The sequence below is a fragment of the Pithys albifrons genome, chromosome Z (genome assembly GCF_047495875.1).
Source record: "Pithys albifrons albifrons isolate INPA30051 chromosome Z, PitAlb_v1, whole genome shotgun sequence".
NCBI lineage: Eukaryota > Metazoa > Chordata > Aves > Passeriformes > Thamnophilidae > Pithys > Pithys albifrons.
In genome coordinates this window covers 63,481,916-63,612,300 of record NC_092497.1, presented here as the reverse complement: position 1 = coordinate 63,612,300, position 130,385 = coordinate 63,481,916, and the positions used below count along the sequence as shown (strand labels likewise).

Below are 130,385 nucleotides of genomic sequence, written 5' to 3'. Positions count from 1 at the left end.
TAGGCAGAATGTGGTCAGAGGGAATTGGATAGGGTTGGAATTCCCAGCCACCTGTTGTCCTCATAAGACACCGTGTTTCTCTGCTGCTGTAATCAGCCCAAATGCCCTACAGATCCTACAGCAGCAGCATCTGCCTCTCCTTGTGGGGAATTTCCCCTGCTACTAGGACTGTTGGCCCAAGCAGAGTCCATTGTTTCTTCTTCCTCTCTCAGATCCATTTGGCATAGTTTTTTGCATGTTTGTTACCATGCTTTGTTGATCCTGCACTGCTCTGCAGCTTCACGTTGCATCCAAATTTACTATATAAACTATATATACATTATATACACTACATACAGGTCCAGGTCTACATTGTTATGTCTCATTGTGGGTGAATTGTTTATAGCTGTGGGATTCCAGTGCATCATTTCTTAGCCACCCCATACCTGTGCTTCTCCACACCACTGTCTTTTCTACTTCCAAGACCCCTGATACTCGTATCATAGAATCATAGAATTGATTGGGTTGGAAAAGACCTCCAAGATCATCAAGTCCAACTCTTGGTCCAACTCTAGTCCATTTACCACATCATGGCACTCAGCGCCACGTCCAATCTGCGTTTAAAAATCTCTAGGGATGGTGAATCCACCACCTCTCTGGGCAGCCCATTCCAATGTCTGATTACTCTCTCTGGAAAGAATTTTTTCCTGATATCCAACTTAAATTTCCCCTAGCAGAGCTTAAGCCCATGCCCCCTTGTCCTATTGCTGAGTGCCTGGGAGAAGAGACCAACCCCCACCTGGCTATAACTTCCCTTCAGGTAGTTCTAGACAGTGCTGAGGTCACCTCTGAGCCTCCTCTTCTCCAGGCTAAACAACCCCAGCTCCCTCAGCCTCTCCCCATAGGGCTTGTGCTCCAGTCCCTTCACCAGCCTTGTTGCTCTTCTCTGGACTCGCTCCAGCACCTCCTTTCTGAATGGAGGTGCCCAGAACTGAACACAGTACTCAAGGTGTGGCCTCACCAATGCAGAGTACAGGGGAAGGATCACTGCCCTGGTCCTGCTGGCCACGCTATTTTTGATACAGGCCAGGATCCCATTGGCCTTCTTGGCCACCTGGGCACACTGTTGGCTCATGTTGAGCTTCCTGTCAATTAGTACTCCAAGGTCCCTTTCTGCCTGGCTGCTCTCCAGCCACTCTGTGCCCAGCCTGTAGCGCTGCATGGGGTTGTTGTGGCCAAAGTGCAGGACCCGGCACTTGGCCTTATTGAACTTCATTCCACTGGAATCACCCCATCTCAAGTCTATCCAGATCCCTTTGCAGAGCCCTCCTGCCTTCCAACAGGTCGACACTCCCTCCCAACTTGGTGTCATCAGCAAATTTGCTGATGATGGACTCAATCCCCTCATCTAAATCATCAATAAAGATGTTAAACAGGACTGGACCCAACACAGACCCATGGGGAACACCACTAGTGATCAGCCGCCAGCTGGATGCAGCTCCGTTCACCAGCACTCTCTGGGCCCGGCCCTCCAGCCAGCTGCTAATGCAGGAGAGGGTACACTTGTCCAAGCCATGGACTACCAGCTTTTCCAGGAGTATATTATCGGGACACTGTCAAAGGCCTTGCTGAAGTCCAGATAGACCACATCCACAGCCTTCCCCTCATCCACCAGGTGGGTCACCTGATTGTAAAAAGAGATCAGGTTGGTCAGACAGGACCTGCCCCTCCTAAACCCATGCTGGGTGGATCTAATCCCTTGTCCATCCTGAAGATGCTGTGTGATTGCACTCAGGATGAACTGCTCCATAACCCTGCCAGGCACGGAGGTCAGGCTGACAGGCCTGTAGTTGCCTTGAGGCATCAGGGCCCCAGTGCACCTTGGTCTCAGTCCTGCATCCTCCAACATCCATAGAAATTTTGGGAAAAGAATGCAGCTGTAAGAGATCAAGTATCAAGCAGTCTAGGATGTGTATTGCCTGTTGAGAAGCATGCCTTGGGATCAGCATATGCTTTAGAGGAATTGGAGGAAGGTGAATAAAAATCAAACATGACAGTTTCTGGAGTTCTGGTTCACAAACAAGACCATTAGAAAGCCTAATATCTCAAGGGGCAGCTCCTTATAAGTTAGAACTGAGAAGCAGCATATTACTTGAGCTGAAAAAAAAATTACTACCCAGTAAGTAATTTTCTTAATAAGGAGCTCTGCTGTTGTCTCGATGAGAAACAGAATTTGTTCCCAAATGGGGATTTATTCCAGCTTCTCCATTTCTTTGCCTGTTTTTGCCTTGTAGTAATCACAGGTAAGAAAACACCACAGTAAAAGGTTATTTGCTGTCACCTAGTGGTAACATTTATTTCAGCATTTATTTGTTAACTGCAGAAATGCCTATTTAGTCTTATAGGAAATTCTGTATTTGAATTTGGCTTTGTGCTCTTTCTAGGTAATAAGGTGGAGGATTTATGAAGAATAAAAAACATTTATCCTTTTATGATGATTCAGTCTAAAATCATAGATTCTTTTTTTTCCCCTGCAAATTCTTTATTCTAACATGAAGAGAATACTGATTTTATGTTTTTGAAGGACTGTGCTGACATCACAAGATTGAACTGTAATGTCAGAGTTGCCTGAAAAAGTAAGCTTTAGCTTTCCACTCCCACCATCATAGGAAGAGGGATAACTTTAATCATGTTCTTCAGAAACAGTGGACAGAGTGTTTTCTTTATAGCATCTTTTTAGGTCATTGTTCTCCCTATGCTCCCCATTTTTTCCTGATGCTACAGGTTATACAGTGACACATGAAATCTTGAAATATTGTCTGTAAACATCTGTGTTCTCATCTGTAATACACCACTCGTGGTGTATTACTATGTTACAGGTTCTATTGCTTGATTTAGCTCAGCATATATCAATGAAACTGCATCAGCTTATGTTCTTCGAAGAACTGTCAAATAAGACACTCCTGCTCTGCATCAGTTAAAGGCAAGTATACTGACAGTATCAGGAAAACCACGTGTTAAACCTGGGATGCTGCATTCTACCCAAGGTTTGGTGTGCAGGAAAGGATGCATACAGCACTTTGAGGAAGGGGTAGAATGTATGGGAAATTATGCTATGCCATAATGCACCCTTGATTTAGGGATGACACTAAGACAATGTGTCTGGGGTTCCTGAAAGACCCACTTCCAAGTTTCCATAAGCCTCTTTTTAACAATCTCTGTAATAACAATTTGTATTATAAAGAAGAAAATTAGATTGTTGTACATTGTTTAGTATGCTTCCAGCACCTCCCACGTGAATGTGATCTTAGGAGAACTGAAAGACAAGCTTGTAAACTTTGGACCAAGATAATTTTGGAATAATGATTTTGTATTAAAGCAGGGATAGCTTCAACACTGGAAAAAACCCCTAAAATAAAGGTCTAGAAACCCCAGGACATTGCCACTTTGGTAGCGTGTTTGCTGATTAATCATGTGGCCATGGAAGAAGCTGGATGGGAACGAGCCTCACCTGATTCAAAGTAAAACCTGACAAGCAAAAGGGACAGGTGGGGGTGGGGGATACATCACCACAAAAAACATGAGCACTTTGGGTAAAAGAGGTAGGTAGAAATAAGCCTCCATTTATGTGGAAGAGGAGCATCCTGGGAAAAAGAACTGGTAATTCCAGAATAAATAAGTCAGCATAGTACTTCTCTAAAAGCATGGTGGTCTAAATAAGACAGACTTGGTTAAGCCAGGTCCACAACAGATTAATTTTTGCAGCAGTAGGCTCCAACGACCTCAATGCAGGTGTGGACTGCAGATATGAATATATACATTAACTTACTGTCTCTGGCAATCTTAAGGAAATGCCCTACCGCACACCTGCATTATTTTATTTTAGCTGACTTTTTCTTGCAACTGCAAAGTACAGCCACACTCATTTTCCACAGCACATCAAATGATTGTTCAATTTTCACAGAATGTAAGAATACAAATAAAAAATTCTGACGTTACCCTGGATTTGTCTGAGACTAGATGAAAGTTCAGGCAAGACCAAGAGTGGAATACACACCAAACCCAAAAGGTTAGTTTGTCTGACAAGAAATTTCCAAAGGTTTACATCCAAATGGATATCCCTAACTAAGCACCCTTCCTGGCTTGCAGGTAGTGAGAAGTGAGAGTAAACTTCTCAGAGATAAGCCAGAGGATATGGTAGGTTATGTAAGGGAAAAGTATGTCAGACTTTTCCTGCGGACAGAGCCTCACAGAGGTTGACAGAGAAGATGTGCCCACAGAAGGAGGCGCTGCTCGTCCACTTTCCACACCTCATGTTGGCACCTGCAGCCCCGTGGGGTTCTCAGCTGCAAACCAGGACTCAGACCCAAGTCTCTTGAGGTATCTTGAAACTACATTTATGACTCAGTTTATCCGATTTTTGGCCTGACTAGTCAGTTGTTCCTTCTGGATTATTTTTATAATTTCAAAGCACTGCTTTTATGTCTCTCTAACCTCATTGATGGTCAAAGAACAATCAGACTGACTTTGATGTGGAAAGCTTGCTAAGCATACATGGCATGTTGCTGTGAGAATATTTTCTTATTTTCTTCAGCCCTTGTCAGAAGATAAAAAAAGTTCCCTAGCAAAATCAATTTGCCATGTAGAATTTAGATTATATGTGCTGAAAAATTACTTGACCCTTGACATAAGAGAGAGGAGAAGTCTTCAAAAGAGAAGAATCTCAAGTGCTTTGTCCAATAGTAGTCCCTTAAATGGCAGGGTCAGACATAGCTGGCATAATAAAGTTACTCTTTATTTTTCAGTGGGTGCAAAAAAGCTCAAAGCAAACATTTAAGGAACTATGCAAAGTGATCAAAACCATGATAATGCACTTATTAGAGTTCACTGGAGTTCTGTCTGGGAGCTTTGTTTACAACAGGGCTTTTTAATCCTTAGGTCTACAAGTGCTTTCTAAAAGGCCAGTGAACTTGGATGATGAACTGAGAGACTTAGGCATATTGAGCCTTTCCCAAAAACTCAGAAAAAAAGCTGTTCTTAAAATTCTCCTCCATTCAAAGGAGTTGTTTTTACATGCTGCTTTTTTATTCCCTTTGTTTGTTTTGTTTTGGGTTTTGTTGGTTGGTGGGTTGGTTGGTTGGTTTGGTTTGGTGTCCCTGAGTAGTTTTAGCTTTGAATTCTTGTCAGAAACAGAGGCTCAGAGCAGTGTGATAACATTTTCCTTTTATTACCTTGCTGTTGTTGTAGAAGCTGGCATAAGACAAGGAATCCCTTCACCAATCATTCTGTTGAGTGTGTATCTTTCTTGAGATATGTTTATGACATGGTATTGTGGGAACATTTCTTCCTCTGTGTTTTTAAACTCTTTATATGCTTTGACAATGTTAAAAACATGTGCTTTTAAAATGGGTGGACAGTAGATCTCTGCTATAAATTCAGTCTCTGCTTCATGTACTAATCTGTCAGTACAGCAAGAAATACAGCAGTTTTCCTGTGACCTTTACTACCCAGCATCCCTGGGCTAGTAAATAGATAGGCAGGATGAATTTGACAACATGGATCTCATTTCTGCATTGTCACTGCCCAGCTGCCAGAAACAAGCCATTGTGTCTCAGCTGAGATTTTCATTTTACTCAGTAACTCCACCAGTGAGAAAGACAGACATACATAGAGAATGTGCTCACTTATAAGGACCTTGAAGTAATTTGTTTGCCAGGAACTGCAGTGCACAAGTGGGTGATGATGTGGAAGAGGCCATTCAGTTGGCAGTATCTGTAAGAGGTATTTTGTCATGGTTATAGAACATGATATCATCTGAGCTTTATAGCCTGGAGGCCCAAGTCGTATGTCATTCTTGCTGGATGCAGTGATAGTATCTATTTCTTGCACCTCTGAAAATCAGACCTGAAATCTGCAGGTCTGCAGCAGTAGGAACAGTCTGTAGGTTCTGTAATATTCTTTCCGTTGTGTGCTAGAATGTCAATCATATGAGTAAAGTTTCGCTCTTAATTTGTGACATAATTGGTAAATAACCAAAAATGGAAATGTAAATCTTCCACAGTGTATGTGGAGGTAATTCCTGCTAAATCAAGCCTTGACAACACAGTGCTTAATTGGCCATACAAACAGCTTCTTAAACAGAACATATCAGTCTCTGTCAACAACTCCATCAAGACTGTGGTGACTGCACACTTACTTTTACATAAAATGAGATTAAATAACTTATTTTCAATCAGAAAAAGAGTATGAATCTCTTGACACTGGGCATAACTAGTCATGGAAAGCATCCTTCCATGTTCAGCACTTCAACATGGAGCTTATGGTGGACTCAGGGAATTTGCCACTTCCTGAGCAGGAATTTAATTAGCTAATTACAAAATGTTAATATTTGTGAATGTTAGTATTTTAGATGGCTTATTTCCAGATTTTGTGATGAACTCACACAGGATTAATTCCATACATCTTTGAGTTTGTGGGATTGCATCTCTGCTGCCCTTATTATGGGTATTACCTATATTAAAGCATATTTATGGGGTACGAGGAGGGAATTGTACTACTAAATGTCCTCTCCCATTGCATTCTCCTTCAATTAGAATCACAGAATCACAGAATATTCTGAGCGGGAAGGGACCAATACGGACCATCAAAGTCCAACTCCTGGCCCTGCACAGGACAGCCCCAAGAATCACACCATGTGCCTGAGAGAGTTGTCCAAATGCTTCTTGAACTCTGTCAGGCTTTCTTGCAGAGTTCAAGAAAGTAGATCACTAGGCTGTGTGCTTCTTTCCTGTCTCTAGTCTTTTGCCTTTTCCTTACTCAACCCCGTTATAACTCTTCCCACCCTTGAATCATGTGACTTCCCAATCTGTATTTAATTAAATGCATGTGCTGATGGTTCATTATTCTATCCTGAACTTCCTGATATTTATTTTTAATCTCCACTAAGGAAAAGAAAATCTTATTTCTGTGTATAATTCCCAGCATGAACTCAAGTGAAAAATACAGACCTTTTTCCTAGAAGATGCACTCTGCAAATGTCCTACTTCTACTGGTGTCAAGTGTGTGTCCAAATAATTATACAAATTTTATAGCTTATTTGACTATTGAATCTAGCAACTCTTAAACAAATGTTACTGAACAATACCAGGAAAAACTTGAACCATATATTATTAAAACTTGAACCAGTCTTTTTATCAACTAAGCATTTATTCCACCCTTGTTCCCCTTGTGCCAATCCAGATGGGCTGCCTAATGAGAAGCTGTAATTTGTTCAAAGTGTACATATTATGTCCCGTAGTTCAGACATCCAGCAAAAGACATTGCACAGCAGTGCCTGGTTTGGTGCACAGAGCCATCTAGCAATTCTAGCACATGGAGGAAGACTTCAGCTTAGCAGTTTTTATTTTCCTTAATCTACAAGGAATACATAACAGGTAATGGATCTAAGCAAGCTGTATAAATAAGGAGAATGGTGCTCTTGCTAATGAGGTGATGTACTCACAGGAGAAGCATTGCATACCCCCTTGCAGGATCAGAGAGAATGCTTACTTCAACTCCCAGGAATTACATTTTGTTTCCTCTCCTGTGCTGGTGATTCACATTCCAAGCTTCTGTTAAGGTAAATTAGAGTCAGCTGCTTACCCCACTCACGGCAGAACTAGACTGGGGACAGAGACCACTGCTTGGGTCCATTGTTCAAATTCTGCTTCTTCCCAGCATCGGCAAGAACTATCACATGACAGATCTGCTGTTCATACACTTGCATAACATCTCATGGCCTCACATTCAATGCCCTTCCTGAGTATTTTCATAGAATTACTTGTTGAAAACAAGAGTGATGAGACTGTTCTGCCAGGAACACTGGAAAAGAAAAAGTTGTTAGTGATTCTAAGATATCCAAAGCACTAATTTAAGTAGGCATATTGTTGTAGTCTTGAAGTGGACATTTATCTTGATTTTCTGTGTTATGCACAAAACTCTTAGAATAAACATTTTGCAGTCTGGACATTTTGGAGGATGTTCTTTTTACAACAGTTGCTTTTCCTGTTAGTTAATGACTATGATTATCCTGCTTCCCTTCCTCAGTTCCTTCCTTCCTTCCTTGTTTCTCTTGATCAGATGGATATTAAGAGGCAATTTTGTAAGTCAGGCCTGACTTACACAACATCACAGAGCAGTGATGTTGACATAGCAGTAAATCAATTACCAGTTATGAGAAATATGTTTTCAGGGAATTTTTCCTGTTTGGGCTTTAAATCAATTTGCACATAAGTTTGTGTGAAAATGTTCCTTAAAACAATTTCACAGTAATTAGAAACAACTGTAGTGATGACTAAGTACAATTTGCAGAAAACAACCTGAGTTGTGGTATCCATGAGATCATACTTCTCAATAAGGCTCCACTACAAGGGAACTAACTTTCCTGTAAGAATATAAAATACACTTTCTCTGCCTTTTCTAACCATAATAGAAAGGCTTGCATGGAAAAACTTTTATTTGTGAACTGAAAGACAAGTCAGATCAAGTCAGTCAAAATATCTACAAATTTTTCAATTTTACTATTCTATTTTTTTAACTCCTAAGTAATATACATTTTGAAACAAAGTCACTGCAATCAAAGAAAAGAAGATTTTCACATATAAGACATGCCTCAGTTGGAAACACTGAGTTTTAAAACTGGTTTTGCTTTTATTAGCAAAACAATCTACCAATTGGATTGCAATTTTTGGAGTGGTTTAGATAAGCCAACTTTTTATTTTTAGAATTTTTTACAAAATGCTTTTTTCAATAGCTCAGGTTAACAATCTTCATCTTATAGTAAGTGTATGCCATTCTTCAAATGATAAAGGCACTATAAAAGGAACAGGAATATGCCATTCAGTGGCAGAATGAGAATTTGAACTCCAAAATATGGCACTATGGGAAACAGCTGAATTAATTTTCAGGATCCATAGTTCTATCTCAAACACATATTGCATGAAACAACATTATCCGTCTAATACTCAAGTACACAGATGAATTGTGAGCTTAATGGGGAAATTGAATGAGCAAAACTTGCTTAGTTAATGGCACTTGTTTAATTCGACTGCAACATTTGCAAGCTGATACAAAATATTTTTCCTTAACAGAAAGTACGCTTCAGGTCCATAGCAAGCTTTTGTGTATTAGCATCAAATCACAGTGGGACTGGGCTTCCATAATCTACCTTTAAGAAGATCCATCAGTAATTTCTGCCATCTTGCAGAGGTGACATCTCAGGTCACAAGAGCAATTGAATTAGAAGTAATTGTGTGGCTATAAAGGGTTTCTGTTGCTATGGGACAAACTTCTTTCCTTTGAGTCAGCACAGGCAACAACCCAACTTCCAGCCTCAGCGCATGAAAAAATTGAGCAAAGGGACAAAGGGACAAAGAGAAACACCAGTACATAGCTGGTAAAAAAAGATAAGCAAATATAAAATTATAGCTCTTAAAGTAATTAACATTGCCATGTTGTCACAAGACAAATGAGTTATGGTAAACATTTTAAGGTTCAGGAATTAAAAGCCTTTAAGAACCAAAGTAAGGGGTGAAGATATTACTGAACTAGATAGGATATGTCAAACCAAGTCTCTAAAATTGGCAGTCAGAAAGCTAATTGTTTCACTTGGAAATGGAACAAATTTAACATGTATTCTATCACCCCATTAAGTTGTTTTTTATTTTAACCATCTTTCAAAAACTAACTCAAAACACACTATGGTAATATGAAGAATATATTTAGCTGTTGTTTTCCAAGAAGACATTCCAGACTTTTAATATAATCCCATATTGATAATTAGTCACTTGTTAGAGATATACAGCAGTAATCACTTCATGCACTGCAATCTTGGCCATTTACAGAGACCTTCACTTTTCAATGAAATCTGTTGAGAGCAGAACTGCTTGTGGGACTTGCATTGCTATAAAAGAGAAATTGAAGTATTTTCCCCTGGCTGAAAGTATCAACATCACACTAATCCACGTACTAGGAAACTGAAGAATTTATTTTAAAAAGTAAAAAATTGTTCCTTTTATTGAGCTTCTGTACTGAAATGTTCAGGTTCTCTACACTGACTTTTTTGTGCTCTGCACTGCTACTGTGAGGGCTGGTAATTTTTTTTAAAAAACAAAATCTGAGCTCTTCCTGAAATAGCATGATTTTATGAAACTGAGTTTTGCAAAGTATTACAGGAACCACAATGAAAGAAGGGTCACATAAACTTTTGCTTGGACCTGCCTCAAGCAGCGCACTCTATATGCTACAAAATGCTGAACAGTCTGAAGAAATGGGGCTCAAAACCATGACTGAATTCTAGTTGCCATTCCTTACTCTCACTGACTCTTACTGAGCTCTTAGTCTGTGTAAGAGACAAAAGCATTTTATCCCATGTCTTGTTGAGCCATGACACTCCATTGGGCTTATGAGCAGCTCAGGAGCAGACTCCTTTGAAGAGACCAGAAAAATGCCTTAGAAAATTGCTTTTGCTTGCTCAGGTGCACGTCTACCCCAGGGATTTCTTTAACACACGAATGACATTGAGGTTACATGCTGATTTTTTCCAGCTCTACAGCCAAGAGAGTTGTGTCCCTTGTGGGCCCAGAGTGAAATGAGCATTGGGATGGAAAATTTCAGCTGATGTTTGACAGTTACATTAATCTGTAAACACAGCCTTTATACTGGGAGATGTCAGGCACTTTCACAGTCACCTCTGCATTTAACTAAAGCAGAATGAACTCCTATGTCAATGAACCCAGCTTTGCCTTAGTTTGTCATAGGGAAAGACCCTGAGAGTTGCTGGGCCTTGCAAAAAGTAAGTCCGGATAGGAACCCGTCTTTAAGTTTACTTACTATGGAAAATCTTGCTTTTGAGCAATAAAGGAAAAAAAAAGTGTATATATAGAAATCGATTCTCTTTGTTTGTTCTTCAATTGCCTGATCCTACGCCCCTTGCCCGGGACAGTACCACCGCCTGGCCTCACTCCTGTCTGGGCACTGATTCTCTGTTCGAGTGGGTGCTGCCGTCGGCTGGGAATGCTGCCGCCGAGGAGAAGCCGCCGGCTGCTCCCCAAGCCTGGAGAGAGGCGGCTCTTTAGGCTCCTGCGGCTGCCGCGGCTCCTGAGGAGGCCGGCGAGGGTCGGCGGGGACGGCCCCAGCGCTGACAGACTGTGATCCCCCCGAGCAAGTGTGTGGCGCTGGCTCGCCCGCTCCTCGCTGCCTCCAGTTACATCCCTGGCAGGAGACGCGGCTCTCGGCTTCGCTTTCCAGGGTTATTTTTGGCCGGGGCCGCCGCATGCTGATAGCAGCGAGCTGGCGGAGCGGTCGCCCATGCGGGCAGCGAGGCGCCGGCGGGGGCCCCGGCGGGGCGGGCGGAGAAGGGGCGGTGCGCACCCCGAGCCCGCCCGGGTGCCCTGCGGCGTCGGGTCCCGCCGCGGAGCCTCCCCCCGCCGGGGAAACGCCCCCGGGCTTGCCGTGGCCGCCTCGGCAGCCTGCGCCAGGGCTGCCGCTCGGCAGCGGAGCCACAGCCGGGCGGGCGGGCGGCAGCCGCCATGGAGCGGACCCCCATCCCGGTGCTGACCGTGCAGACGGCGCCCTACGAGGACCAGCGGCCGACGGGCGGCGGGGGGCTGAGGCGGCCCACGGGGCTCTTCGAGAGCCAGCGCAACTACCTGCCCAACTTCGTGCAGAGCCTCCTCTCCTCCGTCGACCTCCGCGACCGGCAGGGCTGCACCATGGTGGTGGGCAGCGACGGCAGGTACTTCAGCAAGACGGCCATTGAGATCGTCGTTCAAATGGCCGCGGCCAACGGGGTAAGTGGGTCCTGTCACCCTCCCCGCCGCCTCCTCGGGCGGTCCCTTCGCTCCCGCCGTCCCGGGAAGCGCGGGGAGAACCATCTAATGTCACAACCCGGACAGCGCTCAGTGTACAAATAAAACCAAGAGGAACCTCGCGTCCGGCTGTTTCAGCGCTCAGCCGGTCAGGGGCCCGGGCCAGCCCCGTGCCGGTTCGTGCGTCCCCTGCGCTGCTGGGCTTTGCCGTGGGTGGTGGCTCCATCGAGGTGTGATGGTGGGGATTGTGACAACCTCAGGAGACTGTCAGCCGTGGCGTGCTATTCACGTTGTTTTAGAAGGCGAAAGGAATGGGAGCTGAAACACAGGGTTCACTCTGAAGGAGAAAATGTAGCAAGAGTTAAAGTAACTGCGTGGGGAAAACAAAAGGTATCAGAAATGTATTTGGTGCTCAGGGTATTTTAGAAATATTCAAGGCAAATGATACTACTGAATGAAGGGGAGTTCAGCATTTTGGCTGCATCTTAAGAAAATAATCGTTCTTTTCTGTTGTTCATTTGCAAACAAATTACAAATTGCATGAAGGCAGCAGTGGCAGAAGCCTCTGTGACCACATAGGATACAGATTTCTCTTGCGCAGTTTTGAAAATAGGAAATAAGTTATGAAGAAAACGGATGTGTTCTGCTAGACACATGCACATTCATGTATGGATGTGTATGTACAGAAAGCTGAAAGTACTAGATAATGTAGGCCTAAAGTTCCCACTTCAAAGCAGAGTTGAAGTTGCTGTCTTTTGTTATGATGGCTAAATTGATCCTCTAGATTTGACAAAAGGAGTGTAGTGATTTTATAGGGCTTCTTTTTGTAGAGAATTTTTTTTTTTTTTCAAAGGTGAATTCTTTAAATGCAGCCCTGTTTTATAACCAGGAGGTCTTTCCACTTTGGAATGAATCTCTGTATGTGTTCAAATTTTCCCTGCTGATTTACTGTTGCTTACAACTTCTATAGACTGCCAGTCTGATAGAAATAATGAGTATTTTAAATTTATTCCTAAAGCATGTTCTCGACACGCTGATAGTATCAGGCAGATGCCAAGTGATACTTGAGATTTCAGAGAGACTGTGCTACATACTGACTACCTTGTGCAAAATAGCCATTCACACAGGTACTTGGTGTAGAGGCAAGGTTTATGTGGCCCGGGGTGTGAGAAGGGCTGTCAGGGGGATGCTGGTGAAAGTGGGGACAGTGGCAAGGGTAGTACAGGTGGGATAAAATGCAGCAACAGCTAAAGCGAGAGCTCAGCAGCAAGAACTGCTCTGCTGAGGCTGAGGTTCTTGCTTGTCCTTGCGCACTAGCAGGAGCTACAAGAGTGGGTTGCAGGTGCAGAGTGACCACAAGAACTGAGGTGCTGAAGAAGAAAAGAAATTTAGGATTTAGAACAGCACGGGCTTCTCAACCAGGTTATGCTGACTAATTTTTTCTGTCAGCCTGCCCCCTTTACTGCTGCTTCTGTCACATTTCCCATCTTGCTCAGTCTCCCTTGAATATTTTTTTGACCTCAGGAGATTTCCAGTTTGACATGTTTCTGCCACCTTTCTGTAATAATACTTTCGTTTTCTTAAGTTACTTCATGTTTCTTGGAAACACAGTTTCTCCCTAGTGCTTTCTGAAGCTAATCCCCTAACTTTTCTGCTCACAGTTCCCACAAATATCTGAATTCATGCATGATACTCTTACTAATGGCACAGTCCTCACAAGTTCAGTAGGCCAGCTGGTGAGGAGCTACTGATACTGAAAAGGCTTCCCATTTCCATCTGGTAATGCTCTTTTCCCTCTCTTAAGATCATCACCCTGCTCACCTGCCATTTGTCTCAAGCACACTGTAAATGCATAAACCTCATATTTATTTAGTGAGTACTACTTGTGTGTGTTATTCTTTGTCTGTTAAAATACACCTGCTGGGAAAATATCTAAACCTCCTTGATGGCACTATTTAGTGCTGTCCTATGTAAGCAGGAGAGGAAGAAAAGACTCATGAGGGCAAGGATCTCTTTCTTTGGATCAGGTTGATGTCATTAGAAGGCACATAGCCCGTATCACAGGGAAAGGAAGGGAACTGATATAGGCAGGATTGGATGAAATGTGTGGAAGCCTTGCAAGTGCACTGGAAACGTTTAGGTACCCAGAATGGTAGGAGAGGGATAGCCACATATTGCTGGTAAACAGAACTTGAATCTCCTTCCTGGAAGACACATACCAAATGTCACAGTTAGTTGTGCCTGCTGAGTACAAAAATAAAAGTGACTTTCTATTATCATCTGTAAATGTATTGCCCTTTAGAGTTGCTAGGTTCCTCTTGTTCTAACTTGGTGACTCATCCCACATTCTCCCTGCGTTAACAGCCTTGCACAATTGGCATGCATAGGCTCCGGTACAAGGAATGAGATGAGATCCCCTGCCCAGTCAGCTACCAGTGCTTGGCCTGCCTTCTTCTCATCATTGGTCCCACTAGCTCATGCCCTCCAGCCAGGGGCTGAAGGTACACACCCTATAGCTATCGCCTGTGTAGGCTTCCACTGGTGCCAGCAGCTACTGGTTGGTCCAATGCTCTGCAGGTGCAAGCAGCAGATGCTTCCCCAGATCTTTCTGTTCAGAGCTGAACATGGTTAACTAGGGTCACCCTTCAATGGGGCACACAGCTGGGGCTATGGCAAACACATTTGGATAAGGGACTGCATGTCCTGGGAGCATGGGGAAGAGTGAGGAAGGCCAGACAAAGATTCTGTACCATTTTGCAACAAGCAGTTGTACAAAGTGGAGTGGTAGGAGAGTACCTGAGGCTCTATTTCCCTTTTCACCCATGTCCTGCCATCCTTCAGCCTTAATGTCTGGAAGAACTGAGGTAAAAGACTCCAGCAGTTGCAATACCAATTAGATGCAACTATTGCATTAGAGCCACCAGCTATATGGGGTGTCTCACTTTTGATGCAAAATTTAGGATAGGTTTAAAGGAGAGGCTGCTATTTGTGAGTCTCAGTGGCAGATCAGAACCCCATGATCATATTGTGAATATGAAAAGTCATGGCAACATGCTAGAGCATTATTAGTATTGCTGTAGACGTTTGAGATGGCAGACAGTTGTGTTTTACAGTTGTGTTGTATATAATACCATATTATTTTTATTTTCCATGGGCTTCTGTGCAAATCTTGGCCTCCCTCCTTGGCCTGTGTGATTGCTTTATTTGCTTCTGCATTGAGTGTGGTGGTCAGCCATCTTTAGAGTACTGTACTTAAAGAGAGGATGATACAGCCCCATGTTGTTCAGGATGTAATTTGCTTGCTTAATATTCCTTCAAGTGTAATTGACTCAGGCATATGAGAGATTACTGGAAAAAATAATTAAAAAAAAACATTAAGTGCATCCATGATAATGAATTGTCTTAAAATGCACAGCTGCAAGTGGTAATATTACATAAAAATGTTCTTGTAAAGTACTTGTTGAAGTATTTTATTCTTTCAGCTGTAATCATTTTCTGATGGTCTTTGTTTCTGCTGTTGCTACTAAACGTAGAGTGACAAAATACAATGTGGCGTAGGGGCAAAGTATTAGAAGAGACATTACATGCCTGCGATCTTGTAGCAATGCAAGTTTTTGAATTCCAAAGATAATCTTTCCACGCTATGAAACTGTCTGAGATTTTCAGAAGGATATTACTGAAACTTTAATAGTGAGTCAGTGTGTGGATAATATGTGGTCTGTAAAATTTTATATTAATTAATTAATTAATTAATTATATGTCAGTTTAATGTTTGTTTCAGAGACAAAATTAAGAGCTTCTGAGTAAAGAGAAGATGACACTGTACATTCTTGCTACCAAAACAAAGAAAGCAGAGGAAGATTGGTTGCACATTTACACCTATAAGGTCTGCAGTGTTCTCACAGAGTTTTGTAAAAGCACCAAAGACCTTATATATGGTGGAACTTTATAGTAGTCACTGCAAATAAAATACCAGTGTGTCATTCATGTAATTTTACTTTCAAGGTCCTTAATTTGGAATACTAAATAATGCAGTATTTCTATAGTACAGTAATTAGTATAATAAGTAGTATTTCTAAGTAGCATAGAAATAATAGCCTCATGACAAATGCTGAAGGCAAAACAAATTACTCATATCTCCTAATATTTAGTATCCAGAAAAATGGGTAAACTGGTCTGTGCAGCACCTGTGGAATGGGAAAAAAACTGAAATATGGTAGGTGCTAGATAGTTTATGCATTCTAAATAATCCAAATATTCTACTAACTTTTAATAATACAGTTTTGGTGCGCATGAAGGCAAAAACTAAAACTTACTAGTTTAGATTTAGAAGTACAGGAAACATGCTTATGATAAGCCCTTAGGCAAGTATAAATACATTTATATTTGAATACCTCGAGATGGATTTAGTGTTGTGGTTTTCAAGCATTACGTACAATGTTATCACTGTCATACTCCTTTTCCTTACCCATACACAATGCTGTTTTAAGAGCTGGCACCCATTTCTGACAGCTGTATTTGGAAGATTGAGTCAGTGCTTTAGCTTTCTACATGCTTCTAGTTTTAAAAAGGGAGAGACAATATTAAAAACAAACATTTTCAATCTTATTTTCATCATGTTTTTCTTTCCATAATAAATTTTTTTTTTGTTTCTTAACTTTCTCCCCCGTCCCCTTCAGAATTGTCCCAATTTGGGAGAAAAAGAGACAGTGAAACAAGACATTTTCCCAATTAGCAAGAATAAGTCAAATGGATCTTGAAGATTTTCCCTGGGCTGTATTTGTAATTTGGATAGCTCTCCTGTTTTCTTGAAACAATCCGTAGGCTTCAAAATTATCTGCAAAAACTATGAAAAGAGAACTAGGTAGGCAACAATCATCATATTCTCAGATCTTGAAGAAGAAATTTCAATTATTAGAATGCATTTTCTGTACATTTTTTTTAATTTGAAAGCAGATCTTTTAAGTGAACAAAAAATGGCTAACCATATTTTGTGCTTTGTGAGAGTTATCAAAAAGTAAGTTGTTCTTACTTTAGAAATTGATAATTTCATTGTAGAAATCTTAATTTTTTAAACTATAATAGTTCACACAAGCAGGCTAAATAAATCATCTATTAATCCTTTGCTTTTCTGAAATTATTTGGAACTGCACTTCTGAGTAAGCATTGAGAGCTTCATGGGAGTGACCAGAAGGTCACCTGTATATGAAGGAACAGCGCTTTATGGAAAGGAGGCAGGTAGCACCTCCTGTGCTTCTCCTTTGCCATCGGGACAGTAGAACTATTAAATTCCCTTCAAACTTGAGAATGAATTCTGAAGTTCAAATCACAGTCTATTTTTAGATGGAGAGTGGGAAAAATTCAGTGTTCTGCCTCTCCCTCTGCCCACTCTACCCACTCCTTACCCCTTCCCAAACTACTACTCAGTAGTGGTGAGGGATGGGGTTGTTTTTTATAGTGGTATTATTAAAAAAATCTCAAACTTTAGCAATATGCTTTTCAGATCTATATGCAGCTGCCTCCATTCTTATCTGTTTGACTAACTTCCTCTTCTCATTTTTTTTATGTCTGCCTCTTTCCCAAAAATTGGAATTCCTTTGTATTTCTTTGTAAATACATTTCTGGGTGGCTTCTAGATCATTTCTGTTAAGCTGAAACTGTGGTATCTGTATAGGGGATGAATGCAAGGTTTTGAAATTGGAACCTTGCAGTGGAACTGCATGTAATACCAAATACATTGAGTCAGTGTTAAAAGAACTATGCCTAAAAGGTTTTATTTTACTTTAAGAATGGTGGGAACTTCCCCTGCCCAGCTGTGTCCTGGGAAACACACCCTGTTCATTTGGAATAGCCCAGGAGTCACTGATGGCAGAAGGGGAGCAATGGTTTCTACAGAGCAGGACATCCAAGGGTGTCTTGGCAGTAGAGGTGTAACTGCAAGACAGTGTGGGGTCCTAGTGTGTAGTGATACTTGTTGCACTGAAAGGCTGCTCTGTGAAAGGCAGTTCTCTTTCTATTCTCCTTCATGCTAGTTTACTAAAGCACCAGCCCTGCAAACTACATCCACACAGTCAACTTTTAACTTAAAACTGGTATCTGAGGGGGTTTGCTGATTTGTGGGGTACCTGGAGAGGTTTGATAGCAGGATCATAGCCCTGTGCTACGCTTGGGAGCTTTGAAAATCACTGTCTTGGCTGTATTTTTGCTTTATTGTCAGTACACAGACCGCTGGGGTGAAATGTGCCAGTATACAATATGTTTTGTCAGTGCTCCGGATTAGCATGCAACCAACTCATGTATCCATATTTGTCTGCAAAAGACTATGTTCCATACTAGGACTTTACCATTTCTGTCTTGTACATAAATGCCCATGTGTGTGTTTAAATGTTAATTTTTAAAAATTTAGTACTATTCAGAGTGCTTTGGCTTTTTTCCTCTACCTAGATCGGGAGATTGGTTATTGGACAGAATGGTATCTTATCCACACCTGCTGTTTCATGTATCATCCGAAAGATCAAAGCAGCTGGTGGAATTATTCTAACAGCTAGCCACAGTCCGGGGGGACCTGGAGGAGAATTTGGAGTCAAGTTTGAAGTTGCCAATGGAGGTATGGATTCTTTTAATAACACACAACAACATTGCATCTTGGTATACTGAAAATATGCTGACAAGGATAACTAGCTGTCTTTAACTATGTGTTTTTCACTTACTCTGTTAAAACAGTGAATAACATAGGTGTCTCTTTTTTCTTTTTTCTTTTTTTTTTTTTTCAGTAACAGGAGTGTATTTGTTCACATGGATCTGTACAGTAAGCATTAAATGCTCACTGAAGTCCTTGTGGTTGATGTAAGATTTCTATAAACAAGAGGTTTGCTATCCCATCTTTACAATATTTTTATGCCTGCCAGATCAATGTAACAGTTCTGATCCTTTTATAAAGATACCTGTGAGGGAGCTCTAGTTTGCTCATATTTTATGTAGTTTTTCTTGGCATTTACTTTAAAGCATGTAAATTCAGAAGTGCTGTAAGCAGTGTAACTCATTGTCTTGTATGGAAGAAAGCACTTATGTTTACCCAGGAAGTAACTGGTCTTATCCAGGGAAAGAGTTGTATTATTTTAACTCCTGTGATCCCACTGTTGAATAATGAAATTTGTGTATATAGCTAGTGCTTTGTTTTCAAAAATCAACAAGCTCGCACATGCAGGTATGTTATACATTGAGTATATTTTATATTACAGATCTATGTACGCCCATGAAACACTATGGTGACAGTTGCTGACACCTTGTATACCTCACATATATAGAGTCCTTTCCACCTAAAAAAACCTCAACTGGAAGTGTTTTTGAAGTCTTTCCTTCCCCATTTTGAAAGGGAAACTTGAGAAGGGGATGCTTCTCCCTGGTTTAATTGAAAAACCTGCATAGTTAAGGAAGTGCGATTTGATAAACAGAACAGGCTTGATTCCCAGAGAGATCAAGGGGGCTGTGTAAGGGTAGCCAGTGAGAAGGCTAGGGTCACAGCTCACACATACCTGAGCCAAAGAGCTAGATGCTTTAGCACTCTGTAAGCTTTAAAACACCACCTAAAATCTGTTTGATAAATGGGAAACGGTGGGGCAGTCCTTTACTGTAAAGAGAAATCAAAAAGGCTATTAAGCTTTATATAGGAAACACGCCTCAAACACAAGTCACAAGGTTCAATTATTAATGTTAATTGGCAGGGCCATAATGGAATGAAATCAGTTTAAGTTGCAGCTGAGAAGGTTATTGTTGCTCTATGTTATTTCCCAGTCTGCAGATCCAGGTCAAGCAGAAGTTGTTTCCATAGCTGTGGAAGAGAACGTAGAGTGACACTGTGGGATCTCCTTAGCTGGAAGTATCAGTAGACAATACATCCATTTATCAAGGACAACCTGGAGCTAATGAAACCTGTCCTCACCTTTTGGATGAGTTTGGTTAGATGAGTAAGAAGTCATTTTCTAAGCCAAATGAAGATTTAAATGATTTTGTTTCTTACTGCGTTGGTTTGGGCTATCTGGTTCATTGCATTTGAGATGGAACACATTCATTTAAGTGGCAAAGCTGCACTGCATTTGGCAGAATTGCTAGAGGAATGGGAAATTAGCACTGAAAAAGCCTTCAAAGGTGCTTTGGAATCGGAGGGAGAATGCATAAAAGAGAATAACGGAAATAATTTTGAGCATGAAAGTGTGGCTTTAATATAAACTATGAGGAGTCAGATAAGCCAGAAAGGACTATTGTTGTAACTCAGACTCAACTCTTACACTATAAATGGCATAATTCATCTAGTAATTTTTGCATCAGGCTGCAACTTTTGTTTGATTAGCAGTGCATCTTTAAAAGTAGAGCAATTTTTCAGGCTTTGGCAATGGAAGTGATTCACAAGTAAGCGGTGTTTTCTCTTTCTGAATGACATAACTATTTCAGGTTGAAATGGCTAATTGTTGAGCAGCTAAGGTATTTTGAATTCCAATGAAGATAAATTTCATTAAACTCTTGGGAGAAAACTGCAATACAGTACCACTGTCAAACTGGGAAGGCTTTTAAAAATGATATTTATTTCTAATGAAATAATGTGAAACACCAAGCTATCTGACCTTCGCAAGTGTGCACTTGCAGAAGGTCCTATGAAACAACAGAAACTGCTGATGAAGTTTCCTTCAATATCTATGTTGAGATTCCATGAAGAGTGAAAAAAGGCAGTCTTTGAGCAATAAACCCAAAGAAAGATGACTGTGTGTCTTTTGGTTCCCTCACCCTCCCTGCCCCTGGATTACGACTGATTTACATACTCTTTGTGAATCAAAATGTTGTGAGTAATGCACTATATTTCCATGTTTTAATTTTTAGAAAATATTTTAAGCTTGTGTTGTAGTGAAAGAACAGACTTTTTTCACTGTTGTACTTTGTTTGTATTTATTCTGTAATAACTCCAGTATATTTAGAAAAATGTTTGCTATAGCACTTACTTTTAAAATACAGAATCTTCAGTTAAAAGAAATGACCCACCACATTATTTTCTCTTTAGGACCTGCTCCAGATATGGTTTCAGAAAAAATCTATCAAATCAGTAAAACTTTGGAGGAATATGCAATTTGTCCTGATCTCAGAGTTGATTTATCACGCCTGGGAAGACAAGAATTTGATCTGGAGAACAAATTCAAACCTTTCCGAGGTAGCAATCTATGCTTTTATGCATGTTAAATACATCAAGTCTAAATATTTGTATTGTTGCACAATTACAATGGGTAATTATATAAACAGAACTTTAGTTCTTCAAAATGCCTTCCTAAAAATTATTAAAACAAAAGGCAATATAGAATCATAGAATGATTTGTGTTGGAAGATGCTTGTTCTAACCCCGCTGCCATGAGCAGGAGCACCTTCCACTAGACCAGGCTACTCAGAGCCCGATCCAGCCTGGCCTTCAACACTGCCAGGATGGGTTATCCAGAACTTCTCTGGGCAACTTATTCCAGTGCCTCACCACACTCACAGTAAAGAATTTCTTCCTAAAATCTAATCTAAATCTCTCCTCCTTTAATTTAAAACCCTTTCACCTTGTCCTACCACCATTTGCTTGTGTTGAAAGTCTTTGTATAAGCCTCCTTTAAGGTACTGGAAGGCTGTATAGGGTTTCCTCAGAGCCTTGTTTTCAGGCTGACCAATCCTATCTCTCTCAGCCTGACTTCACTGGAGCAGTGCTCCAGCCCTCTGATCATCTTTGTGGCCCTACCTTTGACCTTCTTCAACAGGTCCATGTCTTTATGATGCTGAGGACCCCAGACCTTGACACAGCACTCTAGGTGGGGTCTCACAAGGCCCCTCAACCTGCTGGCTCCCTTCTTGTGATGCAGCCCAGGGTGCCGTTGGCTTTTTCAGCTTCAAGCACATATTCCTGGCTCATGTCCAGCTTTTCATCTACAAGAACCCTAAGTCCTTCTCTGCATGGCTGCTGTCAATGAGTTCTGCCAGTCTGTATTCATGTCAGGGATTGCCCCAACCTAGGTGCAGCACCTTGCACTTTGGCTTTCTGAACCTCATGAGGTTCTCGTGGACCCACTTCTCAAGGTTGTCCAGGTCCGCCTGGATGGCACTGCTTCTGTTGTGTCAGCTGCACCACTCAGCTTCATATCTTCTGCAAACCTGCTGAGGGCGCACTTGATCTTGGTGTTGATGTCAGTGATAAAGCAAAAGGTCTTGTCAACAGACTCCCCTGGTCAAGCAGCCTGTAGTAGACCCCAGCCACAAAGTGTCCTTTGTTGGTCTGCTCCTTGATTTTCATGCTCAGAGTTTCAGTCTGTTCATGGCTGTTTCTCAGAGGCAGCTCTTCACAATCTCTCCTTTCCTTAACACAGACTGCAACACCCCCACCCCTCCTTCCCAGCCTGTCTCTTCAGAAAAGCTTGTAGCCCTTAGTTGCAGTGGTCCAGTTGTGTGACTTGTCCCACTGTGTTTCTGTGATAGCAAGTAGGTAATAGTTTTCCAATTGGACCATGATTTCCAACTCCTGTTTCTTGTGTCCATTGCTGAGTGCATTTATAGGTAAGTGCTGTGTTTGTTTTGCACGTAGGGAATCTGAATTACGAATTTCAGGTAAATCAGGCCTCTGCTTTTAGCCAAATACCTTTGCCAAATATATGTGCTTATGCTTGCTATTAGTTAAACACCAAATACAAACCTTTTTGGACTAGGAATTGTTTGCTTATAGAAGTTTACTTGACAAAATTAAACTCTGCTGAAACAATGTACTTGGCTTGTAAGTGCATGAATAAGTACAGTTTACACACGTATTAAATGCAGAGTGAAAGTGCAGAAAGAATGAAATTAATTTAAAAATCAACTTAAGCTATTATCTGATGTGTTTAAAACTTCTGCTGTTTAATTTGTATGAACTAATTTATGTGAATAAAGGTTGCAGAGGTGTTGCAACAACATAAGAGCAAACCAGCTGGGTTTGGAGGAGCTAAAATAATTTTTAGGCTTTAATTCTATATGAATTTATCTTAACATGTGTGAGCTGCTTCACTGGAGTCGCCACATTTGTTCATATGTGTAAAGCTTAGAGCCTAGTAAAATACTGCTAGGAGCAGGGCATAGAAAATACACATTAATGTCATTTTACTAAAAGTTTGAGACTTTCAACATATACCATAGGCTTGACTCATTTTGAAGTAGGTTTTATGGATTGTTTTACAGCCTTTAGGGTCTTTTTTTAATTTCTTGATTGACGCATATTGTCACAATCTATTCTAAGTGTTTTTCTCAGGCTCAAAAAATGTCTGTCATTTTGACATTACCCTAAAGAAGAGCATTAGCGTGAGGTCAGTGTTTCTGAGCAAAATGCGGTGACATTCTAAGTAATAATTTAACTTACAACTAAAATATTTCAAGATACTTTCTTAACCCAATGAAAAGATATTTGTGTAACATAGTCTTTTTAATTTAATCAGGAAAAGTAATTCATTCCAACTTGACTGAGAAGCATGGCTTCTGACAGTTGTTTGGTAACTGCTTTCTTTATGAAGGACTTATTTTCACTAATACATTTTAGTTTAATGTTTTGCATCCAAAAGAACTAGAAAAATTCAAGTATTCAAGGCCTTAGCAAAAAACAGATGTTATATCTGAACCTTACTTTCCTAAATCAGTGAGATATAAAATGCAAAAATACAATGATAGATTGACAACAAACTGGACACAGGTTTTCCTGGTGCCAGAATTTAGAAGAATAGACTGTATGTCTCTCTTGATGGAATGACGCAGATAGAAACTGCTGTCAGAAGAACAGAATGTTTGGTGTCAGTTTGCCATTTGAGAATAAACCTATTTGTCTTCTGAAGTTTTTCAACAGTTTAGTGAATGATATAAAAAAGAGTTTACTTTGAAATAATACTCTCATTAATGTTCTCAGTGAAATAAGAACGATCAACTTACTTTTTGTCTGCAGTTTTTTAGCAGGCAAAACTGTTGATCTTTTCAAAGCTTAGTGGTAGCCACACTGAAAGCTGTGGGAGTCTTTGACTTTGCCTCCATGGGCTTCAGAGCAAATCCATGTTATGTAGAAGTTGTGTGCTCTGATTTCAGTTAATTTTCACGAGTCGTGGAAGTGTGCTGGAAGAGGTATTTTCCCACGTGTGAACTGTAGTCACTTTTTGCTGTGTGATTTTTCTAGTGGAAATTGTGGATTCTGTGGAAATCTACCTCAATCTCCTTCGAAGTATTTTTGACTTCAATGCGATCAGAAATTTGCTGACTGGACCTAACCAGATTAAAATAAGGATTGATGCCATGAATGGAGGTATGAACTTACGTTGCTATCAGAACAGAATTGTAGGTACATTGAAATAATTTCCCAATAAAAATGGTGCACTGCCATGGTTTCCCAATGGCAGTACAGCATATCAAACTCAGACTTTTATGTACTGGTAAGGGCACTAAGAAAGGATTTGAACATTATACCACCAACACAGAATAGTCTTAAAAATGGGTTAGTTCCCTTACTGGGCAAAGGGGTTTATCTTACTTCATAAATAAGCGGAGGCATATGTATCCAATTAAAGTTCTCTTTCTGCATTTGAAAGCAAACAGGATGAGGTAATCTTGCCATGAGAGGGTGATGAAGTATGTTGCAGTATCTAGTGACTAAGAAACCTCTACTAAGAGCAAATTCTAAATGTTACAAGACTAGTTAAGTCTGAATCAATTGCATGCAGGAGTCCCAAAAGAGTTGGCTGAGACTTCCCTCTCACTAACGTTAAAGGTGAACTAATTCTTGTGGACAAGCTGGAAGTGTCACAAAAAACTGCAAGGGGACCAGTATTAAAAAAATATATAAGCTGTGTCACTTGGGGAAACACAGATTAGTATGAGATCTATCTTAGGCTATATTATGAAAATATAAAGATTTCTATAGATAGTGAGTTGAAGGACAGGAATGTAAATAAGAATGTTCAATATTATCTTATGGAAAGCAAATTCCATCAAACAAACCATGTTTCATTCTTTAATGGGTTTATAAAAATCAACCAGTAAAACAAGCTGGATAGACTTAAAAAACTTCTTTAAAGCATTTTAGTCGTAGCCTCTAGTACAGTGTTATTAGTCTTCAAAATATCATAGTGCATTCATAGTCTGTCTGAACACCCAGTTCACAGGCTGTGGCCAAGGATTATAGTCCATATCCAATCCGTGTGAACACAGAGTTTTGCCAGACTGTGGCAAAAGGTCAAATGGTGTCCTTGAAAAATGCAGAGGGAGCAATAAGGAAGGCACTGCCTACAGTCCTGGAGAGAATATTACCCAAATACTTTGTAGAGCTCTCATGTCCAGGTCTGTTACTGACTGTTAAAAATTTTGACCTCAGACCAAAAGGATGCATAGTGTGGCTTAGGGTTAGAAAAACTGATGCATCAGAAAAATTTTCAAGGACTGAGTTTGTTTATTTACAGTGAGAGAGAGAATTGGCTTTATGACCTTGCATCTTGGTGCAGAGATATCCATGTATAATATAAAGTACACACAGATTTAATGTATACAAGAATATTTCTTTGTACAACCAAGAAAGTTGTTGGGGTTTTTTTAATGCAGAAAAATTATTTTTCAGCCTACTATTCCCAAAAATACGCAGAAGAATCAAAAGAGAGAGAAGCTGAGTCCAGGCAAATTCAGATTGAAATGTTGCTCACATATTTATGGGTAACAGTGAATAATCGCTGGAGCAATCTATCAAAGGTAGTTTGGGGTTTGCTGTTCTCTTGATGGCATTTGATCAAAAGACTTTCTGAATGAGCCACAATATAGTGAACATTGTAAATATTTGTATGTTTACAAACTCTTTCGAAATTTAATGTAGCTCTGCGCCTCTGCAGTATGTTTTTATAGCATTGGTATTTTAACACAGGCATAAAAAAGAATAATTTGTTAGGAGTCTGCTTTTGATAAGAGCTTCAATAATGGTATATTTTACAGAGTTAACATCTAAATTTTCTCGAACACAAGTTTCTCATGTAGTTTTACCTTGGTTCACAGTTACTCAAGTTAGCAAGATCTGGGAGTAAAGCAGGAGAAAGCGAGAGCATGAGGGGAAGACTTGTTATTCAAATATTTTCTTACCTCTGAAGGACCTGTTCTCACCTGCCCCATGGATGCAGGATGATCAGCCAGTTACTGATTAGTTGCAAAATGCATGTGATAATTATGATATTTAGTAGCATGAACTAGTGTCTTAGTTGGCCATATCTTTGACAAAAACATAAGTATTTTGGAGTTAGTTTTGAAAAAGTTTTGATTTATTATCTACAAAATGTAGTAAAATTCATTGATGGCCAAATCTATTGCAGTTTTCACATGAATTAGAATGTTAAGGTAAGTATATTTCCCATTTGCATTCTCCTACTGTTTACTTTCCTTGCTATTATGTGTTAAAATGTAGTTTTCATCCCAGGACACATAGAATAGTGTTTTGTTTTTATTCTAGTGAGAAAAAGTGCTTTATGCACATGATTATTTATTTGCTTTGTAATGGATAAATGAAAAGTGCATCTTTTCCTATTCAGTGATTACTTTTTCACTTCCAGTAATGGGAAAGAATGTTTTTCATACTGAATTGTAAATTAATTGTTTCTGAGAAGGACAATCACATGCTCCTTTGTGAAATAATAGTTTGGGTTTTGTTGCTAAGATGAATGTATAGAATTGCTATGTAAAGTCTGTTTTGTATCAACCCTCTATAGTACTGTGAAAAATTTGAATGTCAAACTTTTGTGATTACATGGCAGATTTCTGTTTTTGCAGTTATGGGACCTTACGTGAGAAGAATCTTGTGTGATGAGTTGGGAGCTCCTGCAAATTCTGCCATAAACTGTATTCCTCTGGAGGATTTTGGTGGACAGCCTCCCGATCCAAATTTAACATATGCAACTGCCTTGCTGGAGGCTATGAAAGGTGGCGAGTATGGATTTGGAGCAGCTTTTGATGCTGATGGAGTAAGTATTTTGGTCTGTCTTGAGGTTTCACATGTGGGATCAGATGTGGGACATGTAAATATAATTTATTTGCTTTTCAGCAACCGACAAAAGTTGAAAGCACTGTTACTTTCAAGTACAGATGGTAGCATTTGCAACCCATCAATCAGACACGTATATTGCAGTTTGTCTCTGCAGATGACTGCAAATCAAGCAGGATTTGAAGGCAGAATGAGAATTACTTAAATATCAGTCTGGTTTTGTCCTGTACTGGTGTAACACTTACTCCCTGGTTAGAAAGAGACAGCATATATAGGTAATATGGACTTGTCTGTAAGCAGTAGCAAAATTAACTCCTTTTGTGGTTAGCATCATAAATTAAGGGCTTTTTGGCTGAATAAAGCACTGAATCACAATCTTTGTTTATTTTAATTTTAATATATATTGTACTGTATGGCCAAACTTCACGAACGAAGATTTGGGAAAGGCTCTCCCCATGTGGGTGTGCCCTTCCAGCCTGCGCAGTGGATGTTTTAGGTGAGGCACAGCGTGCGAGAACTGGCCCCACCATTTCAGTCCTGAGGTCCATCTGCCACGGCCGAGCGAGCTTGGACAGTGACAGTAAAGTCCTCAGGACTGTCTACAGCACCTGGTACTAACCGGGGCTGACCCTGCTGAGCATTCGAGATCTGATGGAATCGGATGGCAGGGAGGCTTGAACTGCCCGGTACGGTCTCCACTGAGACTCAAACTTACAACCTTGTGATCCAGAGTCCGTTACACCACGGGATATTATCAACATTATAAACAGCGAAGTGTAACAGAAACTTTTTGCCTTGACAGGGTGGAAAAAAGTTGAAAAGGTTTGTAGAACAGAGGCTATTTTCTGTTGTCAGTAAACACAAAACAGCCTCCTACTCACCTAATAGTGTGTGTCATTGGTAAAAAGATTCTCCTACACAAGCATTCTCTTGACAGGAACAGAGCTACTGAAGTGACATGTAGGCGGCTGGAGCTAGAGACTGATCTGAAGCTTCAATTTGCAAGGCGGGAGGGAGTGATGGTGTGATAGTGAGATTATAAACCTGCCAGGATAATGCCAGTAAATTATTCTTTCTGAAGAGGGATGTGAGTAACCCAAAGCTTTTTCTTGCCTTTCTCTCCCTGCAGTGGATCTAGTAAAAGAAATTACAACTCCACAGTACATGGAATTTAAGATGCTTTCTTTTCCTCTCCAGGACCGCTACATGATCCTTGGCCAAAATGGTTTCTTTGTGAATGCATCAGATTCACTGGCTATAATTGCTGCCAATCTGTCTTGCATTCCATACTTTTGTCAGATGGGAGTCCGAGGATTTGGCAGGAGCATGCCTACTAGCACAGCCCTGGACAAGTAAGATGAAACATTTATTTGTATCACATTGGTCATTACTTTAGTTATCTATATGTGTTATTACATAGCAATTCCAACATTATGAAGTCTTTTGATAAGAGCTTCTAATTTTCACAATCTTTATGTGTTTTAAGTTTTAACTAGTTTTGATGACATTTTGATTTTACTTAGACAATTATTCCCATCTTTACTTGCATGACAAGACTTTAATTCAGTCTGGAAAAGAAACAAATAGGTTAAATCCAATGTACAAAGATTTGACTGAAAAGAGATTTGACTTTTCCAAAACACTTGAATCTTTTTATTAGTAAGTAATGGCTTACAGCCTTATATGGCAGCCCTGCTTATGAAAGTCATAGAGACTTAAAACAGATGAAGTACTAATTCAGTACTAAACAACTCTTAAAAAATCCCAACCCCCCATCTCATTATAAGCTGTTGAAATATATAATTTGTTAAAAAACAAAATGTCCCAGAAATAACTGCAGGCAGTCATGAAATCCATTCCCAGTTTCAAGACAGATTAAAAGTATATCTAAAGCTATTTCTGACAAGTCCAATCTACTTTTTAAAGATATGCTGGATGGGCGTCTTGTGTTAGCAGCTGAACTTTGAACGAGTCTCATCCAGGCCTAAATTTTCTGTAAATATCAGGATAAGATAGTTAAGCTAAATATTATTGCCATATATATTCTGTGTGGAAAAAGCTTTTGCTAAATCCTTTGTGTCTCAATGTAGATTTGGTTGCATAGCTTTACTAACACAGGAGTTATGTACTGCACCCATTAAATGTGTCTAATAATGAAATAGTAATTTTAAAGTGAAATGTAGCTGGCATGAGAATGTTGATTGCTCTCTCTACAGTTTGCCTATTCAGGAAATTTCAAAAGCTACTAAATTCAGAGCTTTCAGCATCTTGACGGTCTTCACGGAAATATTCCTTACTTCTGGATAAGTCATCTAGTTTAAGAAAATAACTGTTAGGTCAGAGCATGATGTAATTTGTTTATTCTGTTGAGAGATCCAAAAATCTCATTGTTTGAGTGCTAAAGATACTGTTATATTGAAAAATGATATAAAACAAATAGACTTCATTTTGCATATAAACACCAGCCTATCTTCATTCCTGTCAGACTTGAAGAATCAGTGACATTCAAAAATGTTTGTCTGTCTTCTTGTCATGAGGTTTGATAAATATGTTAGAAAGCGTGGACTGAAGTCCGCTTTTATAACACTGTGACTGTTTGAATTATGTTCTTTACAATGTTTACTTGACCTTCTGGTGCAAAGATTGCCTCGTGGTGATTACTGCCTTATTTAGTTCTGTGGAGCTAAGCCTGATTATTACATAAAACTGGGCAATTGATAATAATGGAGGGACGTAAATATTTTCCCATCTATTCTTACAAGTATTTACCATTACAAAGTTTACAGTCTGCATCCAGGACACATGGGGGTTTTTTCACTTAATTTTATGGTTGTCTTTGTTTTCTTGATGCCTTAGAAGTTATATGTTGTCAAAACTACTCCACCAGATCCACATCTTCCTTGTGCTGAGGACCCCTGAGCTGCATGCAGTACTCCAAGTGGGATCTCAAGGGCAGTGTAGAGGGAAAGAAACACTTCCTTTGTTCTGCTGGCCATCCTTCCTCTAGTGCAGCCCAGGATGCAGTTGGTTTTCTGGGCTGCAAGTGCACATTGTTGGGTCATGTTGAGGTTCTTGTCAACCAACACCCTCAAGTCCTTCTTCACAGGGCTGCTCTCAATCAGTTCTCTGCCCAGCCTGTGTTTGTGCTTAGAGTTACCCTGACCTTCATGCAGGACCTTGCCTTTGGCTTTGCTGAACTTCAAGGGGTTTGCTTGGGCCCAGCTCTCCAGTCTGTGAGGGTTCCTGTGGTGGTTTTAGCTAGGCCTCACATTGGCAGGGTCAGAGAATCTATGTGGATTGGGAGACAGCTATCACCTGACTGGGTAACTGAGGAAGTATTTCATACAAGATGACGCAAACTTAAGATATGTGTGCAGCAGTGGGAGGTGTGAGGTCAGTTCCATTACGGCTGATGTGCAGAGAAGACGTGCTACAGTTGTTCTGCTCTGTTGGGCCCTGCCCCTGCTGCCACTACATCGTATGTGGTTTTAGTTTCAAGGAAGTAGAACATTTTGTTGTTACTCTTTATGTTTTTTGCTATGTGTCTTTTAGAGTTAGAGTCTTATAGATCTAGACTTTGTATTAACTGGGGAGTGGGAAGTTATTTCTTGTTATTTATATATAACTTTTCTCTTCATTTTCTCTTTTCTATATAAATAGATGTAGTTAGTTGCAGCATAAACCTGGTTTAAACATTTCTTTTCCCCTTAGCTAGTTAGGGGAGGAGGAACCCTTTTCACTCTGTCTTGAACACTTGGCATTTTGCCAGCTCAACCCAAGACAGTTCCTCAGGATGCCATCCCTTCCTCCAACATGTAGGTCACACCACACCACACAGCCTGGTGTTGTTGGCAAACTTGCTGAGGATGCACTGGTTTTGGTTGAGCTGGCCAAATTTCAAGTACCCAAACACAGTCAGAGCCTCCCTCCCCCTCCCCTACGAGGGAAAAGGGAAAGAAGGAAAAAACCCCCTAAAACTTAAAACAGGTTTATATATTTATAAAGAAAAGAGAGAATTAAAAGCACACTGCAGTATAACACGCACACCTACACAAGTTAGATATATTTCCTTCACCTTCCCACCCAACAGAAAACTGAACCCTTCCTAACACAAATCTCACTATTCTGGCTACAAATTCCCCCAAAAGAACTGAACCTCCCCCAGGGACAGACCCAAGCAAAAAGAAAACTAAGAGCAACCATTTTACTCTCCTAAGATATCATAGCAGCAAGTGGTGGTTGGGCCTGGTCCAGAAGAACAACACAATACGTCTTTCCCAGACGAACAGCCATGAGGAACTGAACTAAGCCCCTCCTACACCTGATTTTATATTTGAGATGATGTTGGAATATGGTATGGAATAGCATTGGCCAGTAGTAGTCAGCTATCAGCTTGCCTGACCCAGCTCAAGTCAGCTGATAATCTAAGGCCTACTCTGAAGATTAAAGCCTAAATTTAGGCCTAGCTAAAACCGTAATATGCACTCAGTTCCACTGTTCATGTTGCCGACAAAGTTGTTAAATAGCACCAATTCCAATACCGATCCCCAAGGAATGCCACTCATCACTGGTCTCCACTTTTACATTGAGCTGTTGACAACTCTTTGATTGAGACCATCCAGCCATTTCCTTATCTACTCAGTGGTCCATCTCAATCCATGTCTTTCCAATTTAGAGATAAGGATGTTGTGCAGGACAGAGCTCTTTCCTTACCCACTAACACTGTAACCCTGTAATAGAAGGCCCCCAAATTTGTCATACACAGATTGATCTTAGTGAAGCCATGTTGGCTATCACAAATTGCATCCTTATTTTCCATGTACTTTAGCACAGTTTCCAGGAGGATCTGCTCCACAACCTTGCAAGGCACTGAGGCTTCATTCACTGGCTTGTAGTTCCCCAGATCTTCCTTTTCTTCCTGTTTTACTTTTTTAAAATTGAGAGTTATGTTTCCCTTTTTCCAGTCATTGAGAACTTCACTGGATTGCCGTGATTTCTTAAATATGATAGATAGCGGCTTAGCAATTCTCTGCTCCAGTTCCCTCAAGATCCATGGATGCATCTCATCAGGTGCTGTGGACTTGTACACCTTCAGGTTCCTTAAGAGGTCTTGAATGTGATCTTGTATAACAGGCAGTTCTTTATTTTCCAAGTCCTTGCCTTTGTGTTCTACAACTCAGTCAGTGTGGCTAGAGCACTTGCTGGTGAAGACTGAGGCAAAAATGTCATTGAATAGCTCAGCCTTCTTCATGTCCTGGGTAACCACATTTCCTGTTTCTGGAGAGAATCGACATTTTTCCTAGTCTTTCTTCTATCTCGGCGGTACCTATAGAAGCTTTTCTTGTTGTCCTTGAGATCTCTGGCCAGATTTAATTCTGTCAGGGCTTTAGTTTTCCTAACCTTATCCCTCGCTACTTGGACAATTCCTCTGTATTCCTTCCAGGCTACCTGTCCCTGCTTCCAGGCTCTGTAGGCTTCCTTCTTGTGTTTACATTTGTCCAGGAGCTCCTTGTTCATCCACACAGGTGTCCTGGTGTTTTGGCTTGACTTCCTCTTTGTTGTAATACATTGCTCTTGGGCTTGGAGGAGGTGATCCTTGAATGTTAAGCAGCATTCTTGGGCCCTTCGCTCGTTCAGGGCTTTATCCCATTGTACCCTACCAAGCAGATCCTTGAAGAAGCCAAAGTCTGCTCTCCTGAGGTCCAGGGTAGTGAGCATGCCATGTGCTGTCCTTGCTGCCCTGAGGATTCCACCATTTCATGGCTGTCCTTGAATTTCATGTGCCACATCAACCCTTCTTTGTTGGTGAGAACAAGGACCAGCATACCACCTCTTCTCATTTGCTTGTCTGTCACTTGGAGAAGAAGACTTTAATCAACGCTCTCCAGGATCCTGCTGAGTTGCTCATGCCTTGCTATCTTGTCTCTTCAACAGATATCAGGGTGATTGAAGCTCTCCACGAGCACCAGGGCTTGTGAATGTGAAGCTGCTCCTATCTATCTGTAGCTGGCTTCATCCATCCATGACCTTCTTGATCAGTTGAACTGTAGCAGACCCCCACTATAATGTGTCCTGTCTCTGCCCTCCCTCGAATCCTGACCCATAAGGTCTTGGTTAGCACCTCATCCATCCCTGGGTGGGGCTGTATGTTGGCCTGCTACATGGATTGGAACACAGGAAAGAAGTACCACAGACGTCTTCCTTGGAAGTTCACTGCATGAATTATTGAGTTATCATGTCTTCCAGATTCCCAATGAAGCCAGCCATAAGAAACTGATGAACTTAAGGAAAGATGCTCTTCTCTAAGATATATTTTTCAATAAGATTGTAGGATATCATTGCCTGAAATCCATTGTATTGAAGGAGAGGCTGACAAGGGGTTGATTCTCAGTATAGGTTTCATGTTGAAATGAATTCCATTTTCATGTATCTAAAAATGTAAGGGAAAGTTCCGCTAGTATTAGTGAAATCTTATAGTGGGACAGTGGTGTAAAACAATATACATAACACAGTCATGATTCTATTTCCATGTATGAACTAGCCACCTTGTGAGAAAAAGAAAAATAACTTTTGCAAAGACAAGAATATTCCTAATACAAAGAGACAAAAAGAAAAAAGAATTTAGCACACCACTATAATGTTTAGTATTAAAGGTCTAAAACCTCAATCTGTACTTCTGCCACAGGAAGGGAAAACCTTTCTCTTACAAAATATGTTGTTTGATAGGAGACAACATATTGTTTAGTGTGAGGGACAGCATCCTCTCTGTATTTGGACCTGCATGTCTCACCTCCAATATAACAGAATCGCTGTGGCAAGTATTTTATGCTTTGAGCAGAACATTCAGAAAACACTGCTTAATCCTGCAGTAGGTTTTAGATTACTGCTTACAAGTTTATGCTATAACTCCATTGCTTATTTTGTTTCTTGGTCCCTTTTATTCCTTTCTAATTGACTGGTCCTACATGCTACAGGTACAATTGTCACAGAACTGTTTTGTATATCTACCTATAAAATTCATGATTCAAGCTCACACACTGGAAAAAAAACAGTAAAAAAAATAAATTAAAGAATGTACTATGACTGTTAATTCTGGCAGAATAGAATGCAATAATCATCACATAGTGGAGGTGGAAAAGGATTCCTGGACATCATCTAGTGCAACACCTTGGTTCAAAGCAGGGCCAGCTAGAGTGGGTTGCTAAGAGCCATTTCCACAGGGGTTTTGAGCATCTCCAAGGATGGAGACTCCACAGTCTTTCTGGGTAACTTTTGCAAGTATTTTACCACTCTCAGAGAAGAAAAGGTTTTTTGTAAGTAGAAACAAAATTTCCTGAATTTCTGTTTGTGCCTATTGTGTCTTGTCCTGTTACTGGGCACCGTTAGAAAAATCTGGATCTGTCTTTTTAGTCCCCCAACCCACACATTGGGTATTTATGCACACTGGCAAGATTTCCCCACCATTAACCTTCTCCTTCTCCCTTTGACATGAGCAATTCCATCTTTCTCAGCCTTTCCTGGCATGATCCAATCCCTTAGTCAACTTTGTTGTCCTTTTCCAGAACTGCTGCAGTAGGTCCAGAACTGGACTCAAACCCCCAGTGCTGAGTAATGAAGAAGACTCAATTCTCTGCACCTGTTGGCAGTGCACTTCTAATGCTATCTAGCATATGGTTGGCTTTCTTCATCCTGAGGTCTTATGTCTGGCTTAAGGTCACCTCACTGCCCACCAGGACATCAGGTCCTTTTCTGAGGAGCTGCTATCCTGCTGTTTGGCCCCTAGTATGTACTGGTGACAGGATTCCTCTCCACATGCAGGGTTTGGTGGCCTTGCACTGTATTGACTTTCATGAGGTTCCTGTTTGCCTGTTTTTTCAGCCAGTTGAGGCCCACCTGAATGTCAGCACAATCTTCTGATATACTACTCCTTCCAGTGTTGTATGATCTGTAGCCTTGCTAAGTGTGCACTCTGTCCTATCTTTGAGGTCGTTCATGAAAATGTTAAACTGTGTTGGTCACAGTATTGTTTCATGGGGGAACCCTCAATGACTGACCTCCAACTGCATTTTGTGCTGCTGATCACAACCATTTGAGCCATCAAACTCAGTCATTTTCAATCCACCTCACTGTTGTCTCAAGCTTTCTATGTTTCATCATTTTATCTGTGAGGATGTAGTGGGAGAAGATAGTTGAAAGCCTTGCAGAAGTCAACATAGAAAATAACTACTGCTCCCTCCTTATTCTCTGAGCCAATTTACTCATTGTAGAAGACTTGTCAGGTTGGTTAGTTGTGATTTCATCTTCATAAATCCATGCTGACCCCTCATGGAGGATCTTCTTGTCCTCCGTGACTTTGAAAATGACTGGTTGCTTCATCACTGAGAAATTAAGGTAAGACTGACTGGTTTGTAGTTCTCTAGATGTTACTGACACCCTTGATGGTAGAAATGTCTGTGTGTACCTGAAACCTCATGGACTTGTGCATGTCTGGTTTGTTTAAGTGTTCCCCAAGGTATTCTCCTCTTCTGAGGATAAGTCTTCCTTACTTAAGATTTCCACTCATCCTTCAACTCACTTTTGTTACATAGTTCTAGTTATAGTAGAAAGTATAAATTGCTAAGATGAGTGAAAAAGATATCTGACAGTGAAAGCATGGTGTTATTGGCCAAAATGGACTTAATGAAATAAATCCTAATGAACTTCCAAAGAGTGATTTTAATGAATTAAGCTAAAAGAGTTGAGCAAAATGTTACAAACTGTCATTGGGTAATAGCTGTAATCTATCTAGTTTGCATAACTCTCCAAAATGCTTGGCTTTTGCCTTCTTTACAACTATTAACTAGTGTGGGCTCTCCACTAGCTGCATTTCTGTCAGAAAACATCCCTGTGATCCACTATGGTTCCCTTCAAGGGCTGCAGGGTAATCGCTGCTCAAGCACTTGGAGCATTTTTTTCCTCCCCTTCCCTGCTTTCAGACCTTGACATTCACAGGGCTGTTTCTTCCTCAGTCCCCACTGCTGGAGAGCTTTTTGCTGTTCTAAATTATGTTTCCTGGAAGGGCCACCAGCTTGGCTGCTAGGCTTATTTGTGCCCAGCTGGGTCTCTTGAAGCTGACTGGAACTGGCTGTGGCTGGCATGGGGCAGCCAGGGCCTCATCTCACAGAGGCCACTACTGCAGTCCCCAACTAGCAAACCTGGCCATGTAGACCAAGTATAACATCTAAACCAAATACGTTAAATACTGAAATGCTTCTCTCATATCTGGTATGCATTCAAGTTAGTTTTTATTCCATTTGAGTTAGTAGATGGATAGCAGATCTTCTTATATTTAGAGTTTAAGTGGTAAGTTCTGTTCTTATTCATACCAGTCTACACCCATGGGTTTCTTAGGTAAGTCCCACTTACCGTGGTAGATTTAATCTTAGTAACTTGTGTTAATCATAATTTGGCCTTTAATGCACGTGTAATACCATTCAGTTCCATGGAAATAGTTGTTTAAAAGTACTTTGAAAAATCTATTTTGTTAGTGAATTAGAAGAAATAAATAAAGGAAAAAGACTTTCAGGCCAACTGCTATCTACATCATGTAATAGTATGGACAAGAATAAGAACAAGATCTGATTAACAAGGCAAGGAAAGTATACTTAATAAACAGAATACTTAAAAAAATCTGCTGTGCTATTTAATGCAGATATTTTTTATTTTCTGTATTTTGTTCTAACACTAGAAATAGAGAAATAGCGTTAAAGATGATTGAAAGGGACACGGCAATATTTATAATATTAGGTGGGAGTAGGATATAGCAGAAATAGTATCTAGGAAATGAAAAGATTATATTTTACTTATTTCTCTTCCTGAGGAAGTTAGGAAATTCTAACTTCACCCCCCTCTAACTAGGATCGATAATGCAGCCATTAGAGTAGGGAAACAGAGATAATGGTGGCCAAAATTATCTTATATGTAAACATCCCTTCATGGTTTTTTCACAAAAAAAAAAGCTGAATTCTGCTAGAAGTACTTCTTTTCATTTGATATTATCACTGTGTCTCTAGGAAAACAGTTCTTTGATCATCAGAACTGCACTATTATCTGAATGGTGCAACTTGATCAGCAATTACAAAATGAATCTTACTGTAGTGTACTCAATTGTCTCCTTTGGCCTACTTCTGGACCTTGGTAATAAGAGTAGCTCTCATATGGGAGAACTAGATCAATTGCTGTCCACCTGGCTACTGTCTTCTGAGGTCATGGACTTCTCTCCTGAAGTAGTATGCTAGAGAGCAAATGAAAACAACCTCTTCTTACAGTGTGTCCATATTGTGTGGCCACAGTTTAGCCTACATTACTGAACTAGAGTTTTTTCTTAGCTATACTAAAGAAAAAAAATCATACACCGTAAGTTAAAGAAAGAATTTAGAAAATCTGATCCTTTTTCACTTGTGTGCATGGTGATGTGTTGTGTCAACAGTTTTTCACAGTGCCTTATTAAACAGAAGAAAGTATTAATCCAAAGGACTCTAAATGTTGCTTAGTAATACGACATTAACAAATGGAGCAGTGGACACAAGAGAATTCACTCAAAATATTTAACATTTGCATGTGTTTGCTTGAAGTAATTGCTGGAATTCACTAGTAGGTACATCAAGGAGAGCATAATGACAGGAAACACCTGCTTTAATATGCTCCAACAACAACAGGATCGTGGCAATATGTCTCCAGACTTCAATTCTCTGGCAATATGTACCCTTAGGGTGGTGTTCTTTTTCTTGTGGGGAACACAAATCTGTGTACTCTGTTCAAAAAGCTGTTCTTGTTTTATATCCTTGTATTCTGATTTATCTGTTGTCTACATAACAGGAAAGGAAATGACATACTGAGATATTAGGTAACAGTCTACAAAATGAGACTCACAGGAGTTAGTAAAAATTGTTTCTGTAGGAAATACGAATCTGGGTGTGTGTGTGTGAAACAGCAGTCAAGATGGTACTGGAGAAAAGGGGTTTTGAGAGAATACTGCTGTGATTAGTGTCATCTGCTACCTTGTTGCTACAGCCAGGTAATTTCAGCTAGGTGTTCTGATTACCCTTACTCTGGGTAAAGCTAAGGACCTTACTGTGCAGAACCCTGCCACTTTACATCTGGGAGCCCATCTTTTAATGTAACTTTGACACATCAGTGTTCTGTCTTCTGATTGCCAGTTTACTCTGTGGTCATCTAGAGACAGATTTTAAGGGCATCTGCAGTGACAATGAATGTTCTGACTTGCTTAAAGAAATATCTGGATACTGTGAAGGGCAGAGATGCTATGAGCTCTAAACAATCTGTCTGGGGTGCAGGAAGGAGTCTGACCTGGTAGCAAGAAACATTTTGTCTGAAGCACACCAGGAGTTTTGCTGAAATCATAAAAACTTAGGTTGGAAAAGAGCCATAAGATCATTAAGTCCAACCTCTTCTCCCAATCTTCCTGCTCTTGTCCTGTTCTTTCTCCTACTCCTTTCCCCCACCTCCTTCCTTATCTCCCTCTTTTTATTCCAGCTTTTATTTCTTTTGTTCTTTTACAAAACACTTCCTTCTGTTTTATCCATCTTTGTTCTCATTCTTGCCGTTCACATTTCTGTGTTCTTCCCCTGTTCCTCTTTTCTCATTTCCTTACCATCCAGTTTCTCCTCCTTTTTTCATATATATGTATCTGGCCATGAAGAACATCACACCACATTCCCCTTGTGCCTTTGTGATTATTTCCTTGAATTCCTACCATGTTACAAAGACTGCAGAGATTTTTTTTGTCTGTCTTTTCCTGTGCATTTCTTTTGTATTGTTGATCACCTGAAAAGGTTTGTGCCAGAAGCAGGATAGGCACTATGAATTTCTTCTTCTCTACATGAATGCCCTTTACTGTTGAGTTGTATGGGATTTTTCCAACATAAAGACTTCTCCAAGTTATAAATACATCTTTGTACATGGTTGATATTGCATTCACTCTGTGACTGTGATTTGTTCAAGTTATGCCAGTTGTGACCTCACTCTTTTTATCTTTCTTTAGTAGGATAATTCAGTCTCTCTCTTTCTTATCTGAAATAGGCTTGCTGTGAATTTTTTAAGACACCTCTGTCAAACTGAATCCATGTCACATACAAGCAGTTTTTAAATTAAATAGAGCAGAAGGACAGTTTATGTTCTGGAATACTGCAGAAGGACAACTGCATAAAACCTTCATGACTGTAGTGTAATGTGTTTGAAACATAAAGTTGTGGAGCACTGTGATGGGAAACTTCTTCAAGATTTGTAAATTCTAAAATAACAGTGCAATAGTAAAAGTATCTATATGTGTCCTCTGTATATTTGTATATCTAGTAAAGATTGGTAGTTTTTTTCTGTATCAGCTTTCCAATATGTTCTAAATATTGTATTTACACAGATATGACGTGTCTGAGACTTGTGGAGGAAAAAACAACTATCATTGCAAGGCATGAATGTTCTTTGATTATCTGTGCCTCTTGGTTTTATTTCTACAATGTGCTTGTACCTAGCAGCTATCCTTTCATCTCTGAATGTTTTTTAAGTAGTGGAAGTGATTTATACATTGCAGATATTTTCAAGGATATCTTTAAGGAGTTGTCTTAGTCTTTGTTTCCTTTACTGCTGGATTTAGTATGCTTTAGCATAGTGTGGTGTATTTGACTGTTGCAGGTCCACCACATGCTTGACCATCCCATGTGTCATTATTCTAGCCTGGACTGATGAAGACATGCTATAGTCATGACAGAATTTTTTATGTATTTGAGCTGAATGTTTATTCTTAACACTTTTTAGGACCCTGAAATACTTCCTCAGTGAAAGATGAGAATTAACATACCTCAGGGTGTTGCATACTTTTGAACTTTGCAGGAGAGAATTAATCTTGTGTTTTCAGTGGCTGCTAATGAAGAAAAGAATAGGAAACATGTTAGTGTCTGTAACACTCCCGCCTTTCAGCTGTATTCTCATGGGCTTTGCTAGGAGTTTTACTTTAAAATATATATATAGGGTTCTTTAATACTTGGAGATAGCATCACAAGAATAAGGCACAGACTTGCTTTCAAGAGGTGTTTTTATTAATAATTTAGAGGAGAAAACAAGGGAACTTTGCAAAAGTTAAAACAGGCATCCCACAAGCTAGACAAAATGTTCCATCACAATATTGACTCAGCACATACTAATCCACAACACTGAAAGTTAAAATTTAATCCCTCCACAACACTTGAGTCAGAATTCAACCTCACCAGCTCCAAGCCAAATAAAGCATCAAGAAAGGAGCAAAGAAAGAGTAGTAGAGGGAGCAAGAAGATAAAAGGAGAAAGAGGGAGAGACAGATCATACAGCTACCTCTGGAACCTTGCAGAAGACCAGCTCTCGCATGTCCAGGTGGCAGGGCCATGACACGTGGCAAACATGTGTCTGTGGCTTTATCTGCTCTGATCCTGTGGCCATGCCCCAGGAGGAGCCTCTGACCCCCCCAGGCATCTTGGGTCCCAAGCCATGGTGAAGGCCATGTTTTCACTGTCCCTGTTAAACTGAACTGGGTCAAGGGCTCCAGGAGCTTGGGGTTTTACGGTTTTCAGAGGCTGTTTGTAACTGGCAGCTTCTCTGGGCTTCCCCATGTAGGCTCCAGGGACTACTATGGGGGATACGATGCCACCCCACCTCAGTGAGGTTTGACTCATCCCTGTCCCTCCACACACACACACACAGATCCCTACAAGGTGGTTCTGACCCAGCAATTGCTGATCTGGTGTCCAACAGTGTCCTGTGAAATATCAGTAGAAAACTCTGCGTTGCCCTTTATAGATGAATGGTCAGAGAGGCTAGGCACTCCTGTGGCTTGCTTCCTTTCACTTGGCACCCAGCTTAGTTTTTGGGTCTGAGAGGGAGTCACTGTCCAGTTCTGGGCCTGAAGGCAGGTGTTCTTATTAAGATTGGCAGGCTACAGAGCAGCCTTACACAACATACAGCTTTTACTGTCATTCACAGGTAGCTGCATTCTGGCTTGTGCATGAAGAGGATTGCTACAGCTGCTTAACTTAAAATGAGCAAATTCATTGGCTGTGCAATGCGAAGCTTGCAGGACTGAGTACAGAAGGATGTATGAAAAGCTTTCTTCATTTAAATAGCAAAGAAGGGTTGAAAACTATGCAGTGCTCTGTTTCCAGCTTTGGCTGAAAATGAGGTGAGGTCAGTTTGTCAATTGAAGTTAGCGAGAGTGAGATTTGGGGTTTGGTGGGAAATAAATATATTCTGTAAACTTGTTTGACTCCTGTTAAGAAGTACATGTATTTGCAGTTTTCACAAACAGACAGACTTCTGTCTAGGCTTAATATGCTGTATCTGAAAAACTACCTGAGAAACAGAAACATTTTGCAAAATATCCCTGGCAGACCTTGCACTACGGAATACACAGATGCTGGGTAACACAAAGTCCACAGTTTTTTTAGTGCTGCATCTATCTTATATCTCAAAAAGTATGCAGCTATGAATAAACATCAGAAATTTCTACAAATGTACCAATAAAAAGTACAAAAGTGTTTTAATTAAAATAATGAGAGGAATCTTGCAGCAAGTCAGTTACAGAAGACTTTTTGACTATTTAAAGAAAGTTTAAAGGCCCCTTTTCTTTCAAGGGCTTATGCAGTCTTATTATATGCTTAGCCTAGAAGGGCTCCCATGTGGATTAGTGTGTCTGAACATGTTTTGCCCATGCTGGACAGCACAGCTGGTATCAGCCTGACAGCAACCTTTCCCTTCAAAGGATTTTTTGTAAATGGGTGATGCTCATGGAGAAGTTGTCCTGCTGATTTGAAAGAAAACTTTCTTGCATTTCAAAACTGTGTTTAAAATTCTGCTTCTAATCTGTATGAAAGTACAATCTTATTACTCTTCTTGTTTACAAATTAAGACAGGAGATTGTTTTTACATTCTGCTTGTTTTGAGGATCTCTGTAAGACCATGACAGAGCCAGAGTACTTAATATCATTTGAAGAAGTTCAAGAGTCCTGTTAGAACAGATCTTACTTTTAAGTTGTAATCACTTAAATTGTTATATTAATTTTGAAGGAGAAGAAACATTGTCTTCTGTTTCCTTTTGTGGGGAAATGAAAGAGGCTTAAAATATTTTCAGTAGTTACATGATTCTGTAGTAATAGTCTATATGGCATATTGTAGTTTCTTTTCTGATTTTTTTTCTATTTCTATGAAAACTGTCATAAAGTTGTGAAACTGCTTTTTTCATTTCCCTTCCCAGCTAAGCTCATAATCACACAGAGCACTTACTAAATTTTCTTTTCTAAAATCCACAGAACAGTTTGCAAGAAAGACAAAGGACAACTAGTGTAAACAAAGCAATCCAAGTCTAAATGTCATGATTAGGGAACTATTAGAATAAATCATATCTAACAAACTTGATTACCCAGGTGATGAAACAGTTGAATTGATGAGGTTAGGATACAAAGGTTTGTAACAAATGGGGTGCTTACATTCACATCTTGCTTGCATCTTTGTCATGACCATGGGCACAGTGAACCTGCTGAACCATGTGTACTCCTGAGTTAATGGAGGGTCTTTTACCTGTACTTAATTAATAGGATTTTTGCATTTCCTGAGAAAGACCACAGGTCTTGCCAGGCTTCAGTTATGACATTACTGGGGCTCACCTCAATGAGTAGCTGTAGAAGGATGTAAGGAGAATACATATTTCTTTATTTCACCTTATAAATTATCATATCACTTTTCTGGTATAATAAAATCTTACTGACAATTTCTATGGAATAGGAGAACCTACAAAATGCTTCCTTCTTGCCTTCATAGACCACTTTTATTGGTGAAAAATGTGGGGTTTGTATGCAGCAGTGACTGAAGAAGTGAAGACCAGAACAAAAAATGTCCCTCTTTGAGGGTATGGAGATGTGAAGGTTTTAAGTGTTGGTTGTTTTTTGTTCAAGCTTAGGGGTTTTTTTGTTTCTCTATAGTTCACATGCGTTACAGACCCTTCTGTTATTTCATTGCTGTGCTAACTATGAAGTTTTTGCCAAATCCTTATTGGGACAAAGTCCACTGCTGAAATTCCTTTGTGTCATTTTTTGGTCAGGTATGTCTTACATTGGTAAGTAAGCTTTATTTTCCAGGGATTGGCTTGTGTTAATCAGCCTGAGTACTTTCGTTTGTTTCTGTGATTTCCATACATTGAGAAGATTGTTCTTCTATCTGTCTTATTCAAAAAACCAGCAGTAAGTCAGGCTATTAATACAACCAACTACAGCATAGCATTGACAGCTGTTCTTCCGGATGTATATTAAATAAATCCTGACTTTTTTTTGCAGAACTTAGCTAGTCACAGGTCATGTTGTTGGGAATGGGGCAGAGATGGCGCTGACTAAAACAGTCCATTGCAGTCATAAAAGAAAGTGGACAGTACCTTTGCCAGAACAAGGCATAATCTTTCTGCTGCTGAGCCATGACAGAATTTGGAGATTAAAATAAATTTGGAGTCTTTAAAGGAGTTACATTTGCTATGTAAAAGTTCACTAAATGCTAGAAGTCACCATACCTCATCACCACGCATTCTCTTCTTTAATTTACTGACAAGGAGAAGTTAACTTACTCTATAGGAATACGAATGCTGAAATAATAATGAAAAGTGATCCTTGTGTCTCAGCCAGGAAGGGCAGGAATAACCTTAGGCATTACTGCAGTATATCTGGAGGGCATGGCAACATACTTGCCAGATGGTTGGACTTTTCTTCATTACTACTATGAACTCTGGAATCAAACCTCACATTCTCTGTGGATCTACAGTACATATGTGTGCAATTTGTTGCTGGAACAGGCTCCCCAGGGAAGTGGTTGTGGCACCAAGTCTGCCAGAGTTCAAGGAGCATCTGGACAATGATCTCAGTCATATTGTTGATTTTTAGGTTATCCTGCAAGGAGCAGGGAGTTGTTGGACTCAGTGATCCTTATGGGTCCCTTCCAGCTTGAGATATTTTATGATTCTAATTTCACCTCACAGGGACTCTGAGCACTATGCCAGCTGGTTTTATTATGTGAAAGACAAAATTCTGCTGGGTTATGTTGCTGCCAAAGCACATCTCTCGCTCATTATATACTCACAGAAACACATGTGTTTTCTAGTTGTCTTTAGCAAAGCAGCTTTTGTCTCTTGCTTTATCCTTACTTTTAGCACAGCCATATCTAGATATTGTATATATCAACAGCTGTTTCTAATAATTCTATTAGAGCTTGTGTGAAGAAGACAATAAAGTGTTCACAAGGCAGGGAGTCACAGGCACTCTGTCCTGAAGGTGATACTTCCTTTGGGAGTTGACTCTTGAAATGTTTACAGAAGAGGCTGTGAAGTTACGCATTTTGGATCCAAAACTTGAACTGATGACTCGAACATGAGACAGCATTTGGTGTGGAACATCATGATGAGTACACGTGTCAACATCCCACACACTGAGGAACACAACCCCACAATAAGAAAGAGTTATACAGACTGTATCTTGTGCAAAGCTTTCCAATACATTTGTAACCAAGAGAGACAGTTGAAAACAACGTTAGTTGCTGTAATACTTTAAAAGTTTTCAGACTTGTAAGTTTGAGTTTGTGCAAAAGTACAATTCAAAGGCAGTGATGGCATTTTCATTAAATCTCATGTTACACATGTGGGGAGGTAGTGTTATTTATGTTAAAAAGAAGAAATGTTTCCCACATATATAGCTTATGACTGTAATGAATAAATAGTTTTTACTCTAAATGATTTGGATGGGAGAGCAGTGACAATTTTCATGTTTTCATCACTTTTATTAATTATATCAGTCATTTGAGTTTGTGAGAAGTATGGGCTTTGTTGTTGATGAAACTTAAGAGGGGTTTGCTGTCCAAGAAGCATTTATTACCACCAAAGCAACTTCATAAGGTTGCCAAAATCTTACAGTGTGGACTAAGACATAGTCTGTAAATTTCCTTAAAAGATTGCTTTATTTTTGTTTATTTCATTTGGCACTATGGATCTCAGGTGTGGTATGTGTAGTTATGGGTAGTTTGACTGGCCTGAAGAATCTTTCTGTGATTCCAGAGAGGAATAATATAGATATAGCAAATGTCTCCATTCACTTACTGCTGAGTTGTGTTAGGAAATTGGCTTAGTCAAAGTTCTTTGTAAACTGTAAAACTAAGTTCTTTAGCAGCTGCTCCTGACTGGCTGATCACTCACTGCTGGGTTGCTTTATCTCTGCAATCATCCAGTGTCATATTTTTCTTGGTATGTTTCTTCCCAAGGGCATATTGATTTCTTGGAGAACGTGAGACAAGGATAGCTCCCTTGTGGGCCAGTCAACTTTGGTTGTTAGCCCTTGGGCACTGGTCCACACCAGCTCTTGGCTCTTGAGTCTTCCAGAATCAAGAGCTAATTCTTCACTCCTCCTAGTTAGGATCTCTAAGCCTCTAGTTAGACTTTTGTTTAGATAGTTCTAATCTTGTATAGATAGTGCTTCAGAAATACAGAAAACTGTTGTCTAAGATCATATGAGTATGTTCTTGTTAGGCATCATTTGCAGTCCAAGGGGAATAAGGAGCGACTCACTCAGAGGTTGAAGGCAAGTGAGCAATTTATTAAGATGGAGGACAACTTTTATAGGGTAGGGGGTGGTGGGAGGAAGGAGCGTGGAAATGAAGGGGTTGGATAACCATATAGGGTAAAAAGTGGTTCATTGCACCAAACTTGCACCAATGGGAAGGGAGAAAGGGAAAGCTATAGGAAAGACAGAGAAGATTCTGGAACTTGCCATAACAGGGGCTATACAAAGAATAGGGAATAACAGCCAAACAATAAAAACCCCAAACATTCTGCAACTGGCGCATTTCAAACTTCAGACAATAGCCTCTTCTATGGCAAAGTCTGCTAGCTCAGAATCCTTGATCCACTGTGGTAATTGTTCCCTCCAACATGCTCTCAGGAACACTGCTGTGAGCTGATTATACTCTGAGATTAGTTCTTTTTCAAATGAATCAAATTCCCACCAGGTACAACTAAAGCTTTCTTTGCTACTTTTTGTCAAAACTCTGCACAAATATGGTTTGTTTTTTTCCCTCCCATCATTTAGATGCTTAAGGTGCTTGATTCATTCTTGATTTTGCCAATTCAAGGAACTTATTGACATGATTACTAGTCTGTGAGCTTCTTGTCCATTTTAAGTCTGACTTTCTTCCTTTGCAAAAATTGTATTTGTGGAGGGTATTACTCAGCCAGCATAATTAGAGAGTTAATTTTTGTTCTTGTAACTCACTGAAATGAAGTACTTGTAGATTGTCCCAATGAGTTTACTGTAATAATACTTAAGTGCAGCTAGAATTAAGCCATTAGACCTTTTATTTTCTATCCTCGCACCCACCGTCAAATATGGGATGTATGAAGTCCCACATGTCATAGTTTTCAGAGAACTTTGTTATTTGTATCAGATTGGTCAATTCTTTGTTTCATTAGAAAGAATTGTGGAAAGGCTGGCAATATCTTTTTTTGAAATTCTTTATAAAGATAATTCAGCACACTAGAAGTTTGTTACTAATAAATGGATGAGAGTCTTGGCAATGTTATAGCATGTCCCATACCTGAGAGAAAATGTGCAAGGAGCCTACTGTGTTTCTCCTCTTGATATCAGTTCAGCAAAATAATTAAGCACACTTAACTGTTGACATAGAAGGTTCTGAACTCCCAGAGATTTGAAGGGAAACATGAAAGCCTTTCGTAAAAGTTTACTAAAAAGTAAATGCATGTAGAATATAGAAAAAAGAAATTTTGCACCAAAGTACTAGTTTTTCCATTACTTCAGTGTTTTTACTTTGTCTTCATTTTATTATGTACTCATTTCTTTTTGGCACTGGCCCCTGGTATAAAACACTTTTTGTCCTGTAAAGGAGAAGTTGAAGCTGTGCTGTGACTGTGTCAGCATCCCCCAGCACAGAACTCTTGTGTTTATTCTCTTCATAAATCTCAGCTTGGGTGGGATGCTGGAGCAGAGCCAAAAAGACATAACAAGACATGGAAGGGAAAGGATTAGAAAGAACACAACTCGGAAGACTCAGTTGCATGTCCACAGACAGTACTGTAGCATGAAATCATGTAAAGCTGGTGAATATTCTGAACACTGCTCCAGTTAAGGAAGATACAGTGCAGTTAATTCAGCAAAACCTGAATTGCTGCTTCACACAGTGCAGTGTTTTGCATGGAAGCCTGGATAAGCCCATATGTGTTCATGGTATCATACAGAGCAGTGCAGAGATATTATCTAGAGTCCCTCTGCCTGTGTGTTTGTGCTAGCAAAGTGCCAGACCTGACCCTTCAAAGGAAACCAACCAACAGGGGCACAGTGCCACACTGATGGAACTAGACTGCTTCCTGATTTAACAGGTAGGTTCTTCACCGTGAGGTTATGGATAACCTGAACTGTGCTTGGTTGCTCAATGTAACATATCATTTGCATCTTCAGAGGTGTCTAGGGTGGGTAAGTATCTAGCAGGACTTAATCACTCTAGTCCTCTTCTCCCACAAAAATTTTGGCTGTAGGTTTGGTGGGGCTGCCATGAGAAATGCTGTAGACTTGTCTCTGGTCTTCTTTCTCATTTATTCTCATACTGCCATGTCTGTATTTTCCCTCATACCACAGCAGAAAAGAACAGTGTTAAAAATACGATACTTAATGCTTGCTCTTAGCAAATTCAGCTCAGATACAAGCATTCAGGTTGACAGTCAGGGTTAGCTGTAAATACAGGGGATTCACTCTGAATTTTATAATTCAGCTGAAGAGAAAGAACAGGTAAGTGCTGGCAATGTGAGGAGTTCAAAAGGGTAAAATTATTAATAGTTTGGAAAAAGAGTTTTATACTCAACTGATTCCTGGTAAAAAGTAACTGACAGTCGTTCCTAGCAGTTAAATCTGAATTCACATAAGATCTTTGCTTGTAATAGGAGCGCAAATTCTTCATCTGAAATTAAAATTTTGCATTATGATTAAATTAACTTTTATTTTTTGAGGCAGGAATATTGTTTTTTTTAATTGATATACAAATGTATTTATTACGGGTGAACAAGATAGTGCTCCTCAGTAGTTCTACTCATAGCAGACACCACTGAGCCAGTATTTATTCAGTTAAATGTTATGTGTAGAAATCTATCATCTAGCAGTTATGTCCATTTCTGGATCCTTTCTGAAAATCCAAGATCTGCTTCATGCTAAAATCTGTGCCATGATTTTTTTTAAAGCTGACAGAAGATTGTTTGGTTTTGGTTTATTTCCTGGATACTGCAAAGAATTGTGTGTTTTGTAGTCTGACCTACAGTGCTTGCATGTTGACAGCACTGTCCATATCATGATAGTCTGAGCAGAAACAGATGCCATAGACCTACTGGCCAGTTTCCTGTCTGAACTAAAGAGCTTCTGATAAAATCCAGTTTTTCTGGTGGGATTTTCTGAGGCTGTATTTCCCTGAAAAGAAGGATAGATCTTAGTTTCTGTATTTAAAAACTTCAATTAAATTGAATTAAACACTTAGGTCTTCAGAGAACCTCTTTATCCCATGGAATCTCATTGCTAGGACTTTGTATTACCATCCAGACTTCAGAGAGGAAATTATAAACCAAAGCTGTACTCAAGGAGTTAGAACCTATGACTGTATATTGGTAAAAAGTAACATCTTAGAAGTTCTTGTGACTTCCTGTAAGTGGTTCAAATTCCCAGGAAACAGACTTTTTTTTAATGACTCATAGTGCTTACAGATTTCAGTTCTGCAGTGCTCCAGTGTCTCTGTAGCTGGCTGTAGCGTTAGGCACATAAGTATACTTTTATTCCCTGGGATCAAATCAGAAAATTGCCTGTTGGGATTAGGACACAAATGAGTTTTCAATTATTTTGTAAATATCTCAAGTACTTTTAAAAGTGCTGCCTTTTTGTATGTTGCACAAGGGGCTTGTAACATTTGACTGAGGCATGTCTCGGTTTGAGATAGCAAACTGCTAACCCCCCAAGTACAGAGAGAAAAGCTTCCCTCCTAACACCTAGGAAAGGGAAGAAAAGAGAGGGGAAAAACAAGAAAAAAACACTTCAAACCGCGTTTATACTAAAACTACATATATTTTTACAGAAAGAAAGAGACAATTAAAAGAGAGTACAAATATACACTCACACAAGTCTGCAACAACAAATTCCCCACTTCCTAACGAACACACAAATTCTACTGTCTTAACTACACATTACTTTAAAAATACCTATTCCCCAGGGAGACAAACTCAAGCAGAAAGGAGAGACCCAGAACAACACATTTTACTTTCCCTAGATACCCGGTGAGCCAGTGGTGGGCCTGACCCTCTCCATCCACCCTGGGGCAGCATCGTGAGTCCTCCCAAGAGGAAGGCTAAGAAGTGACTGCCTTAACCACTCCCACACTGGTTCCTACTTCCCTGGAGATGATGTTGTAATGTGGTATGGAATACAAAATTACTGGCTAGAAGAGGTCAGCTGTTAGCTCAGCCCAGCTCAAGTCAGCTGACAGCTTCGGCCTAGTCTGAACTTCAGAACCCAAATTTAGGCCCACCTAGGTGAACCCATAACAGGCATTACAGGGCCTGTGTAGGAAAGCTTGGTAGTATGAAGAATGGAGCTGTGTGACCTACAGGTGGCAACAAGGAATATAATTGACTGCAAGGCCTCACTGTGGGTGTTTAGGAGCCTGAGTTCCCTATTAAGTGTTTCAGTCATCCATGTGATGGTGCAAAACCTTTTCAAGTCTGCTCCAAAGGGAGACTATAGATAGAGTCCAATGAACTTGAACAATCCAATGGGAGATACTAAGTTTTGAATTTGTTTGTATTAAAGACTTAAAGCCAAACTGCTGATATTCCACACAACAGTCCTTGAGAATAATGGTGATAGTGCTGAACATCAACATGTAGCTTGATTTCTAATATGTATGTATTGTTGCTTTCTATTACAAGACATAAGCAAGATAGATTGTGTTTATGCAATTTATTAGGCAAACCAACCACAGGAGAAGCATTACTGGACCTGAACCAGTGCGGATGAGCTCATTAGAGAGGTTAAGATTGGCGGCAGCCTGGGCTGTTGTAGCAACCATGCCTGAATTGAGTTAATGATCCCAAGAAACATGAGCCTGGCAAGGAGCAAAGTCTGGACCCTCAATTTGAGAAGAGCAAACTTCCAGTTGTTCAAAGAATTAATGGATGTGATCCCCTGGGAAACTGTCCTTAGGGACAGAGGAACAGATCAGTGCTGGTAACTCTTTAAGACTGCTCTTAGCACACAAGAGCTCTCCACTCTGGTGTTAAGAAAATCGAGCAGTGCGGGACAGAATCTGGCATGGCTGAGCAAGGATCTGCTCCTCAAACTGGGGAATAAGAAGGAAGTGCACAGCAAGTGGAAGCATGAACTTGTGACATGGGAAGAGTAGAGAGATATGGTTCAGATGCATAGGGATGGTGAGAAAAGCTAAGGCACATATGGAGTGAGAGTTGGCAAGGGATGTGAAGAATAAGAAATGATTCTATAAGTGCATAGATCAGAAAAGAAAGGCTAAGGAGTGTAGCCACCATGATAAATGAGAAGGGAGAATACATGGAGAAATCTGAGGGAGTCAACAAGTTCTTCACCTCAGTCTTCACTGGCAGTCGGGCTTCTCAAGTGTCTCAAGTCCCTGAATCTCCAGGTGGGGTTTGGAGGAGTGAAGTTCCCACTGTGATCAGCAAAGACCAAGAATTAGACCGCTTGATGAAGCTAAATAAGCACAAGTCTATGGGGTCTGATGAGATGCATCCCAGGGTCCTGAAGGAATTGGCTGAATTTGTTGCCAAGCCACTGTCCATCATACTTAATAAGTCATGGCAGTCAGGCAAAGTCTGTGGCAACTGGAAAAAGGGAAACATCAGTTGTACTTTTCAAAAGTGGAGAAAGGAAGCCACAGCAAACTACAGTCTGGTGAGCCTCAACTCTGTGCCTAGGAAGATCCTGGAGCAGAACCTCATGGAAGCAGTGTTAAGGCACATGCTAGACACAGAGGTCATCCAAGGCAGGCAGCAAGGCTTCACTAAGGACAAATTGTGCCCAACCAGTCTGGTGGCCTTGTGATGTAGTTACTACAATGACTGACAAGGGAAGACCAGCAGATATCATTTACCTAGTTTTCTGTAATGCCTTTGACATGGTCCCACACATGGCATCACCACGTTGAATGCAATGGATTTGGTGGATGTGCAGTGGATAAGGAATTGGCTGCCTGGACGCAGCCAAAGAGTTGTGGTCAATGGCTCTATGTCCAGGTGGAGGCTGGCGATGAGTGGAGTCCCTCAGGCCTCTGTCTGGAGACCAGTACTCTTCAACATCTTCATCAATCACATTGACAGTGAGATTGAGTGCACCCTCAGCAGGTTTACAGATGATATGAAGCTGAGTAGTGCAATTAATAGAAGGAAGGAGTGCTATTAAGGGGCATGTGGACAAGCTTGAGAAGTGGGCCCATGAGAACCCCATAAGGTTCAAAAAGTTCAAGTGCAAGGTGCTGCACCTAAATCTGGGTAATCCCAGACACAAGTACACACTGAGAAAAGAACTCATTGAGAGCAGCCCTGTGGACAAGGACTTGTGGGTTCTTGTGGATGAAAAGCTGGACATGAGCTGGCAATGTGCTCAAAGCCCAGAAAGCAAACCATATCCTGGTCTTCATCAAATGAGGAGTGGTCAGTAGGTCTAGGGAGGTGATTCTTCCCTTTTGCTCCACCCTTGTGGGATCCCATCTGGAGTACATCATCCATTTCTGGGGTCCTCAACACTAGTAAGACATGGACCTGTTGGAGCAGGTCTAGAGGATGTCACAAAGATGATCAGAAGGCTAAAGTACCTCTGCTATAAAGTCAGGCTGAGAGACCTGGAGTTGTTCAGCCTGAAAAAGAAAAGGCTGCGGGGAGACATCAGGGCAGCCTTCCAGTACTTAAAGAGGGCTTAAAAAAAGAGTGAGAGAAGCTTTCAACATGGACAGATGGTGGTAGAACAAAGGAGAATGGTTTTAAACTGAAGTACAAGAGATTTAGATTAGATATTAGGAGGAAGTTCTTTACTGTGAGTGTAGTAAAGCCCTGAAACAGATTGCCCAGAGAAGCTGTGGATTACCCATCCCTGTAAATGTTCAAGGCCAGGTTGGATGGCGCTGTGAACAACATGATGTAGTGGGTGGCATCCTTGCCTGTGGAAGGGATGTTGGAACAAGATGATCTTTGAGATCACTTCCAACGGAACTTGTCCTATGATTCTGTGACTCTGTGATTCTATGACTTTGCCTTTATTCTAGGGTAATTTTTAGCTTTTCCTGTTGAAAGATTTCCAATATAGGGAAAACACAATTTGAGACTAAGAGGCAAGAGACAATATTGGAACAGTTAGTTGGCACCACAGTTATGTTACATGAGTGCCAGGAGGCTACACTGATAGAAAATGAATTCACATAGTCCTGATTAGATTTAACGATGACTTCTGCAATTATTAGCAATCCATAACTGTCCTCAGAACTGTTGTCATCCAAGAGAATCTGCTTGAAGTTGCCAGTTTTCAAGACAGAAACTACCCCTGAACACCAGAGCTTGATTCAGCATACCTTCAGTCCAACTGCATATGTTTTAGTTAAAAATTGCAGGAGTTGGAAGGAAACAAAACCAAAAAAAAGCTATATTTTTTAGATCCTTTATAGTTAAAGTGCTTTCAGATGCTTGTTCTGCATTGATTTCTGTTACTGTGACTGTTCTTTGTGAGGGGTAGCATACTAGAAAGCAAAAAATAAGGGAACTTGTCTACTACCTATATTTTTTTCTGCCTTATGCTCCTGACAGCCTCTATGCCAGACGTGGCAGCTCACATCTTATCTTAGTGATGTATTCTGGTTATCTACGCTGTGTGCTTAGCATTCCATTGTTTTTTGCTTAATAAATTAAAGTCTGAAGGAGTAACACTGTAATACTTGACCATATAAGGGAGGTGGCTGTTCAGTTCTGCTCCTTGCACAATGTGCAGTTGAAGCCTTTTAAGGGAAGGTGGTGCATGCAGAGTGAAAACATCTAGAAGCAGAACATCAATTTCACATTATAGTTGGTGCCAGTGCTGGTGCTGTCATTGCTACTGCAGTGAATTTCTGTTGGGGTTGCATAGATAAAAAAGGGAGACTTACAGATGGGGCTGAAAAAAAATGTAACCATTTAGTTCATGACTGTTGCATCTTGAGAAAAAAAGAATGAAGAGAGAATTGACCCAATGTGAACTAAATTACTCTTCAAAAATTGAAAAATGAAATGGCAAAATGCTCTCGAGCATCAGGAAGGAAGAGACCACAGAAAGAACAAGTGGAAACATCATGCTGTGAGAATGGGCTGGGGACTTGGTGACTAAAAGGGCAATTAATATGGTGTCAATAAAGTTTTTTGTTGTTGTTGCTTTTGTTTGTTTGTTTTTTTTAATCAGATTTGAATATTGAAGAGTGTACTCCAGAAGAATAAACCATTAATTTTTGGTTCTGGTCGGAAGTACACTTTAGACAAAGTTTGTACTATTATAGTTAGAAAACAGCCAAACCAGGACTTTTATTGAAGGGATGGAAAAATTGATGTAGTTACATGATAAATCTGTTGTGTTGATCTCAGAAGTATCCAGGCTGTTAGGAAAGAAAAAAATCATGCAGCACGGGCAGTAAAATATGAGATACAAAGGTTTGCATGCTAAGGTTAGTCTGTATGAAGACTTATTTTCAGCTAGAGAAATTATTTTCATGGTAAATCAGATGCAGGTCCTTACTTGAGATACCTTTAATTCTTTGCATGAAGAAAGACTGCAGAACTGGAAACAAACCTAGGTTTTCTTAGTTTCAGTCAAATCATAGTCTTGTCTTTTAATAAAATGTCCTTCAGACCTTAAATCAAATGAGGCTTTTATCAGCTGGAGATTAGATAACACAGGCTACTTCAGTGGCTAAGGAGAGATTTAGAAGACCCAGTGGGAAGCCTTTTTCTTCTATAGCCATAGTAACTGAAAGAAACTATTATAGAGGTTTGATTTCTTATCAAGTGCTGCTTCCACATACTATCCTTCAGTGGCATACATGTCCATTCCACAAATTCCTTCTATTTCTGATTATTAGGGCCTGACAATGCTTACCTTTCTGCAGAGCAAGGCTCATTGCTCTCTAAATGACAGCATCTTGTCTTTCTCTGTGCTGGCACCACAGAGAGGAGTAGAATTGAAAATAAACATGTCCATGAAACACCAGTCTGTGGTTTGAAGCCTGTTCACCCAGGTGTCCGGGCATCTTTCACATGTCAGCTGATATCTGCAGGTGGATGAAGGTAAGAGACAAGAGTATGCAATAGCAGCTTCTCTAGTGTTTTTTTTTCATTAATACCCGTTTCTTTCTCCAAGTTAAGACTCTAAAATTAATATGATACTGCAGTTTACCCCAAACAGCTTTTCACCTACAATGCAAAACTCTAGCCAGTCATTTGCATCATTACAAATTAATTAAGCCTATCAAAGAAAGCCCTTCTCCCAGTGTTGTGGCCTTTGTGTTGAAAAGGCATCATAACTTCAGCAGGATTCTTGTTTTGATTGATTAATCTATTTTTGGAGCTTCACTGGGCACAAGTACGTCAGCTTGTTGCAGGCCGTTTATTGTATCTGAATGATTTGTATTCACTAGGATGTTTTTGTGGTATTATGTAGATTTGGTTGGAGAAAACTTTCCTCTGACTTTTGTTAATGTAAGTCAGGGTAATTCTGCTGATCTCAGAGATATTTTGCTAGTGCTAAACTATCATGTCTGGGACATACACTCAAGGACCACTTTGCTTTGTTAGTCCATCTGGGAAAAATAGTCTGTTGTCTAAACTGAAAGAAAGGTATCACAAGAATTCCTTTAACACTTGTAAATAAAAGAACTTTTCTTTTTAACAGAAAGCTATCTTTTTACACAGTTTAAGTTGGCTAGTGTTTTTACTGTAATTGCAGGAAAAACAATCTGTAGTCCTATGCCCTCTGTTTTCCTAGTTAGGTAACGTGTAGCTAGCTATGAAATGTAAGGAAGAAGATCTGGGATATTCAGTTATGCAACTCTACAATTAATAGTCCAGTTGCCTGGTGCAGAACAGGCAAGTTTTCTGTATTTTTCTCTTAGGGCTTTCAGGAGTAATATTAGAACTAGCTGTTCTTTTTTTTTTTTTTTTTTTTTTAAATCTGTCAGGAAATTTGTAAAAATCCTGATCTTTTTTATGAAGGCTATAATTATGTTCATTATTACCCTTTATTATGAACTGGCCAGCTCATGCTCTGCTAGGACTTATTGTAGAGTTTGAGAATTGGCTTAACATTTCTGTGTTGGTACTAAACTCTCCTATGATTCTGTTTTCTAGATATGAAATAACTCACACTGCTTCTCATGGTTGTGTTGTCTCCATTCTCCTTATGTTTGAATAAACAGTGGGCAGTCAGTACAGGTAGTGTGGGACTAGCTCTTCAAAATAAAAATGACAGTGAAACTGTACAGTAGGAGGTTAAATGTAACTATATAACCATACAGGAATTTATATTCTGATTTTAACTCATTTTGTTATCTACACATTTAAAAGCATCTGCTCCTGTTTTTTTTAAATTCACAACATAGAGTTTTAAATAATGTGTGTAATTGCAAGAAGTACAGTCCACTCTTTGCTTTATCTTTTTTTTCCTTAATTAGTATTTCGGCACACTGGGAACATAAACACCCTTAGTTCTGATTTGGTCAGAATAACCAAGGAACTAAAACTTTCAGTTTAGTTCCAAGTGTAAATACTCTCTTTCCTAGTATAGCAGGAACTAATTAGTGCTACTCACAGACTGAAGAAATTTTATTGTGTAATCTCATTGATGGAGTGAGCACTTACAGTGAAAGAAGGTAAGCAGGAGTACTGTTTGAAGTCAATCCCATTAAGTGTCCACAATGACAAGAACCAGAATGTCTATAGTCTGTTGTATTCTTTCTACATAGTTCATATTCATGAAACATATAAACACAGGTATATCAACTATGTGGTTAGACATAAATAGAATGCCTTTACTTGAAACAGATGAGGAAAATGAACCTATTCATAGGGCAAATTTTTCCCCCCAGTTTTTATTTGAATTGCTCTGGAAATATATTCCATCCATCAAGTCAGGCCTTTTGACACCTAATACCCACAACCCAAGAACTCAGAGCCTGAGGTATTGCCCTTACAGGTTCACTACTGCATCAGTATCTTGATGATGATGTGTTATACATATATATAAGGACATACAAAATTTGTGCTGTTGAGTGAGGTCACTGCAAGATATAAACCCTTTGCTAGTACTAGTTCCAAGAGTCACTTTCTGCAAGAAGTAATATTTTGTCTCATCAAAAGGTCTCATATAGACAAAACTCTTTTTCTTAACCACTTGACTTTCCATTTCTATCTCTCCAAATTTAGAGATTCCAATGAAAGCATACAGAAAGAAGAGAAACTTAAAAAGTTGTACATCCATAGTCTTGTTTGAACTGTCCTGTGAAGGTACATTGCCAAAAACATGGTAGAATGTAATTAATGGATGTGTGATTTGTTACAGATAAAAATCCTTACTGTGACTCATCAGCAGTTGTTCTTGCAGAGTTACAAGTTCCTGAAACCCTCATCCTAAGCATTTATTTGCCTAACATCTAGTAAGCTTGTCATGAATCCATATGCTGCATTAAATAGTGCTGGAAACATTCAGTGGTATATAGCAACTAATTTCCAAATTTTGGTCCACAGGGATTCTACCAGTCTCAGCTGGAACTTCTTTAAACAAAAAACTGGCTTGGTCTAGCAGTGACTGAAAGCTCTGAGTTAGTCTTTTTGTCCACAAAAAGGCAGATTGGTAAATATAAAATGGAAAAAAAAAAGTTTTGGCAAATGAAGGTTACATATATTTTTTACATTTCTCTCCAGTGAAGTTATACCAGTCATATTTAGAAAGATGTACATGTAGGAGCATTAAACAACCCTCCCCTTTCCTGCATTTAATCTCTGTTTTCCCTGGCTTTGAAGATCTAGTAATTTCTCAGTCATGCGTTAGTTTCCTTCCTCTGAGAGTGTTTTCCTGTATTTTGTGTGATTATTTGTTCGATCTGATGCAACAAATTATTTCTCTGAGTCTGCAGCTTTAAGAATTTTTGCATCTTCCTGTGGGAACATTTCATGTTTTCTGGGGCAATCATTTGCCTGGAATGTCTATAGCTTGCATAAAGGCACTTATTGAAACTTCCAGTGATCATTCCTTATTTCAGTAAAATGTCAATTAAAAGGGAGTATGTTTAATTTTCAGTGTGTTTCTACTTACTTACTCAGTTAAATTATTAAGATCCAAGAAAACAAAAAATTGCAAGGAAAAATCTGTCATGTTCCACTATTAACTTTGTATGTGTATATTTATATGAATAGCATGTTTGTTTGAAAGGCTCAGTTTAAAGTGAAAAATGCCAACAGAAACAACATTTGTATTTTCAGTGCTAGTCCACTACAGAGAAATCTCTGAAAACTACTATAACCTCTGGAAGCTCTTGGTGCTGGTCTAGGTAAAATCATTCTAAGCTGTTTGTCCTCAGACCAGAGGAATGCAGAAAACGGAAAGGTAAACTATTTCTTTCTGCAAAAGCAGTACCAGGATATCGGAACATTTCTGCAAAGCAAACAAATTCCTGCTGTTTTGTTAGGCTACCTTCAGAGAATTGGTTTTGCTCTTCCATCATGTTGGCGATTGTTTCCTGGTTTATTGTTTTCTGTTTTTTCGGTAGTACAGTCCTGTTTCCCATCTGTAGTTACTGTCACACAGAGATTAAATCCTTTTATGTTCTTGATTTTTTGCAAAACCAAACAGAAACCTGTTCTGCTGCACAGTGTGAAACCTCCCTTAAGCAGCAGCATTTTTAAGGGTCAATTATATATATATAGTGCTGCATAAACACAAGAAAGTATACAACTATCTCTGCCTCTCAACAGGAGATACAAAAGCTGAGTTTAGGCTTAAACATTTTGGTAATACCTTTTTCTTCATGTACCTCTTCAGCTCTTTTCAAATAAATGTCAGCAAATTCTACTCTATCTCATTTAAAAATCACTTTTTTTAGATGTAGTGTATAAGTACAAAAAATAACACTTAAACCGAATAGGAGGAAACATAGATAGCAATGGATATTTCTTACATAAAATAAATGTTTGTTTGGAGACTTAATACCAGTGGTAGTTAACAATCTAAAGATTTCAGAGAGAATACTTAAGGGTAGAACTGTCATGCCACCATTTACCATAGTGAGCAGAACTCAGTCTAGTCAGTGGCTGGTCACTAATGATGTTCCCCAGGACTCAGGCCTGGGGATGGTCCTGTTTTAACGTCTGTATCAGTGGTCTGGACGAGGGGATTGAGTGCACGCTCAGTAAATTTGCAGATGACACCAAGTCAGGCAGGAGTGTTGAACTACTGGAGGTAGGCAGGCTCTGCAGAGGTGTCTGGACAGGCTGGATTGATGAGCTGAGGACAGCAGCATGAGATTCAACAAGGCCAAGTGCAGGGCTCTGCAGCTGGACCAAAACAACCCCAGGCAGCGCTGCAGGCTGAGGGAAGAGTGGCTTGAGAGCTGCCTGGTGGAAAAGGGCCGGGGGCTGCTGGTTGACAGCAGCTGAACATGAGCCAGCATATGCCCAGGTGAGCAAGAAGGCCAGTGGCATCTTGGCTGGTGTCAATACGTGTGGCCAGCAGGACTAGTGAAGTGATAGACTCCCTGTACTCAGAACTAGTGAGGCCACACCTAGAATCCTGTGTCCAGTTCTGGGTCTCTAATTCCAAGAAAAACATTGAGGTGCTAGAGTGAATCCAGAGAAGGGCAATGAAGCTGGTGAAGGGCCTGGAGCAACACTCATCTGAGGATCAGCTAAGGAGCTGGGGTTGTTCAGCCTGGAGAAAAGGAGACTGAGGAGGGACCTCCCTGCTCTCTACCTGAAAGGAGGTTGCAGCAAGGTGAAGGTTGGTCTCTTGTAATATGTCTCAAGTGAAAGGGCAAGAGGAAATGGCCTTATATTTTGTGAGGGAAGGTTCAGATTAAATATTAGACTATTTTTTTCACTGAAAGAATGGTTAAACATTGGAAAAACTGACAATGGAGGTGGTGAGTAACCATCTCTGGAAACATTCAGGAGGCATCTAAATGTGGGACTTAGGGTTATGGTTTAGGGGTGATTATGGTATTTCCAGGTTGATGTTTGGACTGGATGATCTTGATGGTCTCTTACAACCTTGATATTTTATAGTTCTGTCATTTGAGTACGTTAGTGTACCAGGTTTTGAAAGGGTCAGTGCTGCCATATTTGGACCATTCATCCCATCTACTCTGTGTGCCTAATTTAAGTCAGATTGTTGTACCATCAGAAAACAGGTGTATCTCTGTTGATCAGAGGGGTGACTGCTTTCACTTTGACATGTAACTTCTAGGTGGATTGTGTTAGCGTGTTGAATCCAGCTTTCACTGATGTCTTGGTTTGGTTTCAGCTTTGCCTGGGCTTGACTGCAGTTAAAATTACATAATTTTTTCTGCTTCTTTGTTAGGTATGATTGTTGGAGCAATAGTAAGGTGCTTGTTAGCTGGTTAGATTGCTTCACCATATCTCAGATGTTATTTTTCATATTATAAAACAGTTGTTCCTGAAAATCCTAGGCACAAAATGAAAACCAGCAAATATAATTAGAAACAAGAAGATTGGTAATATTTGTTTTGCATAAATCTCATCTTGGTGGTGAGTTCTTTAGAGCTGTTGGGTGGGTTTTCTTTCTTGTTTTTTTTAGTCCAGAGAAAGATTTTTTAATTACAGTTCTTAACCGGAATAGTTACCAGTTAACAACCTGGTAAAAAGAACACACATCCAGCTTATATGGTGATTAATTTCAGTTCTTGCAAATACTAGCACATCGCCTACGCAGTGAGAGGGCTCATCTGGTGTGCTAGTGGAGACAGGAAAAATAAGTTCAGAATCAGTCTGATACTGGAAAATCTTTTTAAAGGACATACTGTATCACAGAATTATGCCTGTATTGTCTTCACTTTAAACACATTAACTGAAATACAATTGTCTTTCAAGCATATTGATGCTGACCACCTGATCATGTTGACCATGAGATACTTTAACTTTCATTAAAAATATTAGTATTACAAAACCATGTATCTAAAGTTAACTGTTCCTTAGTAAGAAGAGAAAGAAAAAGATACTGGCAAAGCCTATTGACCTAAGGTGCTGCATTTTCCAAAATACTACACTTGGCAGTGTATAAACATACCTGGGTTCTGGTTGAAGTTAGGTTCTGAGGCAAGAATCAGTTTTGAATAGTGTTGTTGATCTGTTCGTGTTTCGAATTTTTTTCACTTACAGCCCAGCTGTCAGGAGATTTAAACAAGACCTGGAATATTCCTAAATTGACCTCAGATCGTATGTAAAAAAACCACTGTCTTAATCATGTGATGTTTTATTTTAGAGTGGCAAAAGTAATGAAGGTTCCTGTGTATGAGACACCAGCAGGATGGAGATATTTTTCCAATCTCATGGACTCTGGACGTTGTTCACTTTGTGGAGAGGAGAGTTTTGGCACTGGTAAGTAATATATAATCAAAAATTATCACAGACTTTTAATGACAACTTTTAATTTTCCTGTATGCCTCAAGTCAAACCCAAAAGAATCAGCAAATTTACTCTATCTTGTGCTGGAACAGAGAACTGTCTGTTGTTCACATCTGGAGGGTCATCTTTCAACTGTGATGTCCAGTACCTCCACCAAAGGTGTGAAAAAATGTGGAAGACAGATGTTCAGAAGTGACAGGCAATCTTGCTACTTCCAGACATCTTTTGGAGGTGCCTGGCACTCTCTTTGACTTCAACATAAAGCAGAAAGGTCTCGCCAATTCCACTGTAATAGTCTTTTCTGCAACAGTATTTGGAAGGATTTTCCCTGTGGTTTGCACATAGTTTTTCCTGATGTGATTAGGTGTGCAAAGTCTGAGGATTGGTATGTCCAATGGTATGCAACAAACCTGTTTCAGGCAACCCTTTTTGGAACATCACAGTTACTCATACCTCAGATAAAATCATCATTAGAAGAAATTCAGTTACATATTAGCATCTGCGTTTTCCATGGCTATTTCTGCCTTATCTGTCACAAGAACCAGTCAAACAATAGTATGCAGACTGAACAACAAATTTGAGCCATCAAAAATTTAGTACTGACAGTAAGCATTAGAGCAAATAATTAAAATATGTAGTAAATCTGCACAAACATGGTTTTAATTTATAAGAAAAACTGAATGAGTTTCAGAATGTGTCTTTTTTTTTCTTTTCCGGAGTCTGGCAGAGAATTTCTTCCTTCTTTTTATTTATTAGTGAGGTTATGTTACAAGTAGTTTTGAAAGAGCTAGTACCAGAATGCCTTCACCACACACCTGGCTAATAGTTTATTCTGTATTTTGATGTGGTTTCCATGGAGTTCTTTATTTTAAATGTGTAATTCTTTGGCTGCTGTTTGCTTTGTAGAAAATTATTTACCATACACTGAAACTTGTTTACAAGTTTCATTTTGCTTTAATTGTGTTAAGTCAAGTATTTAGTTTGTTGGTCAATTAGAGCAGAATTCTCCTTTTTTAGAAATGAGGATGCCTTTAATCCATAAACATGTGTGTTAGCCTGTCACTTACTGTGTAGATCTGAATGGACTACGGTGGAAGAAGCAAAAATGCATTAGATTTCTTTGAGTCTCTATAAGTAAAAAGGAAGGGGATTTAAATTAATAATGAATGTTAGTTTTCTTTTTGTTGTATATGGTAACCAATGTCCCATGATTAGCAACCTGGATGCCCAGAGTAATCACTGTGAGTGGCACAAGTTTGTATTGCCTTGTCTATATCTTTTGAATAGATACTTTCTCTACAGACTATTCTGCAAGGTCATTGAGTAGTTCTAGTCTGGGGAGAAGGGCAGGAAGATCTTTTACCTTTCTGAATGTATGACTATTTGTTGTGGTGTGTTGTTGAACTGTGTCTCTATCTGCCCATCAGAGATGTGAACTGTGGAGTTTTCAACTCTCACTGCTTTTTGATTCTTTTTCACCAGGCCAACTCTGTACCTCTTCCTTCTAAATATTGAAGTTCCTTCTGCTCATGCAAAACCAGACACTTTCATGAACTTAGGTGGTTTTAGAGACACCAGTATGACCTCATTAACACACAAATTATTTGGCAAAAAACCTCAAGCTTCAACATCATGCTAAGGAAAGGGAAGTGTGGATTTTAACTGGAAGGAACTTGTAAGAATTTTGATGATGAGTTTCCATAGGCTGAAGTACATCTAGATGCCTTAGCCCACAGAGTGCAACATACCCTGGTGCATGCAGATTTACTCATAGAAGTATGTGAAACAAACAGTGGTGGCCTTCTATGTACCATATGCCATGACAAAGCACTGCCACAGGCCTATTTCTGCTTGGGAAGTCAGTCTCCTAGACCATCTTCATGTGAGGATGTTGAGTATGACTCTCACAGATGCTTTTTGGCTAAGGGAGAAGGGAATAACCATGGGTTGCTTAGTAGGAGCCATGTCTTCTTTGAGGAGACTTGCCATTAAAATTTCATGATGCATTTATAAAAAAAAAGACAAATCATATTTCCCTTTCACATTGCTAAAGCATGTTCAGGTCTTGCTAAGCAGGCTGTCCTGAGTACTGGTGGACCCTGCAGATCAGTTGCATAGAAATTAAAGAAAAAAAAGGGGGTGGGGGAAATTGAGGTCTTTATCTACTGAAACATTGAGGACATTGTGATTTGTGTTGGCTAACTTTATTATCCTGAGTATCCAATAGTGGTTGAATATGGGAAGAAGAACACTCATGGAGGTCAAGGAAGGGCATCTGTTTCAGACAGGCAAGAAAATTCCCCTAACTTCTCTCTTTTCTTGCCCTTGACTTTTTCCTTTGCTTGTTTCTTTCTGTAGGGGGCTAAAACAATTGTATTTTGTATTATAGCCTCTCTTCTAAATTTGCAGCTCCTGTCTCCTGACCTCAGACCAGGCCATGCATTTCTAGCACTCTCTGTATTCCTAAATTAAACTGGTTCTCCTATCCTATTGTTAATTCTTCAGATTCCTGATAAATCCTGTCTTGTGAATTCTAAGGGTGCTTGAACAACATATTGGTGCCAGCATGGAGAGCTGCTCTACAGCCATATCTCTGCATCCTGGTACGTTCTGGTCAGATGAACTTTGTTGTACCTGCAGCACTTCAGTACAGAAAGCCTCTTGACCTCCAGTTTAATTCTATTCCACATAAGGCAAATCTGGACCCTCAACGTGCAATCCCATGGGAATCCAGAGAACTTGAGTGCGGGATTTAAATTCTTCAGTGCATGTGTAGTTGCTGTGTAAAAACATACATGATAGGAAGAGATTTCCTAAAGAGGTTGTGGAGTTTCCCTCACTGGAGATACTCAAGAACTGTCTGGATGCAATGCTGTGCCAGGTGCACTAGGATGACCCTTCTTGAACAGGGAAGTTGGACCAGATGGCCCACTCTGGTCCCTTCCAGCTTTACCCATTCTGTGACTCTGTGACTATGTGATACTTACAGGACAATTATGCAATGACTGTGATGCCTAGAGTTTGTTTTTCTCCCTGCTACAGTTTCCTTATTATCTTTCAATTTAATGCAGCTCTCTGAAATGTGTCCTCATATGCCAGTGGGCTTTTTTGTAAAACATAGTCTAGTTTGTAGATGACCAATACTTTAGTAATGCCAGCTGTTTTTAGCAACAAATATTTACCTTATTGCAAATCTTTTAGCAGTGTCCTAAGCTGTGTGACCCTCACAAGTTTCTGCCAGTATTGGAGATTTACATAAATTTTACAACTTTTGCTTGATCATATCTATTTAGGGAATTGAAACTTGGCACTTTTTTATCTTTCAGTGTGAAATATTTATATAAATATATCTTGTAGTAATCAGAGTGGGAAACTTGCTGCTCTGTGCAAGAGAAAGAAGTTTTACAAATCCATCTTCTATGATCAAACTGCATTGGAAACCAATTGCTTGTATACCTAGGTAATTCAGCCCAGCTGGAATTTCCAAGTAATACAGAGCCCTGGTTTTATAACACAAGGGATTTTGACCTGAAAAGTAAATTAAAGCAAATTTTCTACTATAAAAGGACAAAAAAATTCAAAAACATCCCATGGAGCTGTGTTTCCAAAACTTGTTTTCTGGCTGCTGATCTTGGAGTTCAACCAATGCTCTAAAAACTTCTTCCATTTTTGTAGCAGTGTGGGGAGCTTGTCAGATAAAGTTAGTAGCTTTCTGGTTCTATGACTAATGCCCAGCACACAGTTCAAAGGAGGGCACAAGCTACAGCAATTAGTTTCTAAATCTCATCAGAAAACTATTAATCAGGATTAGGAGAGCTGTGTGTGGCTTATTTATCTCTGTGCAGTTCAACTCACTTCAGTAATTGCTACAACTTTCATAAATTTGCTTGCTTCATCTCCAGATTTCCAGATTCTACTAACTTCAGCCACCTTCACTTGAAAGACTTTGTGGAAGAAGTACTAGTGGAGAATATAATAATGTGCTGTTCCTAAAATGAATGAGAGCCTCAAAAGAGCTGTTTGGTGGTATCTGTTACAGTAACACAAGTCTAAAATAATCTCATTAGCTTCAATAAATGAACAGATCAGAATAACCCTAAATCTCCATTTGCCTAAAATACCAATTTGCCCAAAATACTCAGATTGCTGGATGATAAATTTTTAGGATTCAAAGTGTGTGCAACCAAAATTATTTACTGTGTGTTTGTGTACTCCTGTGATAGTTTTTGTTTTGAAATCACATTTATAGAATGCAAAATGCCAGACAAGGATGACTAGTTAGGGTAAAGCAATTGCATTTTATTCACACATATAACTCTCAAGGCTTGCTGTCCCTCTCAGAATTGGATATTTCAGATACAGACTAAGTTAGATTTGTAAAAGCCAATATATATGCCCAAGAGCTTTCAAATAGCAGATAGCAGAAAAATCATAATATTTGCATGATCTTACTTTGTTTCTCAAGCTAATGCCTCTGAAAACTTTTCTTCAGTTTAAACGTGTGTAAACTGAGTACTTATGAATGGGAACATGCTCTCAGAGTTTTTCCCAGGTTGTTTACTCTGAACCTGGACATAGCAATTGACTGTTGCAGTAGTAAAAGAATATCTTTTGCTACTTTTCTTATATGGAGAAATTACAAATTAACTTAAAAATAAGTTGTTGAAACACTTGAAATTATTATAATTTCCCTTAACAATGGCAGATTAAATGTAATCACTAAATCAGAAAAAATAGTTGTGGTTCCTCTCTTCTCTTTTTACTTCAGCTCATTAAACAGAATCCAAGTTCATTAATTCCATGGATGTTCCAATTAAAAGTATCACTGAGAATCAACTCGAGACTGAAAGCCTTCAGCAAGCTGGGAGGTGTTATTAGTATTTTGATTTCAGGAATACATACTTACAAGGCACCTCCTTGTTCCCTTTGCAGATCCACTGGATCTATAAAGCAAAGAATGGGGTGAGCTGAACTGAGGCAGTGGAACAAGCTCCCTCCCATGAGCTTCTACAGTGTGAGCTGGGCAGTAGCAGTAAGTTAAGAGAGAGTAAACAAAGACACTTACAGACAACTGTATGGTAGGTGAAGATCAGATCTGACTAACAGAATTGCAGTAATAGAATTTAATTTGCTAAAAAAGGGAAGGCAATAACTACAACAACATATGAACACATGGTGACAGAGTTGATGGATGTGCTGGTGAAATAAAAGAGTAGAAATAATGAGTTCTGAGAAATCCCAATTGTCAATTTTCTTTCCTTTAAGAGTGACAAACTGAGACACTTCCTAGGCACACAGGTTTATACTGTACTCAGCATTTTTAACTGATGACTTCTGATTCTGAAACAGTTGGGTTGTTTCCAGCTTTTCCATCAAGACTTTGTCTCGTGATTGCTTTCTCCCAATACTTTCTCTTTCCAGAGAAGCAACAACTTATGTCCTTGTGAAGGACATACAAGGACAGAGCACATGCCAAAGCTGTTAAATTGATAAAAAAAAATGCGTGTATACATTCAGCTCTCCTCATACAGATTTATGAGTTTAAGCCATGCCTAAACAAAGCTCAGAGACACACAGTAGTGCAGACACAGTAGAGTGCCTTTTAGAAATGCTTCTGTCAGTGTTTCACCAGAACATTTTGGTTCAATGAGATGTATTTAAAATGTTTGTTAAATCAAAATGTATCTCTTTAGTGTTCAGCTTAGTCCATTGCTCGGTTGTCATGAAGTATAGACCATTTTGCTGTGTGAGTGCTGTACCTCTCACTGTGTGATGTGCTGCCCTACAGATGTTACAGTACAGGAGAATAAATGGTCATTGGAACAAGTTGCTGAGAGATTAAGCTCAGTGCCATGTCTCCATTTTTTGCTGGTGTCTGTTGAGACACTTAAGCTGTTTAAGTGGCTGACGGTATCAGCAACAGGAATGACTTTTTAGGTGAAATGGAATTTTTTAGTGCTAAGGATGAATGGCTGAAAGGAGAGGCAGGCAGGTTAAGAAGGAAAAGAAGGGCCATGATGGGGTGGACTTGCTGTTACCAGGGCCCTGCCCAGCCCCCTGGGGCTCCCCCACTCTGCCCAGGAGCAGCACCAGGGGCCATCAGCCCCAACTCTGGCAATGCTGTGACAGGGCCAGTCTCCAGCTCCCCACAGCCCTGACATGCCTGGCTATGGGCTCTCCTGGCCAGGCCTACCCATGGCCCCACATTCTGGCCTGGCCTTGCCCTCTCCCTATCCTCAGAAAGGTACCTGGTGCCTGGGACTGGGGTTGCCCTGGTGCCCCCAACTGCCCTGCTTTGGGGGCCATGGGATGGCCCCTGACTACTCCTGCCCTGCTGGCCTGGAGGAGCCCCCAGTGCTCCCAGTGCCCTGAGCGTTCCCAGCCCCTGTGGTGACCTTATGACTTTTTGTGCTGTTACCAGAGGAACAATACATGATAGGGGTTGGAAGTGACAGTTCTATTCTAGATTTCTCTTTTGGTGACAGGGGCAGAAGCCTGTACCATTAACTGGGGACAGACTCCTGCCTACACTACCAGTGATTGTGACTGTGCTGTCTGCCTTGGCTACAAATAAGTTGACTTTATTATCTGTAGGACATACTGCTGGTGTTCCTGTAGAAGGGTATACTTAAGTTGATCTAGCATGTTACTGCAAAAAGGTAGTAGCAAAGGTGAGAGATGACCTTTAAGGTCCCTTCCAACCCAAACAGTTTTATGATTCTATGACCTGATTGTCCAAAGAAATGACTTTCTGTAGAGCAGCATCTGTTTTCGGTTATGTGAAGCTATTTGCAAAGCTTTGGGTGCTCATAAATAACCCTGCCCTTGTTCTTCTGACTGGTTGGCACTACATGCTTCCACAGCACCCAGAACTCTGGAACAGGGGACAGACCTGTGCTCTGGCTCCTCCTACAGCAGATCCTCAAGGACCAGCCCTAAACTCTGTCTATTGTAGTGCGAGAATTCTGTTGTTGCAGAGAGCTCACAGGTTACGGATCAAGACAGAAAAAAGAAGCAGAAAGAAGGTGCTCTTACTGTCATGACTGCTACTTTGCAAATACAAAGAAGCATTACTGTCTCAGCTCTTAAATTCATCTACAGTGATATCCTTGTTTTCTGTAATACCTAACACACTGATGCAAACAAAATCTTCGTGCAAGTCTTTTTCCTTGTTATACGTGTTCAGTAATCATTGCTACAGAAGTTTGATGTGCTGAATAGTAATTTGCATTTATTTAAGTAGTTAATGTTTGATTCAGGGTGTTGAGATTGAATGCAACACAAGAAGCACAAGTGTCAGGCAGGGCTAAGGCAGACCCAGCACAATGGGCTCTTAGCATATCCATATGAGTAGAGGCTGTTATCCTGATTGTTGGTCTCTCCTGAGAAGAGGGACTGCAAGTTCAAGGCAGCAGCAATGACTGGATGACTGAACCCTAGGAGTCACCATATGGCTCTCTGCACATCTTGTTATTTTTCTTACATGCAGTTTTTCATGGATTTAACCGCTTCAGCGCATCAATTTATATTGTAGGATGATGTCCTCTGCCAGTAGCAAAACAATGCTGTTTTTACAGATGACTGTGTAGAACTTGCAGGCTGTTACATAAAACCACAGCACTGCAAAGCAATCTTGCTGCAACAGGATTTTTGTGTTTGAGGAAGTAGGATACTCCAGAAAACAAGTTTTCAACCTAAAACTTCTTAGATTCATCTTTGGAGGATTTTGCTAAGTATCTTCTAAGGACACAGACAGTTAATTGGTTGCCTCCATAATCAGTATGTAATTCATGGAAAAACCAAAACTTTTTAATTACTACACTTGCTTTGTACTCAGGATTTCAATAATGTGTCACAAGACAGAAAACCATAAGATTACAGCTACAAAGCTTCACCTAAACCTAGTATTATTAGACAGAACAATGGCCACGTAGTTTATATATATTTAAGTTTCTTTAGTCTCCTAACTTACATAATTTTCTTCAGTAACTACTGAGTGTCATGGGTCTTGGGTCTTACTTGGATCTGAGACTGTGTGCTAAATCCTGGGATATTCCAAAATTGTTCCTAGTGATGCCGAAAGGGTTTTTTTAACTTTTCAATTTTCATATTTTGTAGATTTTAGAGACACAGTAGATGCAATGCTGTAGATTTTAGTGAATTAATATTTAGCAGCTTGTAGCACAAAGTCCTTCTATCTCTACCCCTGCTCCAGAACAGGCAGCTAAGATCTGCCAGCTGTTTAGTCTCTTCCTCAAGGTACCTGATTAAAGCATATCAGAAGAGAACATAAACATGGAGCAGTGTGACCCGAAGCCCTGGAGAGCGTCCAAGAGACCTTTGTGTGCTGAAGAAGAGGAGGTGGATGAAGACAGAGGGTCCCACCGACCCCAGCCCCAATTCAACAGGGGTGGGAACTGGGAGGGGACAGAGGTGGAACTGGACATGTGGACAGTAGTGATTGGATAGGTTATATTATAAAAGCTATAGAACTTAGAGCTTGCTTGCGCGCACGTCGATGTATTCCTGGATGAGCGGGGTTGCTCATTAAAGTGCCTGCCCATTATCTTATCTCCTACAAAACTTGGCTCAGAGTCTTTTTTTACAGACTTCTACGGCAACACTAGTCTTCATTGTCAGAACAATTTCTCTCTTCATAAATATAAACCTAGGAAGGGATTTAGACCTAGCATCCAAACATCTTTACCACTGAGATGTATGGCAAAATGTAGAAAGGGGAAAAGTGCCATTCTCTGTTTTGTTTGGTGTTTTTTTTCCCCCAGAAAAATCTCAACTTTTGGATTTTGTTCTGATGGGAGATCATGAACATTCTAGAAATTCTTTCTCTGCAGCTTGACAGATGAACAGCTGCAGAGATAAGTGTGCTGGTTTAAAGGTAAACCAGCAGGAGAAATGAACACAACACAAAAGAGATTATAAAACAGAGTTACAATTTAATAATAATATTACAATAAATGCAATGGCACAAAGGAAATTGGTTTTAACCCACAAAACCCAGACATATACCCCAGCACCCTGGGGCACAAACTCCATGTGCTGAGACCCACGTGGTTCCCTCGAGTCCAAAGTCAAAGGAAGTGAAGAACCTGCTAGTGCAGATGATGGCTGCAGTCTGGTGAAGAGTGGTGGTCGCAGTCCTGTCAAGGTTCTGGTCCTCCTCTGGATCCGACGAGTGGTTCCCCCAAGTCCCAACCCCCCCAGGATTACATCCCCTCAGGTCCAGGTGGGACCACCCACTACCTCCCCCAGTGTGGGGAGTTCCACAATGGATGATCTAACTCTGTGAGTCATGGGATATTTTTGGAATCACCGATTGCCCATTAGTAGACATGACACCTCAGGCTGGGTGTGGAAGTGCTAACGACTTCCTGGAAGGCAGTTATCACAGCTCATCTCACAGGTGTGTTTCACACCCAGCTCACAGCCTGCGGGGTCAGGTGTGCCCTGGGCAGCTGCCGCAAATGGTCCATTGTTAATAGTTCATGGGAAATGAATAGAGGGTGTAGAATACATAGCTTTGGTCACACCCACACAGTGATAAACTGGTCCCACCTGCTGAACTAGGACAACAAGGAAATGCTGTTGAACTTGACTGTAAGAACACAGAACATTCTGGTTCATGGCTGGATTTGCATATCTAGCCCAATTCTGGAAAACAATAGCAGAGGTGAAAACACTCTGTATACAGTCAGTGAGCAGGAATCATGACTAAAAATGTTTTCCTACTATCCCTGTTTCTTTTTAAGTACTTGTACATGTTTTTATTTAGCCTTAGAAGTATGAACTTTGCCATATATTAGTAGATCATATTTTGAAACTCAGTTCTGATTGTCTGTCTGGAAGATATCAGAGGTGCTGAGGTTAGTACTATTGATTACTGTTATGTGACATACAAAGTTAACTGAGACATCTGCCCGGCTTCCTTACATTTTTTTCTGATTTGCAGTGATATCAAATAATGTGCTTCACGCCTGTCTCTTTAGGGTCTGATCACCTTCGAGAAAAAGATGGACTATGGGCTGTGCTGGTTTGGCTTTCAATCCTAGCAGCTCGAAAGCAGAGTGTGGAGGAGATTGTCAGGGATCACTGGGCAAAATTTGGCCGGCACTATTATTGCAGGTGAGAAAAATGAGGAAAAGGTACAGGAACTTATGCTACAGTCAATGCTTGTTTAGATGTGCTCAGCAGTACTTAGATGTACATTTGCAATATCTGCAGAATGAAAACCTGCCACGGATTATCACGTTCTGTAGGCAGGTGTTTCCTGATTAGCAAGTGGCAGAAGAAGGAGCAGCATATGTGACTGATAGTATATCATTAATTGAATGTTCTGATATTAAATGGCAGAAATATTTTAATTATTTACTTTTGAAATATGTAAGTCTAGTTTGTTACATGACATGGAAAAAGAATCAAAAACCCAGCAACATTTTCTCCTGCATTTTTTTCTGCAAGTGCTTCCATTATCGTACTGTTTTAGTGATAACTGAAACTGTGCCTGCTTTCAATTCAGGATAACTTCTCCAGAGATCCAAATATTTACTTACTTTTATTAAGGTCTCAAAATGGTGAATTTGAACTGTCATTTACACTTTAGCTTCTGCCCCTTTCTTAATCCAGACTTAATCCTGAGAGGTTTGCAATTTGTAAGGTCTTTTGCAAGTTGTTTCTCAAAAATTGTAGCAAAGTTTTCTCTATTTCACTTGTCACATGGCACTCCTCACACTGGACTATGTCCTTTATTTTGGGAAGCTGTATCAGTGATGTTTTCTATGCTACTTTAGAAACTGTGAATTTTCTAAATTATTTCTGTTGACTCAGAGTCAGGTGGCCAGTGTAGAACCGCAGTGCACACATGTAATGGTCAGACTGGATGGGACTTGAGTGTGTGTGCTGGTTTAATTTGTAATCAGTACTTCAGTGGTCCACCTCTGATTTTGGAAGTGAGCAGTAAATTGCTAATTGTGAGTCTATAGAGTTCTGTGAAAGCAGAATTGTTTTCTCTGGGGCTCTGAGAACTTACTTGTTGGTTCTGTCTTTTTTTTTTTTTAATGTATATCCAAGGTTTGATTATGAAGCGCTGGAACCAAGAACAGCATATTTCATAATGAGAGACCTGGAAGCTCTGATCACTGACAAATCATTCAGTCATCAGCAGTTTGCTGTGGGTAACAATATCTACAGTGTGGAAAGAACAGACAGCTTTGAGTACATAGATCCTGTGGATGGCACTGTGACCAAAAGACAGGTATGGCTGGTGGTAATGGCGTTGCAAAGTTTAGCAGCTGTCAGTCACATTGTCTCCAACAGTGTTGTTTCTGAAGTTCAGCTGGCAAGGCTATCCATTTATTTATAGGATGGTGTTTTCTTTTCTTTGATAGATACTGCATTTCCTACTTAAGATTAGCCTGGAATGGATAAGATAATCCACTGCTGTTTTAGCTTGCACTGGCTGTACATAATTGGAGACGGTGTCACAGTGAATGTAGGATGGGATGAAGTCCCTGTTGACAGCAATGTATGTACAGGGAGGATTCCCTTTCAGGAACAGTGAAAAATGTCATTTAAAAAGAAGATCTTTCCTTTTTTTATTTTATATCTCCGCTTTCTATACATACATTACAAAAAAAGTTAAAATTCTCTTGCTCTTGGTGACACACAGGATTTATTTACATAGTTAAGGTGAAATATCTGTTGTAGCAAATAGCCTGCAGAAGACTTTAGTAGATTGCACCCTTTGTAGACACTATTGACTTCCTTAGCCCAAACTACCAGTTCCTTCTGGACACTGTTTATTTTGAGATTCCTTAGCCATCAGGAACTGCAGTTTAAACTGAGCCTGCAGTGTTTTGAAATTCATGATGTGATCATGTACTTTTGCCAGGTGTAAATGTATATTCAAATATCTTAAATACAAGCTATGACTAATATTAAAATTTGTCCTAATTTTATGCCGTTTATATTTTTTGTCCTGGTTTCCCTGGTTTTTAAATTACTTGACCTCCCCAGACCCTAGCAAATGATATTACAAGCCATTAAAACTATTGTCATACGATTCTGCTCTGAGTTTTTATAGTTTCCACTCGTCATTGCATCCAGAAAATATAAGCAGCCCGTCTGCCACTGAGCTACTCTCTTTGTGTTTATTACTACTGAAACAAGATATGAGGATATTGTCATATCTAAGTCCAGGGGAAAATTACAGGCCTGGCAGGCTTGTGACCTTTGGACTTAAAAAAAAATCAAAACCAGCTTATGGATTTTCATTACACTTTTCTTTCCCTTAATTTTCATCCAAAGCCCTTGATCTATATTGGAATATAATTGCTAATTATATCACTGTGTTACACAAGCAGAGAAACATGACCTGGCCTGTTTTCAGATGAACTCTGAGAGAGAGACCATAAAACCAGAAAGCATGTCTTGTCAGAGGGAAAAGCTCTTAATTATTCAGAGTACAGTTCAACCAATTTGTCTTTTGGCAAGGACATATTCTGAGCTCCATTTGTGTGCAGTCTCAGTAGGATTCTCCGAGCACAATAAAATAGGAGACAACACTGTTTAATGCAAATGATACAACAGTCCACTGCTGCCATTTTCCTCATGTAGTTTGCTCATTATCTAAATGGAGATGCCTCTTTCAGACTATCATAAGCTTCATGCAGATTTTCCAGCTATGTATTCAGAAACTTGTTCCAAGTTTTGTTCCCCAGTAGGTAGAAGAGAGATTTATATTCAGTGCAACTGCAATGTCTCATGATTGAGAAGCTGGCTACATTCTAATTAATCAGTGTTAACGAACAACATATTCAGAAAACAAATACAGCAACAATAGACAGCAAATAATACACTCAGATGATAACTTCTAATTAATTCTGCCTATTGAAATCCATTAATACTGTTTCTCATAGGGCATAAAATGAAATTAAATATTCCACTGTTCTTTAAATTGTTTTAATTTTTATTGTAAGTCCTGTTGTGCTAGCTTTTGCACACATGAGCATATAGCAATGCTGCTCCCGAGAGTCCAGCAAGCCAGGAGTGGAACCAGTTGCATTTTTATGTGAAATTCAAATGATAAGGATGAGAGGTACATGTTGCCCATTACACTAAGAGACAGAAGGCTCTAGGGAGACCTTACTGTTGCCTTTCAGTACTTAAAGGGGGCTTATAAAGAAAAACGGGGACAATCTTTTTAGCAGAGCTGGTTGTAATAGGAAAAGTTGTAAAGGCTTTAAACTAAAAGAGTAGATTCAGACTAGGTATAGGGAAGACATTTTTTTCAATGAGGGTGGTGAAACACTGGAACAGGTTGTGCAGATTGGTGGTGGTCCCATTCCTGGAAACATTAAAGATCAGTTTGGATGGTGCTCTGAGCAACCAGATCTAGTTGAAGATGCTCCTGGTCATTGCAGGGGTATTGGATGGGATGACCTTTAAAGGTCCCTTCCAATGCAAACCAGACTGATTTGGTGATTATCAACCAAACAATGCTTTATGTGTGGTGCTGAAGGTGTTTTGTTATATACCTGAGAAAGCAACAGTTTTACTTATACTTTAAAATATTAGAGCACTGTGTTTCCAACATCATTCTCTTCTCAAGCTGCTGAAAAAACTGGAAGACTAAGATGCATCTCTTTTAATTATCTTCTTTCATTTTTTAGTGTTTTACTGCCCTTCAAACAAAAGTAGCAAGGATCTCGTGCACTAAGCATTTGACAACAGCAGAACTAAGGGGTAATGAAGTTCAGTGGCATAGCATAGCTGATGCTTAGTCTAAGGGTACCATTTACAGAAAGGGAACTAGAGTACTTATTAGTGCAGAACTGGTAGAATATTGTAATGCTACAACTATTTATCTGTGCAATTTAGTCCTCTGGTCTTAATGGCCATTCTGTAGCAAAACTGTGGATCCAAATATATGGTCTGTGGTTCATATATGCAGTACAAAAGCAGGGAGGAGGAAAGAAAAAAAGAGGTGACGATGGGAGCAAAGAGCAAATTCACAGTTAATTAATCAATTGGTCAATCCTTTTTATTATACACACAGTTAATGTTCATTAATTAGTGTACATGAAATTAATTAACACTTTAAGTTTCCCAAGTTGTACTATGAACTTACTGAAACTCTTGCAATCAGATACTGATGCATGGTCTTTGAGAGGTAGCAGCTGGTCCTGTCTTTTCTATTCACTGCAGACTACTGGTTTTTGATCCTGAGATTCTGTAGCTATTTCTTAGGCGACTCATCCTTGGTGATCTTATATGTATTTCTTAGGTCATTGGTTTTGTGCTCTGCCACATGAAACAAGAACAAATCAGGTAAAAAAAATAAAAACAGCAGTAAGAGAGTATTTATTATGAGGAGTGGGAGGGAATGTACAACATAATTTCTAGTCTTCAGTGGAAAAATAAATGTGATAAATGAGTTGTCCAAAGTTACAGGAAAAGAGGAATTGCATCCAAATGTTTCTACCTTTCACTTTTTATTTTAAAGCAGTGAGTGGATGGTGGTTTGTAAAGATACTGCCACCTTACATATATGCTGTTCCTTCTTCTCTCACAGGGGCTGCGGATTATTTTTTCAGATGCTTCCAGGCTTATCTTCAGAATGAGTGCTTCTAGTCATGTGAGAGCTACTCTCCGGATCTATGCAGAGAGTTATGAAAAGGATCCTAGCCAACACAATAAGGAACCACAGGTAATAAAATAGCATTGTAACAAGTCAGTAAGTAATTCACTACATCTGTAATAGCAGTGGCTACAGGTGCTCATCTTTAATCAGAAGTAACAATGCTTTGATCTGTTTACTGTGTTTGTAGATGATTTTTCTAGTCTTGTAGATGTACACATTTTGAAGCAGGATCACCAGTTTGAATGTATGTTGTGTAATATCTAGCACAACAAGAACATCAAGGGCTGAGATGCCTGGTGGTAAATGTTGGGCAATGACTTCAGGTCTATTTAGAGAAGCCATTCAAGTTTGATTTTTTTCGCTACTTTTTTAGAAGTGTTGTAATCTGAGTTGTAAAACAATATTTTAGAAATAAGATAACCAGTTTTCAAGCAGGTTATCTAGAAGTCAGGGTATCCCAACGTTTCCTCATGGTGAGAGTACAGTTAGGAAATAATGGATGCCAGTCGAAACAATATAGGGATTCCTTGTAAGGGAAAGACTTGCATCTGTCTAAGAATTATGTCATACCATAACCAGACTTTTTCCTAAGGAGAGTGAAAGCAAGTTGCTGGATAGTCCAGCAGATGCCTAGAACAATGAGTAATATAAATAACATTTCACACTGAGATTTTTCCCAGTAAACCACCTTTATGCTGTGATACACAAGAGAGGACTAAGGATGTTTCATAGAAAAGAGGTTCAGTATTTGGCTTGTAATAAATGGCATGCAGTGAATCACAAATGCTGTGATAACTTTTGCCAAAGACCAGTAAACAACATGCTAGTTAGCTACAGAATCATCAGATGAGCAACAGCCAAGCAAAGATTTTGGGGCAGGAGCTGTTTTCTTTGTGTTTTCATTGGAAAAAGCAAGCCAATTAAAAAAAAACAACAAACAAACAGCAAAACCCAAGTTTTTTAAATTTGTCTTCATCATCAAACAGTAAATTTGTGAAACAATTTTTGAATGGCAAGTAGGAGAGTTAAAAACAAACTGTTTTTCATGTGGCCCTTGTTTGGTATATGAGAAGATTGTGTTACATATGAATGTATGTGTGAGTGATTATTAAAAGTGATTGTTTATGGTGCACTTTTGTCCAAGAGCAAAGAACTGAAATCAACAACCCAGAAGTCTTTGAGTCCAATATCACTTAATAGGAATAAAATGAAAGGAGTCTATATGCTTCAGTCAAGACATTGATACAACACTAAGAAGAAATGCAATTTGCTAGAGAATTATTGCCTCTTTGTTTACTTTTGAAGCATTAGTTTTTTTTAGCATGGCTTTGGTTAGCTGTATGGTCCAGAAAAATCATATAAAGTTGTTCTGGTTTCACGTGGATTAGAGTTAGTTTTCTTCTTAGTAGCTGGTACAGTGCTGTGTTTTGCGTTTGGCATGATACGCTGGTTTAAAGGTGAACCAGCAGGGGAAATGAACTCACCATGAGAGAGATTATATGCCAGAGGCTAAAATTTAATAATAATATTACAATAAATACACTGACACAAAGAGAAATTGCTTTCAACTCACAAAACTCAGCAGTATAATCCAGTGTCCTGTGGCACAAACCCAAAGGGGTTTGTTAGCCCTTGTGCTGAGACCCGCCTGGTTCCCCCCAAGTCCAAAGCAAAAAGAAGTGAGAAACTTGTTGGTGCAGGTGATGGCTGTAGTCTGGTCAAGAGCAGTGATCTCCTCCTGTCGAGGTCCTGCTGCTCCTCTGGATCCAACAAGTGCCTCCCGAGGTCTTACCCACCACTTATGTACCCTCAGGGAGCACCCAGTCCCTTCCCCTGGGCGGGGACTCACACAATGGGTGATTAACTCTGGGAGCCAGGGGGTATTGTTGAACTGTTGATGGCCCCTTAGCAGCCATGCCGTGCCCTCATGCCCCCCCCCCCCCCCCCCGCTGGGTGTGAAGGCAATAATGGCTCCCTGGGCAGCTGCTGCTAATGGTTCATTGTCCTTGGGGAATGAATAGAGGGCGTAGAATACACAGCTTTGATCACCCACACACAGTGATAGCTGGTTCCACCTGCTGAGCTGGGACACATGAGAATAATGTTTAGAACATACTGAAGTTTAGTTGTTGCTAAGTAGTTCTTACCCTGCGTTAAGGACTTTTCAGTCTCCCGTGTTTTGACAGTGAAGAGGTGCACAAGAATCTATGAGGGAGCATAACTTTGGCAGGTAACTTGAACAGGCCAAAGGGATATTCCATACCAAACTATGCCACGTTTGGTGTATAAACTGGAGGGGAGTTAGCTGTGCGGGGCTGGTCACTGCAGAGGAGCAGGCTAAACACCAGTCAATGAGTGGTGAGCTGTTGTATTGTGCATCAGTTGTGGGGTTTGTTTGGGTTTTATTCCACTTTCCCTCTTTTTTCTTTTGTTCTTCATATTATTGTTATGTTTTAGTTTATTTCTGTTGTTAAACTGTGCTTATCTCAACCCATTGTTTTTGCATTTTTTCCAATTTTCTGCCAGTCTCACCAGGGGCAGGGGAGTTAAGCAAACAGCTGCGTGGTACTTAGTTGCTGGCTGGAGTTAAACCACACCATAGAGTGAACAAATTTTAAATTATCTGGAACTGCAAAGGAAATAGATCATATGAGAGTAGTTATAAAATGTTCCATGAATCAAGGAAATTAGTTCACTAAACTTGATCTTCCCTTGAAGCTTTTGGATATACTGGAAAAGAACTAATCTGTTGGAAACACAGATGTTTCCACAGACCACTCAGTTTCTATTTTCCTTCTATTTCACCCTTCATATCTGCCCTCCTCTATTGCTAGAGGCAGAACTGGCTTTCCAACCTTTATTGTTATTTAACAGTCACACCATGCACAAGAATAGAGAGACCACTTCCCTTTTTTTTCCGTGGAAAGTGTGCTGCTTCATGGTAGTAAACTGAACATCACCATTGCTGTGGATATTACAGTCAGTTTAGTTTTTTCCACAATTAATCAGGCTATCCAAATTGCTTAGATCTTTTCGGATAGGTGGCTGTAGCATAAACTTTTCCAAAGGCTTCTGCATTTTTTTGGAATGCCAAGGCCAAAGCCTGCACATTGAGCTGAGCTGTATGTTGAGTCCTTATGGTGGAAGCTCTGCAGGAGGTACAGCTTTGGTGCCAGATTCCGTGAACTTTGTGCTAAGCTCACTTTGTAGTTGTTTCATTCCATTCTTTGTGTCTCTCACATCACTTTGTGGTTACTTTGTAAGTGTATTGGTTTGACTTTTAAAGTATGTTACAGCCTAAGGAAAAGCTCCTTCTGGTAAGTAAGGCCATTAAAACATGTTTTGAGGGATTTGCCCCTCTCCTGCCTTTGTTTTTCTTTCATTTTAGTTCATGTGATAGTGATTCTATTGCCTAGGTTACACAGGGCTAACAAGAGCTTTAAGCAGTCACATGAAGCAAAGGAAAATGATGTGTAAGCAGAAAGAGGTAAGAAAGGAGGGAGTTATTTCTCAATTCCCCTGTGTCCTTGTTCCAGGACTTGGAGCTGTCTCAGTTACCCTGACCTGTTTGAGCAGCCTTCTGTGTAATGTTTAAAAAAGAGAGGACTGAGAATTAAAGTAAGTGTTAGGAGGAAAAAGTATTTCTAGTCCATGTATGAAATGTCAAGTCTTACTATGATTTATACAGTAATAACACCACCTAGCAGTTACATATGGTGGTAACTTCAAAGCATTCTGCAAGCATGTTTTTCTGGAGGCTGCCATTACAAACTGGAAAGCTACTTTATTTGATACTAAATCTGATAGACAACTGAAGACAGAATTTGGGGTTTGACAGCAGTTTTTAGAGAGAGAAGATGCACAGATAGTAAACACTTCTTTTTTTTTCAGAGCTCCAGGAGTTAAACTATTGCGCTTCTTTGACAACTTAATTCTGTACAAACTCACTTGTTTATCTCTCTTTAAATCTGAGTCATTAACAGTTTTTCCAGGGAGGTGCATGGAGTATTATGCTGTTGCTTAAAAGTCTGTGCAAGGTCTGAAGGCTTGATCTGGAATAATTACTTTCTGAAGTGTGTTTTTGATTATTAGTAATTCAGGTGCATGAATGCCTAGTCATACTATGAGAAATAAATAAAGCTTTTTTTGTCAAGCAAATGAATTGAACAAGGGTTACTAACAAAAAAGGGAATGCATGCATTTTAAGGAGGTTTTTTTGTTTGTATTTTTTTGTTTGTTTGTTTGGTTTTTTTTACTAACCTATAGGCATATTGCGAAGTTGTAAGGTTCCTGAACATGGCTGGGCAGGTACCAGGGAAACATGCGATCGGGAATCGCAAAATAAATGTAAATAAAGCAACCCTTCACCACGAGGGCAGCCATAGGGGCTCAACACAATTTAACCAATCAGAGAGGAGGAAATGCCCCTTTCATTACATAAAAGGGGTGGGATTTTAGAAGCATAAAGAACTTTGATTTCAGAGGTCTGCTTTGGAATGGGGCAGGGCAGGGCAGGGCAGGGCAGGGCAGGGCAGGGCAGGGCAGGGAGCACCTGAGACATGTTTGTAAGTAAACACTTCTGCTTGTTATTTTTCTTTGTTTCACAGGCTTTGTTATTCTTGTAAAATTCAATAAATAGAGACATTTTCTCACAATACAAGGTTTAAACAATTGTTGCTGAATTTTTGTCCCCAGTACTACATTCTCTTAAGACTGGCCAATTCAAATGGCCTTCCATTACCTCTCCATGTGAACTTAGAATACAGGCAGTATGTTGTTTAATAGTTTACAAATAAAAACACATGTACAAATAGTATATAATTGTATATACATATGTACAGATATAATAACTTTGACCCCAGCGTTTCACCCTGTACGTTCACTTGTGTATATGTAAAGCTGAGAGAGACCAAAAGAACACTGGTGGACATGATGCTGAAGGAAATGCAGATGAGCACAGTAAGAGAAGACAGAGCAGAAGTTTGAAAATAGAGAGTTGTAGTTAGTCATTGTTCACTAAAATGTTTATGGCCTATTTGAAGGTATTACCATTCTCTTAGCCTTTTCCTGTTGTTTGTTTGTTTGCTTTATTATGCCTGGATAAATTCTGCAGAATTTTGTTCACTAATGAAATCAGTGGGGCAACTTGATTTTGAGACTTAAGATTGGCCTGTGAAAAGTGAATTTGAGACCGTGTAAAGTTGGTTTTCCTAACAAGACTGAAACTCATTGCAGGCTGGAGGAGAGACTGAAGAGCCTCACAGGCTTTTCAGGTAAAGCCTGAACAGCTGATTTTGCATCAGAACTGCATTGACTTCTGATGAAAGTTGGCAGGTTTTAGCATAAAAGCTGCACATAGCAGGCTTTCACAAGGTGTTTCTTGGCATACAGGTGGCATTTATCCACCCATTCTGAGAAAATTATTTTCTAAGGCTAAACTCCAGACACATGGAGCTTTTAACCTGCCAGCAGGTACATTTCAGCCCTGCCTAACCCTTTGATAAACCAGATGTATCATGGGACTAATCTTATGTGAGACCTTGATTAGAAGAGAGCAAATTGTATGGAATTTTCTTACAAGATCACAGAGGGAAAAAAACACTACATCGGTTAAGCAGTCGAGCTCTGACAGGTCTGGTACAGATTATTCCCAAGCAAAATGCTTTTAATCTTTATTTGTCCTATGTTAGATATCTGCTTGCTTTATTGATTTCCTGGTACAAACAATCATTCCTACCATTTACATTTTAGAGATATAACTTCTATCTGTGGTTACTAAAGAAAAATTCTAATTAAGTCAGTTCTGTTAATTTTAAATTCTTAAATTTTATCTAAAGGATAACATGCCATATCCCCTGAACAGTTTCCAAGGGATAAATGCCTTATTTAACATACAGAGTGGTTGCAATTGTTATTTTGAGTTGACAAAATATCAATAGTAAAGTTTTACAATTTTTTAAGTAGAAAAAACCATTTGAAAAGTATTTTAAAATCATAATATTTTTGAGATACAGAAGTCTTTCTAGAGTCATATCAATGATAAGTTGTTGCTGGCTGGGCTTTATCTGTTGCAGCTGAAATGTAAGCTATTCATGGCAGAGATAAAGGAGTTTTTAAAAGGCATATACAGTTCTAGTTCCTTGTTGTTCTGTCCTGCTCTTGTCACTCCAAGCATAATGCACTTTTGCTTCCTTTTTTTTGTCTTTGGAATGAAGAAATGTAGTTACATTGAAGATGGAATTAAAGAAGGACTTTCTCTGTAGAAAAGGATGATTATAACAAGCAGAATATTTAGTAGCAACTGAAATTATTTGGAAACAGAGCAGCAGCTAAATTGTTAATGTAAATAGATGTCACATAAAGTAATTTGGTTTTATGTTTGTTCCAGCATTGTGTAAAGTGTTGCTTGGTTTGTTTTCCTCTTTTTCTTCAGAGTGCATTTGTTGCCCAAGAAAGTGGAGTCTCATAAAGCTGTTCAGTAGGGTTGCTTTTAAAATTTTTGTGTGCTTTTTAGATTAAATAAAGAAGAGGTTTCTTACAGGAGTGGCAGCAAACTTAAAATGCTTTGGTGTCACCCAAACCTTATAGACTGGCATAATGTAATATTTACTTTTGCAGCATTTGCTCACATATATGAATTTTTTGCTGTGCATATTAATCTTCTCTAAGTACATTTGACTTGAATAGACTAGTGTTCTGCCTCAATGATTATTCAGTAGATAGATATCTAGAAATATATATTTATCTAGAAATATCTATTTTTTAACAATAACATGTCAGACTGTTCACGCTTGTGCATAACTAAGTTTAATGATAAACTCACTTGACACCAATGGCATTCTTGGTGTTACTGCATGACAGTCTCTTCACTCTTCTGATGTAATAATCTGACTGTGTAAATAAAGCAAACACCTGATCCTATCAGAAACTGTTAGGTGGCTGAAATAGATTCAAAGTATTGAGTATATTAAGCTTATAAAAAGATATCTGTAAATTTAAGCTCTCCAGAATTAGTTTTGTTTCATTTGATTTTCAAACCTGATGGGTTTGAAGCTATAATTAGTTTATTTGAAAGGGGAAGCTAAAGGAAAATCTCAAAGGGTCAGAGAATTAACTTGCTAGTTTGGTAACCAAATATGCTATTCTCTGAAAAGAAGGTTTTCACACAAAACTTGGTCAGTTTATCTTTGAGTATCATTTAATTAACTGAAAGAAGATTTAATTACCATTTGAAAAATTGTATTTTACTTGGTTTTCTTGTTGTACCATTTGAAAAATTGTATTTTACTTGGTTTTCTTGTTGTACTATCATAGTTGTCATCTGTACTCACCCATCTGGGCATATATATATGGCCATTTAATAAGGTCTGCAGCATGAAACTTGAACTTCATGCGGTTCTATTGGAATTGATCCTATTAATACAATTACATGTGTTATTACTCAAAACATACTTTTGTGAATTCTGTTAGGGTAGTTGTTACAGTACCTTCTGACCCTAAGCTTCACAGATGAGTATGATTTAGGAATAAAATGTCATCCATGTGGCTTCCATTTATCAGAGTAGAAACAATTCAACTTCTGTAGAATTTTGTCAAGGTTGTTTTGTACAGCAGATTTCACAAGAGCTCCATGAGTCCTGTTACAAAGAAATATTATTGGTATAGTGTATTTACTGGTTTATCTTTTCTGCGTACGTTAGGTATACTCAGGGTAGCACTTCACAAAGCATATACTAAGAACAATATTATATCAAGTACAATATAACGGTATAGACACTATGGCTGTGTCAGGTTTTGATATTATTAAATTATTTACTATTAATATTGTATAATTCTACAGTTAAAGGAAGAATTTTTAAATTTAAGATGTCTTTTCATATTTTTTCTTAACATAATTCAATGTATTTCTCCTTCTTTAGTCTGTGCTGAGTCCTCTTATAGCAATCGCACTGAAGATATCTCAGATTCATGAGAGGACAGGACGAAAGGGACCCACTGTCATCACCTGAAGCCACAGAAGATTGTTAAACCAGGGCCAAAAGAGGAACAGCAAGGAAGACACAGAACCTTGTGAAGACTTGTTAGCCACTTGTGCCTTGTATGATTTAAAAAGTTTTCTTGGGGAGAGAGGCAGGGTGGGAAGAAAAATTCAGTATAACATTGAGCATAATCATTTGCATTGATCTCCAAATGCAATAGTATATTGACTTCTTTGTTTTACCTGCAACATCTTAATTTCAGATAACAATATAACCAGAGAAACAGGCTTAACCTTCACATGTTGTCAGCAGTGTGACAGAAAATGACAACTGCTTAGTTTTGAATGCTGCAATAAAAGTTGGAGAAATTTCAGTTAGGGAGAGAGAGGGAGAAGTTACAAAGCAAAGACATGCTTGGTGAATATTGTTTGGGATTTTTGTCACCTTCTGGTCAGTTTATGAAGGGGCATACAGAGCATTATGAGTCATATGGGCTGTGTACTAAACTTTGTATTTCCTTATCTGACACCATGCCTCCTGTCTTGCCTCTCCTATTGCTCACAGATGCACACTGACAGCAGCGTTGTATACACACTTACACATGTTCCCAAAGAAGGGGTTATTCCATATTTTTTTTATCCCTGCTTTTAAAACATATCAATGTGACTTGTGCCTTTAGATTTTCCAGATTTTTGGACTCTTGTTGTTTTCCTCCAAAGGGAGGCATTTGTGCTATAGAGCTGATTTTGTCCTTCCAGCACTATGGTGGATATGGAATCTGACTGTCTTTTGCATTATTCTCCATCTCAGGAGGTGATACTGGTTCTTACTGTGTTTGAAAGGTAATCACTGCAAGTTCAGCAATTCTTTATGAAGGAGTTATGGAAGTTTTTTTAAGCCTTTGGAATAGTCATACTTCACTTACCACAAAGTGAAGTAAGTGAAGAATTATAAAACAAACTAATGAATTAAATAGAAATACTTGTCTGAATCACCTGCTGGACACAGTTTCTGCTAGATTCTTGGTAACAGTGGATGATGGAAAAAAATTTGGAGAGTGCAAGAGACGTCCCGGCATAGATCTGAGAAGGCTTTTGGGGATATGGACATCAGCATTTTTCTGCTTGTGAAATGATACTACAGTTCTAGCTACAATACTGTGCTCTGAAGAACATGAACACTTTATGCATGTGATTTGTTTGAACGCTTTGCTTCCTTGGCAACAGTGTGGTCACTTGTATCTTTCATAAAGGTGGCTTTGTGCAATTTACCTCTTTGCAGTGTATTTCAGTTCATTGTGGTTGTCAAGTTTTAGTGCAATTTATATAATATTGCCACAAAGGAAATTGTTTTGATTTCTTTCAACACTTCTGTCAAAAAATAGCTATGGCACTTAGTACACAATAAAGAGTAATGCTGTCTATCTCTCTTAATATGTAATTGTAGACAACACAAGACACACTGCACTTTCAAGCATCCTAATAAAACTGCCTTTATAATAGAGTTACATTATTACTTAATTGACTCGAACAAATGAGGTACTAATGTTGTCACATAGTGTCCTACCTTACCATTACATATTCCCATAAAACAAAAGAGATTTTAAGGCATTAGTTGTTTTTATAAAGATTTTTCTTTTATATGACCATGGCATTCTCACACAGTTTGGACATCTACTTTTGAATGTAAGAGTATTTATCTTTAGAGAAACCTTGTAAAGAATGTTTCTGAACAAAACCTAGTTTGTCTAATCTTTTATCTTTGTTACAGTTCAAACTCCTCTAGGTGCAGGTTGGTAGGCTCTTATTTAGTAGACCACACATGGTCAAGCACAGACACGGTCTGGATTATGACAGTTCAAATTAGAGTTGCATGAGAGAACGTTCTGAAAGGCAGTCCACTAAAACTTCTAAAATCTCCTACACATTCTCTGACAATGAAATAATTTTTGATCACATAGTAAACTAGCTATTTATAGTATGGAGTATACCATTTGCCAAGCTTTTCTGAGATGGGAATAATGCACTTTGAAAAGTAAGATGCACTGAAGCCAGGCATCTTTAAGGGTGCACTGGGAAGACTCAGAAGGAGCAGATGAGAACTGTGAAGAACAATACCTGTACTTTTATCAGAAAGCTGTCACTAGAGCTGCAGCAGATGGCAGTCTGCTTTCATGAAGGTAGTCATGGTAAAGGGTATATTTTAAAATCTGAGTATTGACTCTTGGGCTTCAGGTCCTTTTTTAATGAAGGAGGATGATACTGATAAAATCGAACAGGTGTTTTTCCACCAGTTAATTCCTGTTCTCTGCAAGAAGATGAATAAAACTTTGTAAGGCTGAAGTACAGTGTGTATCTTTATATCTGATGCATGTGGGGAAGGACTGTAGCCATAGTCTCATAACATGGGCTGCATTTCCTGAGGCCTTTTAATTATTAACATGAAAGATGAATGCTTGGGGAAATATACAAACTTACACAGGGGTGCAAGGCTCCTAAAAACAGACCATACATGTAGTGGATATATAGCAGAGGAAAAACCATTAATACTGTACATCTTATCACAGTGTCTGGGCACTGTGACAGAAACCCACACCCTTCTGTGTTATTCTTGAATTAGCAGTTTCCTGAGGTTTCGAAACTGCAAGATTCCTTTATTGTTCAGCTGTGACTGTATTAACATTTACTTGGACATCAATTCTGTTTCCCAAAACTTTGGATTTTCTCTGTGTTCAATTTGTAGAGCAGTAATAGTCACCTGAACCACAGGATCACACAATCCCTGAATTTGGAAAGGGTCATTCAGTTCATCAAGACTAAAATCACCTGATCCATATCCCAGCTCACAGCAGGGTCAGGTAGAGGAAGCTGCCCAGGACCATGTCCAGTTGAATTTTGATTATATCAAAGGGCTGAGACTCCACAAATCTCTGGGAAAATGTTTAAGTGATTGACCACTCCCACAGTGAAAAAAAACCCAACAAAATTAAAACTTTTTAAAGTTTTCAGATGGAATTTCATGTGATTCAGGTTGTGCCCACTGCCTCTTGTCCTGTCACTGGGCACCACTGAGAAGAACCTTGGTCCACACACTTCTTTCTTTCCCATCAAGTATTTACAGAAGTCAGTAATTAGTCATGAGCCTTCTCTCCTACAAATTAAACTCTCCCAGCTCTCTGAGTCTCTCATCATATGACAAATGCCCCAGTCCCTTCATCTTTCTGGTCTTTTGCTGCTGGTACTCTGGTATATCCATGACACTATTGTACTTTGGGAGCTCAGATCAAGCACTCCACATGTATCTTACTCTACCACTGCTGAGCAGAAGGATCAGCTTCCTCCAGCTGCTAGTGACTTTTTTCCTGATGCAGCCCAGGATGCACTGGCTGTCTTTGCTGTGCAGGTGTCTTTCTGGTGAGTTGTCAACTTGTTGACCCTCAGGTTGTTCTCTGTGGACCAGTTTTCCAGCCCACTGTCCCCAGCATATATTGGTGCCTGGGTTTGATCCTCCCCAAGGGCAGGACTTCACATGTCCCTTTGTTGAACTTCGTGAGGTTCCTGTTGGCCCATTTCTCCAGCCTGCCTAGGTCCCTCTGAATTGACAACACATGTGCCTGGAATGTCAACTGCTCCTTCCAGTGCTGGATCATCTACAAAACCGATGAAGGCATGCCCTGCCCCATCATCCAGATGATGGCAGTATTGGCTCCAATATTGACCCTTGGGTCTTACTGCTGGTTACTGGCCTCCAGATGACTTCTTGGCAGTGATCGCCACCCTCTGGGATCACTGTTCAGCTGCTTTTCTATTCACTTTACTGTCCACTTACCTAAATCTTGTTTAGTCAGGATCTCTCAACCTGGTTATCTATACAGGCCTCCTGCTGCCTTTCATTTCTCTGTCAGGATGAACCATTCCTGAGCTTAAAGGAGGCAATCCTTGAAAATCAAACAGCTGTCCTGGATTCATCTTTTCCCCAGGGCCATAACCCATGAGACTCTTCCAAGCATGTTTCTGAAGAGGTTAAAGTCTGCTCTGCAAACTTTAGTCCCACTTTTTGCCCTTCTTCCTCCTCTCAAAATTCTGAATCCATTGTTTCATTATCACTGCAGCAAAAACCTTCATATGCCCACTCACTTCTGGTATTCTGAGTGTCAGGGCAGCACCATCTTAGTGGCTCCTCACTCACCAGTGTCAGGAAGTTATTTGTCTCTGCACTGAAAGAATGTGTTCTATTCTGAAGGCTTAGTTTGACTGGTTCGTGTCCTTCTGCCCAAAGAAAATTCCTTTTAACTTAAAATTTCCAGCTGCTATTTTTGGCAGATATGACTTCATACTATTAAGTTTGATTAAAAGCAAACCGTTAAAAAGCTTTTGCTGCTTTAAGATTGTTGACATTTTTGAGCTCACTGCCCACACCATTTTCCATTAAGTTCATAATCAAATAGTTTATTAGCTGAAAAGACCAATATTAGGTATTAACTTTAATGTTCTCCTTATCTCAGTAACCTTTGTGTATCAAATACTTTATTGCATACTGCAGATGGAAGATGCAGTTATCTTCAGTTTCACTTTTCTGGATCCATGGAGACCTGGCAACATCTGCAGAGGGCTGGAGCTAAAAGTGGGCACTGCAGGGTTCTCCTGGAATTGGGAGAAAGGAAGAGAGGTTTAGCTCTTCCTGACTGTTCATAAACTATGTGGAAAGCATCTGAACACGCTTCCTATGGCACACTAGTCCAAGAGCAGACTTCAGGGATACTCCTGCAGTACTTGCTCTCAGTATGACTCAGAACTGTGGTCTCAGCCATTTCCCACTCATCTGGTCTTCCTTTAATAATTTCCTGGTGGAAAAGTTAGATTTCCACAGGGGAAAAAAATAAAAAGAAGAAAAAGAAGTTGAACATGCACAGGACAAGCATTTTGCTGTGGGATATCTCCTGGGTGCTAAGTCTCATCTGCTGTGATTGATTGCTGCACCAGTACTTGTGCGGTGCCTACTGCCTTTAGGATCCGGGACTCTGGAGGACTGAAGCAAGAGATTTTGAGGGATGGGCATGGGTAGTGCTAGGAGGTAAGACCACAACAAAGATGTGGTATGGTAGATCCTCACTGCAACTATTTCAGAAATAATGTATTTTGTTTCTCTGGCTTTTATTGTTCTCTGTGCTGTGCTGCTTCTCAGTCACTTTGAAAAAACCCTTCACACGCTAATAGCATCTTCTGTCAGTTTATGGCTTTTCCAGGGACTCTTTTTTTAGAATCTGGGTGTTTTAATATATTTCTCATCCTCAATTTATCTTAAATTGATTTTTATTCCTCTATAGTCTTTTCACCTCATTGTACTCTGCTTTCCTTTTTACTTACAGCAGCTGAAGAATTTGTATGTTCTTCCTGTAAAGGGTGAAATTCTTTGAAAGACAGAATGGATGTAATTGTCAGTTCCCTGGCTTTAGCTATTGTTATCAACATGGCTTGCATTTCTAATGCATGTGCAGCCATAGTGTTTAACTTGTAATCTGACAGTATGTGAACATCTGGAAAGTGTGATAGCTTTTCTGTCTCACTGGTGTGTAAGAAAACCAGGAACGGGTTCTCCAGAAAGGTGGTAGATTCCCCATCCCAGGAAAAAATTCGAGGTCAGGTTGGACAAGGCTCTGAGAACCTGATCTAGTGAACATATCCCTGCTCATGGCAGGGGCTTGCACTAGAAGGTGTCTAAAAGTCCCTTCCAACAAAGACCTTCCCAAAAAGCAAAACTCCATCTACAGTCAATGTTGCAGGTTCAAATCTGAGTGAACTTTCATGAAATTTTTATTGTCATCTGGAGTTACAGATAACAATGGTCTGGATGCAAATTTGCCATGGTGAGTTTGTGGGAGAAAGGCTATATGTCCAAGTCTGTCCTTTTTTCAGGTATTTTTTGCATTATTATGAGGCCACTTGTCTTGAGTAAGCAGCAATCAAAGCAACTGCCCTTAGAGATAGCTCAGAGGTGTCAGAGATTATTTTTCCTCCTGCAATTGGTAGTTCCCTCTGAGGAGCTGTGAGCATAACCAGGGTTTTCTGTCTGGCATCTAGGAGGTGTATTTTATTGTACCCTTCTCCAGAATCATGGATGTCTTGTATTGGATAAGCAAATACAAGGCATTGGTTTAAAATACAAAATTTATTAGTGAAATCACTAGTAAAATATCAGGTTTTTTTTACCTCAAAATAAAAGGACTCAAAAGGCATACAATATAAAAACAGCCAGTTACAACAAATAATCTACTAATTTCAAACAAAAACTGAGTTAATAGGTTTCTCGAGTCATCTAATATTTCAAACCCACAAATGAAGGCTTTAAGTTGAAACTCCTTGCAAGGCACAAGACATCTAAGACTGATAAAACCATGATGCTTCATTTATCTTGTAGCATGAGAAACTCTATTGCCATTGATGGTGACTTCTGTAAGATACAGCCTGAGATTTCTATCTCTACAGAGATTTATTCTGCTTTGAAATACTGAGCACCTTTATATGTGTCCTCCATCTCCATCTCTATCTCCAAATGGTCAATGCTTTTCCTGTTCAATTTCACTGTAAGTTGTGTACTACTTGGGATCACTGACACAAGTCTTCTTCCAGTGTTCTCTGCTTTGCAGACACAGGACTTTACTGGCTACTTGTCTCAGATGTTTTGACAGGTGTTTCTCTTTTTGAGGTGCCCTCGAAGTCTGTATCCTGTTGGTGACTGATTTCTTGCATGGATATATGATAATTTGACTCCATTCTGGGGTTTGACTCTTTGTCAGCTGTTTGTTGCTGCCACAGTTGCCACACACACAGTTCGTATGGTGGTGGCTGTTCCTGCTCATTTGTTTCACTGACTAACTCTGCACAACTTTCACTATATGGAGGTGGAGGGATACTGATGACTCCTTTCTGTTCTAGTACAGAGGCAACTGATGGTGAGGAGGTCAGTTTTTCAGGATCTGTGCAGTCTTCGTAGGAGGGAAGGTAGAAGTCAGGTCTAAAATAAGCAAACCAAAAAGAAACACATTATGGTGAAATGTGATTTGCCTCACAGAACTTGGTTAGATACTTTGCCTGTTACATTTCCAAAATTTAGATGAGCCTTAAACTGTAAATGGAAACCTAAGTAGGTTTAGAACAATGGAATATATTAATATAAAAAGTAGGCATATCTGGGGTAATTTCCTCTGTCTTTGTACAAAATGTTTTACTAAACACAACATTCTAAAAGGACATTCCCCATAAAAATTCCCACCCATGGCATACAAACACTCGTGTTTGTATTTGAACAAGTGCCTTAGAAAAGTTTAATTTGGAAGAAGGAGATAACTGTTCAAGGTTATTTATTATAACAAGAACCATTGTTTTCCACAGTTTTAAAATGCATTTGTATGTCTCTGCTTATCTAACCAAAATTTGCTGAATGTTGTTTTTATAGGGCCTTTAGGGGACTCATTGTCAGTGTTTCTGGTGTGGTTTCCACAACAGTCTGGGAAAAATAACTTGTATCCAGTGATTCTGTTAAAGACTTTTGCAAGGCCTAATGCCTATCAGTTTAAGAAACTCTCTCAAAGCATCAGACTTTGTTAAGAAATAAAATCGTAGGATCACAGAATGTTTTGGATTTGAAAGTAATTTAAAGATCATCTTGTTCCAACCCCCTTGTCATGGGCAGGCACACCTTCCATTAGACTAGGCTGCTTAGAGCTCCATCCAACCTGGCCTTAAACACTTCTAGGGATGGGGTAGCCACAACTCTGGACAGCTTGTTTCAGTGCCTCACCACCCTACAGTAAAGTATTTTTTCCTAATATCTAATCTAAACCTAACCTCAGTTTGAAGCCATTCCTACTTGTCCTGTCCACTATATGCTCATGTAAAAAGTACTTCCCCATCTTTCCTGTAAGTCCCCTTCAGGTATTGGAAAGTGCTATAAAGTTTCACTGGGGCCTTTCCAGGCTGAACAACCCCAGATCTCTCAGCCTGCCTTCATAGCAGGTGTTCTGGTCACCTAATCATCTCCATGGCCCTCCTTTGCATCCATTCTAGCAGGTCAATGTACTTCCTGTGCTGAGGATCCCAGAGCTGGATGCACTATTCCAGGTGGGAACTCAAAAAGACAGAGTGGAGGGACAGAATCACCTCCCTCAACCTGCTGCCCATGCTGCTTTTAATGCAGCCCAGGATACATTTGGCTTTCTGGGCTGCAGGGGCATATCTCCAAGTAGTGTTAAGCTATACATCAACCAACACACCCTAGTCCTTCTCCCCAGGACTGCTTTCTATCTGTTCTGTGCCCAGACTGATTCATGCTTGGATTTGTTACTACCCAGGTGCAGCACCTTGCACTTGGCCTTTTTGAACTTCGTGAGGTTTTCAAATTGGGGGGACAGTTAGACAAGAAAACTTTAGCAGGAGCCATATAATGAGCTGAGGCTCTCTACATACCTCAACACTGGTAACTTATATGAGCACCTACGCCACAGCAGCACATCTGAAATTGTCTGCTAAGATGGAACTCAGGATGCTTCTGCATAGCTGCACCTTCTGCCTCCCTGCATGGCTTTGGAACCTTTGGAAACTGTGAAACTGTACCTGTTTTGTGTGGTATGCCTTCCTCTATGTATTTTTTGCATGAACTGCTGTTTGTACATTACTTCTTGCTCTAGCACATAGAATTTCAGACTACAGTCCTCTCTATAGAAATACAGTAAAATAGCTACATATTTTCCATTTTGTAAAACCCTTGTATTGTTCTTTCTTCTGACAGTATGTTTGCACAATAGCATCCCTCCCTCCCAGTTCATCTGCAGCAATCTGCAACACATACCTGTCTATGGTGCATACATGTAGCTCTCTGTGGCTAGGATTTTGAATGAGGATTCTGAGGGACTTGTATTTCAAGACTTCATGGAAAGTGGTCCAGAAAATGCCAGTAACAAGGAGGAAGAGTCCAAAAGCTAACAGGCAATAAAACACTAGCTCATTGTTTCCACATTTGCATGTGGAGGAATTTGTGGAAATGCAAAGGACTCCCAGACAAATCGTGGAGAAACTGAGTAAGAGCACAAAAAGACGAATGAAGGTAAAGACACCTTTTGGCATCTTTCACTGCAGACACCATACTTTGTTTCTGTCTGCGGTGTTGTTTGCTGGCTCTCTTGGCTGTGCTTCTCATCTTCATGCATGGGTACTTTATAAACTTCAGGATCAACTGGTTTTTGGACAATTAAGAGAAGCAGGCAATTTTAAGATACTCATTAACTCTTTGAGAGACTTATAAACTCTTTTGAGATTAATTTGTAATCTTCTACATACTTCAAGGAAGGAAGCAGAAACTTCTTGAACTATTCCTTTGCTGCTGGAGTGCATACTGGACTGCTACATTTGTTGTATGTTATGATTTGCAGTGGTTTATACATCTTGCTGGTTACGAATGAGGCCTGTATTTTTTAAATTTTACTTATTTTACTCTAAAAGAAAAACAACCAATAACCAACAAAAATGCTGTTCATAAATCCTTGTTAAAGGTTTCAAGAGAATATATACTTTTCTTAATCACGCATTTTCATCTTTCATTGGGTTTTGGTCTCCTGTCTGTAGCACATTATTCAATTGCCTTTATATTTTTAATAGTCCTTTGAAAAAGAATAAATTTCTATTGGAAATATGTTACAATAACTAGATTCCATACATAAAATGAAGGAAATCTAGATTACATCATGTAAAAAAATAACACAGGCATACACGAAATCTCCATCTTTGCCAGCAGGTTCAATTGTACTTCAATTCCCTTATCATTATTCTAGTCTCTCTTCCAGCAAGTTTCGACTGATTTTCAAAAGGATCGGTACTCAAAGTGATGCAGGAACAGCCACAATCAGTTTTCCAAATATATTTAGACATCGAAAATCAGAGATACTTGCTATCAACAGATTTTAGACCTAAATATTGCTACCTCTGATACAAAACCCAGTCTTCAGAATTAGCCAAAGGATTTCCTATTGGAGCATATACCCACTAGTTTTCAACATGGTGCGGCAAACTTCATAATCAGAACTTGATTTATCTAAAGATGCTACCTTATTTGAAAGATTACTAATTATATTTCTGAACATTCTCAGCAATGAAGTAGACCTTGCTTAGGTTTGCTGTAAAATCTCCATTGCACATAGTGAATAAACCAGAACAGGGAACCATTTGAATAATAGTCTCAGTCTCAATGAGATTGAACTCATTGAAATAATGAGTTAATTACAAGTATTGTTGTGTGACATTCAATGAAGTGATTTATATATAGGTATCAACAAATGATTTTGAAGATTTTTTGCCACGGCCTATAATAGGGTCTCTTCCTACCTGCTGTGGACTCTCCATTTTTCTACAGCAGTATGAGAGAGCTGCGGGAGTTCTACAGGCTATGCAATAAAACTTTCTAGTACACTGCTTGCATCTAGTTGCTGTAGGTCATTTATGCAAATCCTCAAAATGGGAGTCATGTTTGATGGGATAAAGAAAGCTCCAGGTCTTCTTACTGTGGATCTTCACTGCAGCTCTGGGGGGAGGGGAAAACTCTTTACAGGCACTTTTAATAGGGTGCTAGATCTTCAAAACTTCAACTTAGAGGAGACAGTTTTGATTTTTGACTGGCCAGGATTCTTCAAAGTACTGGGTCTCCTGCCACTTGCTGTCCTGGTCTGTACCTGTGTGAACTGCAAAAAGGCACAGAATCCTCCATTATATCTCACCAAAGCTTTATGGTGTCTCATGTGATGTTGCATATCTGCTCAACCAGCACTTCGTTATTCTGCCCCATTTTTATCAAATGTGGCAGATGTTCCTTTATAATAAATCAGAGTGTTTAAAAGGAAACAGCAATTGGTACCAAACTGCCATATACTCTGATCAGGCACAATTGTTTTAAGCTCTCACCACCACTACTATTTCCTTAGTTCTCAAAGGATCTGGAAAGACATTTTCGCATTTTCTTTTCAAGATATATCAGAATGTCAACATTGAGAACAAGTCTCATAAAGCAATACTATCATCGGAGAGAACTCTTTCTAAGGTGGGTCACTCATGTCATAATGAAAGTGAGAGAACAGCTAGATCAGCTGCTACCCTTCCTAAGGAAGGTATTCAGGTAAGGAGTGATTTGGGTTATTCTTCATTTTAGAGAAAAATCCTGCCAAAGTTGTAATTGTCCTGTTGTCTCAGGTCTTGGCTACAGGAATCTAAACATTGCGAAGGAAGCATGGCATCACTTCATGTGCAGTTAAGAGTATGTGTGAGTGGTAGTTGATCTGTGACTGATATGATAAAACAGGTGAAGTAAACTGAGTATCTTCCTACAGGTGATATTTCTTGTAAGGCACTTTTTCTTCACCAAATGTTACCTATTTATTTATTCTGATGTGTGTATTAGAAGCTTACATTACAAGGTAATTTTCTATACTCTGTTTACTGTCCTGGGTTGAACTGGCAAGCCCAACAAAGAGTCAGTCTCTTTCCCCCCTACACTGAGAAAAGGGAGAAAGGAAAAAAACCCTCAAACTAGGTTTAAACTTAAATTAACTATATATATTTATACAGAAAAGAGAAAATTAAAAGAAAACTATAACACACAGTCACACAAGTTAGATATAACAACAATTTTCTACCTTCCCCTGAAAACAGATTCCATCACTCTAGATCCATAAAGACCCCAAAAGACACCCAGCAAGAAACAGAAAGTATAACAACAAATGTTTCTACTTCCCTGAAACTGAAACAAAATACGAGTAGCAGTGGCAGGAGCAAGGCCCAGCACAGCAGGGCAGCAGCGGGTTCTGCCTTCACTGCAGACATGATGGCAACTGAGAGAACACCTCCTACTCCTGTATTCATATCTCAGGTTTGCATCATCTGGTATGAAACATTTCTTTGGTTGCTTAAGCCAGGTGAATCCTGTCTCTCCCAATCTACGTAGATTCTCTGAGCCTGCTAATTTGAGGCCTAGCTAAAACTACCACAGTTTACCCTATTCAATTGTGACAAGAAGGAAATGAAGAGAAGGCTCCAAGGTGACCTCATCACTGTCTGTAACTACCTGAAGGGAAGTTATAGCCAGGTGGGGGCTGGTCTCTTCTCCCAGGCACTCAGCAACAGGACAAGGGGGCACGGGCTTAAGCTCTGCCAGGGGAAATCTACGTTGGAGATCAGAAAAAAATTCTTTCCAGAGAGAGTAATCAGGCATTGGAATGGGTTGCCCAGAGAGGTGGTGGATTCACCATCCCTAGAGATTTTTAAATGCAGATTGGACGTGGCACTGAGTGCCTTGATCTAGTGAATGGACTGGAGTTGGATCAAGGGTTGGACTCTATGATCTCAAAGGTCTTTTCCAACCCAATCAATTCTATGATTCTATGATTCTATGATTCTATCTCACTAATAACTTAGTAGATAGAAAGTATTCTTGCAATTCTCTGGCATTTGAACAACACCAATTGGTATATCAGGATCATTATACACAGTAGCAATTCACAGACATATTTAAACAAAACAAATCTCCAGATGCCTTCGATGCACATAACTGCCATACATGTCTTGAACTCTATACTACAGCCTGTGTACCATGGCAAATTTCCCCTCCTTGTATTTTTCATATGAAGCAGGCCAGAAAGGAGGTACTAATTATCTTTGTGGTTCGGATTCCCTTCTCACCTAAATAATCTGCTAACAGTTTGGGGAAATTTATTGTTTTTCCTGATCATGGATGAAGAAAAAGGAATATTGCTCAGCAGAGCTTCCCCTTGGGAGCTAGAGTCTTGTTCTGGACCACTGCCACAGGTTTTCAGGTAAGAAGCTCAGCTGTGGAAGTTGCTAGTAAATTTTGGACAGCAGTAGCAACCTGATTTTCAGTGCTGCATGCTTCTCATCTGCATGTCCCTGAAAGGGGCAAGCACTTATTCTTCTTTAGGAATGTGCTTTTCTTAATCCAGATATCACAGATACAAGACTGCAGATAATAGCTCTGGTCAGGACCTCTGCTGCTGCTGCAAAACTACTGGCCAGCTTGACAGGAGTTTCATCTGCCCTTAAGAATCTGCATCAGCCATGGAAAGCACTGTGCTGACTTCCCATCACACAGAGATACAGCTAGTAGACCTGTCTTTGAGTCCCGGGCTCTGCCTGTCCTGCTATTGCTGAAATAGTAGCCTGACTGATGCATCTCCAGGATGGATCTGGTCCCTGTCACCGTATGGAAGAAAGGCTGCAACACTCACTCAAGGCTGGAGTCAGGTAAGTTAAACATGTTCCTGGGCCATCCTGATTTTTGCCCAGGAAAAGGCAAATTGATTTTCCTTCACCTCACTGTGAAGCAGTGCCTAGAGAGACTCAGACCACCACAGCACTGGCAGCTGGCAGCACAGGCGCTTCCTCAGCACCTGAACTGCTGTGCAAGATCCTGGCGTCGGCATAGGTGATGGTGTGTTGTTCCTCAGTGTGACCACTTTTACTGCAGCCTTTGCAGAGGAGGCGTTAATGCTTCAGGTAGAACTACTGTATTGTTCAACATTTTAGCATAGTGCTGATGCATGGAGGGCTGAATCTGTTTATTTCTTTATTCTGGTCTTGTCATCCCATGGTAAAGGCATGACTCCATGTAATGCACATAGTGCTTGGGAACTGACTGTAAGTGTGACAAGTTAATTTTTCATGTGCTCTCAGTCCATGTGCCTGCACTGCACACAGGCTGTGGGCTACTTTCACAGGGATGCCTACCAAAAAGTAACTTTTCATGAGGTGAGCTTGCTCATTTTCTGAAAGATATTCCAGCAGTCCTTGAGGATGAGCCAAGATGGAAATACAGAGGTATATATGACAGAACCATATTTACACATATACATACATGCAGACATTGACATAGGATAATAGCTGTTGTTATCAGAGAGGGGATATCATCTCCCATTTTCCTCTGTAGCACTACAGATTATCAGTGTCTGACAGGTATCAGTCTAGGTTCAACAAGGAATTTGCTTCTCCAAGCACTAGCTGTTACCATCCAATATCCTGGGCCAGAGAACCTAGGAAGCTGACATGAAGCACTTGCATGACCTGTGCAGTCCATAAAGGAGTCCAGCACCTCAGACTAGGACACACGGCAGCCCCTAAGGGTGTCCATGAGCTCCCAGAAGAAGAAGCAAGAGGCATTACATCTCTTAGATAGCAGGTTTCCTAGACATGAAGCTACCCTAAAGCTATGTTGGGCTCTGTATATCACTTGCAGGTGACATACATAGCTGCTTAAGCTGGGGCTGATGGGTGTTAAAACAGGCAGCTCACACCTCCCTATATTACAGTGTAAGGTTCAAGCTGTGAAAACAGCAAAAAAATTCAACTGCAAATAGGAACTACTGAGCACAACACACAGAAAACATCCCTTGAAAGAGATGCATCACTGGAGAAGACATAAAGTGGAGCAGATTCCCACTACTGCGAGCTGCCCCTTAGCATATATGCAGGTCCATGCTTCTCAGGGACTGGAGCATCGTGGACAATTGTCAGTTTAGGCACTGGTTTCATCCAATTCAGGTTGTTAAAAGATATGACCTAGTTGTGACAAAGGAAATTGGTAACCATAAGGGGTAAAGCCATGTGTTGGGGATAGGAGTTTTTGCAGGAGATGCAAGTGGAGGCTGTGTACATGAGAGGCAGGTCAGGCACAGTGAAACCTTTCAGAACCATGTCAGAGTCAGTGTTGCTGGATGCCCACTCAACAGCAATAGCTGTTCTTCTAGAAATGTAACTACAAAAGTGTAAGCATGTGACAGAAACACATTAAAATAAACTATTTAAATAGGCAAGTAATTTGCATCTGTTTTGTCTAATATGAAGTCCACCAGTTCTTCTTCCTGCTGCTGCAGGACTGTCTTCCAGGACATCTTTGCTTCATGATCAGTTGTTCCAAATATTAATGAATGTTCCTCCTGAATTTTTTCCCACCATAGGCTAATACATTCAGCAGAATTTACAATAATGTTTTTTTCCTATATAATTTCTACTTTCTCCCTATCTGTTAAATGCACTTTACAAAATACTTTTTCTTACTGCTGGGTTTTTTTGTGTTTCAGATCTTAACACACTCTGTCACTACATGGTATTTCTGAAAGAAATATGTCCATAAGAATACTTCTCTTTTTCTATATTGATCAGTACTCGTTGATCTATGTGTTGTAAATTTATGGCTGGAACATAATGGCATCATATATGTGGTGACAAAGGCTAAGTTAATTGTTACAGAAAAACCTACACAGGAAATTGTATTCTGTCTATACAAAATAATCTAAGAATTCAAATACATTCCCTTTCTATGCTAGGGAAAAAGATTTTAAAAAGATAGTATGAAAAACACCTTTAATGAGGAAGTTACAAGATTAAAAAATATTTTAACTCTCAGAAGAATCAAGAGCCCCTGACTAGCCTACATCTCACTTAGGGGGAAGAACTGCTTTTCATGATAAACTTTAGCCAAGGAAAAACTGATTTTCTATCCCATCCAGTTCCCTGTCAACCCTAAGAAATTAAAGATAAGCAAGTCAGATGGGTCCAAAGGATGACAAAGGCAGAACCCACCCTGGAGAGGAAGCAGGCCTGCAGTGAGACCGAAAGGTGCACTGAGAAGGGAACACACAGCTCAGCATTGCATAGGATCTGTGGATGGAAGAGTCACAGAGAGTGAGGTGTTAGTCCTTGTAATGCTGTAGTAGAAGAAGATATATAGGAACTCCTTTTATGGGGAAGAAATATATGCACCTCTTGTTTTGCTTTTGGAGGTCTTCCTTTTATTCTCTGCAGGCTGCAGAAGTTTAGTGCTTTCTCCAAGAGGTTAGTTAAGACTACTGCAATAGGCTATGAGTATATTATCCTTGAAAAGAGTATTTGATTCCAAATTGCTACATCTCACATAGTAGGTATATAAAGGAAAAGGGAAAAAAAGATAAGAAGAAATAGCTCCATAATGATGTTTAATTACCAGGGTTCCATTATTTTTTCTTATTTTCCATCACTTCAGATTTCCTGTATGGTTGTTTTGGTCTTTTTCAACTCCTCTAACATTTTGCAGCTTGATTGTTTTATTGGCAATGAGTGACTTGGATTCCATCAGACCAGATGAGCAGATTTCCTGTTTCTCTTAAAAAACAGGAAGAAGGTTGTTTCTAATGAGGATCAGGTGGGAAAAGGGAATATCTAATGTTGTGTAAAGGTTGCTGAGCAGAATTGGCTGCAGACCAAGGTCAAAAGGTAGCAGTCCAGACGCACAGAAAGTATTTCTCAGGAAGTCGGATTGAAGATGAACTTAATGGATGTTCCACTGGATGATTTGACAGTTGTGATTTGGCAGGCAGCATTTCACTCAGAAAGGTCATTGCTTATCCTGTATCCTGTTGAAACATGTAGGGCTTCAAAAAACTAGTTTCTGGAATTATGCTACTCAAAAAGAAATTTGTGATATCATACACATTTTTACAAGAGTAATGAAATGCAAACATATTTTTAAAACTACTGAAAAAATGGAAAACTTTAAAATCAGATAATGAAATCCAGAAATTTTAAGGCAAATATTTGGGGTGTAATAGTACCAGCTGCACATTATAGGACAGTACACGTTCCTCTCCCTCTCCCCTCCCTCTCCTCTCTATTTACCCTCCCTCCCCTCTCCCTCCCCTCTCCCTCCCCTCCCCTTCCCTCCCCTCTCCCTCCCCTCCCCTCCCCTCCCTTCCCCTCTTCCCCTCTCCTTTCCCCTCACCTTCCAAGTTTTAACAAATAATATTTTAACACATATTTAAATTTTATTTTTGGTAAATGAAATGTTCTTTTCCCCCCCAGATATTCACTCTACATTTTATTGTTTTATTGTCCTAGTTCAGCAGGAGGGACCCGCTAACATTTTGTGGGGGTGATCAAAGCTGTGTATTCTACCCCCTCTATTCATTCCCCAAGGACAATGGACCATTAGCAGCAGCTGCCCAGGGAGTCATTATCACCTTCACACCCAGCCTGGGGGTTGTGGCTGCTAATGGGCCATCAACAGTTCAACAATACCCCCTGGCTCCAGAGTTAATCACCCATTGTGTGAGTCCCCCCCCAGGGGGAGGGACTGGGTGCTCCCTGAGGTTACATAAGTGGTGGGTAAGAAGACCTCAGGAACTTCTCATTGGATCAAGAGGAGCAGCAGGACCTCAACAGGAGGAGATCACCGCTCACGCGCAGACTACAGCCCTCGCCTGCACCAACAGGTTTTTTTTCATTTCCTTTTGCTCTGGACTTGGGGAAGCCACAGGGGTCTCAGCACAAGGGCTAACAAATCCCCTTGGGTTTGTGCCCCAGGGCACTGGGTTATATTGCTGGGTTTTTGTGAGTTGAAAGCAATTTCCCTTTTGTGTCAGTGTATTTATTGTAATATTATTATTAAATTTTAGGTCTGACTTATAATCTCTCTCATGGTGAGTTCATTTCCCCTGCTGGTTCGCCTTTAAACCAGCACATTTATTTATTTACTAAAAGCGTGAAATACTGTAATTGTGATAACAATCCAATAGTTTTGAGTGATATTGTGAACTGGCTAGTCAGAAAAAATTTCACATAAATTGGACAGTTTCCTAATAAATGTAGAATTATCTGTGGTCTATGAGAATTCTAATAATTCTATCAGAACTTGTATATTTCTGTAAAACTTTAAAATTAACCTGATAAAATATCAGCATATGTGAGGCCTTCCCTTTTAATTTATGTCTGTCAAAACACAGAATGTGAGCTGTGTTGAAAAAAAATTGATACCAGTAGACATTGTTCTTCTCTTTGCAAGAAATTATGTAGGTCTCTACCATTGAAAATACATCATGCAGTATTTGTCTCATGGATTTGTCTCATGTTCACATCTTTAAAAATATCTTGCATGTTATCTAAGGGCCTGGGAAAGCTGTGATTAGCATATGCATTCCTATTGAACCAGACACTGTGGTTCCTTCTGTAGAATTAAGTGTTATTAACTGTCATGTGTGCAGTGAAATAGAAAGATTTTTAAATGGAAAAAGAAAAAAGGAAGCCAAAAAAAGCAAGGACACTGCATAAAAAGGCTTCAGTGTCTGTTTTACCTAAACATAAGAATGAGAGCTGTGGGTAAACAGAGTGACTGACTGTGCAGTGTGATTTAGAGGGTATGTTGGGTGGTCATTTCTGTTCTGCTCTTTACCAACAGTTTTCTACACAGTAGTGCCTCAAGGACAGTTATAGCTCCACAAGTTCTGAGTAGAAAACAATTTTACAGCACTTCTTAGCAAACACGGATAAGTTTGAACATGATGAATAAGGATCCTCTGTACAGGAGACAAATTCCCTTTTGTTCATGCATCAATAGTGTAGAGGCTGTGTCAGCTGAAGTGTTCATTTTACAGAGAGTTTCATATTCCACCATTACACAGGTAAGGATTTTGGCAGAATTCTAATAATAAATTAATAAAAAAATCACCAGTTAGATAGCAGTCTTAGGTAATTAGTTGATTATATTGTTTAATGACAATGTAAAACACCTGGGGAAAAAATTTACTTAGGGTGAAAGTGAAAAAAACATTGTTTTCCATTCAAATTTTGTTGAATGTCAGTGTCAGTCTTCTTTTCTTTCACTTCTCCTACACACTTCATTTCTATAGAAGATCATTGTCCTAAGATTTTTAAATTGAGATTTAAGAGTAAAATATGTTTGTGTACAATGTCTCAAAACAAGACAAACACCTATAGATGTTCCCAAGCAGTGCTCAGTTAAGCAGGCAACCATATGATATTGCCCATATGAACAGTGCTGTCCTCCCCTGAAAAACATAAGGACTATCCTGGTGTCCTAGTTTAGCAGATGGGACAAGTTAACACTGTGGTGGGGGATGATCAAAGCTGTGTATTCTACCCCCTCTATTCATTCCCCAAGGACAATGGACCATTAGCAGCAGCTGCCCAGGGAGTCGTTATCACCTTCACACCCAGCCTGGGGGTTGTGGCTGCTAATGGGCCATCAACAGTTCAACAATACCCCCTGGCTCCCAGAGTTAATCACCCATTGTGTGAGTCCCTGCCCTGGGGGAGGGACTGGGTGCTCCCTGAGGTTACATAAGTGGTGGGTAAGAAGACCTTGGGAACCTCTCCTCGGATCCAGAGGAGCAGCAGGACCTCAACAGGAGGAGACCACTGCTCTTGACCAGACTACAGCCATCACCTGCACCAACAGGTTTCTCACTTCTGTTTGCTTTGGACTTGGGGGGAACCACGTGGGTCTCAGCACAAGGGCTAAAAAACCCCTTTGGGTTTGTGCCCCAGGACACTGGATTATACTGCTGGGGTTTTGTGAGATGAAAGCAATTTCCCTTTTGTGTCAGTGTATTTATTGTAATATTATTATTAAATTTTAGCCTCTGACTTATAATCTCTCTCGTGGTGAGTTCATTTTTCCCTGCTGGTTCACCTTTAAACCAGCACACCTGGGCACTTGCTGAATATATCTTTAGTTTCACAGTGAGGAGGGCACTGAAGCACAGTCCTTTTGGCACTGATGCCTGTTTGCCATGGGCAGGAGAGCAAAGTATTCTGGCTTGGTTTTAAGACTTCATCAGTTTAGTCAAAAGCAGATGAAAAGTAAACTCTGAAGAAGCTGCTGGTAGTTCTTGTTCTAACAAAGCACGAAAAGCATAGTGCTAGCTGTTTGACTGTGCTGGAAGGTTTAATATTAAAACAAGAGTTCCTATTTTCTTTGAAATATGGTTAAATACTATAGCACAATTAGATTGAACCTTCTGAAATTCTTCTTATTTGACATCATTTCAATAGGTTGGCTAAACTCTATAATCAAATACTGTTTACTAATATAGTTTAATTGTTATAGCTGTAACTTTTCAGAATTTTAAGTGAGAAACATGCAAAAGCTCTACTCTAATTTAGAGAAGTATCTCTTGACAGAGTTTTAAAAAAAATAACAAATGGTTCCAGGTTGTAAGGTCTTAAAATATTTTTAAATAATTATTTTCAAGAGTGAATCTGGTGTCAGAAATTATCAATATTTGTGTAACTGCAGGTCATGTTTTGATATGTGATTTTATTTGCAAAGGTCCACCCATCTCTGATTTGAACTAAATTGGTTATTCAGCACCGAAGTAAGCCTCAATGGTCCATCTTTCAAGCAGTCAGGTTTATAATATATCAAAGGTTTAGTACTTAGAACATACCTGATTTAAGAAAAAAAAAAACAAACAAAAGAAGAAGAAGAAAAAGGTGGATATCACAAGAAAATACAAAATACTTTAAAAAAAGAGATAAGCACAGTGGTCTAGGCAGCAATTAGCACAAATATGGATTGGCTGGGAAAACACATGGAAAAGAGCTACAGCCTGTGGCATGTACAAAGCTTGTGCTGTGCAAAATTTTCACACTTCTGTGCAAATGAACACACCTGAATGAGGATTTGTCAGCCATATTATAAAAAAAAATAAAAAAAAAGAGAGGGCAGAGTAATGAGGACAGTCCTAGGAGGTGAGGGTTAGAGGTGAAGGTCTACATTCAGATGAGTGATGCTGTGAGTGACCCCAGCAGAACAGGACTCTGAGCCAAGTTAGTGTGGGAAAAGATAAAAAGCAAAAGTCCTTTAATATCAGGCCTACAGCCCACAGGAATACACATTGACCTGCACGTGCCTGAACACTGGTTTCTACGGTTTTTATAATAATGTCCACCCAATCCCCAGTTCACACATCTCTTAGTCCAGCTCCACTCCCACCCTTGTTCCACCCCTTCAGGATTTGAGTCTGGGGTCAGTGAGACCACCTCTTCATCAGTCCTTCTCTTCTTTGGGCTTTTGGAGTTCTTCCAGTGTTTTGACTTCTGGGTCACTCTGCCCTGTGTTTATGTCTCATTCTGCAGACATTCCTGATAGCCTTCAGTATTCTGCCTTGAAGACAGTCTAAACAACTAAAAGAACTTGAACTACTGTTATGTGGTAGAGGTTGGCATGTATAAACATTGAACTTAAGCTGCTAGAAATATTACCACACTAAATCTACATTTCACTACAGTTACAGGTAATTTTAAAATCTATAAAAATGAAAAAATCAAAAATCCAAAACCCCTTCGGTATCATGAGAAATGTCTCTGCAGTCTGCAGGATCTGAAAGGCAACACCCACAGGTGCATGCAGAGGTTGACAGTCCCATTGAAAAAGCAGAGTAACTTCACGCCTCTGAGAAGCATCTCTGTTCTCTTTGCAGGCTGATACAGAGTACTGTACTGGCATTGCATATTCAAAGTCAATGATGCTATATATAACTTATGTTATTCTGGTTGAGGACCCCTTTAACCTGTAGCAGACAGACAGAAACACTACGAAGTAAAGAAGTGAAACAGCCAGTAAAGAAGCCAGTTGTACAGCAAGCAACTGTACTGGACATGTTGCACTTGGCAAAACTGAAATTGAGAGGCAATATGGTTATTGTCTACAAACACATTAACGAATGAGCACCAAGGCTGGAAAGAAAAGAAAATTGCTGGTGATGGAAGCATGAATCAAAACAAAGGATTCAAAATAGTCAAAATAGTCTGGAAATAAGTAGACTTAGAAGAGGGAAATTCTAGACGAATTTCAGAATCAGGATGGAAAAAATGTATCTCCTATGAAACTAGCCTGATAGAGGCGGACTAAATACCAGTGAGTGCATATCCACAGCTGGTAGTTTTCCTTCCTTGTATTCCCAACACACCTTGCATAAACAGATTTCCATAAAAGGAGGTTATAGACCCAGAAAGGGTTATGAAGTTCGCTTACTGATATTAATAGATTAGTCTGAACCACAGTTTTTTCTCTTGTAAATACATACAATATACTCTAATTAAAACAACAACGTAGTCTTTGAGAGAAATAATATCAATCTTTCTCTTTCCTTCCCAGCAAGATTTTTTTCTTTCCTTCCCTCCAAAACAAGAAGGCATAAAAGGCTTTTTGGAGGTATTTTACCTGAAAAGTTTGAGGTGAATCTAGTCTCCAGTTCATTGTGTCAGCAATTTAACTCACTCCTGTTGCTGAGCTCAATAGCTCCTCCTGAACTTCACACTAGACAGCTCTTTTTCTGAATAATTTATTTTTTTCTGTTGATTTTCAAGCAGGAGGTAGTTTTCTTATGCTGTAGTGTGAAAGATAAGGCTTTCTTACCAGGAATAGCCACTGGACAGTTTCAGTAAAAGGGAGATTCACACGTTGGTGGATGCCTAATATGAGCAAGCATCCCAATTAACAAGCTAGTAACAGTACTTTTTATTGCTCCCCTTGCTATCATGAGGTATTACACCTTCAGAGCTTTGAAATGTACATCCACTGTTTTCAAAAAATAACAAAAATCCTCCATCTGGTATATATATGCTAGATAATTTGGGTGTTTCCAGGAGGCAGTAATAATTATTATTGCACTTAGAGAAGGCTGTTAAGAAGAAAGCCTCTGGTCAGTACTGCTGTAGCAAATTTCTCTCCATGTTGTCATCTCTGAGTATGCATATCAGTACTGATGCCGGCAGCTCAGTGCAAGCTCACTGCATGTGATCTTTTCTGACAGACCTCCACAGATAGACATCAATAAAATCATTGCCTTCTAATAACCATAATATCTGGGAAAAAAGAAAGACCAGAAGCTGAGCACAGCAGAAAGCAACTTGAACTTAATTTATTTTGTATCCTAAAGCATACACATATAATATATTGAATGGAATTGGTATACATGTATTAACAATTTTCTGAAACATGAATGTAAAATAAATTACACCATATTGTCAGAACATAATTTCTATCGTTCTGTGTCTCTGTCTACACTGGGGTGACATTAACCTGCTGTGTGACTGGCTTATATCCAAGGGTTGTGAAAGTAAGCAGTGGTTGATAGATTCTTTACTATTTGCCATCCCCATGTGCAAGACAATCTATCAATCCTAACACAGTCCTTACTTCAAAAGAAATTCTGCCTGATTAAGTGCATTCCAGAAGACCTTTAGCAAACCTTTTGAAATAAAAGATGAAATTCAATACAGTACTTAGCAGCCCATGCAGAAATTAAAATTGCTTTCTCTTCAAGATTTGGTGCACAGAAAGTTTGCTAGAACAAAAATAAATAAATAAATGGAATTCTGGATTTAAATCCTTCACTATTTAGTTCAAACTGTCTTGCTGAAATGCCAGGAAACATCAGCAGCTCCAACGGTGATCTGCAGCAGAGGCAGTACTGACTGTACTTTTCAACACGACCTGCCCCTCAAAAACACTAGTAAATTTTTTATTCCTTCTAGAGGAAGGAGCTCAGCAATAGTGCCTCTCTTTCTCTCTCCTGTAAGCTACTTGCACCCCAGGGTTTTGCTGCCTGTCTGCCATGGATGCAACTCTGGTATGACACAGCTGCATAATCTTGACTCAGCCAATCAGGTTGGGAGGCGGGACTGTGCTCAGGGACTCAGAGACACATGTCTCAGCTCAGCGCCTGCATAAAGGTGGCCACTGTTTGGAGGTGCAAACTTGAACTCTGTGAAGGACCATAGCTGCAGGGCTCAGAAACAGCCTTATAGAGAAGTTATAAGTATCTTGTTTCACTGTCTTACCACAAATCTGAACACCAAACATGCCTTTCCACATGATAAGAGTAGTCTGCAAGACCAACATGAATGGAGATAGTTTTAATGAATTTTTTTTACTACAAACAAACAAACATACATACATTACCAAACCACAAATTAGCTGAATTTCATATCAATTAGCTCAACACTACAATGCAAGAATTGTGGCTTCTAAAACAGAGACTTTTGCCTTCAGTACTGTGCAGATGCTCTACAAATTATGATGAAGACTGGCAGCTGGAGACGTTTGCAGGAATCATAACTATTATTTGTAAATCATTAAGCATGAAACTGCTTCATTGACAGTAAATAGTGCAGATTAATGTAAGTTTGTGCAGACTGTAATGTTGGGTTTGTTGCTTTTCCATTTACATTCAAAGGATATTTGAGTAGCTGGAACTACCGGGATTTTTAAAAGACAGAGTACTTATCATAATAGAGTTCTACATCTGGTTACACTTGACATAAAATCTCCTGAACAGTCATTTTTGTTTTGAAACTTTTACCACACTGAAGTATTTAAACATTATTTTTTCATAGCCGTACAATATCTATTTATATATAAAAATACATAATTATTTATATACATTCATATATTGAGCTCAAAAAAAGAAAACAAGAGTTTTACTTAACTTTAATTGCAAAGCAGGAAATTTTCTAAATATATTATGTCCTATACTCAGGAAACAATTTACGACGTTTTTCTATATAATTGCCTTCTCATTTCTTTAAGCAGCCTGCATGGTTGAAACCTTGCCGGGTCCTGCACTTTGGCCACAACAACCCCCTGCAGCGCTACAGGCTGGGCACAGAGTGGCTGGAGAGCAGCCAGGCAGAAAGGGACCTTGGGGTACTAATTGACAGGAAGCTCAACATGAGCCAACAGTGTGCCCAGGTGGCCAAGAAGGCCAATGGGATCCTGGCCTGTATCAAAAATAGCGTGGCCAGCAGGACCAGGGCAGTGATCCTTCCCCTGTACTCTGCGTTGGTGAGGCCACACCTTGAGTACTGTGTTCAGTTCTGGGCACCTCAGTTCAGAAAGGATATTGAGGTGCTGGAGCGAGTCCAGAGAAGAGCAACAAGGCTGGTGAAGGGACTGGAGCACAAGCCCTGTGGGGAGAGGCTGAGGGAGCTGGGGTTGTTTAGCCTGGAGAAGAGGAGGCTCAGAGGTGACCTCAGCACTGTCTAGAACTACCTGAAGGGAAGTTATAGCCAGGTGGGGGCTGGTCTCTTCTCCCAGGCACTCAGCAATAGGAGAAGGGGGCACGGGCTCAAGCTCTGCCAGGGGAAATTGAAGTTGGATATCAGAAAAAAATTCTTTGCAGAGAGAGTGCTCAGGCATTGAAATGTGCTGCCCAGAGAGGTGGTGGATTCACCATCCCTAGAGATTTTTAAACGCAGATTGGACGTGGCGCTGAGTGCCATGATATGGTAAATGGACTGGAGTTGGACCAAGGGTTGGACTCGATGATCTTGGAGGTCTTTTCCAACCCAATTGATTCTATGATTCTATGATCTCCTTTTCCTGAAAGCTAGAAATTTCACACTTCAGATATGATCATGTGCATAATTATTCTTTTCAATGACATGTTAACAGCATCACAACTGCAACAATCATTATTTCATGAGTTTCGTTGGTAACATGTCTCTCAGTTCCAGCTTAATTCTTAACTTTCAGGGAACTATATTCTTTTTCAATCTTGAGTAATAAATAATGAAAATTAAGGAAAATAAAATCTTACGGAAGTGAGAGCTTCGATAGGATGGGTGAGAATGCTTACAAGCATCTTATTTACTTTTTTCAGAATTGGAGTGATAAAACCTCTGAAGGAACATAGACTTGCAGGCACAGCAATCCTGGCTCCTGTCTATCTGAAACAGGTGTACTTAATCATGCCTGTCTGGCTTGTTTGGAGGTGCCCCAGACAAAGCAGCTCAGCCTCATACTGCTGCTGAGAGTGCCTGTCCAATGCCTTGGCTTGGCTAGGACTGTGCCAGCTTCAGCAGCTGGTAGTGGCACTGCTCTCAGCTGAAGTCAAGGTCAGTCTCTTCTGTGTCATGAAATGACGAGAGCAGACATGTAGCTGTCTTTCAGCTCGATCGATAGCTCTGTTTTGACAAGGGAAGATGATTTAATACCACAGAGCATTCCGTGTCAGAATGGATTTTCTGCAAAGAAAATTCTGATGAGGAGTGCATGCACATCACCCTGGCAAAGGGTGCTTGACGCTGGGGTTTTTTCAGAAAGGAAGAATCAGTTGACATTTGCTCATACAGTTAGGATGATACGGAGCAGTGATCTGCTTGGGAAAGACTAATTCCCTTTTCCCCCTCACAACAGAGTTGGTTTACACCTGTAAATCCTGTGCAGGAGGCATGTATCAGGATATATCTGTATCCCCAAATGGTCCCAGGTGGATCCGGTGAGGGGGTGCTTTATCCTGTGTCTGCTTCCAAAAGAGCACCCTGCCCAAATGGAGATCACAGAGATGTAAATACCACAGCATCATGCACAGGCAAACCTCAAGGAAAGTGCAGCAGTTTAGGCTGATTGCACATCCCTGAGGACAGTTACAAGCCCTGCTCTTTTTGCCACAAGAGTTCTCCTTAATATCTGTCTGGCCTTGGTGACTGCAAGGGCCAGATGAATGTTAAGAGTCTGGGCAGGGAGTGAGGAATGGGGAGTGTGAAACAGCCATGTCTAAGGTGCTTCTCATCACATACATGAGTTCTCTCTCCCTTGGCCTTTCAGTAGCTCTCAGAGTAGCAACAACAGTTTGGGAATCATTAACTGGAAGGACTGCAGAAGGCACTAAGTGGCTCCATGGAATTGATGTGGAAAAACACAAATGAGGCAGAGCTATTCAGTACTGATAGAGAAGGTGATCTTGGACTTGCTGAGTCCAGGGAAATGAAGGGAAAACACTCTGGAAATTTAGTACCAGAGTGCCATAAGATGAGATGAAAGGAGCCATGAGATGAGGAAATTGAAGATGTCTGGCCTGTGGAATTTAAGGAAAACAGACAGGGTTTCATGGCACAAAGGAAAGGCTTAGCATAGTGTGGAATTTATCAGCATTTCTGACTTCTTCAGCTTGCCTCATCCCAGTAATGGTCTTTTCTGAACTTCCCAGGAAGCTGCATTTCTTGAAGTCTTTTTTAAACTGCACATTTTCCAGGTGATGAACCTACAGCCATGGAGTCATGTTACATTAAACTTCTGTGGTTCAATCCAACTCTGTGGGTTTTTTTCCCTCAGAAATCTCAGAAGTGCCAGTCTTTCACTGACACCTGTGGACATAAGACAGAATTACAGGCAGGCTCTGATACTCTGAAAATCAGGAATTTCAGCTCCCAAACTTGTTGGAAAAGAATATCTTGCCTCAGACTTCTGCCTGATGGAGCCTCAGTACCATGCAGCGTTCATGATACTGCTGCAACAATGAAGGCAAAGTGGTACATGTTAACCTGTGAGATCAAGGTTCGTCAGTCTTCCTCTCTTTCCTGGGGGAGAATTATCCATGCAAAATGACTTAGAGATTTTGCCTTTTGCAGGTGCACACCTAGCCATGTGTTTTACAAGAGGAAGAGCAGGGCAAAGCAGTATGCATTTTAGCTGGGGCAGCCAGGCAGGAGCCTTTCACAGAAGCTGCCCATACAGAAGCTACTTGTGGCTTTGCCTGATGAGCAGGACAGTGGGATGGGAAGAGGGGACAGTACCTGGTTCCCACTGTGCATTGCTAGTCTAGTTAAAAGTGTTGCTGAAATAGCTGTAACACTACTAACACCCTGCTCTAGACCTCCTTAGGCTAACACAGGCTCACATTTAGCACAGGCTGAGGTACAAATTTAATCATGTACCTCTGTGTGCATAAACCTTCAAGAGTTTGTTTTGCTGGTACTTACAGGTGTCGAAATCCTTTTTCTGATATATAGGATTTCCCAGAAAATTACTAGGTTGTTGAAACAAAGTTGCTGTTTCTATGAAAACTTTGACATAGAACTAGGATAAATTGACCTCAAACTAGGACGATTTCAAAGCCAAAGATGCATATTTTGATAAGACCTATCATGTAGTGCCATGTGCATGGAGAATATAATCAAAATTAGTCTACATACAGCGTAATAGAATCATTATAAAAGAGACAAAGGCAAGGTAAGGACCGTCTCTCACCACCCTGTAACCCCCACCAAAGAGGGTCACCCCGGCCACAGACTTGTTGGAGTCAAGTGAGTAAGTGAGTGGGTCCATTAAATACAAATGAGGTGTATAATCACTTGTAATTTATTGTGTTTTGCTGTACTGGTATATAGCTCATTAGGAAACATTTCTCATTTCTCTGCAGTTGTCTTCACTCTCTTGGTATAACAACAGCTCTTGTGAGATCAGTTTTGTCCCTGACACAAAGCTCTGCACTAAGACTAGCTCCAGATGAATCTGAACCTAGGAAGATGGTGACAGACATTTGGCAACTATTTGGGGTCAGATTGATTAACTGCAGGAGCACCTTTTCCTGTCTGGGAAGTGTGCTCTCCCTCACCCTTCTTGCACACTATGCTTTGTAGAAGCTGTGATTTGCAACTGCTTTATTGCAAGTGGATTTTGAAAGATCTGGTTTTTACCCCTGTGACAGGGTTTCTGCTGCAACCTGGAAAACCTAACTTTTCTAAGTGTTGAAGTGGTGTTTGTGGTCTTTTGGAAATAAGTAGTGCTTGATCTACAGCACTATTTAGGGTAAGAGAAAAAGAAAGTCACAGTTTGTTTGCATTGAAGTGGGATCTTCTTGAGACCAATAAAGATAAAACAAAGAGGTTGGGTTATGGTGGGGCCTTGCTACCATACCAACAGAGAAACATGCACTCTCATGACTTTCAGTAGAGGAGGATCAGTGAGTTGGCCTCTGGCAAGGAAAGTTTGGGAGAGAGAAAACCTCTTGGTAATAGGACTTCCGCTGCTTGCAATAGACCTCATCACACAGTTGGGTGATTTGGGTTTTTTCTTTAAATCTTTTGCAAGAACTTGAAATAGATATGGACCTCTCTCACCAGAACCCTTCCTATTTGGCACACTTTTCTGTATCCTGTTCCAGTGTTTTATCAGTAACTCCCACTGAATGGCAGTAGTAGCCTGCTCATATTATTCTAGGTTACCTACGCGTATTAAATTAAGTGTGCACAATAAAACCATTCAAATGTTGCTCTCCTCTGAGCTGATTTGGACACATGTTGTGTTTGTTGTATTTGCAACGTATGACATCTGGAAATGGTAGGGCTCAATATGTCTGTTGTATGACACATGGGTATATCTATGTGTCACTTAAGTGGGCACTCACACATGCAAACATGAGTAGTTGGAAAAGTTGGAAAGCAAATAATTTTGAAAGGTTACAGACTCACAGAATGGGTCAGATTGAAAGGGAGCACAGTGGGACATCTGGTCCAATCTCCCTGCTCAAGCAGGATCATCCTAGAACATATGGCATAGATGTATATTCTAGGAGATTATTTCCTTCACAGGCAGTTAAATGCCACCCTGACACCCGACCCCATCAGATCTTGGAAGCTAAACAGGGTCAGGCCTGGTTAGTACTTGGATGGGAGATCTCCACAGAATATCGGGGGCTGTAGGTTCTAGTCCTGAGGACTTCAATGTCACCGTCCAAGCTTGCTCGACCATAGCATATGATCCTTAGGAGTTAAAGGGTAGGGCCAGTTCCATGCACACTGTGCCTCACCTAAAAAATGCACTATGCAGGCTTGACAGACACACCGACATGGGTACAGCCCTTCCCAAGTCTTCATTTGTGAAGCCGAGCCATCATCATTTCCTTCACAAAGAAAAAAGGGTTGTGATGGTGGGAATTCCCTGATTCAGATGCAACTGGGGAATGTGGCTACTCCTCAAGCCTTCCAGAAGGATGTTGGCACAGGAAGCTAGCCTGTCCTGCATATGCTGATTTAAAGGTAAACTGGTGGGAGAAATGAACCTAACTCAAAAAGAGATTACAAGTCAGAGTTACAATTAAAAAAAAACCAAAACCAAACGATTACAATAAATACAAGAATACAGGAAAAGAATTTGGTTTAGCCCACAAACCCCCAGATGTACAACCCAGCAGCCTGAGACACAAATAGAATGGTGTTCATCAACCCCTGTGCTGAGCACCACGTGGTCCCTCTGAGTCCAAAGCAAAAAGGAAAGGTAAACCTGTTGGTGAGGATGATGGTCGCAGCCTGGTCGTGAGTGGCAGTCACAGTCCTATTGAGATTCTGGTCCTCCTCTGAATCCAATGAGTAGTACTGGAGGTACCCAAACACAAAGATTATGCATGTTCAGGTTCATGTGGGAATGCCTGATACCTCCCCCAGGGTGGGGAGTTTCACAATGGGTAATTTAACTCTGTGAGTAATTGGATATTTCTGGAATTATTGATGGCACATTAGCAGACATGACCCCTCAGGCTGCGTGTGAAGGTGCTAATGACTCCCTGGTGGGAAGTTACCACACCCGAGTCACTGGTTGGAAGACAGAAACATTCCCATGCCTTGCAGGGTTCTTTAACACCCAGCTTGTAGCCTGAGGTGTCATGTGTGCACTGGGCAGCTGCTGCAAACAACTCATTATTAACAGTTCATGACAAATGGCATAGAGGATGTAGAATACACAGCTTTCATTACACCCACATAGTGATTAACTGGTCCCAGCTGCTGAACCAAGACATCCCATACAAGCAGGGGGCAGGAGAGGGCTCTCTCCATCCAGTGATTCTCAATGCGCTCATCCACTTGCATGGTCATTAAAGAGTACAGAGAATGCCATCAGAAAGGCTTTGGATCAGAGTTGTTCCAAAAGTGGTTTAGTCAGCGTTTCCATCTCCTTTAAAATGATGACTACTAGTCATACTACCAAGTAATTAAAAAAATATTTTATTATTTTAAGGAATCATAGTGGAAACATCTAGAAAGGCAGTAGAAATTTGATCCCACTGGCATTTACAGCACAGGCAGAAGCATGAACAGCTGATAGAGAGAATCCTTATTTCTTTTATGTTAAACAGGGAAAAGGCCTGTGTTCAAAACTCAATGTCAAAATTAACACATTTCTTTTGAGGGGACTGCTGAGCTATTGATGGCCCTGAGTGCCAGACAAGTTTGAGGTTTTCTTATATATAGTATCTTCTAATGTGTCTAGTCACAAAAGTACCTACTTATGAATCCCTTAGTTTAAAAGCTGACAGCTTGCTTGGTACTATATCAAATGCATAAGAAAGGCAGTCACTCCTCCAAAAGTTTATAAATTAAGTGCCCAGGTTTTTTTATTACATGCCTTGTCTCACTCAGATAAGCAAAAGGAGAACTAGATCAGTACTGGTATAGAAAAAGCACAAGCTGTGTTGAAAACCCCAGAATATGGAAGGCTTCTGTTTTTCCAATACCAACCACATCTCCTTGGCCTGGCAGCCTCATGGGTTTGTCCTGTCCCCAGAGAAACTGTTTCCTGGGTTTGACTGAGCTGAAGGCAGCACAAACCAAGGTGATTTGTGCTCTGCTTGTTTTGCTGGGGCTAGAACGTGAATTGTGCCTATTGAGAAAAATAGCTGTCATTTAAAAACAATCATCCTGATAGTCAACTGTAATTAGCAGTTTGGCTTGATAATACTAGTTTAAGTGAATGAAAATGTGTTTCCTCTCACTTCAGTGAGAACTGTGCCTGAGCGAGTGCTCTGCAAGGCACCAGGAGTGGCATAACACATCCAAATTTGTCTCTCCTGGGAGATGAACCAAGTTCAGCTGTTTCCAGGTACTCAATGGGGACTATGGAGGACATGGAGCCAAAATCTTTTCCAAGATATAAAGGCAAGAGGACAAAATTGGACTAACGGAAATTCTCAATGGGTATAGGAAAGAGTTCCTCACTGTGAAAGTCATTACACTGAAACAGACTGCTGAGGGATGCTGTGGGGTCTCTGTCCTTGGAGATCTGCAAAACCTGTCTGGGAGAGGCCATGGAAAACCTCATCTAATTTTGGTATCAGCTCTGTTTCATGCATAGAGTTGGATTAGAAACCTCCAGGGCTTTCTTCCAGTCTATGAAACTAATAAATTTATCTCTGAGGTCAGTTGATACATTGTGATAAATTATTCTGTAAAATTTCTAGACTCACAGAGATTATCTTACTATACCAGGTTAAAAAGAAATCAGCCAGGTAATACAGAATATGGGAAAATGTAGTTTATCAAACTCCTCTCAGGCAAAGGCTTAAGGGAAGCCTGTTTTGTCTCTAGCACACTCTCTCTTTATACATTATTTGTATGTCAAACTCTTGTAAATAAAACAGTATGTATAATTATGAGCTGATGACAATGACTGTAGATATGTTTAAAGTTGCACAACTTAGCGTGATGTATTGTAATTTTCTATCCTAAACAAACATAAGTGAGCTCTGTAATAACAATTGATGGGGAACATACTCTTAGCTTATATCTATTTTCAAATAAAGATACACAACCTTGAGAAGCTGAGCAAGAAACTAAGATATCATGCATCTATTATTGTCTTCTATAAGCACATCCCTTGCAGCTGTGGTCCTGTGCCACCTTTGAGAGTACCTACGATGTCTGAGCTAGTTTGAGAGAGATAATCCTTTCCAAATGGGGCTGTCAGTGTCACTACAGTGCAATGGTGAACTTCTAGAATTCCTTTTCCTTTGGATTTCACTGCTTGTGCCAAGTGAATCTCTCATCACAGCATACATTTCTGTCTGTAATTGTATCATCATGGAATGATTGGAGTTTGAAGGGCTCTTTAAAAATCATCTAGATCCAACTCCCTTGCCATAGGCAGGAACCTCTTCCACCAGGCTAGATTATTCAAACCCCTGTCCAACCTGACCTTGAACACTCCAGAGGTGGGACCTCTGCAACCTCTCTGAGCAACTCATGCACTATTTTACCACCCTCCTTGTAAAAAATTTCTTAAATTTAATATAAATCAATCCTTCTTCAGTTTTAAACCACGTTTTGCTGTAATAGGCCCTGCTAAAGGGTTTGTGCCAGTCTTTCTTGCAGACTCCTTTTAAACACTTGTGCTGGTTTAAAGGTAAACCAGCAGGAGAAATGAATGCAACGCAAAAGAGATAAGTCAGAGTTACAATTTAATAACAATATTACAATAAATGCAATGGCACAAAGGTAAAATTGATTTTAACCCACAAAAACCCAGAAGTATAACCCAGCACCCTGGGGCACAAGCACACAGGGGTTTGCTAGCCCCTGTGCTGAACCCTATGTGGTTCCCCCAAGTCCAAAGTAAAAGTCCAAAGTGGAAAACCTGTTGGTGCAGCTGACAGTTGCAGTCTGGTGGAGAGTAGTGGTCTCGTCCTGTCAAGGTTTTGGTCCTCTGGATCTGATGAGTGACTTCCTGAGGCCTTCTTACTCTAAGATATGCACCCCCAGGTCCAGATGGGAGCACCCAGTACCTCCCCCAGGGCAGGGAGTCACACAATGGGTGATTAACTCTGTGCCTCATGGGGTATTTTGGAATCATTGATGGCCCATTAACAGACATGACACCTCAGGCTGGGTGTGAAGGTGCTAATGACTCCCTGGAGGGGAGCTGTCACAGCTCCTATCTCACAGATGTCTTTCACACCCAGCTCACAGCCTGAGGGTCAGGTGTGTCCTGGGCAGCTGCTGCAAATGGTCCATTGTTCTTGGGAAATGAATAGACGGGGTAGAATACATAGCTTTGATCACACACAGTGATAAACTGGTCCCACCTGCTGAACTAGGACAACACTGAAAGACCCTGAGGTATCCCCAGAGCCTTCTCTTCTCCAATGAGGTGATCTAGCATAACTATGTAGGTCTGGCAGTTTGATTCCCTAAGGGTAGGGAATCAATATTCATTTTCTTTTCAGGCTATGGTAAATCTGCAGGAATATGATCTGACCCTGGCAACTCCCTCCATTGTCAGTCATAGTGTTTCTTGCCTGAGCAGGGTGAGTAGGACTTGCCTCCAGGCTACGCAACATCAGTTCCAGCCAATTCAGGACAAGGTGAGCAAGAAACAAAGGAGGTGAAAGTGATGGCTTCTCCTGCCAGCCTCCTTTCAGTGACACTTCATGCGGTCAATAGGGAATGAATATTATCTCCCTGTGGAGAAATGATGAGGCTTGGGAAATTCTGTGCTGCTGCATAACAGATGGATTTGTCCCTTGCTCTGCAGAAACAACAATGCAAGCATGGGGTCAGGCTAAGTGCATTGTCTTAGAAATCTTACTTTCAACATTTAATTAACATCTCTGAAGTTTCTCAGATCCTTATGAGACTTTTCTCTTTCTGTTGAGAATCAGCCAGTATTTTTATTGGGCAGGTGCCAGACTCTCTGGCTTTAGGTTTGTAAGTCTGAACCACATTAGCTTTTTCCCAAGTTTTATGTCTCAATCTACAGTAACATAATCACTTCTGAGATGGAAATAGCAAGTTTTTGCAGAACTCCTCAGATTTTTCTCCATGCAAGTGTATGTCTATACACATACCCTGCAGCCAATCTGCTTGAAACTTACATCCAAGAACTGCACCAAGATTTGAAATCAGTGCTTGCATGATTTTTTTCTTAAAATAAAAATATCCTTATCATAGGATATTAAATAGCACATCTATGGCTGCTCACTGGGAAGGGTGGTTTACAGCTACACAAGTGTGACAAGCATGAAAAAGAATATAGTGGAGTGAAGATATGTAGAATAAAGTAATCCAAAGAAAGCACAAAGCAATGAGACTTTAGAAAGGCTTGGGGTGAATGCTATTAGAAATCTCTCTAATGAACTCATCATCTGGATCTGGTTAGAAAAGTCTACAGGGCAGAAGGCCAAAAAGAGTGCTTGAAGGGGCTGCTCCAGTGGTTTAATGATACATCTAACCTCAGTCAATGCAATGCAGTCTTACACACCAGGGAGATAAAACACTTTCTTAGAGGGACTTGCTTAAAGATCAGTCTTAAAGGAGAATTCATGTATATTCTGTATTGCCACATTGGCATATTTTGTATGCCAAATACAGCATACTACATTTGTACAGTTTCATTACCTCCTCTGATTTCTTTGGGGAGAAAATATTTGTTAGAAGTATGATCTGGAAGACACAAATATCTGAAGGAAGAAATGAGGGAATAATACTTTAAGAAGTCAATTTATTTAATTTAATTTAATTTATTGTTATTGTTTGCCTTCTTACCCTGTTTTTTAACTTAGACACTGAAATCAGGCAAATGGAGCAACCTGCACACACAGCAGGTCATGCTCTTTTCTGCTCCTGTTTGCTCAAGACACTACTGTTCTTATCTGAGGTGTATAGTCACCAGTGGAAGTGGCCCTGTTTTTCTCATGCTCCTCCCAGAGATGAAATTTTGTGAGTAGTGACCAGTGAAACCTTTTCCAGTTTAGTGCATTTCTATGTAAACCTTGTCAGGAGATGTCTCTTGTGGTCTTATTTGAAAAATAGTGTTAAAACCATATCCAAACAAACAAAACCAACCCTTGCCTAAATACAAACATGTCCTTCAGAGGCAGACATGCTTCAGCTAGCAGCATTACCTCAGCGAAGTGTTTCACCTGCAACAACAGAGGGCATGATTCCCATAAAAATCACCTTCTTTCTTATTTATAAGAGGCCTAGGCAAAGCCTAGTTGTTAATGCTCTGAACCTTTGGGTCTTGAAGAGAAAAGCATCTGCTGCTGCTGCTCTCCCATCCAGATGTCCAGGTGGTTTTGGGTGGGCATTCTGTATTTCACAAGGGGATTGTACATGTATTAGCATAAGTGGCCGTTATCCAGGCTAACTCCCGCAAGCTGTTGAGGTAATAGGTATCCAGTTTTTTAAACTGGTTGTTGGAATCTGACACAAAAATCCTTGTAAATGTAGTCCATTGAAACTACATAGCCAACTCTGATGGTTGTTGTGTATGTGTTCCTTATGGAAGAATCAACAAAGCATTGCTTTTGTGAACTTCAGCCTTAGTCAGTACGTCACTTGATTTCAGACTGATTCTTCTACTTTAGTAGTTATTTGATAATAGTCAGGGCTCATGTTTGCTGCTATAATCCTTGTGGTTATCATTCCCCACAGCAGATCTGCTTTAGCACTGCTGCCTGAGGCATTGATGTTCCTTCTTTCTCTCTTTCTAAAGATTCACAGAATCATAGGTTGGCAAAGACCTCTGAGAGTATCAAGTCCAACCTATGACCTAACACTACCTTGTCTACTAGATCTTGGCATTGAGTGCCACATCTGGTCTTCTCTTAAACACCTCTGTGGACAATGACTCCACCACTTCCCTGAGCAACCTATTCCAATGCAAAATCACTCTTTCTGCATAGAACTTCTTTCTAATGTCCAACCTAAACCTCCCATGGTACATTTTAAGAATGTGTCCTCTTGTCCTACTGTTGGTTGCCTGGGAGAAGAGACCAACCACCCACCTGGCAACAACCTCCTTTCAGGTAGTTGTAGAGAGTGATAAGGTCTCTGAGCCTCCTGCTCTCCAGGGTAAACAACCCAGACCCCTCAGCCACTCCTCACAGGGCTTGTGCTCCAATACCTTCACCAGCCTTGTTATGCTTCTTGGGACACACTCTAGCACCTCAACATCCTTCCTAAATTGAGAGAGCCAGAATTGCACACAGCACACAAGGTGGGACCTCACCAGTGTCAAATACAGGGAAAGAACTGCTTCCTTAGTCCTACTGGCCACATTATTCCTGATAGAGGCCAGGATGTGACTCACCTTCTTGGATGTCTGGGCACACTGCTGGCTCATGTTCAACCTGCTATTACTCAGAACCCCTATGTCCCTTTCTACCTGGCTGCCCTCCAGCCACTCTGTTCCCAGCCTGTAGAGCTGCACGGGGTTATTGTGTCCAAAGTGTAGGTCTTGTTGAATCTGACACCATTGGATTTTGCCCATCTATCCAGCCTGTCCAGGTTTCCCTGCAGAGCCCTCCTACCCTACAGCAGACTGGCATTCCCCCCTTAGCGTGGTATCATCTGCAAATATGCTAATTGTACACTCAATCTGCTCATCCAGATCATCAATAAAGATATTAAACAGGACTGGGCCCAACACTGACCACTGAGGGACACTACTCGTGACCAGCTGCCAGCTGGATGCAGCCCCGTTCACCAGCACTCCCTGGGCCTGGCCCTTCAGCCAGTTCCTAATCCAGTGGAGAGCACACCTGTCCAAGCTGTGGGCTGCCAGCTTTTCCAGCAGTATGTTATGTGACATAGAGTCAAAGGCTTTACTGAAGTCCAGATAGATCACAGCCACAGCCTTCCCCTCATCCACCAGGCAGGTTACTTGGTCATAAAAAGAGATCAAGCTGGTTATGCAGGACCTGTCCCTCCTAAACCCATGCTGGCTGGGTCTGATCCCTTGTCCATCATGTAGGTGCTCTGTGATCTCACTCAAGACGACCTGCTCCATAACCTTGCTGGGCACCAAAGTCACACTGACGGACCTGTACATCCCTGGATTCTCCTTCTGGCCCTTCTTATGGATGGGTGTCACACTGGCTAACTTCCAGTCATCTAACTGGTTAGCCAGGTGAGCCAGGACTGATGATAAATGATGGAGAGGGGCTTGGCAAGATCTTCTGCCAGCTCTCTCATCACCCTATGATGGACCTTGTCTGATCCCATAAAATTGTGAGGATCCAAGTAGTTCAGCAGGGCACTAACTGCTTCATCCTGAGTTACAGGATGGCTATTCAGCTCCCCATCCCTCTTACCAGCTCAGAATACCAGTTGTCCTGAGGAGCACCTCTCTTACTGTTGAAAACTGAGGAAAATAAGGTGTTAAGTACCTCAGACTTTTCCTCGCTTTTGGTATCAACATTCACCCCCTCATTCAATAAAGATGAAGGCTTTACTTGCCCTTCCTTTTGTTATTAATGTATTTATAAAAACACTTTTTATTATCCTTTACAGAATTGGCTGGATTAAATTCGGACTGTGCTTTCACCTTCTAATTTTCTTTCTGCATGACCTAATGACATCCTTAAAAATCTTTGGGGTTACCTGCCCCTTTTCCCAAAGGTGATGAACTCTCCTTTTCCCCCTAAGTTTCTGTAAAAGCACCCTGCCCAGCCAGGCCACTCATCTTCCTTGAAGGCTCATCTTTTGGCACATTGGGACAGTCTGCTCCTGAACCTTCAAGATTTCTTTCTTGAAGTATGTCCCTCCTTCCTGGAACCCTTTGTTTTTCAGGGCTCTTTCTCAAGGCACTGTCTGAATCAGCATTCTGAATAGGCCTAAGTCTGCCTTCTAGAAGTCCAGCATAAAATTGTTGTTGATACCCCCCTTGTTTCACCAGGTATTGAAAACTCCATCATTTCATGGTCATGGTGCCCCAGAAAGCCTCCAATGCCCACATCTCTCAGCAGCCCCTCTCTGCAAACAGCAGGTCTAGCGGGGCCCCATCCATGTTAGGTCCATTCATCAGCTGCAACAGGAAGTTATCTTCCATACACTTCAGGAACCACCTAGACTGCCTCTTCTCCACAGTTTTGAGTTCCCAGCAGAAATCCGACAGGTTAAAGTCTCCCACAAGAACAAGGGCCAATGATCTTGAAGTATCTGCCAGTTGCTTATAGAACAATTTATCAACCTCATTATCCTGGTTGGGTGGTATATAGCAGACTCCTACTAGGGTGGTGGACCTGTTGGCCTTCCCCCTTATCCATAGGCACTCAACCTTATTGTCACTGCCCTCAAATTCTAGAGTCAAGAGACAGCCTAACAAACAGAGCCACCTGTTCACCTCTCCTTCCTCAGCTATCTCTTCTGAAGAGCATGTAGCCATCCATTGCAGCATTCCAGTCACGTAAGTCATCCCACCACATTTCTGTGATGGCAACTATATCATAACTTTCCTGCTGTGTGATGGCTTTCAGCTCGTCTTGTTTGTTGCCCATACTGTGTGCATTAGTGTGCACACGCTTCAGTTGGGCTGCTGATTTCACCCCTATCTCTGACTTATCACCCTTAGGCTCATCTCTGGAGAACTTGGTTTCATTCCCTTCCCCCTTCAAACCTAGTTTAAAGGCCTCTTAATCAGCCCTGCCAGCTCATAGGCTAGAGTTATTTTGCTCTTGCTAGACAGATAAACCCCTTCTGACTCTAGCAGGCCTAGTGTCATAAAAATTGTGCCATGAACAAAAAAACCCCAAATTCCACTGATGGCACCAGTCCTTAAACCTCTTTGATAACATGGGTTTTTCTGTTCGTTGTTGATCCCTTCTACTGCAGGAACTGAGAAGAACACCACCTGTGATCCTGTCCCATTAACTAACTGATCCAGAGCCCCAAAGTCCTTTTTAATTACCCTGATACTCCTCTTAACAACTTCATCACTGCCAATCTGGACAACAAACAGTGAATAATAATCAGAAGCTGGATCTAGTTCAAGGAGTCTCCTGGTAATATCCCTTACCTGGGCCCCAGGAAGGCAGCAGACTTGTCTGTGGGATGGGTCCAGGGGACATACAGGGCCCTCAATTCCCCTCAGAAGGGAGTTGCCTACTACAACTACCTTTTTTTTCTTCTTAATACCAGAGATTGTGATCTGTCTGGTAGATTGAGTGTAACTGGGAGACCCTGCAGAGTTTTGCATCTATTCTGTGTCTATCTAGGAGGAAATGGGAGTTGGGAAAGGATTCTTTTACCTCCCCAATCAGGGACCCATTTCCCTTCTCCCCTGTCTCCTAGGTTTCCTCCTTCTGCCTTATGGCAAGAGGGGTGGGGCGTCTCTGACTCCTGGTGAGCTGCTCTGAGTGTTGGAAGGGTGTGACTTCACCAGTGTGTTTTCCTTTCACCCTCCCTAATATTCCTTAGTCTTTCCATGTCTTCCTTAAGCTCTGCCACTAGACAGAGCAGATCATTTACCTGTTCACACTATACAGAGGTATCTTTTGCATTGTTCTTTGGTACTGCCAGGCTCATACGCGCCCTGTAGCAAGTGACCTGGACAGCTCTGTCCTTCTAGGGTGGTTCTCTCTGGGTAAGCTCCTTCATTTCTCCAGTCAAGGAGGAGAAACTAGCTGATTTGAGAAGTAGCATGGGCCTTGTCAACTTCTGTAGTCTTACCTTGCAAAGAGCATCTTCAGCCTTGGCGGTACCATGGAATAAAGCCCCAGACCAGTACACTCCATGGCTTCTGGGGAATTATTGTGGGTTAACTGAATGCCAGCTGCCCACCCAGGTGCTCCACCCCTTTCCTTCCCAGCCAGACAAAGGAAAGAGTAAGGCAGGGGAAGGAAAAGAATGTAACACAAACCATGGGTTACAATACAGGTGGTTTATATTTATGCAAAAGGAAGGAATACTAAAAGAGTGTGCGCATGCACAAAGCAGAAGACAGCAGTCAATCTCCAACTCCCACAGGCAGCGATAGTCAGCCACCCCTCCAAGAAGCAGAGCTCCAGTATGGCAATGGTTGTCAATATGGCAGCCATTACGAGAGAGAGAATGCTTTCTTCCCCACTCCTTTATATCTGGGTTGATGTCATATGGTATGGAATATCCCCTTGATCAGTATGAGTCAGCTGGCCTAACTTGTGTCCCCTTGCAGGATTTCAGCTCCTGGCTGAAGAAATACTGCGCCCAGCATAGCAAAAACATAGGCCCATTATCAACACTCCTCTAGTTACCAACGCAGAGCACAGCACTGAAAGGGGTATTATGGGAAAATAAATTCTGGCTTAGCCAGACCTGCTACAGGAATTCAGCTGTGTGTTTGGGCTCTTTCATATAGGTCCATTTCACACGGGTGTAAAATACCTGTTGTGCTTTGGGCACACCAAGGATCAGCTGAGTGGCCCTTGGCTGTTACTGAGCTTGGAGCAGGCAGGGGCCTACTACAGAGGTGAGAAGGGAAAGTTTCTTTTCCAAATCCTATTGCTCAGAAGGGATGAGAGATACAAGGACATCTCAGTTCTGCTACCTGTGCTTGGGAGAAACCACTTGGCAGCTGGAATTGTGTGAGATGCTGTAGTAAATGTATCATTGCCTGCACCAGCTGCTGACAAGGAGTGCACTTTATAAGGAAGTGACTGCAGCAAAGACCTTTTTTAAGGTCTCTTATTATGTTTCTGAGCATAATCCAAAAGAATACAGCTATTCTGCATATGGGCAGAGGCAAAGTGTGACAGACTGGCAAACTCTGAAGAGGTGTTATCCAAAGAGACTCACCTGGGTAATAGGAATCGGAGAACAGCTGTGGCTTTCAGCATTTGCTGCTGATTTGAGTATCTGGCTATAGCCACCAGCAGCACAAAGTGGTACCTGGTGAAAGTTATGTGTCACCAAGATGTAGCATGAAGAAGGTCTGAGATGAGACTCTCATTCTCAAAACTTCCATCAAAAAATAAAGGAATCATTCTGTAAATGCTTTCCTTATGTATTTGTTTTTATTTCTCTCTTTCTGGGTAGAGTGTGGTGTTTCTCTCATCTTTGAGTTCATTACCCAAAAACTCTAAGGAAAATATTATAGCTTAAAAGAAAGTGAACAAAAGCAAGTGTTATGTGCCCAGTATTGAAGGCTGCTCTGTACCTGGGTGGGAAGTTACTATGTCTCACAGTGAGCTCCCAGTTTTTGACTTGGGTACTGATGAAATAGAAATATTCTACAAGATAGTGTTTAGACATCAAAGCACTTAGTGTTAGCAAACTTCCACTTACTTCCCTCTTCACCGTTTATACTACAGCTCTCCTTGAATAGGAACTGTGATGAAGAATGTCACACTCAAATCCATTTAATATCCCCTTGAGAGCCTTTAGAAGGCAGATTCTCAATTGATATAATAGTTCAGTGTGGCTTGCAGGAGCTGACATTTGAAGTTCAGTCTCCACTGAGCCTAATTAGATACTGCATTAGAGTAAGTTCGCATGTTTTGCTGTATGGAGTGAGATCTGTGCTGCTTTTCATAAGAGAAAGCTGTGGTAGAAGCTGATGGCTGAGAACCAGAGGCAAGTCTGACAGGCACCCTCCTGTGCATGGAAATCCTTTTGGCTTCTTCAGGATTCTCAGAAATGAATCAGTGAAATTGTAAATGTTTCCATTTTGCTCCCTCCAAGGCTCACTATGGGCTCAGAGGTTTCTTAACCAGTCTGTGAACAGAGAGGTAAACCACGCCCTCTGCATGAGTCGTCAGTGTTGTTGGTCTCTCCGGCTTTGCTAAGGTAACCAGATAAGAGGAAGGTTAAAGCTCTCTTGTTTCGTAGAAGTTGTCTGAAATCAAGAGAGGACTAAAGTCTCCAGCCTGGGAATTTCACAAGGTAGCTGATAGGCTGACCAAAGCCAAGCTCAGCTGAAGCTTGCATGTTACAAAGCTTTTAGAGAGTGAAATCTTGGGCTGGCAGGAGCAAGGCATGGTAAAAATAAAGCACTAATAGAGTTATCTATTTTAAGCTTGTTGTGCATGTAGAAAGAAATTAAAAAAAGTAGCATCTGAGATACTGATCCTATTTGTAACTGTTTTAACATTAACTGCTGTAACAGCTCATGCAGGATGAAGCCATTCTAATGAATATTCTTCCATAGAAAAGTAGTGTTTTTCTTCAATATTTATTGTCCTTTGGGCTTTGAGTTATTTGTGGTTTACTCTGTCTTGCATATTGTATCATTTTCCAGTTTGATTGGCATTTTGCTGAGTCATACCTTTGTTTTTAATTTCCCAGTGACTCAGGAGCTGGTAGCTGCTTTGTGGGAATATGCACTGCACTGCTGGGCAGTAGTGTAGCTCAGAATACAAGGGGCATTGGAGAAAAAAAAAAGAGTATATTATGCTGTAGTGCTTGGATTTAGGTATGAGCTTCTCATTACTAGGTTGTAGTGAATAATAACAGAGGAGAAAAGTCCCACCATAAAAGGTCCTCCACCTCTTGCTTCAGAAATATATTTTATCTACAAAAATTTAATTTTCCACTAAGTGTAAGAGAAACTTCTGGGGAAAAGAAATCAAGCTATTGATTTACTGTGTTTCTGCCATGGAAGAAACAGCTTTTCCAAAATACCACTACATCTAAAGCAGGAAAGGAAGGTCTAAATTTCTACTTTAGCTTTAGAGAAGGTAAATAAAGCAACTGCTACATCAGCTGTAGTCTTTGCCAAGTTGTTTGCTAATAAATGAGGGGAGATGTTTTAATGCCATGATTAAGTAACTCTCTCAAACATCACACTGTCCATGACTTTTCTTTGAGTGAAGAAGTCTATAGGAACATGGTTGTTGCAGACTTGCTGACTCAAGTCCTTCATGTTCCAGGCTCAAGTATGAGTTGCTAAATACAATTCTGACTAAGCTATTCAAAGACATCCCCTTCAGGGACACGTTTGGAAAATTCAGTCTGGGAATAAAGATGAGTGACTGTGGTTGTGATTGCTATGGCAGTGAGCATCAGTGTGGGCCCACTGGAAGGAATCTCATAAAGGGTAGCCTGTCATAATAACATTTGTATGGAAAAATGACCCCTTGTCTATAAAATCCATAAATTAATGAACTATGTCTGCTGGCGACAAATAGTGCTGTCTCAGAAAGAGTTTTGTGTTCTGTCCAGAAGATAAGTGGAGGAGTGTTCTCCTCTTGTAAACTCTGATGTGTTTTTACCATGAGTGTAATTATACACTTAGAAAGATCACAGTTAAAGCAAAATTCATGGAAACACTCAAGAAGCGAAGTTTGCAGAGGATACAAATTTTACTGATTCTTTCATCTGGAAGAAATGTAGAGGTATCAGTTGAGCACCCCAAAGCCCACAAGCCAGGTCCACTGCTGTTATTGGATATCTATTAAGCAGGTAAACACAGGGAAATATTTTCTACCAGTTCCATCTCTTAGAACCCAGTTATTGCCCAGTATGATGTCTTCAACTGCTGTCACTGTACAACTAGGGCAGCATCTTCTGGTTCAAAGCAAGATGTTTATTCCGCAGGGTTTAAGGGTAAACTGGAACATGCCACCTGAGCATACCTGATACAGAAAAGGTCTGTACAGACATGGAGATGTTCCAAGACAACAGTTTGCAGATATCCCAACTGTCTCGGGCCTCCCAGCAGGGTGTACTGGGAGAAGATAAATGAGAAGGATTCATAGCTGAGGGAATATGCTGTTGATGCAGCCTGTGGCTGTAGCGGTAAAGAGGGGGTTAGTTGTGGCGGTCAAGAAGAGGCTCAGGCACAGCAGGCACAGGACGCTTGATCGGAAGGCTTGAACAAAGAGCTTAGAGCTTTAATTTTAGTTACAGCTTCACCTTTTATCTACTCTTGTATATAACATGTCATCACACTATTGGCTAGTCAGTTCAGCTAAGCATACATGGAAACATTCTACTGGCTACAAGGTAACCCACATTCTGCAGGTGGCTCTCTATTACTTAATGGTGCACTCCAAACTGCTTTACTCTCAAAGATGCACCCTGAACTCCCCAAGATCAATTCCCTCACCAATTACCTCAGACATCAGAGGATGTCACCTGCACATGTGGGGTTGCAGTCTGTCTTGTGGAGGAAAGGCCACATACCTTAGCCAAAAAAAGGGGTACCTGATGTTTCTGGGGAAAGAAAAGTTATCATGGCCTAATCTCTACTTTGGAGAGGGAATTTTGTGTTCCTACTGTAGACTGCCTGAATTCAGATACGTCTGTCCTGGATGCTGAGTACAGCAAGTGCTAAAGGAACTGAGAAGCGGATGGTCTGTCAGATACCCCTCCCACTGAATGCAGTGGGATGAATGCATATATTTTATGTCAACAGTTCCAAGGTAAATTCTTAATTCTTCCTTGCTGTCTGTTCCAAAATACTTCTTACAAAGCATACTCTGTGCTCTTCAAAATGAAAGTTCAGTCATTGTAATTTTTCTATTGCTATTTAAAATGGTACTTTGATGGATACAAATGGAGTAAAAATCTTAAAAGGTGCATATGTAAACACTACTGTTCCTCAGCCTACAGTATTTTTTATATAAACAAATGTTACCTAGCCTGATGGCAACTTTAAGATATTGAAGTGCCAGAAACTTTATCTGCAAAATAAAATATAGGAAAGAATAGAGAAAGATTAACCTGTTTCAATTGCTAATTCAGTTCATAAACTGCCATCAGGCCTGAGATTCAATATATCATACAGTGAAATCATTTTCCAGTTCCCTGCTTGACTACAGGATGTTCCAAGGTGAATACTTTCTTTGCTATAGAGCAAATGAATTAGCTGAACCTAGCTTTAGGGTCCAACTTTTTCTTCAAGGAATGCATTGTTTGTATATGTTGGTGCATGTAAAGCCAGATTTTTCTAGGTGACCTGATATTTATAAGTAAAATATATTACCTGACACATATGTTTAGCCTTTTAGCAGTCAGATGTAGGCATAATTGTCTTGTGAGAGGATGCTTTGGTACTCAGCCATGTTCACATTTGACAAAATGAACTCTGTATTATTCTGAAAGAGTTTTGGCAGATTAATAAAAGTTATTCAGAATTTGTTACAGTCCTTAGGATCAAATTATCACTATCTATGATGTATTTTGCTGCATAGTTTAGTATCTAAATGGAACAATTACCTAGAAGTAAATTTCACTCCACTTTTCAATTCATCTGTAAACGGATAGTGTTTCTTCATGCTGTGTACTGAAGTTATCTGTAAAAGATAATATGTTGTCAAGATTCATGCTGCTTGGCTGTAGCACACTTTTGCAGATAAAACAGTTCATAATGTAGTACTTCTTTCTCAGACAGACACTAAAACAAAAAAACCACCAAACCCTTGGATTATTTATTTTTAATTCTGTAGTGAAAAACAACTAGAAAAAAACTTGGTTGTTTCCAGAGCTTCAGGCAACTGTGCTCATAGAGACAATGATGTGCACCTGGCCCAAGGCTCCAATTTTCTCCTCTGCTGAAAGATGGAGTACTATAGTACAGGCAGTATGAGGCATTTTTTAATTATCAAAATGTATAGCTGTTGTGGTTTCACCTGGCAAAATGCCAGGTATTCACCACAGCAACATAGCTCCCTGCCCCTGAGGGAAAAGGAGAAAGAAAAAACCCTGAAACTGAAACTTGATACAGAAAGGCGTATATATTTTACACAGAAAGGGGAAAATTAAAAGCAAAATGCAACATAACACACACACACAAGGGTAAAAGTAACAACAATCTTCCACACTGACCCAGGCACCAAATAAGGCAGATCCCACCACTCCAGACCCACATAACACCCCAAGATACCTCCCAAGAGATACTCGAACAGTGGAAAAGGGAAAAGCTAACAATAAAAATGTTTACTTTCCCAAGAGAATGTAGTGGTAAGTGATGTGAGGCCTAATCCTCCTAGGACAACACAGCACATCCTCTCTGGAGAGTGGCCATGAGGAAGAGACCCAATCACCTCCCTACACTCTCTTTTATACTTGATTTGACATCAGTTGGTATGAAATATCTTTTTGGTTGCCTAAGTCAGGTGATACCTGTCCCTTCATATCTATGTAGCACCTACCAAGGCCTGCTATACTAAGGACTACTAACACTAACGCCTAACTAAAACTAAGGCCTAATTAGGGCAAAACTACCTCATAGTACAATTATATGTACATCTTGACAAAACTTACTTTATATATCACCAGGGGTATGTGTATGAGTAGCATTATAATCCACTGTTTCTGCTTGAGTCCCTTTGACATCATCTTCTGCATTTTCATATTCCTTAGCAAGAACCCATTCACCAGCTTTGCTAGAAGCTAGGCTGGAATATCTTTTATGATCTGGTTCATTTTCATGGCACCTTATGATTGTTACTGTAAAACCTTATGGTAGTTACTGTTCTCTCCATGGATCTGTGCAGAATCACTTTTCTGTGCCTTCTGGGAAACCCAATATCTCTTTTAAAGGGGCTGGTTTGAACCGCTTATTCTTGACTGTCACAGTCAAGATGTACACACTTGAAAATATATAAATAGAACTTATGTTTAACATTAGGTCATTCTCACTCTGTCTTTTCTCTACATCTAACATACCAGACTAATACTGGCTTAATACAAGCCATATGTAAATCAGGATAAATGCATAGGATATAACTAACCTGAGATGCTGAAAGGTGAAATTATATAAGTTAGTCTTTGTAGATTTATTTTAGTCAGGTAGCAACTATTTGAAAGATACTTTTCAGGTATGGATTATGGAGGTTTTTGTTTGTTTGACTGGGAGTTTTTTGTTTGATTTTTTGTTTTCAATTTTCTTTTTTTATTATTTTTTTTTCATATTGAAGTTATTTCTGTAAAAATGTGTCCTTACCTGTTTGTGATCCTGGCACCATCTTTGCCTGAACCTCACCAGAGACCTCTGCACACACTGAAACTGGTCCCCTGTGCGCCAAATTTGTCTTTGATGTCCAGCA

At 40.2% G+C, this 130,385-nt stretch overlaps 2 protein-coding genes across 3 annotated transcripts; one reads left to right on the top strand and one right to left on the bottom strand.

Moving 5' to 3' along the window:
- Window positions 1-11,423: 11,423 nt before the first annotated feature.
- PGM5 (phosphoglucomutase 5) lies at window positions 11,424-84,760 on the top strand. Of its 2 annotated transcripts, XM_071581150.1 has the most exons (11): window positions 11,424-11,807; window positions 18,270-18,432; window positions 20,878-21,024; window positions 24,025-24,150; window positions 26,646-26,836; window positions 28,054-28,208; window positions 60,480-60,595; window positions 70,627-70,762; window positions 71,708-71,891; window positions 75,210-75,344; window positions 83,198-84,760. In XM_071581150.1, exons 1-11 carry the CDS (start codon window positions 11,547-11,549, stop codon window positions 83,285-83,287), a joined length of 1,704 nt encoding a protein of 567 aa, XP_071437251.1. In that variant the 5' UTR covers window positions 11,424-11,546; the 3' UTR covers window positions 83,288-84,760. The 2 variants fall into 2 exon arrangements, with proteins under 2 accessions (XP_071437251.1, XP_071437252.1); XM_071581151.1 differs by lacking the exons at window positions 11,424-11,807; window positions 18,270-18,432 and adding an exon at window positions 19,471-19,792.
- Window positions 84,761-89,913: 5,153 nt separating this feature from the next.
- On the bottom strand, window positions 89,914-92,452 carry TMEM252 (transmembrane protein 252). The gene is given in 3 exon segments (XM_071581571.1): window positions 89,914-90,271; window positions 92,105-92,418; window positions 92,420-92,452. Coding segments are annotated over 3 exon segments (705 nt in total).
- Between the last annotated feature and the right edge of the window lie 37,933 nt (window positions 92,453-130,385).

What these genes read in the sequence shown, in the direction of transcription:
- PGM5 (XM_071581150.1), top strand. Translation starts at nt 11,547, where the DNA reads ATGGAGCGGACCCCCATCCCGGTGCTGACCGTGCAGACGGCGCCCTAC. An exon ending in GTTTGAAGTTGCCAATGGAG is followed by an intron (nt 18,433 to 20,877) that starts GTATGGATTCTT and finishes TTTTCTCTTTAG; the next exon opens with GACCTGCTCCAGATATGGTT. An exon ending in ACTAGCACAGCCCTGGACAA is followed by an intron (nt 28,209 to 60,479) that starts GTAAGATGAAAC and finishes GTTTTATTTTAG; the next exon opens with AGTGGCAAAAGTAATGAAGG.